At 50.7% G+C, this 143054-nt stretch overlaps 5 protein-coding genes across 5 annotated transcripts in view; 3 read left to right on the forward strand and 2 right to left on the reverse strand.

The window, feature by feature from the left end:
- Nucleotides 1–13049: 13049 nt before the first annotated feature.
- si:ch73-71c20.5 (DUF4748 domain-containing protein) lies at nucleotides 13050–25241 on the reverse strand. The gene is made up of 3 exons (XM_038790193.1): nucleotides 25128–25241; nucleotides 18679–18886; nucleotides 13050–13649 (listed from the first exon to the last, which is right to left on the reverse strand). Exons 1-3 carry the CDS (start codon nucleotides 25162–25164, stop codon nucleotides 13508–13510), a joined length of 387 nt encoding a protein of 128 aa, XP_038646121.1. The 5' UTR covers nucleotides 25165–25241; the 3' UTR covers nucleotides 13050–13507.
- Nucleotides 25242–25360: 119 nt separating this feature from the next.
- Nucleotides 25361–68506, forward strand: LOC119962217 (angio-associated, migratory cell protein). Its single transcript, XM_038790192.1, has 11 exons — nucleotides 25361–26132; nucleotides 27076–27192; nucleotides 31609–31728; nucleotides 34284–34423; nucleotides 38696–38840; nucleotides 39411–39494; nucleotides 47573–47688; nucleotides 58576–58688; nucleotides 62374–62464; nucleotides 64229–64383; nucleotides 67990–68506. The coding sequence occupies exons 1-11, from the start codon at nucleotides 26030–26032 to the stop codon at nucleotides 68063–68065; spliced, it is 1260 nt and encodes a 419-aa protein (XP_038646120.1). The 5' UTR covers nucleotides 25361–26029; the 3' UTR covers nucleotides 68066–68506.
- Nucleotides 68507–80463: 11957 nt separating this feature from the next.
- On the forward strand, nucleotides 80464–82513 carry LOC119962219 (G-protein coupled bile acid receptor 1-like). The gene has a single exon (XM_038790194.1). It carries the CDS (start codon nucleotides 80956–80958, stop codon nucleotides 81907–81909), a length of 954 nt encoding a protein of 317 aa, XP_038646122.1. The 5' UTR covers nucleotides 80464–80955; the 3' UTR covers nucleotides 81910–82513.
- A 34841-nt stretch (nucleotides 82514–117354) lies between these two features.
- Nucleotides 117355–141154, reverse strand: LOC119962339 (keratin, type II cytoskeletal 8-like). The gene is made up of 7 exons (XM_038790320.1): nucleotides 141146–141154; nucleotides 140159–140254; nucleotides 138783–138947; nucleotides 137378–137503; nucleotides 134739–134959; nucleotides 126231–126322; nucleotides 117355–117588 (listed from the first exon to the last, which is right to left on the reverse strand). The coding sequence occupies exons 1-7, from the start codon at nucleotides 141152–141154 to the stop codon at nucleotides 117581–117583; spliced, it is 717 nt and encodes a 238-aa protein (XP_038646248.1). The 3' UTR covers nucleotides 117355–117580.
- Nucleotides 141155–141225: 71 nt separating this feature from the next.
- Nucleotides 141226–143054, forward strand: part of LOC119962340 (keratin, type I cytoskeletal 18-like) — a 17865-nt gene continuing 16036 nt past the window's right edge. The window contains exons 1-2 of the mRNA XM_038790321.1: nucleotides 141226–141230; nucleotides 143035–143054. The exon at nucleotides 143035–143054 is cut by the window's right edge and continues 77 nt beyond it. Coding sequence (XP_038646249.1) covers nucleotides 141226–141230; nucleotides 143035–143054 — 25 coding nt within the window. The remainder of the gene's footprint in view (nucleotides 141231–143034) is intronic.

The following is a 143054-nucleotide window of genomic DNA, read 5'->3' on the forward strand; positions in this document are numbered from 1 at the left end:
CAGTACCTTCAGCCTTTTCTTGATATCAAGGGAGTGAACTGAATATCTGCAGACTGCAGACTGACATCTGTGATGTGGAGACCTCTGGTGGAGGCTGAAGGATTTGCAGCCACCTTCAGCCAGAGTGCCAAGTGGGCGATCTCCTCCTGATCTCACCAGCACCATCAATGCCAGTCTTCAGCCAATTTGACTCACTCCAAGAAACCATAAAACCGAGGGGAAGTAGGCTATTCGGCCCATCGAGCCTGCTGCACCATTCAATCAGATCATGACTGATATAGTCCTGTCTTATCTCCATAACCCTCGATTCCCTCACAGATTAAAAATCTGTCTATCTTGAAATGAAATGAAAATCGCTTTATTGTCACGAGTCGGCTTCAATAAAGTTACTGTGAAAAGCCCCTAGTCGCCACATTCCGGCGCCTGTCCGGGGAGGCCGGTACGGGAATCGAACCGTGCTGCTGGCCTGCTTTAAAAGCCAGCGATTTAGCCCAGTGAGCTAACCCAGCCCCTATCTTGGCGTTGAACATACGTAACGACCCAGCCTCTACAGCTGTCTGCGGTAAAGAACTCCACAGATTCACTGCCCTCTGAGAGAAGAGATTCCTCCTCATTTCTGTCTTCAATGGGTGACCCCCTCACTCTGAGGTTATGTCCTCTGGTCCTAGACTCTCCCACAGGGGGAAACAACCTCTCAGCATCAACCCTGTCAAACCCCCTGAGAATCCGATATGTCTCAATAAGGTCACCTCTCATTCTTATGAACTCTAATGAGGACAGGCCCAACCTACTCAACCTCTCCTCATAAGAAAATCCCTCCATACCCGGGATCAACCCAGTGAACCTTCTCTGGGCGGCCTCCAGTGCCGGTATCTCTTTCCTTAAATAAGGGGACGAAAACCATTCACAGAATTCCAGGTGGGGGTCTAGTGCATTGTATAGTTTTAGCAGTTTTTATACTCCGGCATCTTTGAAATAAAGGCTAACATTCCATTTGCCTTCCCTATTACCTGAACTTGCGGCTAGCTTTTTGTGATTTATGCACGAGGACCCCCGTCATGTGAGAGTACCTTTAAGAAATAGGTGTTGATTACTGGAGTGATGTCAGAGAGTGGGTGGAGCTGGGCTGTCTGTCAACTTTTTACTTTCATTTTAGGCTGTTTGCTGCAGGGTCTGTTTTAATTTCGTTTTCGGAGCTGGATAGCTGCAGTCACAGCCAGAAGGTGTATTAGAGTCTCTCTCTGTAATCGAAAGACTGTAAATCGATCCTTTGGTGATTTAAGACTAATAACTGCTCTTAGTAGTGACCTTAACCTGATGTGCTTCTGCTGAAAGGTGTTTTTTTTAAGTCTTCTGGATGTTAAAAGGAAAGTAAGGATTACTCAGTGTTGTATTCTCTGGGGGTTGTATTTGAATTAACGGTTGCTAAGATGTTCACTGTATATTTTAAAAAGGTTAACTCGAGTTCATAGAATAAACATTGTTTTGCTTTAAAAAATTTCTGCTGTACCCACCTGTAGAGTGGGCCATGTGCTCCCCATACCACAATCAATAAAAGGTTGTGGGTCAGGTGAACGCTACGAAACACTTTGGGGTTCTCTAAATCCTGGCCTATAACACCCATATCCTTGTGTGCTGCAGCTTTCTGCAGTTTGTTTCCATTTAAATAATATTCAGCTTCTTTATTCTTCCTACCAAAATGCTAACTTCACACTTTCCGACACTATATTCTATCTGCCAAGTTTTTACCCACTCATCTAACCTGTCTACATCCTTCTGTAGACTCCTTGCGCCTTCCCACCTATTTTTGTGTCATTGGAAAACTCTCCGCTGGTTGGAGTCACACCCGGCACAAAGGGAGATGGCTGTGGTGGTCGGAGGTCAATCATCTCAGCTCCAGGACATCACTGCAGGAGTTCCTCAGGGTAGTGTCCTAGTGGGGATGTTTATGGATGACTGCACAATGTTCAGCACCATTTGCGACTCCTCAGATAACGAAGTAGTCCATGTCCAAATGCAGCAAGACCTGGACAATAAATATCCAGGCTTGGGGCTGACAAGTGGCAAGTAACATTCGTGCTGCACAAGTGCCAGGCAATGACCATCTCCTACAAGAGAGGATCTAACCATCACCCCATGACATTCAATGGCATTACCATCGCTGAAAACAGCATAATCAGGGGGAGGGGGGTTTACCATTGACCAGAAACTGAACAGGACTAGCCATATTAATACAAATGCTAGAAATCCTGTGGTGAACAACTCACCCACTGACCCCCCCAAAGTCTGCCCACCATCTACAAGACACAAGTCAGGAGTGTAATGGAATACTCTCCACTTGCCTGGATGAGCGCAGCTCCAACAACACTCAAGAAGCTCAACACCATCCAGGACAAAGCATCCCGCTTGATTGGCATCCCTTCCACAAACATTCAAACGTATAAAATTATGAAGGGAATAGATAGGATAGATGCGGGCAGGTTGTTTCCACTGGCGGATGAAAGCAGAACTAGGGGGCATAGCCTCAAAATAAGGGGAAGTAGATTTAGGACTGAGTTTAGGAGGAACTTCTTCACCCAAAGGGTTGTGAATCTAAGGAATTCCTTGCCCAGTGTAGCAGTTGAGGCTCCTTCATTAAATGTTTCAAGATAAAGATAGATAGTTTCTTGAAGAATAAAGGGATTAAGGGTTATGGTTGTTGCACGTTTTACTATGGGCGTAAAACGCGTTTATTGGAGTGTATTAACACGCCTCCGAGTTCGACGTGTGCTTAACACTACTAGGCTCTGTTCTATGTAATTATTTAGCTCTGGAGTCGCCAGTTGCCGTATAGGCAACGTCACAAGTATTCCAAGGTCAAGTTCAAAGTAATAAAGACGATACACCGATTAGTAAAGTTCAAACGATCAATATTTATTATACAGTTATAATAAATACTCATGCACACTAAGAGACTAAGCTATAACTAAACTTTAAGTGAACAGAATACTTATCTAACAGGAACAGGCAAGGTCAGAGAACGAGGCCTTCGTCCTGGTCTTGTACTGCAGCCTTCAGCAAGCGTTCTGGTACTTGGGAGTCTAGTGGGCTTGGATCGCGTAGCGAGCGTTGAGCTTACGGTTTCGGCGGCTGGTGCTCAACGGCTGGAGTCAGGATGCAAGATGTCAGTCAGAGCCGGAGCACGAGTTTAACAGACCGGGCTCTGTGGGGAATTTGCTTTTATACCCCTCTCTAATGTCCTTGCCCCCTTCTAGGCGGGCTCTACCTTTCGGTACCGATTGGAACGTTTCCAAACGGCTACCTTCGAAATCCTCCAATGCGGGGGCTTCCCTCGATGTTGGGGGGTGGTTTCGATATTCGTTACTCTGGTGCCATCCTGTCTGCTCCACCAATTAAGTGCTACATTGAGATGGAAATGTTGCCATTGTGTGTGCCTGGATCTGGGCTGCCTCATCAGAATGTTAAGCGCTTTGCCATTAACACCTTTGGCTTGGAGATCTGCACCTGGCCAGAAAACTGGTTTGCTGCTTGCAAAATGCTAATTAGTTGAGAGCAGACTGTCTGTTCTCACTAAACAGGCTTTCCCTGCTGTCTTCCATTTTAGTTTGGCTCAGTGTCCATTTTGCGTGGCCAGCATGGCTACATTCCCTCCTTGTGATCCTCACAATCATACTATTGTGAAGGATCACCTATGTACTTTGCCTTCCTTGTGTTCTGACCTCTTGCCAGTTCCTGTTCTACTCTATTCTTAAACTATGGGAAGAAGAGAAAAATTTTTGAACTAACATTTCTACTTGGCCCTATGTCAAAGGGACATGCATTACTACAACTGGGAACCTCTACCTATCACTATTAACCTTAACCTTAACTTAACATTTCATCACTCTAAAATCTTAACCATTCACACCACAACATCACACTTCCCAACTCGGCAGTCGAGTATGGAACAATATAATACATGGCTGAATTTTTATTTACAGAGTGTTGTAATCAGTGAGGGGTTGAGGGGTTTGGTGGAATCCGAAGATGGGGGATTGAACTCTATAGATGGGTGAGGTGCTGGAACGAGAGGCTCTCCTCTTCCATTTCCTCAACCTGAGGGTCTGCACTAGTATGATGAGGATCGCGATCACCAACAGTGATTCGATTATATAGGACATGGAGTACCACGTCATGAATTTAGTACACCAGGTCTGAACCTCGCTGATCAGAGCTGAGCACTGGGGGTTTGCTGTAATTGAAGCATTTACGGTGGGGGTTGTGGGGGAAACGTGTCTTGTTTCCACACATATACATATAACATTAAACAGTAATAAGTGGGCTTCCATCATTTTGCTGTTCTTCTTCTTTCTCTTCCTTCTTCCTCCGGTATTGACAATCCTGGCTTCGACCTCTGTCTCGTCCTTTGAAACCTTTGGGATCAAGCACAGTATCTGTCAATACACAGTTTAAGACCTTTACTTGTTAGTGCATCTGTCTTTCAAAACCCAATTGACCCTTTAAAATGACTGGCTAAGTCACATCCTGTGACTCCCCTCATTTTTTTTTTTTCAAAAAGCGAATTTAAAGACCAGCATACACCTAACAATCCTTCCTTCTGCGAGCCGTCTCGCAGGCTTTGCTGATTTACCATCCGAATGTTCCCGGATGTAAATAGCATGTGGGATGGTGGCCGAAGGGCTACCTAACGTAAAATGAAAACAAACTTTGAAACAAACATCCGAATGAGTTGCGTATGGGCCGCGACGGGTACGAGTTGGATGGGATCCCCGGGTAGGGCGTGCTGTGCCATACCCGAGCTTGGCTGACCAAGGGTTGGTTCTCAGACAGGGCGGGTCCTCAGTGCCGTTTGTCCACTGCCTGAGTAACCTGGAAAGAAACGGGTACGAATGTGTTGACCATGACTTGCAGCCTCTATTTCGCCGAATAGAGGGGCACCTAAAAAAACCAAGGGAGCCAAGATGCTCCAACTGAGGACATCACTGAAGTTCTCAGAGATATCTGCGGACAAGCTATTTGGCGTGTGGCCTTACAACTTTGGAAAAGATCTCCAATCAAACCGAAGTTCTCAAAAGTTTCGGCAGACAAGCTAACGTGTATGTGAGGTGGTCACAATCTTTTCAGCTGAAAAGAAGATGTCCATCCTCCAGCTGAACAATGTACAATCCTGAGACAAACAAACATAAAACGAAGACAAACATACGTGCAGGTTCCATCAGAAAGGACATCGTTTCCCTCAAACGATTCCTATTTTACATCATCTGGACACCTCACTTTGATTCTGCCTCTGTGAACAGGGTCACAAAGGGGTTGCCGTGTCGGGAGTCAGACACCGTGTCGTCCTGCTCTCCCGGATCCCACACCCTTGTGTGGATCAGGCATGAAACTTTGGAATTGTGTGACCGGGGGTCACTTTCATCATTGCGGACAAGTCTGTAGGAATTGTCCCTGTGCCATTGTGTAGTGTCGAGTGTGTTGTCGGGGTAGTCGGGGTCGGGTGGTGGTTCTGGATATTTGAGGTAGGTGACTTCCATGGGGTCACTGGAGTCGGGGTCGTAGTTGGTGCAGTGTGGGCTGTATGGCTGTGTGCTGTCGCTGTCTTCAGAGTCAGTGTCAGTCCTGCTGTCTCTGCTGTGGCAGCCTGTGGGCGTGTCGGGGCGTGGTCTGTTGTGGTCAGTGGGCGGAGTCGTGGGCGAGTCCGTGGATGAACTGGTCTGTGAGGGGGATGGTGGAAAAGTGTCTCTGGTGGGCGGGGTGAAGTGTTCTGCTGCATCCAGCAGGACATGGTGAGCATGGTTGGCCTGTGTTCCATATGCCTTTAACTGGTTTATATGGAACCACGCGGTCTTCCCATTAGGATACTTTATTCTGTAAACGGAGGGGCTAATTTTGTCCGAAATTGAGTAGGGACCGGAATATTTTGGAGCCAAAAAACTGCTGGGGTTATAAACAGATAACATTACCTGTTGCCCAACCTGGAATTCTGTGGTGTGTACGGTCTTATTGAAACAGGCAGTACGTTGCTGTCGGCGTTTCCCTAGCTGGACTGCGGCTGCGATCTGTGCAGACCTCACAGTCTCAACTAGATCTTTAACTGCCTTTTCATGTGTGAGGGCCGTCACTTCGGGGCTTGTCATGTCCAGTCCTAAAAGGAATTCTGTACCTTTCATAGGGCGTCCGGTCATGAGTGTATGTGGTGTGTATCCTGTAGATGTGGAGACAGTGTTCCTTATGAACATAAGTGCAAAGGGGAGCACTGAATCCCATGTGGAATTATTCTCTTGAACCATTTTCCTGAGGGTCGTTTTTAGGGTCCGATTCATGCGCTCCACAATCCCGCTGGACTGTGGATGATACGCAATATGAAAATTTTGCTTTATACCGAATATTGTCAGGACGTTCCTCATGACCCGTCCTGTAAAGTGAGATCCCTGGTCCGAATCGATACTTCGGGGTAAACCCCATCTCGTGAAGATGTGGTGGGTCAGGATCTTTGCAGCTGTCTTTGCTGTATTTGTTCGTGAGGGAAATGCCTCTACCCATTTGGTAAAGGTGTCGATGACCACCAGAACGTATTTATAGCCATTCCTACAAGGGGGCAATGGGCCTATAAAATCGATCTGGAGGTTTGTCCAAGGGCCGTTAACTGGGCGAGTATGCCGAAGTTGTGCCTTCTTAGAATACCTCTCCGGGTTATTCTGAGCACAAATCAGGCAATTCTCTATATAATGTGTGACATCAGTCCTGAGATTAGGCCACCAACAGAGTTGCCTGAGGTGCCTCGTTGTTGCATCAATTCCCTGATGCCCGTGTCCGTCATGGAACAAGGCAATCATCTGATTCCTGTCCTGCTTCGGGACCACATAAAGTTGGTCCTTAATGATCACACCCTCATGTGTGGTCAGTGTGTGTTTAAAGTGCTCGTACGCAGGCACAAAGTTTCCCTTGAAAACCTCCCTGAGGTCTCCGTCCTGTTTCTGTGCTGCTACGAGATCTTTAACCTCTGTTTGTGAGACTTGTACTGCGCTCACAGGGGCGCTAGCTGGTGCGCTAGCTGGGGGGGTCCATAAGTGTCCTCTCCTGGAACCTGCCTTAGCCAATGCGTCGGCTTTTACATTCCCAGGGGGTGATGACCTATGGTGGCTGCGAACTTTTATAATGCCGAAGGTCCTGTCCTTCGCTTTCTCTAGGATATGCTGGAGTAAGGGGGCTGATGGAAGGGGTTTTCCGTCTGCGGAGACAAAACCTCGTGTCCTCCACAGGGGCAGAAAATCTGTTAGGCTATTGCAGACATATAAGCTGTCTGAATATATGTCTGCTGGGCTGGGGAAAGAATCGGGGTGGTCCACTATATACGCTATGGCTGCTAGCTCTGCTGCCTGCGCGCCTAAGTGACCTGGTAACTTCAGTGCTATTTCCTCGAGAGCGCGCCCCTGCGCGTCCTCGACGTAGATGCCGCATCCTGTGATACGCTCACCATTTAAAACTGTGGAGGAACCGTCTACATAAATCCTCAAGGGTCCACACGTGTCTGTGGGCTGGGGGCTTTGTTTTGGGTTCCCTATCTTCCTGGGGGGTGTTTTTGCTAAAAAGGGTCCTGTGTTATGCAGGGGAGCTACAATTTCACAGTCATGGGGCTGTCCGGGGTATTGGAGGTTGTCTGCTAAATATGTGTGTGTGCGTGTCCGTTTTACTGTAATGTCCCGTCCTTGTAAAAGTAGGGTCCACCTAGCTGCCCTAATCTGGCTAACTGAACCGTCCTTCAGTCGACCGTCTAGTAGTAGCTGTGTGGGTGTGTGTTCGGTTAGAATGGTGATGGGGTTTAGTCCGGTTATGTATGAAAAGTACTGTACTGCCCAGAAGACAGCAAGGAGGTGCCTCTCACAGGCTGAAAATCCTTGTTCTACCGGGTCTAACAGTCGGGAGGCATAAGCCACTGGTCTTAGCTGCTCGTGCCGTTCCTGAAGCAACACGGCCGAGAGGGTCAGATCTGTGCTAGCTACCTCGATTGCGTACGGGGAAAGTTGGTCGGGGACTAGCAGCGCGGGTGCTGCACTAAGGGCTCGTTTTAACTCTTCCACAGCGCCTGTATGCTGCGGAAGCCATTCCCAGGGGGCTCCTTTCTTAAGGAGGTCTGAAAGTGGGGCGGCTTTTGTCGTGAATCCGTCGATGTGGTTCCGACAATAGCCAACCAGTCCTAAAAACGACCGGAGGGCTGAAACATTCTGGGGAAGGGGCAATTTGACAATCGAATCAATTCTTTTGAATTCGATCTCGCGTTTGCCGTGCGTGATGACTGATCCCAAATACATCACTTTACTTTCCAATATTTGGGCCTTTTTCGGGTTAACTTTACAGCCAATTTCAGTCAAGAGTTCCAGGAGTTCGGTCAGAAGCGAAATGTGCTCTGCCTTTGTGTCTGTCTGCAGTAGTAGGTCGTCTACATACTGTACCAGACATTCGGGTCGGGAAAATTTTTCTAATCCACTTGCCAGCTGTCGGTGGAAAATGGAGGGTGAATTGTGGAATCCTTGTGGGAGGCATGTCCACGTGTACTGCTGAGTTTTAAAAGTGAATGCGAATTTGTATTGGCACGCTTTTGCCAATGGTATGGACCAGAATCCGTTACTGATATCCAATACCGTGAAGTACTTGGCGTTGAGACCCTGCTTGAGCATGGTCTCGGGACTAGTAGCTACCGTTGGGGCTACTGCGGGGGTTACTTTGTTGAGTTCCCGATAATCGATGGTCAGACGCCATGATCCATCGGGCTTCCTCACTGGCCAAATAGGGGCATTGTTGGTGGAGGCTACCGTTCTCAGTACACCTTGGTCCAACAAGCTACCTATAACCTTTTCTATTTCCACCTCTGCCTCGAGGGGAAATCTATATTGCTTTTGCGGTCGGGGGTCCTGTCCGGTAACGTGAACTGGTCTAGTCATTCTGCCACAGTCATGACGGTGACTTGCAAATGCTGTCCTGTTTCTGTTTAGTAGGGCCTTAATTTGTCGGTCGGTGTGGAGTGTAGTCAGGTCGAATGAGTACTCTCCCACTGCGCTAATCCGATTAGCGTAGTCTCCTACTGTGAGGGTGGCTGGGGCTCTGTCTGATCTAGCCATTCGCCAGACACACTGGTTCACTGGGTCGAACGACAAGCTGTGAGCGTTCATAAAATCTATCCCCAGGATGTGTTCTGCCGTCCGGGGAAGATTTTCTAGAACTACGGGGTGCCTTGTGCTAATGTTCCCTAGCTGGATCGCTACGGGTGCTGTGATATGTCCCTGCTGCGAGTGTCCGGTGAACCCGCTAAGTGTAATGGTAGAGGTGGTCGGCCACGTGTCTGAGTGTGCCGTGGTTGTGGAGTTAATGGTGGTGCGGGATCCTCCTGTGTCCCACAGTAACTCTATGGGCTTCCCTTTGACTTTCGCTGTGACTACGGGCCTCCCTGATGAGTCCCATAGTGTGTCACAGACCCAAGTGGGGGAGCCCGAACACCGTCAGTTCGTCTCGTCCACATTGGTGGGTCCTGACTGTACTGTAACATTATGGATCGGTTTTGCCTTACTGCGGTTCAGAGTGCCTGTCTGCTGGCCTCTCTGAGATCGCTGGGGTGCATTGCACTCTTTTGCCCAATGCCCTAACTGTCCACAGTTATAGCATTCCTGTCCTTTCTGTTGAGGGCTGCTTTTGCCTTCATTTACCCATGCGGGCTTCTGGTGCTCTCTGACTGCTTGGATATCTGCAGCAGCCTGAGCCTCTTCTGGGGATCTAACTTTTCCTTTTGCCTGAAGCGATTGCTCCCAAGCGCGGGACAATCTTTTCAGGACCCATTTTTCGTTATGGGCCTCTTCTGAGGGGTCATAGCTATTGCAAGCGCTCTGTCCTGCTTCTGTTGCGTGTGAGATAATTGTGCGCGTCCACTTAACCATGTTTTCGCGGGTTAAATGCGCTCTATCTAGCTGTCCGAAAACTGCGCTGAAATGAATCCACAGCCTTCCTGCGAATGCTGTGGGGTGTTCGGATCTTTTCTGCCTGCACTTATTCAATCCTTCTACGGGGTCACCTCTATTGTACCCGATGGCATCTAAAATGGCGGTGTGCATCTCCTCTAGGCTGCCTCCTGCCACGTTCTGTGGGTCGGGGAGGGCTGCTACTACACTCTGGTCTAAACTCAGCACGGTGAGCTTAACCTGCTCTCTCTCATCCAGGCCGTACATGGTAGCCTGCTGTTTTACTTTAGCGAAAAACTGGTGGGGGTCTGCGGTGGGGAGGAACGGAGTGATCTTTTCACAAGCGTCCCTTAGCTGGGTTACTGTTAAAGGGGTGGTGTAGGTTATGTCTGGGGCGCCTTCGGATTCGGCTTTTCTCTGCGTGGTTACGGGATTCATGGGTGCGGTTATGGTCTGAGCTGTGGGGGGTTGGGGTGCCTGTCGTTTCTGCTGAGCTGCGGGCGCACATGTTCCCTGAACATAACGCTGCGCTGTCTCACTTAATTCCTGCCAATCTGGGGCATTTTCCCCATCTAACTGTGCTCCAAAGGTGCTTTGGAAGCCATTCTGCACCGAAAGCAGAGATTGCAGTTCCGCAATCTGTTTCCTGCATTTCGCGTGGTCAACTGTGCTTTGTCTTTGTTCGGTCGTTGCAGCATGGAGTGCTCTCAAAGCTGCTTTGAGATCAGAACATTGCCTCTGCAATGCCTCCACCTGCTTTTCCGATTCCTGTCTTATCAGAACGGCACGTTGCACGTCCTGATAGGCTTTCTCATACTGGGTCTGGGAACTGTTCAGATGAGCTAGACAAGACTGGTGAGCCCTCTTGGCATCATCCACCTCTCTATCCTTCTCTGCCAACTTCCCTTTTAATTCCAGGTTTTCTTTCTCGATGTCCCTGACATCGACCTTATTCATCCTATTCCTCTCTTCTAAATCTGTCCGGAGCGTCCTGATGACCTCCTCTGCGCCTCGCAACTGTGCCAAACAGGACACAATCGCCATCGGCTTGCGTGCTTTACCTAGATTCTTTTTGTGTATTTGAGAGAGGTTCTCCCACCAAGTATGACCTATACTCCCGGGACCTGTCTTCTCATTTGCACAAAACTCTTTCCAAAGGGGCCATCCCTTTCCTTGTAAATATTTGCGGAGTTCCAGCTCCCACGTGGGACACTGGCCTACCCTGCTACTGTTGCTGGTCGCTGCGACCAGAAACTTTGCTGGATCCATCAGACGTTCCATTGCCTGCATGGCCATTTCCTCTGACTCTCTTTGTATAATTTGGAACAGGGGGTTGCTGGGGTGGTGTTTCGAGAAAAGGGTACGGCTTACGCTATTTTCCGATCACAAAACTACCGAAAGTTTGTCGCAACAAAAAGCTTTCAGTTTTACCTTACAGCCCTGTTAGTACGCATGCACTAAACACACTTCCGAATTTCGCTTATTATTTTGAACACCTTGAATACTTGTGATCTCTTTCTTTCTCTGCAATTTGGAGTTCTAATTCAAATTTCAGGGTCCTGGACGGTGTGGGGTTTCCACTTACAACCGTGTCCCGGCGGAGTCGCCACTAAATGTTGCACGTTTTACTATGGGCGTAAAACGCGTTTATTGGAGTGTATTAACACGCCTCCGAGTTCGACGTGTGCTTAACACTACTAGGCTCTGTTCTATGTAATTATTTAGCTCTGGAGTCGCCAGTTGCCGTATAGGCAACGTCACAAGTATTCCAAGGTCAAGTTCAAAGTAATAAAGACGATACACCGATTAGTAAAGTTCAAACGATCAATATTTATTATACAGTTATAATAAATACTCATGCACACTAAGAGACTAAGCTATAACTAAACTTTAAGTGAACAGAATACTTATCTAACAGGAACAGGCAAGGTCAGAGAACGAGGCCTTCGTCCTGGTCTTGTACTGCAGCCTTCAGCAAGTGTTCTGGTACTTGGGAGTCTAGTGGGCTTGGATCGCGTAGCGAGCGTTGAACTTACGGTTTCGGCGGCTGGTGCTCAACGGCTGGAGTCAGGATGCAAGATGTCAGTCAGAGCCGGAGCACGAGTTTAACAGACCGGGCTCTGTGGGGAATTTGCTTTTATACCCCTCTCTAATGTCCTTGCCCCCTTCTAGGCGGGCTCTACCTTTCGGTACCGATTGGAACGTTTCCAAACGGCTACCTTCGAAATCCTCCAATGCGGGGGCTTCCCTCGATGTTGGGGGGTGGTTTCGATATTCGTTACTCTGGTGCCATCCTGTCTGCTCCACCAATTAAGTGCTACATTGAGATGGAAATGTTGCCATTGTGTGTGCCTGGATCTGGGCTGCCTCATCAGAATGTTAAGCGCTTTGCCATTAACACCTTTGGCTTGGAGATCTGCACCTGGCCAGAAAACTGGTTTGCTGCTTGCAAAATGCTAATTAGTTGAGAGCAGGCTGTCTGTTCTCACTAAACAGGCTTTCCCTGCTGTCTTCCATTTTAGTTTGGCTCAGTGTCCATTTTGCGTGGCCAGCATGGCTACATGGTGTTTGGGCCGGAAAGTGGAGCTGAGTCCACAAAAGATCAGCCATGATCTAATTGAATGGCTGAGCAGGCTCGAGGGGCCAGATGGCCTACTCCTGCTCCTAGTTCTTATGTTTCTTATGTTAAACCCTTCACTGACGCACAGTGGCAGCTGTGTGTACCATCTACAGGATGCACTGCAGTAACTCACCAAGGTTTCTTTTGCAACACCTTCCAAACCCACGACCACGAACATCTAGAAGGACAAGAGCTGCAGATACCTGGGAACCCCACCACCTGGAGGTTCCCCTGCAAACCAATCCTGACTTGGAAATATATCTCCGTTCCTTCACCATCGCCAGGTTAAAATCCTGGAACTCCCTCCCTAACAGCACAGTGGGAGTACCTACACCACACGGACTGCAGCAGTTCAGGAAGCAGCTGATCACCACCTTCTCTACTAGGGATGGGCAATAAATGCTGGGCTCACAGTGACACCTACATCCCATTGAATAATAAATAAAAAGCTGTTACATGAGTAGAAAGAGAAATATGAATCAGATCGTATATATCTTTATTCCAGTTATCCTTTCATAAGACAAAGTAAAGTCTGAGACAGAACGTAAATCGTGATTACACTACAAGTGATTCATCTGCAGCAGCACCAAATAAACAGGCCTCGTGTCTCGTGCAACGCTGGAGAAATCAGTTGGACTGCAGAGAGGCACAATGTCTCAGCATCTCTCCTCCCTCCCAACCTCCCATTCCAGAACATTCCCAGGATGTGGAACAGAAACCGAGGAACTCAAAGGCACAGCTGATGGTTGGTGTATTGAGTTCCTCCAAAGAACACAATAGGTCAACTGTCCAGTGGGAGACGGCAGGCTGGAGGATGGGGGGGGGGGTTCAAGAACTCCCACAGAGCGACCAATGGGAAATGTGAGGTGCTGGGCTTTGGAGTGTGACATGGTACCAGGCAGGGCAAGGTTATGGTCTGCTCTCAGCACTCCAAATCTCACTGGTAGCGGTCACTCTGGTATTCGCCCTCATTGGCGTTCTTCATCCTCTGCCTGACCTTCAGCTGCTTCAGGCGGTTCTTGTCCACCTCTCGTTTGGCAAGAAGGAAAATGATGATACCAGACGGTAAACCGATTAACCTGCGGGAAACATGACCGGGAGAATGGTGAGGGTTTACAGGGCAATCTGTAACTTGTCTGAATGTAGCCCAACAGAAAATAAAACCCAAAAACAATCACATTACATCAAACAGCAAGGCCTTGTGATACCAATTGACCCCATGACAGTGCGGCCCGGTCACTGACTGACTGGCCCCTTGATAATTTGGCCGTGCCACTGTCAACCCCTCGACAGTGCAGCCCTGTCACTGTGTCACTGACTGACCCCTTGATAGTGAGGCCATGTCACTGTGTCACTGACTGACTGACCCCTCGATAGTGCGGCCCTGTCACTGTGCCACTGACTGACCCCTCGATAGTGCGGCCCTGTCACTGTGCCACTGACTGACCCCTCGATAGTGCGGCCCTGTCACTGTGTCACTGACCCCTCGATAGTGCAGCCCTGTCACTGTGTCACTGACTGACCCCTCGATAGTGCGGCCCTGTCACTGTGTCACTGTCTGACGGACCCCTCGATAGTGCGGCCCTGTCACTGTGTCACTGACTGACGGACCCCTCGATAGTGCGGCCCTGTCACTGTGTCACTGACTGACTGACCCCTCGATAGTGCGGCCCTGTCACTGTGTCACTGACTGACTAACTCCCCGATAGTGCGGCCCTGTCACTGTGTCACTGACCACTCGATAGTGCGGCCCTGTCACTGTGTCACTGACCCCTCGATAGTACAGCCCTGTCACTGTGTCTCTGACTGACCCCTCGATAGTGCGGCCCTGTCACTGTGTCACTGACTGACTGACCCCTCGATAGTGCCGGCCAGTCACTGTGTCACTGACTGACTGACCCCTCGATAGTGCGGCTCTGTCACTGTGTCACTGACTGACTGACCCCTCGATAGTGCGGCCCTGTCACTGTGTCACTGACCACTCGATAGTGCGGCCCTGTCATTGTGTCACTGACTGACCCCTCGATAGTACGGCCCTGTCACTGTGTCAATGACTGACTGGCCCCCTCGATAGTGCTGCCCTGTCACTGTGTCACTGACTGACTGACCCCTCGATAGTGCGGCCCTGTCACTGTGTCACTGACCACTCGATAGTGCGGCCCTGTCACTATCACTGACTAACTCCTCGATAGTGCGGCCCTGTCACTGTCACTGACTGACCCCTCGATAATGCTGCCCTGTCACTGTGTCACTGACTGACCCCTCGATAGTGCGGCCCTGTCACTGTGTCACTGACTGACCCCTCGATAGTGCGGCCCTGTCACTGTGTCACTGACTGACTGACCCCTCGATAGTGCAGCCCTGTCACAGTGTCACTGACTGACCCCTCGATAGTGCGGCCCTGTCACTGTGTCACTGACTGACCCCTCGATAGTGCGGCCCTGTCACTGTGTCACTGACTGACTGACCCCTCGATAGTGCGGCCCTGTCACTGTGTCACTGACTGACCCCTCGATAATGCGGCCCTGTCACTGTGTCACTGACTGACTGACCCCTCGATAGTGCGGCCCTGTTACTGTGTCACTGACTGACCCCTCGATAGTGCGGCCCAGTCACTGTGTCACTGACTGACCCATCGATAGTGCGGCCCTGTCACTGTGTCACTGACTGACCCATCGATAGTGAGGCCCAGTCACTGTGTCACTGACTGACTGGCCCCTCGATAGTGCGGCCCTGTCACTGTGTCACTGACTGACTGACCCCTCGATATTGCGGCCCTGTCACTGTGTCACTGACTGACTGACCCTTCGATAGTGCGGCCCTGTCACTGTGTCACTGACTGACCCCTCGATAGTGCGGCCCTGTCACTGTGTCTCTGACTGACCCCTCGATAGTGCGGCCCTGTCACTGTGTCTCTGACTGACCCATCGATAGTGCGGCCCTGTCACTGTGTCACTGACTGACCCATCGATAGTGCGGCCCTGTTACTGTGTCACTGACTGACCCCTCGATAGTGCGGCCCTGTCACTGTGTCACTGACTGACCCATCGATAGTGCGGCCCTGTCACTGTGTCACTGACTGACCCATCGATAGTGAGGCCCTGTCACTGTGTCACTGACTGACCCCTCGATAGTCCGGCCCTGTCACTGTGTCACTGACTGACCCATCGATAGTGCGGCCCTGTCATTGTGTCACTGACTGACTGACCCCTCGATAGTGCGGCCCTGTCACTGTGTCTCTGACTGACCCCTCGATAGTGCGGCCCTGTCATTGTCTCACTGACTGACTGACCCCCTCGATATTGCGGCCCTGTCACTGTCTCACTGACTGACTGACCCCCTCGATATTGCGGCCCTGTCACTGACTGACCCCTCGATAGTGCGGCCCTGTCACTGTGTCACTGACTGACCCCTCGATAGTGCGGCCCTGTCACTGTGTCACTGACTGACTGACCCCTCGATAGTGTGGCCCTGTCACTGTGTTACTGACTGACCCATCGATAGTGCGGCCCTGTCACTGTGTCACTGACTGACTGGCCCCTCGATAGTGCGGCCCTGTCAATGTGTCACTGACTGACTGACCCCTCGATAGTGTGGCCCTGTCACTGTGTTACTGACTGACCCCTCGATAGTGCGGCCCTGTCACTGTGTCACTGACTGACTGACCCCTCGATAGTGCGGCCCTGTCACTGTGTCACTGACTGACTGACCCCTCGATAGTGCTGGCCAGTCACTGTGTCACTGAGACCCCTCGATAGTGCCGGCCAGTCACTGTGTCACTGACTGACCCCTCGATAGTGAGGCCCTGTCACTGTGTCACTGACTGACCCCTCGATAGTGCGGCCGTCACTGTCTCACTGACTGACTGACTGACCCCCTCGATATTGCGGCCCTGTCACTGTGTCACTGACTGACTGACCCCCTCGATATTGCGGCCCTGTCACTGTGTCACTGACTGACTGACCCCTCGATAGTGCGGCCCTGTCACTGTGTTACTGACTGACTGACCTCTCGATAGTGCAGCCCTGTCACTGTGTCACTGACTGACTGGCCCCTCGATAGTGCGGCCCTGTCACTGTGTCACTGACTGACTGACCCCTCGATATTGCGGCCCTGTCATTGTGTCACTGACTGACTGACCCTTCGATAGTGCCGGCCAGTCACTGTGTCACTGACTGACCCCTCGATAGTGTGGCCCTGTCACTGTGTCACTGACTGACCCCTCGATAGTGCGGCCCTGTCACTGTCTCACTGACTGACCCCTCGATAGTGCGGCCCTGTCACTGTGTCACTGACTGACCCCTCGATAGTGCCGCCCTGTCACTGTGTCACTGACTGACCCCTCGATAGTGCGGCCCTGTCACTGTCTCACTGACTGACTGACCCCTCGATAGTGCGGCCCTGTCACTGACTGACCCCTCGATAGTGCGGCCCTGTCACTGTGTCACTGACTGACTGACCCCTCGATAGTGTGGCCCTGTCACTGTGTTACTGACTGACCCATCGATAGTGCGGCCCTGTCACTGTGTCACTGACTAACTGGCCCCTCGATAGTGCGGCCCTGTCAATGTGTCACTGACTGACTGACCCCTCGATATTGCGGCCCTGTCACTGTGTCACTGACTGACTGACCCTTCGATAGTGCCGGCCAGTCACTGTGTCACTGACTGACTGACCCCTCGATAGTGCGGCCCTGTCACTGTATCACTGACTGACCCTTCGATAGTGTGGCCCTGTCACTGTGTCACTGACTGACCCCTCGATAGTGCGGCCCTGTCACTGTGTCACTGACTGACTGACCCCTCGATAGTGAGGCCCTGTCACTGTATCACTGACTGACCCTTCGATAGTGCGGCCCTGTCACTGTATCACTGACTGACCCTTCGATAGTGTGGCCCTGTCACTGTGTCACTGACTGACCCTTCGATAGTGCGGCCAGTCACTGTGTCACTGACTGACCCCTCGATAGTGAGGCCCTGTCACTGTGTCACTGACTGACCCCTCGATAGTGAGGCCCTGTCACTGTGTCACTGACTGACCCCTCGATAGTATGGCCCTGTCACTGTGTCACTGACTGACCCCTCGATAGTGCGGCCCTGTCACTGTGTCACTGACTGACCCCTCGATAGTGAGGCCCTGTCACTGTGTCACTGACTGACCACTCGATAGTGCGGCCGTCACTGTCTCACTGACTGACCCCCTCGATATTGCGGCCCTGTCACTGTGTCACTGACTGACTGACCCCTCGATAGTGCGGCCCTGTGATTGTGCCACTGACTGACTGACCCATCGATAGTGCGGCCCTGTCACTGACTGACCACTCGATAGTGCGGCCGTCACTGTCTCACTGACTGACTGACTGACCCCCTCGATATTGCGGCCCTGTCACTGTGTCACTGACTGACCCTTCGATAGTGTGGCCCTGTCACTGTGTCACTGACTGACTGACCCTTCGATAGTGCGGCCCTGTCACTGTGTCACTGACTGACCCTTCGATAGTGCGGCCCTGTCACTGTGTCACTGACTGACCCTTCGATAGTGCCGGCCATGTCACTGTGTCACTGACTGACCCCTCGATAGTGCGGCCCTGTCACTGTGTCACTGACTGACCCCTCAATAGTGTGGCCCTGTCACTGTGTCACTGACTGACCCCTCGATAGTGCGGCCCTGTCACTGTGTCACTGACTGACCCCTCAATAGTGCGGCCCTGTCACTGTGTCACTGACTGACCCCTCGATAGTGCGGCCCTGTCACTGTGTCACTGACTGACCCCTCAATAGTGTGGCCCTGTCACTGTGTCACTGACTGACCCCTCGATAGTGTGGCCCTGTCACTGTGTCACTGACTGACCCCTCGATAGTGCCACCCTGTCACTGTGTCACTGACTGACCCCTCGATAGTGTGGCCCTGTCACTGTGTGACTGTGTGATAGCAGGATCCTGTCACTCTAAGTGGAACACTGAACATTGCCTCGGGTTGAATGATCTCTTTCAGCCTGCGAGAAGATAACACACCCCAGTCACTGCAACACCCAGTGTCTAACAAACCAGATAGGTTTGTTTTCAGATCACAGACACTGATGAGCAGAATTGTTTTTCCCAATCTTACCAAGCCAGCCCAATCATTCGCATCGGATTCTTGGCCTTCCGTTGTGGAATGTATTCTGGTCCTCCCGGATTCTCGCCAGATCGCAAGACTGGTCTGTTGCTGTGGTTACAGTGGATGGATTTGGGGCTGTGTGCCGTGTGAGGGTGGAGTGGCAGCGCTGAATCCGCGGCATGTACTCTGGGCTTGGACACGTGGCAGCCCCAAAACCCTGTGAAAGAAAGCAACAAGGAGACGGTCAGCACAGAAAGGTGATCAGTGAGAAGATTTGTCCAAGGCAACAACCCCTCTCAACACGAGGCACTAAGTTAATCAATCACCACCGTGTCAGAGGCTGGGATTCCTGCGGCGAGGAACCCCCCCCCCCCAAAGCCTGTCCACCATCTACAAGGCACAAGTCAGGAGTGTAATGGAATATTCTCCACTTGCCTGGATGAGCGCAGCTCCAACAACATGAGAAGCTCGACACCATCCAGGAAAAAGCAGTCCCGCTTGATTGCTCCCCCTTCCAAACATTCAAACCCTCCACCACCGGCACACAGTGGCAGCCGTGTGTACCATCTACAAGATGCACTGCAGTAACTCACCAAGGCTCCTTAGGCAGCACCTTCCAAACCCGCGATCACTCGAAGGACAAGAGCAGCAGATACCTGGGAAACCTACCACCTGGAGGTTCCCCTCCAAGTCACTCACCACCCTGACTTGGAAATATATCGGCCGTTCCTTCACTGTGGCTGGAGCAAAATCCTGGAACTCCCTCCCTAACAGCACTGTGGGTGTACCTACACCTCAGGGATTGCAGCGGTTCAAGAAGGCAGCTCACCACCACCTTCTCAAGGGGCAATTAGGGATGGGCAATAAACGCTGGCCTAGTCAACAATGCCCACATTCCACAATTGAATTTGAAAAAACTCTCCCTCTCCTCCCATGCTGACTGTGCGCTAGATCCCCACCCCACGGAACCAGATTTCCAGCACCTCACTTGGCCAGTCAGAATTCAGCTGGGCACCTCCAGTGATATTCAGCTGGCTATTCAACTGTGGGGGCCACTATCATTTCCTCACTCTCCCACACACTTTCACCATCATTCGTACTTACTAGGGAGTCACTCCAACCGTTCAGAGAGTTTCTGTGCGGTGGGAACATAAAGGTTGAGCAGCGCTTAACCGAAAACTGAAAAATTCCAAAATCCGCACTTATTCTTTCGAGGACCAACGTGACGCCACCAGTCCTCGGGCGATGCACAGTTCAATTCCTACCGCTGGCCCCAAAATCTTACCATCTGAAAGAGATTTCTCGAATCATTTACGGCTCTGGAGAAGGCCATTCAACCGTCGAGTCTATGCTGGCTCGCTGAATTGCAATCCAGTCGGTCCCACTTCTCTGCTCTGCTCCCCTTAACCTGCAAGTTTACTTCAAATGCCCATCCTGTTTTCTTTGGAAACCACACACTGTCCGTTTCCACCACCCTCAGGGCCACCAGGTTCAGGTCATTGCAACTCGCTGGGTTAAAAATATTTAACCTCACATCACCCCCCCCCATCCCACGCCAAAACTCCTATCTGTTATCGTTCGCCCCTGAGGCAGCAGGGAATAGGAATTCCTTTGTTTACTTGACCGAATCCTGTCATAAACATGGAGAAATTAGAACATAAGAACTAGGAGCAGGAGTCGGCCATCTGGCCCCTCGAGCCTGCTCCGCCATTCAATGAGATCATGGCTGATCTTTTGTGGACTCAGCTCCACTTTCCGGCCCGAACACCATAACCCTTAATCCCTTTATTCTTCAAAAAACTATCTATCTTTACCTTAAAAACATGTAATGAAGGAGCCTCAACTTCTTCACTGGGCAAGGAATTCCATAGATTCACAACCCTTTGGGTGAAGAAGTTCCTCCTAAACTCAGTCCTAAATCTACTTCCCCTTACTTTGAGGCTATGCCCCCTGGTTCTGCTTTCACCCGCCAGTGGAAACAACCTGCCCGCATCTATCCTATCGATTTCCTTCATAATTTTATATGTTTCTATAAGATCCCCCCTCATCCTTCTAAATTCCAATGAGTACAGTTCCAGTCTACTCAACCTCTCCTCATAATCCAACCCCTTCAGCTCTGGGAGTAACCTAGTGAATCTCCTCTGCACACCCTCCAGTGCCAGTACGTCCTTTCTCAGGTAAGGAGACCAAAACTGAACACAATACTCCAGGTGTGGCCTCACTAACACCTTATACAATTGCAGCATAACCTCCCTCGTCTTAAACTCCATCCCTCTATCAATGAAGGACAAAATTCCATCCGCCTTCTTAATCACCTGTTGCACCTGTAAACCTGTTTTTGCGACTCATGCACTAGCACACCCAGGTCTCTCTGCACAGCAGCATGTTTTAATATTTTATCATTTAAATGATAATCCCTTTTTCTGTTATTTCCTACCAAAATGGATAACCTCACATTTGTCATTATTGTATTCCATCTGCTAGACCCTAGCCCATTCACTTAATCTATCCAAATCCCTCTACAGACTTCCAGTATCTTCTGTACTTCTTGCTTTACTACTCATCTTAGTGTCGTATGCAAACTTGGACACAGTGCCCTCGGTCCCCAACTCCAAATCATCTATGTAAATTGTGAACAACTGTGGGCCCAACACTGATCCCTGAGGGACACCACTAGCTACTGATTGCCAACCAGAGAAACACCCATTAATCCCTACTCTTTGCTTTCTATTAATTAACCAATCCTCTATCCATGCTACTATTTTACCCTTAATGCCATACATCTTTATCTTATGCAGCAACCTTTTGTGTGGCACCTTGTCAAAGGCTTTCTGGAAATCCAGATATACCACATCCATTGGCTCCCCGTTATCCACCGCTCTGGTAATGTCCTCAAAAAATTCCACTAAATCAGTTAGACACGACCTGCCCTTTATGAACCCATGCTGCGTCTGCCCAATGGGACAATTTCCATCCAGATGCCTCGCTATTTCTTCCTTGATGATAGATTCCAGCATTTTCCCTACTACCGAAGTTAAGCTCACTGGCCTATAATTACCCGCTTTCTGCCTACCTCCTTTTTTAAACAGTGGTGTCACGTTTGCTAATTTCCAATCTGCCGGGACCACCCCAGAGTCTAGTGAATTTTGGTAAATCATCATTAGTGCATCTGCAATTTCCCTAGCCATCTCTTTTAGCACTCTGGGATGCATTCCATCAGGGCCAGGAGACGTGTCTACCTTTAGCCCCATTAGCTTGCCCATCACTACCTCCTTAGTGATAACAATCCTCTCAAGGTGCTCACCTGTCATAACCTCATTTCTATCAGTCACTGGTATGTTATTTGTGTCTTCCACTGTGAAGACCGACCCAAAAAACCTGTTCAGTTCCTCAGCCATTTCCTCACCTCCCATTATTAAATCTCCCTTCTCATCCTCTAAAGGACCAATATTTACCTTAGCCACTGTTTTATATATTTGTAGAAACTTTTACTATCTGTTTATACTGTATATTCTGAGCAAGTTTCCTCTCATAATCTCTTACTCTTCTTTATAGCTTTTTTAGTAGCTTTCTGTTGCCCCCTAAAGATTTCCCAATCTTCTAGTTTCCCACTAATCTTTGCCACTTTGTATGCTTTTTCCTTCAATTTGATACTCTCCCTTATTTCCTTAGATATCCAAGGTCCATTTTCCCTCTTTCTACCGTCCTTCCTTTTTGTTGGTATAAACCTTTGCTGTGCACTGTGAAAAATCGCTTGGAAGGTTCTCCACTGATCCTCAACTGTTTCACCATAAAAGTCTTTGCTCCCAGTCTACCTTAACTAGCTCTTCTCTCATCCCATTGTAATCTCCTTTGTTTAAGCACAAAACTCTCGTGTTTGATTTTACCTTCTCATCCTCCATCTGTATTCTAAATTCCAGCATATTGTGATCGCTCCTTCCGAGAGGATCCCTAACTGTGAGATGATTAATCAATCCTGTCTCATTACACAGGACCAGATCTAGGACCAGTTGTTCCTTTGTAGGTTCCATTACATACTGTTCTAGGAAACTATCACGGATACATTCTGTAAACTCCTCCTCAAGGCTGCCTTGACCGACCTGGTTAAACCAACCGGCATGTAGAATAAAATCCCCCATGATAACTGCGGTACCATTTCTCTGTACATCAGTTATATCTTTGTTTATTGCATGCAAACAGAAACAAAGTGCTGGAAATACTCAGCAGGTCTGGCAGCGGTTGTGGGGAGAGAGGCAGAGTTGACGTTGATGACCTTTATTCACAATTCCACAACATTGTCCATCTGTATGAAGGAGTATTGTGTGGCCATGGGGAGGCCGTGGTGGTGTGGCATTGTCACTGGGCCAGTAAACCAGAGACCCACGGCAATGCGCTGGGGAAATGGCTTCGAATCCCAGCACTGTCATAGGGTCAGTACTGAGGGAGTGCAGCACTGTCAGAGGGTCAGTACTGAGGGAGTGCTGCACTGTCAGAGGGTCAGTACTGAGGGAGTGCCGCACTGTCAGAGGGTCAGCACTGAGGGAGAGCCGCACTGTCAGAGGGTCAGTATTGAGGGAGTGCCGCACTGTCAGAGGGTCAGTACTGAGGGAGTGCCGCACTGTCAGAGGGTCAGTACTGAGGGAGTGCTGCACTGTCAGAGGGTCAGTACTGAGGGAGTGCCGCACTGTCAGAGGGTCAGTACTGAGGGAGTGCTGCACTGTCAGAGGGTCAGTACTGAGGGAGAGCTGCACTGTCAGAGGGTCAGTACTGAGGGAGTGCCGCACTGTCAGAGGGTCAGTACTGAGGGAGAGCTGCACTGTCAGAGGGTCAGTACTGAGGGAGTGCCGCACTGTCAGAGGTTCAGTACTGAGGGAGTGCTGCACTGTCAGAGAGTCAGGACTGAGGGAGCGCTGCACTCTCAGGGGGTCAGTACTGAGGGAGTGCCGCACTGTCAGAGGGTCAGTACTGAGGGAGTGCTGCACTGTTAGAGGGTCAGTACTGAGGGAGTGCTGCACTCTCAGGGGGTCAGTACTGAGGGAGTGCCGCACTGTCAGAGGGTCAGTACTGAGGGAGTGCCGCACTGTCAGAGGGTCAGTACTGAGGGAGTGCTGCACTGTCAGAGGGTCAGTACTGAGGGAGTGCTGCAGTGTCAGAGGGTCAGTACTGAGGGAGTGCTGCACTGTCAGAGGGTCAGTACTGAGGGAGTGCGGCACTGTCAGAGGGTCAGTACTGAGGGAGTGCCGCACTGTCAGAGGGTCAGTACTGAGGGAGTGCTGCACTGTCAGAGGGTCAGTACTGAGGGAGTGCTGCACTGTCAGAGGGTCAGTACTGAGGGAGTGCTGCAGAGGGTCAGTACTGAGGGAGTGCCGCACTGTCAGAGGGTCAGTACTGAGGGAGTGCTGCACTGTCAGAGGGTCAGTACTGAGGGAGTGCCGCACTGTCAGAGGGTCAGTGCTGAGGGAGTGCTGCACTGTCAGAGGGTCAGTACTGAGGGAGTGCAGCACTGTCAGAGGGTCAGTGCTGAGGGAGTGCAGCACTGTCAGACGGTCAGTACTGAGGGAGTGCTGCACTGTCAGAGGGTCAGTACTGAGGGAGTGCTGCACTGTCTGATGGTCAGTACTGAGGGAGTGCCTCACTGTCAGAGGGTCAGTACTGAGGGAGTGCCGCACTGTCAGAGGGTCAGTACTGAGGGTGTGCTGCACTGTCTGATGGTCAGTACTGAGGGAGTGCCTCACTGTCAGAGGGTCAGTACTGAGGGAGTGCTGCACTGTCAGAGGGTCAGTACTGAGGGAGTGCCGCACTGTCAGAGGGTCAGTACTGAGGGAGTGCTGCACTGTCAGAGGGTCAGTACTGAGGGAGTGCCACATTGTCAGAGGGTCAGTACTGAGGGAGTGCCGCACTGTCAGAGGGTCAGTACTGAGGGAGCGCTGCACTGTCAGAGGGTCAGTACTGAGGGAGTGCTGCACTGTCAGAGGGTCAGTACTGAGGGAGTGCCACATTGTCAGAGGGTCAGTACTGAGGGAGTGCCGCACTGTCAGAGGGTCAGTACTGAGGGAGCGCTGCACTGTCAGAGGGTCAGTACTGAGGGAGTGCCACATTGTCAGAGGGTCAGTACTGAGGGAGTGCTGCACTGTCAGAGAGTCAGTACTGAGGGAGTGCTGCACTGTCAGAGGGTCTGTACTGAGGGAGTGCCGCACTGTCAGAGGGTCAGTACTGAGGGAGTGCCGCACTGTCAGAGGGTCAGTACTGAGGGAGTGCTGCACTGTCAGAGGGTCAGTACTGAGGGAGTGCTGCACTGTCAGAGGGTCAGTACTGAGGGAGCGCCGCACTGTCAGAGGGTCAGTACTGAGGGAGTGCTGCACTGTCAGAGGGTCAGTACTGAGGGAGTGCTGCAGAGGGTCAGTACTGAGGGAGTGCCGCACTGTCAGAGGGTTCCCGCTGTGCTGGTCAGTGTTTACCTCTCCCCCAGGCCCAACTCCTCCATCTGGCTGCCATCTTGCTCCTCCAGAATCCCAGATTGCAGCTGGGGTCACTCTCATCTGCGCATGCGGGTAGCGTAGCTGGGGCTGACGGGATCGGCCGCGGGCGGACCCGGAACTACATGCCCCAGAGGGCCGCGCGGTTTTACCTCACTGCCGGTCCCATGACATGTGTGAAGTCAGGTCCGCATTCCCGATTGGTGGACTGGGCGGCCAATCAGCGATCCCTTCCGGCGTGTGCTGGAGCTTCTACCTGGGTGAAACAGGCCTGGTTAAAGTAATCCGGTTAACCAGTGGGTCAGAGCAACCCGGTTAACCACTGGGTCAGTGTAACCCGGTTAACCACTGGGTCAGTGTAACCCGGTTAACCAGTGGGTCAGTGTATCCCGGTTAACCAGTGGGTCAGAGCAACCCGGTTAACCAGTGGGTCAGTGTAACCCGGTTAACCAGTGGGTCAGTGTATCCCGGTTAACCAGTGGGTCAGAGCAACCCGGTTAACCAGTGGGTCAGAGTAACCCGGTTAACCAGTGGGTCAGAGCAACCCGGTTAACCAGTGGGTCAGTGTAACCCGGTTAACCAGTGGGTCAGTGTAACCCGGTTAACCAGTGGGTCAGAGCAACCCGGTTAACCAGTGGGTCAGAGTAACCCGGTTAACCAGTGGGTCAGAGCAACCCGGTTAACCAGTGGGTCAGTGTAACCCGGTTAACCAGTGGGTCAGAGTAACCCGGTTAACCAGTGGGTCAGTGTAACCCGGTTAACCAGTGGGTCAGTGTAACCCGGTTAACCAGTGGGTCAGTGTAACCCGGTTAACCAGTGGGTCAGTGTAACCCGGTTAACCAGTGGGTCAGTGTAGCCCAGTTTACCAGTTGGTCAGTAACTAGATGGAGGAGCAGGACCTGCCTCCCCAGCTGGAACTGCACGAAGGCGAGGAGATTGTGGAAGTGATCGAACTGAACCCGAACCAGCAGCAGAGAGAGGAGGAGGGTGAGGACTGGGGGGTGTGGGACCGGGAGGGGCGAGGGACCGGGAGGGGCGAGGGACCGGGAGGGGCGAGGGACTGAGGGGTGTTGAGGTGACCGGGAGGTGAGGTGACTGGGAGGGGCGAGGGACCGGGAGGGACGAGGGACCTGGAGGGACGAGGGACCGAGGGGTGTTGAGGTGACCGGGAGGTGAGGTGACTGGGAGGTGAGGGTGAGGGACTGGAGTGAGGATGAGGGTCTAGTGAGTGAGGGTCAGGGACCGAGGTGTGAGGGATCGGGGGTGAGGGACTGGGCGGTGGGGGACTGGGGGGTGAGGTGAGGGGCGGGGAGGGGGTGAGGTGAGGGGCGGGGAGGGGGTGAGGTGAGGGGCGGTGAGGGCCGGGGAAGGGGTGAGGGCCGAGGAAGGGGTGAGGGGTGGGTGAGGGCCGGGGAAGGGGTGAGGGAAGGGGGGGTGAGGGAGATATCCCACTCACCCCTTGATCACCCCTTGATCACCCCCTGATCACCCCACTCACCCCCTGATCACCCCACTCACCCCCTCATCACCCCACTCACCCCCTGATCACCCCACTCACCCCCTGATCACCCCCTCATCACCCCACTCACCCCCTGATCACCCCACTCTCCCCCTGATCACCCCACTCACCCCGTCATCACCCCACTCACCCCCTCATCACCCCATCCCCCCTCCAATTGCCTTCCCCAATCACTCACATCCTGACCCTCTCACTCCCCTCTCCTTCCCCTTCCGCTCCCATCTCCTTCCCCCTTCCGCTCCCCTCTCCTTCCCCCTTCCGCTCCCCACTCCTTTCCCCTTCCACTCCTTATCCATTACTAATTTCCTGGCAGGATTGGCATGGACTGATAGAGGGTGTACTGGCTTGGTTATGATGATTTGAATAGATGCACTGATCTGCTTTTCCCTTTCTTGATCCCTCTCTGGCCAGATGGCCTTGAGCATGAAGTGGATGACGATGATGACGGCGGGGGATGGGAGACTGAGGATGATGAGAGCATGGAGGTGGTCCGAGATGACAGTGACCTGACCTTCTCCAGACACACAAGTAACTGAAAAGTTTTGCATGGGTTACGGAATCATCGCATTCTGGGTGGGTGTGGGGGGTGGGTGGGTGTGGGGGGGGGGGGGGGGGGGGGGGGGGGGCTGGGGTAACTTTGGCAGATACTCCATTGGGAGTGAAAGCATTTCTTTAGCGAAGGTATTGAGGATTTCTGGCACAGTAAGGCACTCTGGCAGGGAGCCATGTAGATCGGGAAATTGACTTCTGGGCTGCGTTCAGCATCATTGCCCTCAGTACCCCCCCCCCGGTTAATCCTGCAGAATTGTTGCTCCAATTTCTTATCTGCTGGCTTCTCCCGAGATTGAGGAGATGGGGTAAACCGTTCAGCTTACTCGTGGTAACTAATGGGTTAGGGTTAAAGGCCGATCAGCCCCTGGACCTGATGGATTACATCCCAGGATATTAAAGGAAGTCGCTACAGAGATAGTGGATGCACTGGTGGTGATCTTCCAAGAATCCTTCAATTCTGGTGAAGTCCTAGAGGATTGGAAAAATGTCAATGTTGCACCTTTATTCAAAAATGGAAGAAAGCAAAAAGCAAGTAACTACAGGCCAGTTAACGTAATTTCTGTCAATAGGAAAATGTTAGAGTCCATTATAAAGGATGTAATAGCAGAGCATTTAGAAATCCATAATATAATCAAGCAGAGTCAGCATGGCTTCATGAGGGAAATCATGCCTGACAAATTCATTAGAATTCTTTTGAGGTGGTAACGAGCCGGGTAGGTGAAGGGGAACCAGTGTTTACATTCTGTGTACAGTCCAGACAGATCGTTCCATACCTGAAAAAACATAGGACATACATAAATACACAATGTAAATACATAATAATCTTTATTAGTGTCACAAGTAGGCTTACATTAACATTGCAATGAAATTACTGTGAAAACCCCCAAGTCGCCACATTCTGGCACCTGTTCGGGTACACTGAGGGAGAATTCAGAATGTCCAATTCACCTAACAGCACATCTTTTGGGAAATGTGGGAGGAAACCGGAGCACCCGGAGGAAGCCCACGCAGTCATGGGGAGAATATGCAGACTCCGCACAGGTAGTGACCCAAGCCGGGAATTGAACTCGGGTCCCTGGTGTTGTGAAGCAACAGTGCTAACCACTGTGCTGCAGTGCTGCTCATCCATTGACTCCATCTACACCTCCCGCTGCCTGGGGAAAGCGGGCAGCATAATCACAGATCCCTCCCACCCGGCTTACTCACTCTTCCAACTCCTTCCATCGGGCAGGAGATACAGAAGTCTGAGAACACCCACAAACAGATTCAAAAACAGCTTCTTCCCCGCTGTTACCAGACTCCTGAATGACCCTCTTATGGACTGAACTGATCTCTTCACACATCTTCTCTACTGAGTAGTGCTACACTCCGTATGCTTCACCCGATGTCTGTGTCTATGTATTTACATTGTGCATTTATCATGTGCCCTATGAAACCCACGCATACGCGGGGAAAATGTGCATTTTCAAAAAGTAGGTACCACACAAAAGGCTACTGAATAAGATAAGAGCCCATGGTGTTGGCAGTGGTATATTGGCACGGAGAGAGGATTGGCTAACTGACGGAAGATAGAGATTTGGGATACAAGGATCATTTTCAGGATGGCAACCTGTAACTAGTGGAGTGCCACAGGGTTCAGTGTTGGGGCCACAATTATTTACAATATAAATGACTTGGACGAGAGAGATGAATACACTATTGGCAAGTTTACAGATGACAGAAAATAAGTGGGGAGGCAAGTGGTGAGGATGAGACAAGGAGTCTACCGAGGGATATCGACAGGTTATGTGATTGGGTAAAAACTTGGCAGATGGAATATAATGTAGGAAAGTGTGAAGTTAGCACTTTGGAAGGAAGAATAAAGGAGCTGAATATTATCTAAATGGAGAGAGACTGCAGAAAGCTGCAGCACACAGGGATGTGAGGGCCTCGTGCATCAATCACAAAGCTAGCATGCAAGTTCAGCAGGCAACTGGGGAGGCAAATGGAATGTTGGCTTTCATTTCAAATGGAATGGAGGATAAAAATAAGGATGCCCTGCTAAAACTACACAAGGTACTAGTTAGACCAGTGCTCTTCAAACTTTTTTTCTGGGGACTAATTTTTACCAGCCGGCCGACCTTCGCGACCCACGCCGGCCGACCTTCGCGACCCACGCCGGCCGACCTTCGCGACCCACGCCGGCCGACCTTCGCGACCCACGACGGCCGACCTTCGCGACCCACGCCGGCCGACCTTCGCGACCCACGCCGGCCGACCTTCGCGACCCACCATTTTCTCTTACCTAGTTTGCTGCTGCCAAAAAATGGAGGAATTAGTTTTGGGTCCCTTTGGCCCTCGTATACGCTCCTCTAATGGAACCTGTTGGATGAAGGTGAAGCCTTCCGGTGTCGGAAAGTATGGAGTCTCCATCTGTCCAAAGTTCTGCATTTTTTTCCTGTAAAATGTTATCAAAATAAACCCCCCCCCCCCCCCGAACTTGTTAAAAAAAAATGAATAAAATAAATGAAAAGAATAAAAATTAAATGAATAAATTGAATAACCCCCCCCCCCCCCCCGAACTTGTAAAACAAAAAGCTGCGACCGTTTAAAAAAAATAGCGGCCGCAAGGCGCGTGCGTGCCCGATCATTGGCGTGCATGTGCATAGTTTTGCTGATGATCTGCCACGCATGCGCAGTGCGGCCGCATTTTTTTTACATGTTCGCAGCCATTTTGAAGGCCGCTTGCAGCTGGCGTTATTAACAGCCGGCTGCTGCGTACAAATTTGCACGATCGGGAGCGCCGACGGCTCCGTGACCCTCCCAACACCTGCCCGCGATCCAGTCGGGTCGCGCCCCCGATGTTGACAATGCCCGAGTTAGACCATACCTGGAATACTGTGAACAGTTTTGATCCCCTTATTTAAGGGAAGATGTACTGACATTGGAGGCCGTCTAGAGAAGGTTCACTGGGTTAATCCCGGGGGTGAGGGATTTTCTAATGAGGGGAGGGTGAGTAGGTTAGACCTGTGCTCATTGCAGTTTAGAAGAACGAGAGGCGACCCTATTGAGACATATTGGATTCTCGGGGCTTTTGACAGGGTAGATGCTGGGAGTCTAGGACCAGAGGGCACAATCTTGGAGTAAGGGATCACCCATTTAAGACAGAGATGAGGAGGAATCTCTCAGATGGTTGTGAATCTGGAATTCTTTACCGCAGAGAGGCTGTAGTGGGTCTTTGTCATTAGGTATGTTCAAGGCTGAGATGGACAGATTTTTAATCAGTAAGGGAATCTAGGGTTATGGGGATAAGGCAGAAAGTGGAGTTGAGGATTGTATCAGATCAGCCATGATTTCATTGACTAAAAAATAGAGGAACAATAGATAACATGAAAGATTTTTATGTCTGGAGAACTCTGGTTGAACGAGGGGTTTGAGGACATTGGAAGCTGAGATGGAAGGGGAAAGGATTTTAAGGAGTGGTGTGCCAGTGGGGGAAGCTCTAAAGAGCAGCTCCAGAAACTATTTGTTTCTGAACCTCCGTTTGTAAATCCACATCAGAGTGGAAGTGTTTGAGAAGTCGGGAGGTGTACCTTTGTTAAAGTGACAACAATTCCTTGACTTGGGTATTTTTTGCAAGGGCCATGGAGAATGCAGCACGAGTCAAACAGAATGTAACTTTATTTACAACAATGTTTGGGCGGCACGGTGGCACAGTGGTTAGCACTGCTGCCTACAGCGCTGAGGACCTGGGTTCGATCCCGGCCCTGGGTCACTGTCCGTGTGGAGTTTGCACATTCTCCCCGTGTCTGTTTGGGTTTCACCCCCACAACCCAAAGATGTCCAGGTTAGGCGGATTGGCCACGTTAAATTGCCCCTTAATTGTAAAAAAAAAAATAATTGAGTACCCGAAATTAATTTTTAAAAAACAATATTTACACAGCACCAGTAGTTCACTGCTGGTTCTCTCTCTAGCCGGGGCGGCATGGTGGTGCAGTGGTTAGCAGTACCGCCTACCGCACTAAGGCTGTCCGTGTGGAGTTTGCACATTCTCCCCATGTTTGTGTGGGTTTAACCCCCACAATGTGCAGGGTAGGTGGAATTGGTTTATGATCGTTGAGTCAGGCGCCACTCTGGGGTCTGGTTTGTTCAGTAATAACAAAGGAATGCCGCAGTCTATTCCACCACTTCCACAGACAGGGTGAGGGCGGAATCTGATTGAACTGTGATGCTGTGCAGAATTCAAGAGCCCATTGTCTGATCTCATACTCGAATCGTGCCCAGTTGAGTGAGAAAGACATCGGTCAGTGTGTGTGGAGCTCGAGCCCCAATGAGCAACTTAGCGGGAGTGAGGAATTGGTGGGAGGATTGTGGGGGCTCAGCCACTGTTGAATTAAATGCTCTTCTTTCTAGAGGCTGTGTTCTGCTTGAGTCTGGATCCCAAGAGTAACTCTTTGGCGGTGACTGGCGGAGAGGATGATATGGCCTTTGTGTGGAGGGTGACTGATGGTGAAGTGCTGCTGGAATGTACAGGTAATTTACTCACAGATTACACACCATTTCAGAACGGGTGACTCCTGCTCATTAGCATGTTCATATGTAATTCTATTTCTGATGGGGGGGCGGAGAAGCTTTAGCAGCAACTCAGGAATTGGAAAGGAAAGATTAACTCGGCTATGTGGAAGGAATACGTTTGATCGCTCTTTCAAAGAAAGCCCAGACGCAGTGGGATGAAGGGGCTCGTGTTGTGCTCTTAGATTTGGATGATTCTGTGCTGAGAAACTGCATTGCGGTCTGGAGCATATTTTCCACCCATTCTGTTTGATGGTTGCTGCAAACAGGCCACTGTTATCATCCACAGAACAACAGCACAAATGAAGCATGGGATTCAATGGTGGCCCTGTGTGCAGCACTCCCTCAGTGGGTAGCACTTGCTCACTCTTGCCCACGCTCGTCCTTGCCTGCTCTGGTGCTCGTGCGCTCTTGATCGCTTGCTCTCGCACACCCCTGATTCATGAGGTCTTGGGTTCATACACCAGTCCCAAAGCGCCATATCCTGGCTCGTACTTGAGTGAAAGTAGTGGGGGAGTATCAAAGGGCCATTACTGAGGGTGCGCGGGACTGTCGGAGGGTTGGTGCTGAGGGAACACGCACTGTCAGTGCTGAGGGAGTGTGGCACTGCTGGAGGGTCAGTGCTGAGGGGGCGCCGCCCTGTCGGAGGGTCAGTGCTGAGGGGGCGCTGCACTGTCAGAGGATCAGTACTGAGGGGGCGCTGCACTGTCGGAGGGTCAGTACTGAGGGAGTGCTGCACTGTCAGAGGGTCAGTACTGAGGGGGCGCTGCACTGTCGGAGGGTCAGTGCTGAGGGAGCGCCGCACCGTCAGAGGGTCAGTACTGAGGGAGTGCTGCACTGTCAGAGGGTCAGTACTGAGGGAGTGCCGCACTGTCAGAGGGTCAGTACTGAGGGAGTGCTGCACTGTCAGAGGGTAAGTACTGAGGGAGTGCTGCACTGTCAGAGGGTCAGTACTGAGGGAGTGCTGCACTGTCGGAGGGTCAGTACTGAGGGAGTGCTGCACTGTCAGAGAGTCAGTACTGTGGGAGTGCTGCACTGTCGGAGGGTCAGTGCTGAGGGGTTGCCGCCCTGTCGGACGGGCTGCTGCCCTGTCAGCGATGCTGTCTTGGAGTTGAAGCATTAAACTGAGGCCTGTCTGACGTCTTGTATGTATACAAATGCTCCCAAAGCCGCAATTTCAGGGAAGAGTCACAGAATTTTCCCTTTGACCAATCTTTATCCCTTAGCTAGCAGCAGTAAATAAGATTACCTGCTATATTTCTGTGTGTGTCATCTTGGGCTCAGATTGTGTTTCCTCTCTTTGAACAATAGCTAAATTTCAAAATTCTTTAATGAGCTGTGGAAGGCTTTACAGAAATGGAGATGGTTTAGTTTTTTCCATCATTGTGACGTGCTGGTTATTCCAGTAATTAAATCAGCTCGAGTCCAATTGAGATGCAGGAAGTACAACCTGAAGATTAGTAGGCTTTAATGTAATGGAGGTTTCACTGATTTCCTGCACGTTTAACTCACAGGCCGTCCTGTTTAGCAGGTTCTTTAACTTCCATTGTGAAGGAGAAGCTTGTCTGATGCGATGAAATACATTCAGTATTACCGACCACGCTGCGGTATAATGTATGAAGTTCATACATTAAACGCAGTTGACTCAAAGACGTCAGAAGATTTATCCTTGCTCATCTTGTGGGTGATAACAAGTTTGAAAGAAAACTTATTCCATAAAACTATGCTGTTTGCTGATTGAAATGTCGCTGTAATGTGACGAGCTTCAACTAATGTTTCATTGATTAATGTAAAAGTTCTCCTTTATGGCTCCGTAATCAGTTTAATATCCGACGTGTGAACATCGCAACTAGGAGCTGGAGTCGGCCCCTCGAGCCTGCTCCGCGCTTCAATAAGATCATGGCTGATCTTTTGGGGACTCGGCTCCACTTGCCCACCTGCTCACCGTAACCTTTTATTACTTTACTGTTCAAAAATCTAACTGTCTTTGCCATAAAAACATTCAACGAGGTAGCATCAACTTCTTCACTAGGCAAGGAATTCCATAGATTCACAACCCTTTGGGTGAAGATGTTCCTCCTAAACTCAGTCCTAAATCTACTTCCCCTTATTTTGAGGCTTTGCCCCCGAGTTCTGCTTTCACCCGCCAGTGGAAACAACCTGCCCGCATCTATCCTATCTATTCCCTTCATAATTTTATATGTTTCTATCAGATCCCCCCATATTCTTCTAAATTCCAATGAGTGCAGTCCCAGTCTACTCAACCTCTCCTCATAATCCTCTCAACTCCGGAATCAACCTAGTGTTGACAAAGTAGGACAAAATTCCCTTTGCTTTCTTATTATTATAAATACCCAAAATGTAACTCGACTGAGCAGCCCCTCAATGTTAAATAGCTGCCTGTTCTCGCTCACAAGGCTCCTGCAGGCAGTAAAGCTCCTTTCAGCAAGAACCAGAGACCTGCTGGTCTTTGGGATAGCGTTTCTTGACCCGGACTTCATCTCTCTTTCCTTCAGGCCACAAAGATTCCATCATCTCGGCCTCCTTCAGTCACGATTCCACCCTGGTTGTCACCGGAGACATGAGTGGTCTGATCAAAGTCTGGAAAGTTGAAACCAAAGAAGAAGTCTGGTCGTTTGAAGTTGGCGATCTGCAGGTGAGTGCAGTGACCGTGGTGATGGCAGCTAGCCGGCAGACGTGTAGCAATTTCTCCGGCTCCACTATCTAGAATATCTTTCCTGTGGAGGAAGGACCTAGTTAACTAATCTAATGTTGTTTGTATTTAGCATTTAATTTAACTTGACTGTCTAAATTCTAACCCTGTCTTAAGTAGGGTTTCATGGCTCTACTGGAAGAGCAGCTGAAGTTAGCCAATTAAGGAAACCAACTTCAAATAGTCTTTCTGTAACTGGGGTCAGCTAACTCCTTAGTTTCAGAAGTATATGTAATATATATCCAGAGATATTTCAGTGCAATGTAGCACAGTGCGACTTTGAACAGACTGCTGGGAGTTGGGTGATGAGGGGAGTTAGGTGAGGAGGAGAAGCCGAAAATCCCTTGCTTTTCCCTCTTCTAAGTTTTTCACCCTATCGGAATTGGTTCTTGCTCCACTGCAGGAGCAGCAGCATCTCCAATTGTTTCCAATTAAGGGGCAATTTAGCGTGGCCAATCCACCGAACCTGCATATCTTTTGTGTTGTGGGGAAAACCACACCGAATGTGCTAACTCCACGCGGACAGTGACCCAGGGCCGGGATCGAACCCGGGGCCTCGGTGCCATAGGCAGTACTGCTAACCACTGCGCTACCGTGCCGCCCATGAAGGGATGGTTGCTAAATTTCCTGGTGACACAAAAGATGAGCAGGAAAATAAGTTGTGAAGTCATCATGAGGAGGGTACAAAAGGACAGAGATGGGGCAGCACGGTAGCACAGTGGTGAGCACTGTGACTTCACAGCCCCAGGTTCCCAGGTTCGATTCCCATCAGGGTCACTGTCTGCGGGGAGTCTGCACGTCCTCCCCGTGTCTGCGTGGGTTTCCTCCGGGTGCTCCGGTTTCCTCCCACAAATCCCGAAAGACGTGCTTGTTAGGTAATTTGGCCATTCTGAATTCTCCCTCTGTGTACCCGAACAGGCACTGGAATGTAGCGACTAGGGGATTTTCACAGTAACGTCATTGCAATGTAAGCTTACTTGTAGCAATAAAGATTATTATTAAAAGATTATTATTATTAACTGAGTGGGCAAAGATCTGAAAAATGGGGTAATAATGCGGGTAAATGTGAAATTGTCCATTTTGGCAGGAAAAGTAAAGAAGAAGCTGAATATCTAAATGGTGAGAGATTACAGAGCTCGGAGGTACAGAGGGATCTGGGTGTCATAGATTATCATAGAATTTACAGTGCAGAAGGAGGCCATTCGGCCCATCGAATTTGCACCGGCTCTTAGAAAGAGCACCTTACCCAAGGTCAACACCTCCACCCTATCCCCATAACCCAGTAACCCCACCCAACACGAAGGGCAATTTATCACGGCCAATCCACCTCACCAACTGTCCGGGTGCATGAATCACGGAAGGTTAGTATACAGGATACAGCAAGTAATGAGGCAAGCTAATAGGATGTTATTGTTTATTGTGAGGGGAATTGATTACAAAAGTGGGGAAGTTATGCTTCAGTTGTATGGGGCATTGGTGAGACCACATTTGGAGTTCAATAGAACATTACAGCGCAGTACAGGCCCTTCGGCCCTCGATGTTGCGCCGACCTGTGAAACCCCTCTAAAGTCCATCTACACTATTCCATTATCATCCATATGTCTATCCAATGACCATTTAAATGCCCTTAATGTTGGCGAGTCCACTACTGTTGCAGGCAGGGCATTCCACACCCTTACTACTCTCTGAGTAAAGAACCTACCTCTGACATCTGTCCTATATCTATCTGCCCTCAATTTAAAGCTATGTCCCCTCGTGCTGGACATCACCATCCGAGGAGAAAGGCTCTCGCTGTCCACCCTATCTAATCCTCTGATCATCTTGTATGCCTCTATTAAGTCACCTCTAACCTTCTTCCCTCAGCCTTTCCTCGTATGATCTTCCCTCCATACCAGGCAACATCCTGGTAAATCTCCTCTGTACCCTTTCCAAAGCTTCCACATCCTTCCTATAATGTGGCAATCAGAACTGCACGCAATACTCCAAAAGCGGCCGCACCAGCGTTTTGTGCAGCTGCAACACGACCTCGTGGCTCCGAAACTCAATCCCTCTACCAATAAAAGCTAACTTTATTGCACACCTAATTTAAGGAAGATGTTGGTGGCTTCGAAGCAGTTCAAAGCAGGTTTATTGGACGAGTACCTGGACTGGGTGGATTGCCTTATGAGCAAAGGTTGGACGAGTTCAGTTTTTATTCACTGGCGTTTAGAAGAGTAAGACGCGCCTAAATTGCAACCTTGGGGGTGTTGACAGGGTGCATGAGGAGAGGATGTTTCCTCCTGTCGGACAATCTAGAATTAGGGGGTCACTGTTTAAGACAGAGATGAGGAGAAATGTTTTCAGAGGGTCATAAATCTTTGGAACTCTCTTCCTCAAAAGGCAATGGAAAAATTTGAACATTTTTACAGCAGAGGTCGATAGATTATTGATAAGTAGGTGGGTGGGAGATTGTCGGGTAATTGGGAGGCACAATTTAAAAAATATATTTAGAGTACCCAATCATTTTTTTTCTATTTAAGGGGCAAGTTAGCGTGGCCAATCCACCTACCCTGCACATCTTTGGGTTGTGGGGGTGAGACCCACGCAAACACGGGGAGAATGTGCAAACTCCACACGGACAGTGTCCCGGGGCCGGGATAGAACCCGGGTCCTCAGTGCTGTAAGCAGCAATGCTAACCCACTGCACGACTGTGCAGCTCCCAGTTGGTATAATTAGATGAGCCATGATCTTATTAAATGGTGAAGCCAGCCCGAGGGACTGAGTGGCCGACTGTTCTGAATTCATATGTACGTAAATTGCAGTTCTGCCTCTACCACGGGCACAAACACAGCTCAGTACAAAAACACAGCATAGAGGAGCTTTATTCTGTAGCTAACCCTGTGCTGTACCTGTCCTGGGAGTGTTTGATGGGACAGTGTAGAGGGAGCTTTACTCTGTATCTAACCCCGTGCTGTACCTGTCCTGGGAGTGTTTGATGGGACAGTGTAGAGGGAGCTTTACTCTGTATCTAACCCCGAGCTGTACCTGTCCTGGGAGTGTTTGATGGGACAGTGTAGAGGGAGCTTTACTCTGTATCTAACCCCGTGCTGTACCTGTCCTGGGAGTGTTTGATGGGGACAGTGTAGAGGGAACTTTACTCTGTATCTAACCCCGTGCTGTACCTGTCCTGGGAGTGTTTGATGGGGACAGTGTAGAGGGAGCTTCACTCTGTATCTAACCCCGTGCTGTACCTGTCCTGGGAGTGTTTGATGGGGACAGTGTAGAGGGAGCTTTACTCTATCTAACCCCGTGCTGTACCTGTCCTGGGAGTGTTTGATGGGGACAGTGTAGAGGGAGCTTTACTCTGTAGCTAACCCCGTGCTGTACCTGTCCTGGGAGCGTTTGATGGGGACAGTGCCGAGGGAGCTTTACTCTGTATCTAACCCCGTGCTGTACCTGTCCTGGGAGTGTTTGATGGGGACAGTGTAGAGGGAGCTTTACTCTGTATCTAACCCCGTGCTGTACATGTCCTGGGGGTGTTTGATGGGGACATTGTAGAGGGAGCTTTACTCTGTATCTAACCCCATGCTGTACCTGTCCTGGGAGTGTTTGATGGGAACAGTGTAGAGGGAGCTTTACTCTGTATCTAACCCCGTGCTGTACCTGTCCTGGGAGTGTTTGATGGGGCCAGTGTAGAGGGAGCTTTACTCTGTATCTAACCCCGTGCTGTACCTGTCCTGGGAGTGTTTGATGGGGACAGTGTGGAGGGAGCTTTACTCTGTAACCCCGTGCTGTACCTGTCCTGGGAGTGTTTGATGGGGACAGTGTGGAGGGAGCTTTACTCTGTATCTAACCCCGTGCTGTACCTGTCCTGGGAGTGTTTGATGGGGGCAGTGTAGAGGGAGCTTTACTCTGTATCTAACCCCGTGCTGTACCTGTCCTGGGAGTGTTTGATGGGGACAGTGTAGAGGGAGCTTTACTCTGTATCTAACCCCGTGCTGTACCTGTCCTGGGAGTGTTTGATGGGGACAGTGTAGAGGGAGTTTTGCTGTGTATCTAACCCCGTGCTGTGTGTGTTCTGGGTGTATGGTTCCAGTGGGAGCAGTTTGAGGCAACAAATGTAGTGAATGGCACAGCATTTATGTGCCGTGGAACTTTTTGTTTCCATATGGAGTAAATGAAGGTAGAGAGAGAGAGTGTGACATTTCCTGATCTGCTGCTTTCTGTGTGTTCAGTGGGTCAAGTGGCACCCCTCTGCCCACGTGCTGCTGGCTGGCACGGATGAGGGCAGTTGTTGGATGTGGAAAATCCCCAGCGGGGAATGCAAAACCTTCACCGGCACCGGCTGCCAAGCGACCTGCGGCAAGATGCTTCCTGATGGTAAGGCTTTGGGAGGGTAGGGGGGTCGTTGGGTTTGGGGAGGGGGGGGGGGGTGGCACGGTGGGTTGTGGTGGAGGTTGGGGTGAAGGGTGATTTGCATTGGGATGGTAATTTCACCCTTCCTCTGATCCTAGCTGTGGCTTTCTCCCAATTAACCAGGAGTTCATAAGAACATCGGAAATCTGAGCAGGAGTGGACCATTCGGCCCTTTGAGCCAGCTTCACCGTTCATGGCTGATGATCTGCCTCAACGTCACTTCCCCACCCATTCTACATGTTCCTCGCTTTCCCGTGAGAGTTGCAAATCTCTCTGCCCCAGCCTAAAATATATTTGCTGATGGAGGATTCACAAACCTGTGGGGTGGAGAATTCCAAAGATCTCCAATCACTGAGTGAAGAAATTCCTCCCCCTCGCAGTCCTCGGCCCCATTATCCTGGGACTGTCACCCCTCCGTGTTGCCTGCCTGGGGCTCTGTCCCGGGTGTGGGTGTATCCACTGGTACGAGGATGTAGTGGCTGAAGGTTTCTCTATCCTGAATTCTCTGTTAAACCTCCTGATTTGTGTCCCCAGGTTACCGAGCAGTCATTGGCTATGAGGATGGGACATTGAGGATCTGGGACCTGAAGCAAGGCTCTCAGCTCCACACTGTGAAAGGTAATGTGGCAGGAGAGTGCCGTGACATCAGGCACTGGTACTAAACAAAGACAGAGACCTAAGCTTAAAATGTTGCCTGCACTGTCCCCATACCCTCAAGGTGGATACGACCCCCGGACTTTTGGGATATTATGTTGGTGAAAACGGGAGCGAAGCCGTCACCAGTGAACCCAACCCAGACCCCTACATGACCTCGCCTCAACCTGCACCCATACAGCCCTTGGGTCACTAAACCAACCTGGCACCTCTTCCACATTACAAAGAACAAAGAAAATTACAGCATAGGAACAGGCCCTTCGGCCCTCCCAGCCTGCACCGATCCAGATCCTTTATCTAAACCTGTCTCCTATTTTCCAAGGTCTACTTCCCTCTGTTCCCACCCATTCATATATCTGTCCAGATGCATCTTAAATGATGCTATCGTACCCGCCTCTACCACCTCCGCTAGCAAAGCGTTCCAGGCACCCACCACCCTCTGCGTAAAAACTTTCCACGCACATCTCCCTTAAACTTTCCCCCTCTCACCTTGAAATTGCCCCCGTCAGGGGCTGGTTTAGCTCACTCAGCTAAATCGCTGGCTTTTAAAGCAGACCAAGCAGGCCAGCAGCACGGTTCGATTCCCGTACCAGCCTCCCCGGACAGGCGCCGGAATGTGGCGACTAGGGGCTTTTCACAGTAACTTCATTGAAGCCTACTCGTGACAATAAGCGATTTTCATTTCATTTCATTTCAATTGTGACCCCTTGTAACTGACACCCCCACTCTTGGGAAAAGATTGTTGCTGTCCACCCTGTCCATACCTCTCATAATTTTGTAGACCTCAATCAGGTCCCCCCTCAACCTCCGTCTTTCCAACAAAAACAATCCTAATCTACTCAACCTTTCTTCATAGCTAGCACCCTCCATACCAGGCAACATCCTGGTGAACCTCCTCTGCACCCTCTCCAAAGCATCCACATCCGTCTGGTAATGTGGCGACCAGAACTGCACGCAGTATTCCAAATGTGGCCGAACCAAAGTCCTATACAACTGTAACATGACCTGCCGACTATTGTACTCAATATCCCGTCCGATGAAGGCAAGCATGCTGTATGCCTTCTTGACCACTCTATCGACCTGCGTTGCGACCTTCAGGGTACAATGGACCTGAACTCCCAGATCTCTCTGCACATCAATTTTCCCCAAGACCCTTCCATTGACCATATAGTCTGCTCTTGAATTTGATTTTCCAAAATGCATCACCTCGCATTTGCCTGGATTGAACTCTATCTGCCATTTATCTGCCCATTAGTCGGCCAATAATGAAAAAGCAAATCAGGCAATGCCAGCCTGTCTGTCTCTCCGTCAAACTGTCCTGCGAATTCTCGGAATCTTACCTGCCCATATCAAAGCTGCTATCAGCTCATTAACCCTCCCAATTCCCAGCAGGGACCATGTATTTCCATCACGATGACCTTAACCACTACCCCCTACCCATGTTCGTCCCACACCCCATATAACGTGTGCAAACCCCGATTAATAACATAACTATACAGTATACACAAAACCACCCCATCAACACCCGGAACCATCCCCACTGAACCCCTTTAACTGAGTCCAAAACCCTGTTCTTTAACAAAGGCCTCTGATGTATTGAAATAGTGATCTTTCGGCCCACAGTCTGTCCGGTACACCACCCCGAACCTCACACCACTCTGGTATAACGCCGCTGGATCCGTATTAAAGGCTGCCTGCCTCTCACCGGCTCTGCTGTGACGTCTTAATATCTGCTGCTAGTGTTCCCTTCCCTCCTCGAGTTTCAATTCTCTTTGGTCCCCTTCAAGGCCCTCCCCTTCTCTCGAAAGCTGTGGAATCTTACAACCACTGCCCGTACCCCCGTCAGTATATCCGCCCGTACCCCCATCAGTATATCCGCCCGTACCCCCATCAGTATATCCGCCCGTACCCCCATCAGTATATCCGCCCGTACCCCCGTCAGTATATCCGCCCGTACCCCCGTCAGTATATCCGCCCTTACCCCCGTCAGTATATCCGCCCGTACCCCCGTCAGTATATCCCCCAGTACCCCCGTCAGTATATCCGCCCGTACCCCCGTCAGTATATCCGCCTGTACCCCCGTCAGTATATCCCCCAGTACCCCCGTCAGTATATCCGGCCGTACCCCCGTCAGTATATCCCCCAGTACCCCCGTCAGTATATCCGCCCGTACCCCCGTCAGTATATCCGCCTGTACCCCCGTCAGTATATCCCCCAGTGCCCCCGTCAGTATATCCCCCAGTACGCCCGTCAGTATATCTGCCCGTACCCCCCGTCAGTATATCTGCCCTTACCCCCGTCAGTATATCCGCCCTTACCCCCGTCAGTATATCCCCCAGTACCCCCGTCAGTATATCCGCCCGTACCCCCGTCAGTATATCCGCCCGTACCCCCGTCAGTATATCTCCCAGTACCCCCGTCAGTATATCCCCCAGTACCCCCGTCAGTATATCCCCCAGTACCCCCGTCAGTATATCCGCCTGTACCCCCTTCAGTATATACCCCAGTACCCCCGTCAGTATATCCGCCCGTACCCCCGTCGGTATATCTCCCAGTACCCCCGTCCGTATATCCCCCAGTACCCCCGTCAGTATATCCCCCAGTACCCCCGTCAGTATATCCGGCCGTACCCCCGTCAGTATATCCCCCAGTACCCCCGTCAGTATATCCGCCCGTACCCCCGTCAGTATATCCGCCTGTACCCCCGTCAGTATATCCCCCAGTACCCCCGTCAGTATATCCCCCAGTACCCCCGTCAGTATATCCCCCAGTATCCCCGTCAGTATATCCCCCAGTACCCCCGTCAGTATATCCCCCAGTGCCCCCGTCAGTATATCCCCCAGTAACCCCGTCAGTATATCTGCCCGTACCCCCGTCAGTATATCTGCCCTTACCCCGTCAGTATATCCGGCCGTACCCCCGTCAGTATATCCGCCCGTACCCCCGTCAGTATATCCGCCCGTACCCCCGTCAGTATATCCGCCCGTACCCCCGTCAGTATATCTCCCAGTACCCCCGTCAGTATATCCCCCAGTACCCCCGTCAGTATATCCCCCAGTACCCCCGTCAGTATATCCCCCAGTACCCCCGTCATTATATCCGCCTGTACCCCCTTCAGTATATACCCCAGTACCCCCGTCAGTATATCCCCCAGTACCCCCGTCAGTATATCCGCCCGTACCCCCATCAGTATATCCGCCCGTACCCCCGTCAGTCTATCCGCCCTTACCCCCGTCAGTATATCCGCCCTTACCCCCGTCAGTATATCCGCCCTTACCCCCGTCAGTATATCCCCCAGTACCCCCGTCAGTATATCCGCCCGTACCCCCGTCAGTATATCCGCCCGTACCCCCGTCAGTCCGCCCGTACCCCCGTCAGTATATCCGCCCGTACCCCCGTCAGTATATCCGCCCGTACCCCCGTCAGTATATACTCCCGTACCCCCGTCAGTATATCCCCCAGTACCCTCCGACAGTATATCCGCCCGTACCCCCGTCAGTATATCCGCCCGTACCCCCGTCAGTATATCCCCCAGTACCCCCGTCAGTATATCCCCCCGTACCCCAGTCAGTATATCCGGCCGTACCCCCGTCAGTATATCCGCCCGTACCCCCGTCAGTATATCCACCCGTACCCCCGTCAGTATATCCGCCCGTACCCCCGTCAGTATATCCGCCCGTACCCCCGTCAGTATATCCGCCCGTACCCCCGTCAGTATATCCGCCCGTACCCCCGTCAGTATATTCCCCAGTACCCCCCGACAGTATATCCGCCCGTACCCCCGTCAGTATATCCGCCCTTACCCCCGTCAGTATATCCGCCCTTACCCCCGTCAGTATATCCGCCCGTACCCCCGTCGGTATATCTCCCAGTACCCCCGTCCGTATATCCCCCAGTACCCCCGTCAGTATATCCGCCCGTACCCCCGTCAGTATATCCGCCCGTACCCCCGTCAGTATATCCGCCCGTACCCCCGTCAGTATATCCCCCAGTACCCCCGTCAGTATATCCCCCAGTACCCCCGTCAGTATATCCCCCAGTACCCCCGTCAGTATATCCGCCCGTACCCCCGTCAGTATATCCGCCTGTACCCCCGTCAGTATATCCCCCAGTACCCCCGTCAGTATATCCCCCAGTACCCCCGTCAGTATATCCCCCAGTACCCCCGTCAGTATATCCCCCAGTACCCCCGTCAGTATATCCCCCAGTGCCCCCGTCAGTATATCCCCCAGTACCCCCGTCAGTATATCTGCCCGTACCCCCGTCAGTATATCTGCCCTTACCCCCGTCAGTATATCCGCCCTTACCCCCGTCAGTATATCCCCCAGTACCCCCGTCAGTATATCCGCCCGTACCCCCGTCAGTATATCCGCCCGTACCCCCGTCAGTATATCCGCCCGTACCCCCGTCAGTATATCCCCCAGTACCCCCGTCAGTATATCTCCCAGTACCCCCGTCAGTATATACCCCAGTACCCCCGTCAGTATATCTCCCAGTACCCCGTCAGTATATCCCCCAGTACCCCCGTCAGTATATCCCCCAGTACCCCCGTCAGTATATCCCCAGTACCCCCGTCATTATATCCGCCTGTACCCCCTTCAGTATATACCCCAGTACCCCCGTCAGTATATCCCCCAGTACCCCCGTCAGTATATCCGCCCGTACCCCCATCAGTATATCCGCCCGTACCCCCGTCAGTCTATCCGCCCTTACCCCCGTCAGTATATCCGCCCTTACCCCCGTCAGTATATCCGCCCTTACCCCCCGTCAGTATATCCCCCAGTACCCCCGTCAGTATATCCGCCCGTACCCCCGTCAGTATATCCGCCCGTACCCCCGTCAGTCCGCCCGTACCCCCGTCAGTATATCCGCCCGTACCCCCGTCAGTATATCCGCCCGTACCCCCGTCAGTATATACTCCCGTACCCCCGTCAGTATATCCCCCAGTACCCCCCGTCAGTATATCCGCCCGTACCCCCATCAGTATATCCCCCAGTACCCCCGTCAGTATATCCCCCAGTACCCCCGTCAGTATATCCGCCCGTACCCCCGTCAGTATATCCGCCCGTACCCCCGTCAGTATATCCGCCCGTACCCCCGACAGTATATCCGCCCGTACCCCCGTCAGTATATCTGCCCGTACCCCCGTCAGTATATCCCCCAGTACCCCCGTCAGTATATCCCCCCGTACCCCCGTCAGTATATCCGGCCGTACCCCCGTCAGTATATCCACCCGTACCCCCGTCAGTATATCCGCCCGTACCCCCGTCAGTATATCCGCCCGTACCCCCGTCAGTATATCCCCAGTACCCCCGTCAGTATATCCGCCCTTACCCCCCGTCAGTATATCCGCCCTTACCCCCGTCAGTATATCCGCCCGTACCCCCATCAGTATATTCCCCAGTACCCCCCCGACAGTATATCCGCCCGTACCCCCGTCAGTATATCCGCCCTTACCCCCGTCAGTATATCCGCCCTTACCCCCGTCAGTATATCCGCCCGTACCCCGTCGGTATATCTCCCAGTACCCCCGTCCGTATATCCCCCAGTACCCCCGTCAGTATATCCGCCCTTACCCCGTCAGTATATCCGCCCTTACCCCCGTCAGTATATCCGCCCGTACCCCCGTCAGTATATCCGCCCGTACCCCGTCAGTCCGCCCGTACCCCCGTCAGTATATCCGCCCGTACCCCCGTCAGTATATCCGCCCGTACCCCCGTCAGTATATACTCCCGTACCCCCGTCAGTATATCCCCCAGTACCCCCGTCAGTATATCCGCCCGTACCCCCATCAGTATATCCCCCAGTACCCCCGTCAGTATATCCCCCAGTACCCCCGTCAGTATATCCGCCCGTACCCCCGTCAGTATATCCGCCCGTACCCCCGTCAGTATATCCGCCCGTACCCCCGACAGTATATCCGCCCGTACCCCCGTCAGTATATCTGCCCGTACCCCCGTCAGTATATCCCCCAGTACCCCCGTCAGTATATCCCCCCGTACCCCCGTCAGTATATCCGGCCGTACCCCCGTCAGTATATCCGCCCGTACCCCCGTCAGTATATCCGCCCGTACCCCCGTCAGTATATCCGCCCGTACCCCCGTCAGTATATCCCCCAGTACCCCCGTCAGTATATCCGCCCGTACCCCCGTCAGTATATCCGCCCTTACCCCCGTCAGTATATCCGCCCGTACCCCATCAGTATATTCCCCAGTACCCCCCGACAGTATATCCGCCCGTACCCCCGTCAGTATATCCGCCCTTACCCCCGTCAGTATATCCGCCCTTACCCCCGTCAGTATATCCGCCCGTACTCCCGTCGGTATATCTCCCAGTACCCCCGTCCGTATATCCCCCAGTACCCCCGTCAGTATATCCGCCCTTACCCCGTCAGTATATCCGCCCTTACCCCCGTCAGTATATCCGCCCGTACCCCCGTCAGTATATACGCCCGTACCCCCGTCAGTATATCCGCCCGTACCCCCGTCAGTATATCCGCCCGTACCCCCGTCAGTATATCCCCCAGTACCCCCGTCAGTATATCCCCAGTACCCCGTCAGTATATCCCCCAGTACCCCCGTCAGTATATCCCCCAGTGCCCCCGTCAGTATATCCCCCAGTACCCCCGTCAGTATATCTGCCCGTACCCCCGTCAGTATATCTGCCCTTACCCCCGTCAGTATATCCGCCCTTACCCCCGTCAGTATATCCGCCCGTACCCCCGTCAGTATATCTGCCGTGATAGGAGAGGCCACACCCGCTGGATTTGTGTCTCCATCTTCTCCACTGGTGAGCCAGCCAGACTCCCCAAGAAAATAATTTCCCCTTAATAATAATAATCTTTATTGTCACAAGTAGGCTTACATTAACACCGCAATGAAGTTACTGTGAAAAGCCCCTAGTCACCATATTCCGGCACCTGTTTGGGTCACAGAGGGAGAATTCAGAATGTCCAATTCACCTAATAGCACATCTTACGGGACTGTGGGAGGAAACCGGAGCACCCGGAGGAAACCCACGCAGACACGGGGAGAACGTGCAGACTCCACACAGACAGTGACCCAAGCCGGGAATCGAATCTGGGTCCCTGGAGCTGTGAAGCCACAGTGCTAACCACTGTGCTACCATGCCACCTATGGTCTTCTCCGACTTGCCACCACCGGAAGTCAATATCCAATAACTCTAATGAAACAGTTTATATAAATGAGCAGTGAGAGCTGTTCCACAGAAGCTGACCACTGCAGACTATGAGATAAAGGAAGATCTCTGGAGCAGTGTAATTCGGGACAGTACAGGATCAGGGGCGGTTTCTCCTGTTGTAACACGTGTTCCTCTGCACAGTAATTCCACTCCCTTTAAATCTGGGCTTTAAATTGAGAAATGTGGATGTAAAACTGAACCTCAAGCCTGTTCCCTGGACGAAGGTACAAGGTAAATGGAGAAGCACTGGTTACGTTGAACCTAAGCTTGATCGAGGGCCATTGGGGGAAGGCGGAGAGAGGAGGAGGTGCTGGCTATAAGATAGGTTGAGAAAAGGGGGTGGTGCATTTGGTCTCAGTTTCTGCGGAGCAGGAAAGCAGCCAGACTGCGGAGGAGGAATGTGCAGGCCACAGGCGTATCTTGGGGAGAATTAGACTGTTCAGAGGTGACCCGTCCACAATGTGGGGCTGGTTTAGCACAGCGGGCTAAACAGCTGACTTGTAATGTAGAACCAGGCAGCAGCACGGTTCAATTCCCGTACCAGCCTCCTTGAACAGGCGGCGGAATGTGGCGACTAGGGGCTTTCCACAGTAACTTTATTGAAGCCTATTTGTGACAATAAGTGATTATTATTATTAATGTTGATAGGATTAGAGGTTAGAGATGAGGGAGATAGCTCCTGTGCAATCTTCTGTTTTTATAGTTACATTTTTCCACGCTGCGGTTCTTGCTAATTCTCTCCTGGCCCCACTGCCTCACTCCTGGGAGAGAGGTGATTCGATGGGAGGCAGTTACCCCGTTAAATCCTAACTCTTGTGCTTTGTTTGTGCCTCTGTCTCTAGGTCAGGATAGTCACCGGGGTCCCCTGACCTGCCTCGCCGCCAATGACACCGGGAGCCTGGTCCTGACTGGCTCTGTCGATTGCACGGCCAAGCTCCTCAACCCGCTCACAGGCAAGGTAATCGGTAATCTCGAGTTTTCCCAAAGTGTCGAACTGTTCGTTCAAAGAGCCGGCATGGGCGCGATCGGCCGAATGGCCTTTTCCTGCCCGGTAATATTCTATGATTCTAAGATGCTTGACCTCTTTCCCCGAGGAAAGGGAAAGCGGAGATTGAACTGAATGAGATCTTCAAAGTTGCTAAACGGTTTGATAGCGTGGACGTAGAAACTAGAGAAAGTGTTTCAACTTGTTGAGGGAAGTTAAAAATGAGAGGCTGCAAATATAAAATAGTCAAGTCGTAAGTTTAATAGAGAACTCAGGAGAAGCATTTGCCATAAATTAGGAGAGGGGTATTTGCAACGAGACCTGGGTGTCCTCATACACCAATCAATGAAGGTAAGCATGCAGATGCAGCAGGCAGTAAAGAAGGCAGATGGTGTGCGAGCCTTCGTTGCGAGAGGATTTGACTCCAGGAGCAGGGATGTGTTGCTGCAATTATACAGGGCCTTGGTGAGGTCACACCTGGAGTATTGTGCACAGTTTTGATCGTCTTATCTGAGGAAGGATGTTGCTCGAGAGGGAGTGCAGCGAAGATTTACGAGACTGATTTCTGGGGTGGCAGGGCAGACGTACGAGGAGAGATTTATGTCGGATAGGATTATGTTTACTGGAGTTCAGAAGAATGGTGCATCTGGTAAAAAACCTTTAAAATTCTAACAGGACTGGACAGGGTAGATGCAGGAAGGATGTTCCCGATGATGGGTGTGTCCAGAACCAGGGGTCACAGACTGAGGGTACAGGGTAGACCGATTAGGACAGAGATGAGGAGACATTTCTTCACTCAGAGAATGGTCAGCCTGTGGAATTCGTTACCCCAGTTGAGGCCAAAACATTGCATGTTTTCAAGAAGCAGTTAGATACAGCTATTGGGGAAAAGGGGATCAAAGGATATGGGGGAAAGCGGGATTAGGCTTTTGAGTTCGATAATCAGCCAAGATCATGATGAATGGCGGAGCAGGCTCGAAGGGCTGAATGGCCTCCTCCTGCCCCTATTTTCTATGTTTCCACCCAGAGTGGTTCAGATGTAGAACTGCCAAAGACGGGCAGCAATGAAGTCACGGATACATCTCGGGGGAAGGATTAGAAGGATCTGATACGGGTAGGAGGATGGAGAAGAGTCGGAAGATGTCGGGTGGGACGTGAATTTGACGTTGGCCCGTTGTTGAATGGCTGTTCCATTGCTGTTGATCTGCAATAATTCACTGATTTCTGTGGACCTAGAGTGAAACTTTTCCTCCTTTGAGATTGAGTGATGATGTCAGAACTACGAGGGTTCCTCCCCTACGCTTGTACCTCACTGTATATGTGGCACCTCAGAATTGAACTTGGATCCTTCTGGGCGCTCTGCCTCGCTGCTACGTTTGATTTGCATCTTTTCCAAATAGGCCGTCAGCGGAGCTGAGTGTATAAAGAATGATTTTGCTTTAAATTTTAATTCCCTTTGGTGGGAGGGTTGCACATTACAATAACACCTTGTCCACTGTGTTTGGTTTTGAATTTGCAGTGATTTCTGAAGCCAGCAGGGGACACTAGCTTGTGACAGGGATTTGATAATCCAGCCATGTTAGATTATATGAACAGTATGTTGGGGCAGAAATAATAATAAGATTAACAATCGCTTATTGTCACAAGTAGGCTTCAATGAAATTACTGTGAAAAGCCCCTAGTCGTGACATTCTGGTGCCTGTTCAAGAGAGGTACAGTTACATTTTTTGGAAAAGGGATAGAGGACTGGCATATCATTGTTATGTGAATCCGATACTTAAAATAATAATATATTTTTATTAAACTTTTTTTATACATAGAAAACACCCCAAAAGAGAGAACTCCCCCAACCCTCTTCTCCCACCCCCCTGACATCTGACGGTGACCATTTCCTTGAAATACATGACAAATGGTTACCATTTTATTTAAAACTTCCCAATTGAACCTCTCAGCCTATATTTAATTTTCGCAACGTACAAAAACTCCATGAGATCCCCCAGCCAAGCCGAGGCCACAGGAGGAGAGTCTGACGTCCACTCCCAACAGAACCCACGGCAGCACGGTAGCATTGTGGATAGCACAATTGCTTCACAGCTCCAGGGTCCCAGGTTCGATTCCCGGCTGGGTCACTGTCTGTGCGGAGTCTGCACATCCTCCCCGTGTGTGCATGGGTTTCCTCCGGGTGCTCCGGTTTCCTCCCACAGTCCAAAGATGTGCAGGTTAGGTGGATTGGCCATGCTAAATTGCCCTTAGTGTTGGGTGGGGTTACTGGGTTATGGGGATAGGGTGGAGGTGTTGACCTTGGGTAGGGTGCTCTTTCCAAGAGCCGGTGCAGACTCGATGGGCCGAATGGCCTCCTGCACTGTAAATTCTATGATAAATTCTATGATAATCTATGAACCCATCTGCGAGCAGTCAGCGAGGCGAGGGCTGACACATCTGCCCCCACCCCCATCTGCAGCTCCGGTCGGTCCGACACCCAGAGAATGGCCTCCAGGGGACCCGTCTCCAATCCCATTTGGAAGATCGCCGACATGGCGCCGAAGAAGGAGCCCCAGACGTTTGCCAGCTTAAGACATGCTCCGAACATGTGTCCGTGATTCACTGGCCCCCTCCCACACCGATCGTACTTATCCTCTCTCCCCTCAAACACCCCACTCATCCTAGCCCTTGTGAAGTGTGACTGAAAAACCACATTTTCTGACTGTACCCAGCCAGGGACAGGGGGAGACTGTCCCACCTCGGCAGGCCCACGTAACCTCACCAAACTCATAAAGTTAGGGCAGCACGGTGGCGCAGTGGTTAGCACTGCTGCCTCACGGCGCCGTTGTCCCAGGTTCGATCCCGGCTCTGGGTCACTGTCCGTGTGGAGTTTGCACATTCTCCCCGTGTCTGCGTGGGTTTCGCCCCCACAACCCAAAGATGTGCAGGGTAGGTGGATTGGACACGCTAAATTGTCCCTTAATTGGAAAAAATTAATTGGGTACTCTAAATTCTTTTTTTTTTAAACTTATAAAGTTCAGTTTCCGTAGCTGCCCCCGTTCCTGGGCCACCTGAGCCCCAAAATGTCTAAAATGAGAACTTGTCAGGTGGGAGGGACAACAACCCCAAAGTCAGCTCCCTTCCCTGGTGGAGCGACCAGAAAACATTCACTTTTTTCCAAAGTCAATTTGTACCCAGAGAAAGCCCCAAATCGCTCTGCATTCAGGTAATGTAGTGAATGGATAGAGAATTGATTTACTGACGGAAAGCAAAGAGTGGGGATGAATGGGTGTTTCTCTGTTTGGCGATCAGTGGCTAGCGGGGTCAGTGTTGGGACCATAAGACATAGAAGCAGAATTAGGCCACTCGCCCCATCGAGTCTGCTCCGCCATTCAACCCGGGGCCGGGATTGAACCCGGGTCCCCGGCGCAATGAGGCAGCAGTGCTAGCCACTGCTCCACCGTGCCGCCCCGAAACTCCACCAGATCTGACACATCCCCTGGCGTCTCCGAACTGCTTCTGCCGCCTCAACTGGCACCCCGCTTGGCTTCTCCCCGTACTCATAAACTACCCCCTTTGCCCGTCTCAATTGCCACACCGCTTTATCCGTGGACACCAGATCAATCTGTCCTGCAGCAGCTTCCTGCTGGCTAAAAGCTCCAGGGTCGGGTCCTCTGAATATTTCCCATCCATCTCCAATATCTGGTTCACCAGCCGCTGCCGCTCTTCCCTTCCTTCCCTATCCACCTACACCATGTAAGCAATCAGCCCCCCCTCCAAACGATCTTCAGAGCCTCCCATAGCACCGATGGTGAGACCGCCCCATTGTTAAACTCTGTGTACTTGTCCAACACCGTGGCCCATCTTCACACACAACCCAAAACAGCCCAACATCTAAACTCCACACCAGCCGCTGGGCCGACCCCCTTTCCAAAACTACAGTGAATCCTATACTTAAGAAGGGAGATTGAATCAGTCAGGGTCAGGCTGGGTTTTTCAAACCTTTGGCAGCGGGCCGGCCTCAGCGACCCACGCCATGTTCACTTACCCTAATGCTTTGTCCTCACAATCTCACTTGAATCAGGTTCAAAGGAGGAGTGGTAATGCACATAGAATAATAAGAATATAATAATCTTTATTATCGCAAGTAGGCTTATGTTAACACTGCAATGAAGTTACTGTGAAAATACCCTAGTCGCCACATTCCGGCGCCTGTTCGGGTACACGGAGGGAGAATTCAGAATGTCCAATTCACCTAACAGCACGTCTTTCGGGACTTGTGGGAGGAAACCGGAGCACCCGGAGTAAACCCACGCAGACATGGGGAGGATGTGCAGACTCCGCACAGACAGTGACCCAAGCCGGGAATCGAACCTGGGACCGTGGAGCTGTGAAGCAACGGTGATAACCACTGTGCTACCGTGCCGCCCAGGATGATCAGGTGTAGACTTTTGCCAGTTCCTGTGTGCCATCTTCATCTTTATTCATCCAATATTCAAAAAGGGAGGTAGAGAGAAAGCAGGGAATTATAGACCATTAAGCCTAACATTGGTAGTGGGGAAAATGCTTGAATCCATTATCATAGAATTTACAGTGCAGAAGGAGGCCATTGGGCCCATCGAGTCTGCACCGGCTCTTGGAAAGAGCATCCTACCCAAGGTCAACACCTCCAGCCTATCCCCATAACCCAGTAACCCCACCCAACACTATGGGCAATTTTGGACACTAAGGACAATTTATCATGGCCAATCCACCTAACCTGCACATCTTTGGACAGTGGGAGGAAACCGGAGCACCCGGAGGAAACCCACGCACACACGGCGAGGATGTGCAGACTCCGCGCAGACAGTGACCCAAGCCGGGAATCGAACCTGGGACCCTGGAGCTGTGAAGCATTTGTGCTATCCACAATGCTACCGTGCTGCCGGACTTTATAGCGGAACATTTAGAAAGCAGTGGCACGATCAGTCAGAGTCAGCATGGATTTATGAAGGGAAAATCATGCTTGACAAATCTGTTGGAATTCTTTGAAGATGTAACCAGTACAGTTGACCAGGGGGAGACAGTCAATGTGGTATATTTGGTTTTCAGAAGGCCTTTGAAAATGTCCCGCAAAATAAATTATTGTGCCAGATGTATTGAGGTGGATAGAAAGCTGGTTGGCAGAGAGGAAACAAAGAATCGGGATTAATGGGTCCTTTTCAAATTGGCAGGCAGTAACCAGTGGGGTACCACAGGGATCGGTGCTGGGACCCCAGCTATTCACAATATATATTAATGATCTGGATGAGGGAACAAAATATAACATCTCAAAGTTTGCAGATGATACCAAGTTAGGTTGGAGGGTGAATTATGACGAGGATGCAGGGATCCTACAGCAAGATCTGGGCGAGTGGGAAAATCAATGGCAGATGTAGTATAATGAAAATGAGAAAATGAAATTAAATGAAAATCGCTTATTGTCACAAGTAGGCTTCAATGAAGTTACTGAGAAAAGCCCCTAGTCGCCACATTCCGGCGCCTGTTCGGGGAGGCTGGTACGGGAATTGAGCCGTGCTGCTGGCCTCCCTTGGTCTGCTTTCAAAGCCAGCGATTTAGCCCTGTGCTAAACCAGCCACTATAATAATAATTGCTTATTGTCACACGTAGGCTTCAATTAAGTTACTGTGAAAAGCCCCTAGTTTCCACATTCTGGCGCCCGTTCGGAGAGGCTGGTACGGGAATGGAACCCGCACTGCTGGCCTTGTTCTGCATTACAAGCCAGCAGTTTAGCCCACTGTGCTAATTTGGATAAGTGTGAGGTTATTCACTTTGGAAGCAAAAACAGAAAAGCAGATTACTACCTGAATGCGGCTGGTTTAGCACAGGGCTAAATCGCTGGCTTGAAAGCAGACCAAGGCAGGCCAGCAGCGCGGGTTCAATTCCCGTACCAGCCTCCCCGAACAGGTGCCGGAATGTGGCGACTAGGGGCTTGTCACAGTAACTTCATTTGAAGCCTACTTGTGAAGATAAGCGATTTTCATTTTTCATTTCATTTTCGAATGGTTGTAAATTGGGAGAGGGGGAGTGTGCAACGGGACCTGGGTGACCTTGTGCCCCAGTCACTGAAGGTAAGCATGCAGGTACAGCAGGGGGTAAAGAAGGCTAATGGTATGTTGGCCTTCATTGCGAGAGGTTTCGAGTACAGAAGCAGGGATGTGTTGCTGCAATTGTACAGGGCCTTGGTGAGGCTACACCTGGAGTATTGTGCGCAGTTTTGGTCTCCTTCTCTGAGGAAGGATGTCCTTGCTCTCGAGGGAGTGGAGCGAAGGTTTACCAGACTGATTCCAGGGATGGCGGGACTGTCATATGAGGAGAGATTGACGAGGTTGGGATTGTTCTCGCTGGAGTTCATAAGAATGAGGGGGAATCTCATAGAGACTTATAAAATTCTAACAGGACTAGACAGGGTAGATGCAGGGAAGATGTTACCAATGATGGGTGTGTCCAGAACCAGGGGTCACAGCCTGAGGATTCAGGGTAAACCATTTTGGACAGAGATAAGGAGACATTTCTTCACACAAAGAGTGGTCAGCCTGTGGAATTCATTACCACAGGAAGTAGTTGATGCTAAAACTTTGAATGTATTCAAGAGACGGCTGGATATAGCACTTGGGGAGAATGGGATCAAAGGCTATGGGGAGAAAGCAGGATTAGGCTATTGAGTTGCATGATCAGCCATGATCGTGATGAATGGTGGAGCAGGCTCGAAGGGCCAAAAGGCCTCCTGCTCCGATCTTCTATGTATGAAAAAGGAAAATCCAAAGTCGCACATGTAGGTGTCGTGAATGCCAATAGCACAAAATGCGTGTTTTGCTCAACATTAGACACTCCTGGGAGATGCTACACCAAAATGCTGACAGCCTCGTGGGCTTTTGGCATGTTTATAATGTGGTATAACAGGAAAGCTGCAGTAGCATAGTCTTTTAATTTGGAGTCGGCTCTCAGTTTTTTTTTGTTTATAAATTTATTTATTTTTTCCTAATTAAGGGGCAATTTAGTGTGGCCAATCCACCTAACCTGCACATCTTTGGGTTGTGGGGGTGAAACCCACGCAGACACGGGGAGAATGTGCAAACTCCACACGGACAGTGACCCAGGGCCGGGATTCGAACCCGGGTCCTCGGCGCTGCAGTCCCAGTGCTAACCACTGTGCCGCATGCCGCCCGAGTCGACTCTAAGTTAATAACTGACTTCATACTCTCAACCTGACAAGGAATTTTTCACCCACTTGTCTTTCAAAATCTGAAACATCTCTCATTTGCCATTACTTCCCTGCGTAACAAACACACTTGGGCTCTGCTTCCCAAACGCATTGTCCCAAATGACAAAATCATACCTCAAGAAATCATGTTTATGCTGCTTTGGCCCCGAGTTAAGTTTCTTCTTGTAGGCTGTTAACCAGAGACCCTGGAGCTCTGTACAGATCTAACACTAGCATTGCCTTGTCTTGCCCTGGACTCTCCTGAGCATCTCTCTCCAGCAGATTCTGTTGTGACATTCTGTCCAATAGGTAAACTGCCTATTTGAGTCTCTGGCCATCGCTTACTTCTAAGAAAAACATTGATCTTCACAGTTTACTTGCTTTGCTTACCAGCAGCTGCAAAATCGAAGGACCTCTGCTCCCTGCTTTGGCACCAAAAGCACGTCCCTGGACGGTGCTTTGCGTCAGTTCTATGTGCAGGGCGCGTGACCTGCTCTCTGCTGCCGCTTCTGGCCGGTAGACTCCACTCAGCCTAAACTGTATCTCCTTTTAAAAGGCGGCAGCGGCCGCAATTCTCCGTGTAAAAGCCGGTTGCGGCTGTTGGGTGCTTTTCCCGCAATCGCGACCACTGCGGGAACGGCAAGACCGATCGCTCCGCGGCCCTCACAACACCTGCCCGCGACCCACCTGCAGGTCACGACCCTGACTTTGAAATACCCTTGTCCAGGGAACTACAGACCTGTGAGCTCAATGTCAGTGGTGGGAAAGATAATGGATTTTTACTCAAAGATATAATGGGGAAACATCCAAAGCTCTAGTGCGCAGTCAGCACAGAATCAAAAAGGCAAGGCCACTCAGCAACCTTATTAAACTAGCAATGTCGTGAAGGTCTTTGATAAGGTACTGAGTCAGACTTGTGGATAAGGTTGGAGCTTGTGAAACTGGGACAAGTAGCAGAATGGACAGCAAGCTGACTGGAAGAAGGTTACAGGTAGTTAGTTACGGTGGTGGGAGACGGGAAGTGTTGCCGAGACCACTTCTGTTCACCACTGTCAGGAACAATATTTCTATTGTGTGGGGGACTAAACCACGTCCTCAAATCTGCTGGTCACAGGTAGAATTCAAGGGAAACCCCTTTCCCCAGAGAGCGGTGCGGATGTGGAACTCTCTCACAGTTGAGGTGAACAGAATCGGTACGTTTAAGGGGAAGCTGGATAAACATATGAGGGAGAGGGGAATAGAAGGATATGGTAGTGAGATTAGGCAGACTGGGGGGCGGGGGGGGGTAGCGAGCCAACGCTATTCCTGCCTGTTATGTGAAAATGGTTTGAAACTTAGGGGCAGCAGGGTAGCATGGTGGTTAGCATAAATGCTTCACAGCTCCAGGGTCCCAGGTTCAATTCCCGGCTGGGTCACTGTCTGTGTGGAGTCTGCACGTCCTCCCCCTGTGTGCGTGGGTTTCCTCCGGGTGCTCCGGTTTCCTCCCACAGTCCAAAGATGTGCGGGTTAGGTGGATTGGCCACGCTAAATTGCCCTTAGTGTCCTAATAAAAGTAAGGTTAGGGGGGGGGGGGGGGTTGTTGGGTTACAGGTATAGGGTGGATACGTGGGTTTGAGTAGGGTGATCATGGCTCGGCACAACATTGAGGGCCGAAGGGCCTGTTCTGTGCTGTACTGTTCTATGTTCTATGTATCATAGAAACATAGAATTTACAGTGCAGAAGGAGGACATTCGGCCCATCAAGTGCGCCGGAATGTGGCGACCAGGGGCTTTTCACTGACTTCATTGAAGCCTCCTTATGATAATGACACTTGGCCTCTGCCTCCTTATTTGCATTGTCCCAAATGTCAAAATCACACCTCAAGAAATCATGTTTATGCTGCTTTGTCCCCGAGTTAAGTTTCTTCTTGTAGGCTTCAAGAAACTTGCGATTATAATATTATTATTATTATTAAGTCTGCACCGGCCCTTGGAAAGAGCACTCTACTTAAGCCCACACCTCCACCCTATCCCAGGAAACCCACCTAATGTTTTTGGACACTAAGGGCAATTTATCATGGCCAGTCCACCTAACCCACACGTCTTTGGACTGTGGGAGGAAACCGGAGCACCCGGAGGGAACCCACGCAGACACGGGGAGAACGTGCAGACTCTGCACAGACAGTGACCCAAACCTGGAATCGATCCTGGGACCCTGGAGCTGTGAGAAAACTGTGCTGACCACTGTGCTACCGTGCTGTCCTTGTCTCACAACACTGATCCTACGGCGTTTCAGAGAGATGCAAGGAGAAAGTGATGCTACGAGGATAATTGCGCGCATCTGGGCGCAGGACTTTCTGCAGGTGGCAGGGGCCCTGACCGGCGAGACCACCACGTCCCCTCTTTCTGTGCCGGTCTGCCCCAACCTGTGCCAATCAGGGGTCTTTCACTGGCATCTTTCACCGGGATCAAGGACCCTGGGTGCTGAAACCCTACCCACCAAAGGCTGGCAGCCAATCAGAGGCTGGCAAGGTCTCTGTACTCCGCAGCATCACCAGGTAAGTGGTGGCTGCTGCTGGTACTACACACACCCGAGGAGAGGCCCAGGCACACGGGAGTGATGAGAAAAGGGTCGGGTGGTGGTGGGGGGGTCACAAGACAAGGGGGGGGGGGGGGGGGGGGGGGGGGTCAGCAGCAAGGAATGAATGAAAATCGCTTATTTGTCACGAGTAGGCTTCAATTAAGTTACTGTGAAAAGCCCCTAGTCGCCACATTCCGGCGCCTGTTCGGGGAGGCTGTTACGGGAATTGAACCGTGCTGCCTGGCCTGCTTGGTCTGCTTTCAAAGCCAGCGATTTAGCCCTGTGAGGGGGGGGGGGGGGCTTTTCGTGAGGCCCCCTTTCCAGTGGCTGGAGATCTCAATCAGGCACCGAGTGCCTTTGAATTAGGGTTCCCTTATTTGCTGGGTGGGCCTGCAAACAAACATGCCAGGGATTTCTTTTCAGACTCCCGCATGCTGACCCCGCTGTTGGGCGGTGACGGGATTAGACGTTTAGGTCGGCATTAACTGCCCACAAGAGCTCGATTGGGTTGGGGTGGGGAGGCCGCCCATTACCCTTCCATGGGCCTGACTGGGGTGGAGGAGGGGCGGTATCGGGGGCCCCTACCCACCCGCCCTCCCGCCCGATTTAAGTGCCGCATCCCCGCTGCCAAACTAACTGTGAGGGAGGGCACAATACCGTGGGCAGCACGGTAACGCAAGTGGCTAGCACTGTGGCTTCACAGCGCCAGGGTCCCCAGGTTCGATTCCCCGCAGGGTCACTGTCTGTGCGGAGTCTGCACGTTCTCCCCGTGTCTGCGTGGGTTTCCTCCGGGTGCTCCGGTTTCCTCCCACAGTCCAAAGATGTGCAGGTTAGGTGGATCGGCCATGATAAATTGCCCTTGGTGTCCAAAAAAGGTTAGGAGGGGTTATTGGGTTACGGGGATAGGGTGAAAGTGAGGGCTTAAGTGGGTCGGTGTAGCCTCGATGGGCCGAATGGCCTCCTTCTGCACTGTATGTTCTATGTTCTAATACCCCTAGTGTGTGTGAGAACCTTTTCTTCTTGTTGCCGTTTCATAATGAGCTTAAAGCTAACTGATTTGATTCTTCCTCCACAGGTAGTTTCTGTCTTTTCGGTTCCAAACGTGACAAAAGAATGTGTGGATAAAGAGCAAGTGGAGGATACGGACTCCAACTCCAATTCTGTCGAGTCAGTGGGATTCTGTAGGGTGTAAGTCTAATCTTCCTGCGTCTCCGATGTTGATGATTCATCAGCTGTTAGTTTTGATGGGTGAGCGTAGGGGATGGTAGCACAGTGATAGCGTGACTGGACCAGTAATCTAGGTGCCCGGGGTAATGATCCCCAGGCATCAGCACAAATCCCAACACCACAGTTGGGGAAATCTAGTTGGGGAAAAGCTAGTCTCAGCATTAATGGGGCTTTTCACAGTAACTTCATTGCAGCCTACTTGTGACTCTAAGCGATTACTATTATTAGTAATGATCACAAAACTATCATAAACACCCCTCTGGTTCATGAATGCCCTTCAGGCTGGGAAATCCATGGATACATAGTGGTGTGGCCCCAATGCCACTGGATCCAGGCTGATCATAGAATTTACAGTGCAGAAGGAGGCCATTCGGCCCGTCCAGTCTGCACCGGCTCTTGGAAAGAGCACCCTACCCAAGCCCAGACCTCCACCCTGTCCCCATAACCCAGTAATCCCACCCAACACTAAGGGCAATTTTGGACGCTAAGGGCAATTTTGGACACAAAGGGCAATTTATCGTGGCCAATCCACCTAACCTGCACATCTTTGGACTGTGGGAGGAAACTGGAGCACCCGGAGGAAACCCACGCACACACGGGGAGAACGTGCAGACTCCGCACAGACAGTGACCCAGGCCGGGAATCGAACCTGGGACCCTGGAGCTGCGAAGCAATTGTGCTAACACTGTGCTACCGTGCTGCCCAATGCTCTGGGGACTCCTGAGGCACACCACTAGTCACCGGCTGCCATCCTGAAAAAGAGCCCTTTGGGACAATCGTAAGGCTTGTGGGCGAGGGGCAGGACATCAGTCTTTAAATGACGTCATTCTCCCACAAGTTGTTGGAGAGAATGCAGAGAGTGAACTATTAATCAGTTAATAGGGGTTCGATGGTCGATCATTTGAAGAACATTCAGTTATTCATGTAGGCTGGTATTAGAATCATATTGTTAGAGGTGAAAATATTCACATTTAGGCCTGTTTGAGTAAGTAAAGAAGCAATTTATTATTTCAGATCTGGGAGACTACAATACTCTTTCTCACTTGAGCTAAGGTTCGCAATGGGTTAATATACAGATTCAAGGGTCGGAATTAGTTGTATTCTCATTTACATACAATCAATCAACTATATTCGCGTCACACTTTGTTACATGCAGTCAATCAATTTTCTTAGCATCCCAGTTATCACATAAATGGTTAAAGTGGGTGTTGTCTTACCCGCCCCTAACTTCATGCAAATGTTACTCAAGACTAACATAAGGATATGTCCTGTCTGCAGCTGGGGACCTTGAGCTTATTCAGGATACATTACATTCCTTGTTCTGTGAAGCTGTTATCAGCGGCTGTTAAAATACTCCCAATACATACCCACGCCTGGTTCTCGTGAGGTAGTTTACACAGTTTGTAACTTATTGTTCAGGAATGTGGCTAGTTCAGCCATTTTGTATCTTTAGTATTGCTATAATAGCTAACAGCCATTTTGTGTCCTTTCTGATATTAACAAGCATTGTGTATACACTATCTATTTCTACAAATTGCCTCTTCTAAACAGGCATCAAAGTCAATGAATACCTTTTGTCTCAGAACTATTCAAAAGTAATATAGGAGCAAAAATGTAGTCACACAGCCGCCTATAATTTATACCATAGTCCAGTATCAGAATATGTCCCCCAACAATGTGTAGACAAAAGTGGGTGGGGTGGCTAGCTCCCTTCCCCTGAACGAGTTCTGCAATAACCTGGTGGCTTTCAGTCTAATTTCTGTTGCTCTCAGTCTATAGATGATGCAAGTTACACAATTCAACTTCCCAATTTGCCACAGTGTGATTTCAGTTTGCAGAACTGGTTATTAATCCAGAAACCCCGCATATTTATTAATCTAGTAATCCTCACTCCGCGTATTTGTTAATCTAGTAATCCTCACTCTGCATATTTATTAATCTAGTAATCCTCACTCCGCGTATTTGTTAATCTAGTAACCCTCACACTGCGTATTTGTTAATCTAGTAATCCTCACATTGTGTACTTGTTAATCTAGTAATCCTCACTCCGCGTATTTGTTAATCTAGTAATCCTCACCCTGCATATTTATTAATCTAGTAATCCTCACTCCATGTATTTGTTAATCTAGTAATCCTCACCCTGCGTATTTGTTAATCTAGTAATCCTCACATTGTGTACTTGTTAATCTAGTAATCCTCACCCTGCGTATTTGTTAATCTAGTAATCCTCACCCTGCGTATTTGTTAATCTAGTAATCCTCACTCTGTGTACTTGTTAATCTAGTAATCCTCACCCTGCGTATTTGTTAATCTAGTAATCCTCACCCTGCATATTTATTAATCTAGTAATCCTCACTCCATGTATTTGTTAATCTAGTAATCCTCACCCTGCGTATTTGTTAATCTAGTAATCCTCACATTGTGTACTTGTTAATCTAGTAATCCTCACCCTGCGTATTTGTTAATCTAGTAATCCTCACCCTGCGTATTTGTTAATCTAGTAATCCTCACTCTGTGTACTTGTTAATCTAGTAACCCTCACTCTGTGTACTTGTTAATCTGGTAATCCTTACTTTACATACTTGGTTTAGCCAACAGATAGGGGCAGTTGATTCTATCAATCAGTCTTTGGGGGATCCATTCTGTCGGGACCGCAAATGAAATGTTATTGTTACTTTTATATTAACATACCATTTAAATGTCTATTTTCATTATTGGGAGCTAATTCTGTGCTGACGTTATATGCTTATTGTTTGTTTGTGTTATGTGAGCTCCAGTTTGTAAGGAATCGGGGGGCCTGGGGAACTTAGTTTTTCTGAAGCTCCAGAAAGCTGTGTGAACAGAATTTGGCTGCTGGATTGTATTGTCAGTGTCAGGAGCGGCTGGCTGTGTACCCTCATGTCTAATCTGTCAGTGAAGGGGTTAATTATATTATCCTGCTCTTGGTACAGCTCCCATCATAAATACTGGTCTGAGTAATGGACTATTGTATATACAGTGTTTGTCTTATCTGTTGTGTGGGACTCTGGTCTATCTCTCATCAAATAAACTCCGGGTAACAGGGACCGTCATAGCGTGAGGATGAGAAATGACTGGTTTCCAAACCCACGCTCTCTCATACCGTGAAAATGCTAACTCTGCCGGGGGGAGGGGGGTTTGAAATAATGGACATCAGCAGCCTGCAGTAACTCGACCACCATGGTCACCGGTCCCGTACCAATCCAAACGGGGATTGTTGGCAGGCTATTTGGGTGCGTGATGGCCAAGTCTGGTCTTGTTCACGTGTTTACTTTGCAGGAGGAGCCACTGACTGGTTGTCGATCTGGGTGTGAGTGCTATCTGGTTTGACGTGCTCACCCAGGTTGCCGAGCAGCACCATGGGGGGTACCCTCGCCACGTGGGACTGCGGCTGTTCTGGAAGGGGGCTCAATGTCACTCTCTCAGGGGGATGGGGGGGTGGGCAATAGATGTCAACCGTGCCAACAAATTCACCTGAGGAAGGAGCTGTGCTCCGAAAGCTAGTGTTTGAAACAAACATGTTGGACTTTAACCTGATGTTGGAAGACTTCTTACAAAGGGACACGCCTTTTAAAAAAAAACAACACTGGAATGTTTTCTTTCACTTTACATTGTTTGGTTCCCACAGACTTCCATTGATTGCTGTGGGCTTTTTGGACGGAACCATGGGGATCTGGGATATCCCATCACAGACGCTACGACACAAATGGCAGCTTCAGGTAGGTAAGACCTGCAAACGCTTGGATCTACCCATCCCCTTCGGGCCTCGTCGTGGTTGGTGAACTCCCACTCGGGAAGACTGTTCTGCTCCTGACCTGTGCCAGTGCCTGGGTGGCCTTTGGGGAGATTTGGGGGAAAACCCTGAGCCTGGTAGCCCACCGGGAAAGATCAGGCCTCTGCCCAAAGTGGCTACAGCTGAAGCTGGGAGAATGAGAGGTGTGGTTATGACCCTGGATCACATGCTGCCCTGTGTCAGTTTTCCAGCAAGCTCAAAGATGTGGCGGGATTTTTTTCTTCTTATAAATTTAGAGTCCCCAATTATTTTTTCCAATTAAGGGGCAATTTAGCACGGCCAATCCACCTACCCTGCACATCTTTGGATTGTGGGGGCGAAACCCACGCAGACACGGGGAGAATGTGCAAACTCCACACAGACAGTGACCCAGGGCCGGGATTCGAACCCGGGTCCTCAGAGCCATAGGCAGCAATGCTAACCACTGTGCCACCGTGCTGGCCTATGTGGCGGGATTCTTAATTTCTATCCTCAATACCTCTCCGCCTCTTTGCCCGCCTTCGAAAGCCTCAAATGTTTATTGGGATCATCGATCACTTTCCAGAGCATCTCTCCCCTCCTGCTGCAAAGCGTGACAGATTTCATTAACTGGAAGGCATTTTGCAACGGTTTGCCATGATGCATAGGAACAAGTGGGCAGCACAGTTGCACAGTGGCTAGCACTGTGGCTTCACAGCTCCAGGGTCCCAGGTTCGATTCCCGGCTTGGGCCACTGTCTGTGCGGAGTCTCCACGTTCTCCCCGTGTCTGCGTGGGTTCCCTTCGGGTGCTCCGGTTTCCTCCCACAAGTCCCGAAAGACGTGCTGTTAGGTGAATTGGACATTCTGAATTCTCCCTCCGTGTACCCGAACAGGCGCCGGAATGTGGCGACTAGGGGCTTTTCACAGTAACTTCATTGCAGTGTTAATGTCAGTCTACTTGTGACAGTAAAGATTATTGATATTATAAGTGGAGGCCTATTTGCCCATCAATCCGGATCTGTCATTAAGGTGAACTGTGCCTTACCTACGCCACAGCTCTTAACTCCAGCGTTTAGGCATTGCTGGTCACAGCTGCATTTTGTCCTCGAGACGGTGCTGGTAAACGACGACCCTCAACCACTGAGGGATTTTTGTTGTTGTTGATACAACTGAGCGCCTCGCTCAGCCATTTCAGAGGGCGGGGCTTGAGGCAGCCACATTGCTGCGGGCCTGGAGTCACGTGCGGGCCAGACCGAGTCAGGACGGCAGACTCCTTTCCGTGAAGGGCGTGAGTGAACCAGACGAGATCGTGATGACTGTCACCGATGCCGGCTTTCTAATCCCAGATTTGGTTCATTAGCTCAGTTTAGATTCTTGCGACGCTATGCTGGAATTTAAACTCCTGTCTGCAGACTGTTAGTCCAGGTTCCTGGTTCAGTAACGTAACCACGATGTAACTTTACTCCATCAATGCCCCCTTGTTTTCGAGCCACCAGCCCAACGGGAAAAAATAATTCCTCTTTGTCATGTTTGCCCGAATCATCTTAAACAGCTCAATTAGATGATCGCTCTCTATTCTCGCGGGGGGGGTACGCCCTCTTCTATTAACTATTTGTGACCTGGCAGCTCCCGAGTGAAGCAGCCCAAAAGCAACCCCTTGGTCACAGCCCTGGGATCAGGCAGGCTCGGTGATCTGTGGTGGGTTAACTGACCAGCGTCTCTGTCTTTCAGGCTGGCATTGTGCAGCTGCTATGGGAGGAGCACTCACCAACTATATACACTGGGAGCCTTGACGGAGCTGTGCGTATCTGGGATGCCCGATCAGGAAAGATGGAGAGTGAATGCTGTGGCCATGCAGCAGAAATCCTGGACTTCATGGTGAGCAGGTAAGTGTCTCGATCTCGGTTACAGCCTTTCTAACACTGGTAGCCCAAACTCATCAGGACTTGGAAAGATTGTGTACAACCCATCTCTGGTCTCAGGCTTGAAGACATTTTGTCCCACAGAAACACACTCCTTCTTTCATAAAAAATAGGAGGAGGCCGTTCAGCCCTTCGAGCCTGCTCCACCATTCATTATGTCCAAGACTTTCTTTGATACACTACCATTGGATATTTTACAATTCAAACAGGCAGATGGCACATCGGTGCGAGGTCTCATCCGAAAGACAGCACCATCAACAGTGCGGCACTCCCTCAGTACTGACCCTCTGACAGAGCAGCACTCCCTCAGTACTGACCCTCTGACAGTGCGGCACTCCCTCAGTACTGACCCTCTGACAGTGCGGCACTCCCTCAGTACTGACCCTCTGACAGTGCGGCACTCCCTCAGTACTGACCTCTGACAGTGCGGCACTCCCTCAGTACTGACCCTCTGACAGTGCGGCACTCCCTCAGTACTGACCCTGTGACAGTGCGGCACTCCCTCAGTACTGACCCTCTGACAGTATAGCACTCCCTCGGTACTGACCCTCTGACAGTGCAGCACTCCCTCAGTACTGACTCTCTGACAGTGCAGCACTCCCTCAGTACTGACCCTCTGACAATGCGGTGCTCCCTCAGTACTGACCCTCTGACAGTGCAGCACTCCCTCAGTACTGACCCTCTGACAGTGCAGCACTCCCTCAGTACTGACCCTCTGACAGCGCCCCACTCCCTCGGTACTGACCCTCTGACAGTGCAGCACTCCTTCAGTACTGACTCTCTGACAGTGCGGCACTCCCTCAGCACTGACCCTCTGACAGTGCAGCACTCCCTCAGTACTGACCCTCTGACAGTGCAGCACTCCCTCAGTATTGACCCTCTGACAATGCGGCACTCCCTCAGTACTAAGCCTCTGACAGTGCAGCACTCCCTCAGTACTGACCCTCTGACAGTGCGGCACTCCCTCAGTACTAAGCCTCTGACAGTGCAGCACTCCCTCAGTACTGACCCTCTGACAGTGCAGCACTCCCTCAGTACTGACCCTCTGACAGTGCGGCACTCCCTCAGTACTGACCCTCTGACAGTGCGGCACTCCCTCAGTACTGACCCTCTGACAGTGCAGCACTCCCTCAGTACTGACCCTCTGACAGTGCAGCACTCCCTCAGTACTGACCCTCTGACAGTGCAGCACTCCCTCAGTACTGACCCTCTGACAGTGCAGCACTCCCTCAGTACTGACCCTCTGACAGTGCAGCACTCCCTCAGTACTCACCCTCTGACAGTGCAGCACTCCCTCAGTACTGACCCTCTGACAGTGCAGCACTCCCTCAGTACTGACCCTCTGACAGTGCAGCGCTCCCTCAGTACTGACCCTCTGACAGTGCAGCACTCCCTCAGTACTGACCCTCTGACAGTGCAGCACTCCCTCAGTACTCACCCTCTGACAGTGCGGCACTCCCTCAGTACTGACCCTCTGACAGTGCAGCACTCCCTCAGTACTGACCCTCTGACAGTGCAGCACTCCCTCAGTACTCACCCTCTGACAGTGCGGCACTCCCTCAGTACTGACCCTCTGACAGTGCGGCACTCCCTCAGCACTGACCCTCTGACAGTGCGGCACTCCCTCAGCACTGACCCTCTGACTGTGCAGCACTCCCTCAGTACTGACCCTCTGACAGTGCAGCACTCCCTCAGTACTGACCCTCTGACAGTGCGGCACTCCATCAGTACTGACCCTCTGACAGTGCAGCACTCCCTCAGTACTGCCCCTCTGACAGTGCGGCACTCCCTCAGTACTGACCCTCTGACAGTGCAGCACTCCCTCAGTACTGACCCTCTGACAGTGCAGCACTCCCTCAGTACTGACCCTCTGACAGTGCAGCACTCCCTCAGTACTGACCCTCTGACAGTGCAGCACTCCCTCAGTACTGACCCTCTGACAGTGCAGCACTCCCTCAGTACTCACCCTCTGACAGTGCAGCACTCCCTCAGTACTGACCCTCTGACAGTGCAGCACTCCCTCAGTACTGACCCTCTGACAGTGCAGCACTCCCTCAGTACTCACCCTCTGACAGTGCAGCACTCCCTCAGTACTGACCCTCTGACAGTGCAGCACTCCCTCAGTACTGACCCTCTGACAGTGCAGCGCTCCCTCAGTACTGACCCTCTGACAGTGCAGCACTCCCTCAGTACTGACCCTCTGACAGTGCAGCACTCCCTCAGTACTCACCCTCTGACAGTGCGGCACTCCCTCAGTACTGACCCTCTGACAGTGCAGCACTCCCTCAGTACTGACCCTCTGACAGTGCAGCACTCCCTCAGTACTCACCCTCTGACAGTGCGGCACTCCCTCAGTACTGACCCTCTGACAGTGCGGCACTCCCTCAGCACTGACCCTCTGACAGTGCGGCACTCCCTCAGCACTGACCCTCTGACTGTGCAGCACTCCCTCAGTACTGACCCTCTGACAGTGCAGCACTCCCTCAGTACTGACCCTCTGACAGTGCGGCACTCCATCAGTACTGACCCTCTGACAGTGCAGCACTCCCTCAGTACTGCCCCTCTGACAGTGCGGCACTCCCTCAGCACTGACCCTCTGACAGTGCGGCACTCCCTCAGTACTGACCCTCTGACAGTGCAGCACTCCCTCAGTACTGACCCACTATAATAGTGCAGCACTCCCTCAGTACTGCCCCACTATAATAGTGCAGCACTCAAACATGGACAAAAGAGCTGAATGTCAGAGGTGAGGTGAGAGTGACTGCCCTGACATAAAGACAGCATTTGACCAAGTGTGGCATCGAGGAGCCCGAGCTAAACTGGAGTCAATGGGAATCGGGGAATCTCTCCGCTGGTTGATGTCATACCCGGCACAAAGGGAGATGGTTGAGGTGGTTCGAGGTCAATCATCTCAGCTCCAGGACATCACTGCAGGAATTCCTCAGGGTCGTGTCCTCGGCCCAACCATCTTCAGCTGCTTCATCAATGATCTCCCTTCCATCATAAGGTCAGAAGTGGGGATGTTTGTGGATGACTGCACAATGTTCAGCACCATTCCCAACTCCTCCGATAATGAAGCAGTCCCTGTCCAAATGCAGCAAGACCTGGACAATATCCAGGCTTGGGGCTGACAAGTTACATTCGCGCCACACAAGTGCCAGGCAATGACCATCTCCTACAAGAGAGGATCTAATCACCTCCCGTTGACATTCAGTGTCATTACCATCGCTGACCCCACCATCAACATCCTGGGGGTTGCAATTGACCAGAAACTGAACTCAACTAGCCATACTAATATTGACCAGAAACTGAACTCACTAGCCATACTAATATTGACCAGAAACTGAACTCACTAGCCATACTAATACTGTGGCTACCAGGGCAGGTTAGAGGCGAGGAATCCGACGGCAAGTAACTCACCTCCTGATTTTCCGGCACTTTGTTTCTCGTTCAGACCTCCAGCATCTGCAATCTTTTGCTTTTCGTGTTTTGTTTTTGGTTAATTTTCCCGTGTTCCCAGTTTCTTGGGTGTAAATCAGTGGTTTTGTGTTTGTTCTTTTCCCTCAACAGGGAGGCGTCTGTGATCGTCACTGCATCCGGAGACCGGACGTCAAAAGTCTTCTACCTACAGCGGCCCGAGCGGTAGAGCCGACAATCGGCATTTTAATCACCCTCTCCCCCGCAGCCCCCACCTCACTGACTCTGCAGCTGCAGCGCCTTGTGTAATCCGAGTCGTGCTGTGCAGCGGGGGGGGGGCTTCCCTTTCTCATTATTGACTTTTAACAAAAAAATAAAATGCTTCAATTTCTTGTTCTTAGTTTATATAAAAGTAATTTTTGGGACCGTAGCAGGAAAGAGTTTCCACCCTCTGAAAACCTGACTCGTACAACTGCTGGTCCGACTTTAATTTCTGTATGACATGTGGTCTGTACCACCAACTCTGGAATTAACAGTACGACCCAACACAGAGGGAGCTTTACTCTGTATCTAACCCCGTGCTGTACCTGTCCTGGGAGTGTTTGATGGGGACAGTGTTGAGGGAGCTTTACTCTGTATCTAACTCTGTGCTGTACCTGTCCTGGGTTTGTTTGATGGGGACAGTGTAGAGGGAGCTTTACTCTGTATCTAACCCCGTGCTGTACCTGTCCTGGGAGTGTTTGATGGGGACAGTGTAGAGGGAGCTTTACTCTGTATCTAACCCCGTGCTGTACCTGCCCTGGGAGTGTTTGATGGCGACAGTGTAGAGGGAGCTTTACTCTGTATCTAACCCCGTGCTGTACCTGTCCTGGGAGTGTTTGATGGGGACAGTGTAGAGGGAGCTTTACTCTGTATCTAACCCCGTGCTGTACCTGTCCTGGGAGTGTTTGATGGGGACAGTGTAGAGGGAGCTTTACTCTGTATCTAACCCCGTGCTGTACCTGTCCTGGGAGTGTTTGATGGGGACAGTGTAAAGGGAGCTTTACTCTGTATCTAACCCCGTGCTGTACCTGTCCTGGGAGTGTTTGATGGGGACAGTGTAGAGGGAGCTTTCTCTGTATCTAACCCCGTGTTGTACCTGTCCTGGGAGTGTTTGATGGGGACAGTGTAGAGGGAGCTTTACTCTGTATCTAACCCCGTGCTGTACCTGTCCTGGGAGTGTTTGATGGGGACAGTGTAGAGGGAGCTTTCTCTGTATCTAACCCCGTGTTGTACCTGTCCTGGGAGTGTTTGATGGGGACAGTGTAGAGGGAGCTTTACTCTGTATCTAACCCCGTGCTGTGCCTGTCCTGGGAGTGTTTGATGGGGACAGTGTAGAGGGAGCTTTACTCTGTATCTAACCCCGTGCTGTACCTGTCCTGGGAGTGTTTGATGGGGACAGTGTAGAGGGAGCTTTACTCTGTATCTAACCCCGTGCTGTACCTGTCCTGGGAGTGTTTGATGGGGACAGTGTAGAGGGAACTTTACTCTGTATCTAACCCTGTGCTGTACCTGTCCCGGGAGTGTTTGATGGGGACAGTGTTGAGGGAGCTTTACTCTGTATCTAACCCGTGCTGTACCTGTCCTGGGAGTGTTTGATGGGGACAGTGCAGAGGGAGCTTTACTCTGTATCTAACCCCGTGCTGTACCTGTCCTGGGAGTGTTTGATGGGGTCAGTGTAGAGGGAGCTTTACTCTGTATCTAACACCGTGCTGTACCTGTCCTGGGAGTGTTTGATGAGACAGTGTACAAATATACAAACAAGGAACAGGAATAGGTCATTTGGTCCTCGAGTCTGCTCCGTCATTTAATAAGATCATGGCTGATCTGATGGTAACCTTTACTGTGCATCCCACCTGTACCCGATAAATCCCATCATCCCCTTGTCCACCAAGAATCTATCCAACTCTGCCTTCATAGATCGTACAATTTATAAGGAGGCCTTTCAACCCATCGAGTTTGCACAGGCCCATGGAAAGATCACCCCATCTAAGCCCACACCTCCACCCTATCCCCGTAACCCAGTAACCCTATTTTGTTTGGACACTAAGGGCAATTTATCATGGCCAATCCACCCAACCCGCACATCTTTGGATTGTGGGAGGAAACCGGAGCACCCGGAGGAAACCCATGCAGACATGGGGTGGAAGTACTAACTCCATACAGTGACCCGAGGCCGGAATTGAACCCGGGTCCCTTGCGCTGTGAGGCAGCAGTGCTAACCACTGTGCTACCGTGTCAAAACTGAACTTCCTGTTTCTCTTCTAGAAGGTCAGTACAGGTCCCCTGCAATCTGAGGGACATTCTTCACAGAATCGGAACACGGGAAACGTCCCAACTTTTCATAATTTTCCAAAGTCGCGTTGGAATGTTTCTGCTTTTTACAGGTGCAAATTGATTTGAGATTTAAAGCTTCTCAAAGACTCTCGACATTTAGAGCGATGTACACTCTGAGCACATGTATGTGTGCTGTATTATATAATGTATACTTGTCCCTGTAAATAGCAGCTGCTGGGCTAAACATTTCTGTCAATATATAACTTTCCCAAAACTACATTAATACACTTGATAAAGTCCCATAAGAAGGGCATTAGCTTGCGGAATGGAAGGTAAATTATTGACCTGGTTGGGAAAATGGCTGATTGGTTGGAGACAGGGACACTGGGGCAGGTTCTCTAATTGGCAGATTGTAACCTTCATAGACCGCTGCTGCGATCTTAACCTATTCATATTGATTAGTGACTCGGGTCGTGGGACAGAAAGACCTGCTCAAAGATGGGGGAGATTTTTTTTCTTTATTCGTTCATGGGGTGTGGGTGTCGCTGTCTGGGGCAGCATGAGCTTCACAGCGGCAGGGTCCCACGTTTGATTCCCGCTTGGGTCACTGTCTGTGCGGAGTCTGCACGTCCTCCCCGTGTGTGTGCGTGGGTTTCCTCCGGGTGCTCCGGTTTCCTCCCACAGTCCAAAGATGTGCGGGTTAGGTGGATTGGCCATGATAAATTGCCCTTAGTGTTGGGTGGGGTTACTGGGTTATGGGGATAGGGTGGAGGTGTTGACCTTGGGTAGGGTGCTCTTTCCAGGAGCCGGTGCAGACTCGATGGGCCGAATGGCCTCCTTCTGCACTGTAAATTCTATGATGATCATACCTCAATGGTAAAAAAGCCTTGGTCACATCACACCTGGAGTGCCTGAGTAGTTCTGCGTATGACACTCGAGGACGCTGGATACATTTTTTCTGCTGTTTCGGACAAGGAGCACAGCCTAAAATTTAGATCCAGACCATTCCGGTGTGATGTTAGTGCGTAGTTCTGTGCACACATAGAGTGGTACAAGTTTGGAACACAGTTCTGCAAATAGCAGCGGATGCTCCATCGATTGCTAAATGTACACCTGAGATCAATGAGATTTTACGGAACCAAATATATTAAGGGATACGGGAGTAAAGGTGGGTAAATGGAGTTCAGCTCCAGGTCAGCCATGATTGCATTGAATGGTGGAGCAGACTGGAGGGAATAAATAGTTGTCTCCTGTTCCTGGGGGTTCCTCGATGCAGACATCAAGTGACAACAGGGCGGGACCAGCCTCTGCTGTTGAATTGCCAAGATACATTGGCTAGCCTTGCCAGTTGAGGGTTGGTGCTTTCTTCCAGTTGCATGTGGCAGGGAACAGCGGTTCCCCCGGTTTTGCTATTTCTGAACCTTTCACTTTCACCATCTGGGCAACAGCACAAGGTCTCAGTCCAATTTGTACCGAGTTTTGGTGAGACCACGTCTGGAATAATAATAATCTTTATTGTCACAAGTAGGCTCACATTAACACTGCCACAAAGTTACTGTGAAAAGCCCCTAGTCGCCACATTCCGCCGCCTGTTTATTATTATTACATTTGGCATCAATGTAAGTTGGGTAAGGATCACCGGGGAGGGGGGGGGGGGGGGGGGGGGGGGGGAGCGGGGGTAGAGCCAGGCTAATGCTCTGGGGACCCGGGTCCGGATCTCGCCACTGCAGATGGTGAAATTTGAATCCACTAAAAAAATGACGAGGGTTGTCGATTCACTACTACCCTCCAGGGAAGGAAATCTGCCGTCCTTACCCAGCCTGGCCTGCATGTGACTCCAGTCCCACAGCATCATGGCTGATTCTTAGCTGCCCCTCAAGGGCAATTAGCGATGGGCGACTATCGCCGGAGACTTGCTCGCGACACCCGCATCTTTAGACAGAATTTTTTTTTTTAAAACCTTGCAGCCGTCCAAACTGATTGGATCTTGTTTAGTTTGAACAAACTCCGCCTTGGCAGATAACATCTGAAGAATCAGTTTCCTGGAATAACGTTTCAACAATTTTCTGCTTCAGTAAATATCTCGAATTGTATATATTTATACATTCTTGTAATAAAAAGATTTTAAAGCATGTTTTCTTAGGCAAGCACATTGTTGATGGGATGATGCTGAGTGTTTTTATCATGTTTCAGTGTAATATTAAACCGAGACTCCCATCTGAGTATTTTGTCTGTTCAGGTTGAAGTTCGTGATGCCTTTGGGTTCACTGGCTAACATTCCTAAGTCTGCAGAATCCAGCAATGGTCGTGCTGCTTTGATAGCTAAACCTCATTAGAGCGACGCTACAGCTTTGAAAATCCTCTCTCGGTTGATTTATTAGACCCAGTAACCACACTTTCAGTTCCAGTTTGAGTTTCATCCAAGAATTGCCCAAATGCCCCTTAATTTTAACCATCATTGGCAAATAGAATTTACAGTGCAAAAGGAGGCCATTCGGCCCATCGAGTCTGCACCGGCCCTTGGAAAGAGCACCCTACCCAAGCCCACACCTCCACCTTATCCCCGTAACCCAGTAATCCCACCTAACCTTTTGGACACGTTGGGGCAATTGCGCATAGCCAATCCGCCTAACCTGTACATCCTTGGACTGTGGGAGGAAACCAGAGGAGTCCAACGCAGACACGGGGAGAACATGCAGACTCCGCACAGACAGTAACCCAAGCCGGAAATCGAACCTGGGACCCTGGAGCTGTGAAGCAACTTTGCTAACTACTGTGCTACCGTGCCGCTACAACCTGACACGAGTGCATTCATGCTATGCTAAACTACTAATAATAATCTTTATTTAATAATCTTTATTATTGTCACAATTAGGCTTGCGTTAACACTGCAATGAAGTTACTGTGAAAAGCCCCTAGTCGCCACACTCCAGCCCTGTTCGGGTACACTGAGGGACAATTCAGAATGTCCAATTCACCTAACAGCACGTCGTTCGGGGTTTGTGGGAGGAAACCCACGCAGACATGGGGAGAACGTGCAGACTCCGCACAGCCGGGAATCAAACCCGTGTCCCTGGCGCTGTGAAGCAACAGTGCTAACCACTGTGCGACCCTAAACCATTGAGTGACAGTACAGAAGGTGGCTATTCGGCCCATAATGCCTGTGCCAGCTCTGTGGTAGAGCAATCCAAATTAGACCCATGTTCTTTGTCCATCAACCTCTAAATTTCTCATCAAGTTTTTTCCCAATTCTCTTTTGGAAAGTTCCTGCTGAATCTGCTTCCGCCTCCCTTCGGGCAGCACCTTCCAGATCACAACAACTCGTGAGGTTAAAACCTTTCCTCGTCTCATCTCTGATTCTTTTGCCATTTAGCTCAAATCTTATGTTCTAAGCAAGTCTTCTGGGATTTGTGGGAGGAAACCGGAGCACCCGGAGGAAACCCACGCAGACACGGGGAGAACGTGCAGACTCCGCACAGACAGTGACCCAAGCCAGGAATTGAACCCGGGATCCTGGCGCTGTGAAGCAACAGTGCTAACCACTGTGCTACCGTTCCGCCCATTGTTTCCATTGGCTAAGTGTCTAATTAGATCGAGCGATTGATTGTCTCTTGAATCAAGGGCATGAATTGTTGACAATGTGCCTGGCTCATGTGTAGGTTCTCTGGTCATTAAGTTGAAATTCCACTAACTATTGAACCTTGGAAAGTTTAAAACACGTCTTGTTTGTTTTCTTTTAATACGTTCTCAGGATGTGGTATACAAAGCCCACCCCAAGGTGCCCGTGAGAAGGTGTGGTCCATGTGGTGAAGGTGTTTGCTCAGAGCTACAGCATTCACACCCCAGCAATGATGCAGGACTCCTGTATCCATGTTACCTGACTGAGAATTTACTGTGATGTGGCTTCTTCCACCTTCTTTAGGTCCTTTCATTTCCCTCGTAGTAACTCTGATTATGTTTGTCGCTGCTACTGAAGTATTTTCTGTCCTTGTTGGGGATTCGTAGCTTGGACTTACAGAATTACCTCTGTGGTTTGTCATTTCTGTTCTTTCTGAATCAAGATCCCCTTCTCTGACCCGCTTGTTTCCCCAAATTTTCACTTCAGTAATTTGACTTCTCGTGCAACCCTGGTTTGTGGTCACAGGGGGGGGGGGGGTGTAACCTGGTTTGTCACCAGTTCATGAGGCTAGATTTAGATTTATTGTCGCATGTACCGGGGTTCAGTGAAAAGTATTGTTCTGTGTACAGTCCAGGCAGATCGCTCCATACATGAAAAGCCTAGGACATGCATCAATACACAATGTAAATACGTAGACACAGACATCGAGTTAAGCATATGAAGCTACAACAGTAGAGAAATGCGTAGAAAGGTCAATTCAGTCCATACGAGGGTAATTCAGGAGTCTGGTAACAGCGGGGAAGAAGCTGTTTTTGAATTTGTTAGTGGGTGTTCTCAGACTTGTATCTTCTGCCCTACTCATTGATTCCGATCTTTCATTCTAATGAAAAGGCCTTGGTATTCCAGCGTTTCGGCCGGAGCAGCTAAAGTCGAGTCTGCCAATAGTGTGACGATGAAAATAGGCGATGGACAAAAGACCAGAGTTCTTGGAGGATGATTGGGCTGGAGAGATCAGGGGAGATAATCATGGCGCCATTTGAACATGAAGATGAGAATTTTATGTAGTGTTGCTAGGGGTCCAAGAATAAACAAGACCGCTTTAACGATGGAGCAGGGAGTTGATTTTGTCAGTTAATAAATAATAATTGTTAAAAGAAATCTTTCAGATTTGTTACGTTGACGATTCAGATTTCCTCCTTCAGTTCTCTGACCGACGGCAGGTCCAACCCACAGGGCCATGACCTCCACCCCAGGTGGGGCAAAGAAGTAGGCCCCAAATCCTGGGACGGCGATCTATTCCCATGTGGTTGGCGCCAATTTGGCCACCATCAATGGTTTGAATAGTGGTGGCCCCTCAGCTTGATCCATGGTATATTTTATTTGCAATTACACGCCCACTATTTGTGTTTCCAACTTTCCGTCCTTTGTAAAGCTCACAATCTACTGGCCGGCACTGGAATATTCTACACGAGGAGGCCTTGCTGACTTTGGCGAGCTGATTGCTTTAACCATTGCCGTTGCGGCCTGCTCCACTCTGCCTCTCACTGGATCCTCATATATTCATAAAATGATGACGCTGGAGTTGGCAGGTCAATCCACAATGTGGAAAGTTATCTACAGGCACGAAAATTATAGTAAATTCAAACCAGTCTAACCCCTAATCTCTGCCATCAAAAAGAAACTGATGGGAAATATTGACGGTGAGGAGGAGGGGTAAGGGTGAGGGGTAGCTGAGGGGGTGGTGCTGGGAGACCATCCAGCGGTTGTGGGGGTGAGGGGGAGCCAAGGGGGTGGTGCTGGGAGACCCTCCAGCAACTGGAGTTATATTTGACGAGAAGGAAGATAGTTCTGTTCACTGCCTCAGCACTGCACTGGAGTGAGAGGCACTGCCTCAGTATAGATTGGATTTGTTTATTGTCACGTGTACCGAGGTACAGTGAAATGTATTTTTCTGAGAGCAGCTCAACAGATCATTAAGTACATGGAAAGAAAAGGGAATAAAAGAAAATACATAATAGGGCAACACAAGGTACACAATGTAACTACATAAACACCGGCATCGGAAGAAGCAAATAATGTTAATCGGGTCATGTCCTTAAGAAGGTCATTTAGGAGTCTGGTGACAGTGGGGAAGAAGCTGTTTTTGAGTCTGTTCGTGCGTGTTCTCAGACTTCTGTATCTCCTGCCCGATGGAAGAAGTTGGAAGAGTGAGTAAGCCGGGTGGGAGGGATCTTTGATTATGCTGCCCACTTTCCCCCAGCAGCGGGAGGTGTAGATGGAGTATGGCACTGGAGTGAACAGCGCTCCCTCAGTACCTCTCTGGACAGATAACTAAGAGAAGATGATTCAAATCCCCCCAATGGCAGGTATGAATTAACTGAGGTATTTGTGTTAACCAGCTGATAAATAAACAGTTACTGAGAAGGTGCACCAGGGAATTCAGCTGAACTGTGCTGAAATTCATGTCCACACGAACCTCTTGTTGCCCAATCCACATATCCTTTATTACTCTCTCCCTGATGTGTTTGTCCAGCTTTGTTTTAAATGCATCAATATCATTTGCCACAAAACTCACCAAGTTCCACATTCTCACCACTCTCTGGGTAAAGAGGATTCTGCCAAATTCCCGGTTGGATTAATTGCTGATTTTGGTCTCCTGCTCTGGTTTGTCCCACAAGTGGAAACAGCTTGGCCGGGATTCTCCGAGCCTGTGACGGGTCAGAGAATCGCTGGGGGCGCAGGAAATACCCGCCACACCCCGCCGACGCCGGGCTGCCGATTCTCCGGTGACCCTGGTGGTCGCTGTGGCGCCGGTCGGGGGCGGTGAAATAGGCGCCCGTGGCGGTTCTCCACGGCAACGGGTCGAAGTTCCACCGAGTCCCGCCGGCGTGGTTCAAACCTGGTACCACCCGGCGGGAGGTCGGACCTGCGGCCGCTGTGGATGTCCTGGTGGGGGGTGGATCTGACTCCGGGGGGGGGGGGGGGGGCGGGCACCACGGGGACCAAGCCTGCGATCTGGGGCTTCCGATCGGCAGGCGGCAGCGATCTGCAGAAGGCCGACCTCCTTCCGTGCGGGCCCGCTGTAACGTCCCCGACATGTTGCTCCACGCCGGCACAGAGACGGCAACCATGGGCATGTGCCAGCACGTGGATGCCCGTGGCGCGCATGCGGGACCCGCGCTGGCCGTGCGCTATGCTAGCCCCCTAAAAACCGGAGAGTTGCTGGGCCAGGAGGCCCATTGACGCCAGCGGACACCACTCCGGGGTTTATGCCGGCATCAACACTTGGCCAGAATTTCGGAAAATCCCGGCCCTTACCTCCCGCCAAACCCAGCCATAATCTTAAAGTCAGCGACGATGAACATCCACAATAGGAGCAGGAGTGGACCATTCAGCCCCTCGAACCTGCTCCACCATTCAATAAGATCATGGGTGATCTGTTTGTGTTGAGTTCCATATTCCTCATCCACCCCCGATAGCTTTCATCCCCTTTACCATCTCCCTACCTCCACCTTGACATTATTCAGTGACTCTGCTTTCACTGCCTTCTGAGGCAGCGAATTCGAAAGTCATACAGCCATCTGGGAGAAAAGATTTCTTCTCATCTCTGTCCTTAAAGGCTGCCCCCTGATTCTGGACGCCCCACAAGAGGAAACATCCTTTCCATGTCCAGCTTGTAGAGACCGTTCAGGATCTTATAAACTTCAATCAAGTCACCCCTCACTCTTCTAAACTCCGAAACAAGCCCAGTCTGTCCGCCCTTTCCTCACAAGATCCCGCTCGTCCCAGGTATCAATCTAGTAAACACCCTCTGAACCATCTCCAACACATTTACATCCTTCTCGAAGTAAGGAGACCAACACTGCGCACAGTATTAAAAATGTCACTCAGTTCACCTCTCGCCCTCTCTTTTCCAGAGAAATAGCCTCAATCTGTTTGATATTTCCTGATGATTCGAACCTATTAGTTGAAAACTATTTAAACATATGAGTGAGCTACAGGCTGGGAACCTGCAGAGTGTGGTGAACTCAGCCCAACACATCACACAAGCTTGCCATCCTCCCATTGATTCTGTTACACCTCCCGCTGCCTCAGGAAGGCAGACAGCATTATCAGAGACCCCTCCCACCCAGGCATTGCCTTCTTCCAGACCCTTCCATCAGGCAGAAGGTACAGAAGTCTGAAGACCCGCACATCCAGATATAGGAACAGCTTCTTCCCCACAGCTACAAGACTCCTCAACGACTCCCCCTCAGGCTGATCTGTTCCCTGTAAGAACACTATTCAAGATGCCCCATGCTGCAATCATCGGTTCATCCCAGGGAACAGGGATGGGGGATTTAGGGGGTGGCAAAGGGCGGGCATCAGTAAATTGAGGGACCTGTTTATTGGCGGGAGGTTTGCGGGCCTGGGGAAACTGGAGGATAAATTTGGGCTTCCCCAAGAGAACGTGTTCAGATACTTGCAGGTAAAGGCGTTTGCTAGGTGACAGGTAGAGGGATTCCCTTTGCTGCCCTCGAGGGGGACGATGGACAGAGTGTTTTCGGGGGTGTGGGTTGGAGAGGGGAAGGTGTCTGACATCTATAAGGTAATGCAGGAGGTGGAGGAGTCGTCAGTGGAGGAGCTGAAGGCTAAATGGGAGGAGGAACTCGGGGAGCAGATAGAGGACGGGGCTTGGGCGGATGCCTTGGAGAGAGTCAACTCCTCCTCCTCATGTGCGAGGCTTAGTCTCATCCAATTTAAGGTGCTGCACCGGGCCCACATGTCCGGGACTAGGATGCGTAGGTTCTTTGGGGCCGAGGACAGGTGCACCAGATGTTCGGGGAGTCCAGCGAACCACGCCCATATGTTCTGGGCATGCCCAGCACTGGAAGAATTCTGGAAGGGGGTGGCGGGGACGGTGTCGAGGGTGGTTGGATCCAGGGTCAAACCAGGGTGGGGACTCGCGATATTTGGAGTTGCGGTAGAGCCGGGAGTGCAGAAGGTGAAAGAGGCCGGTGTCCTGGCCTTTGCGCCCCTAGTAGCCCGGCAGAGGATCTTGCTGCAGTGGAAGGATGCGAGGCCCCCAAGTGTGGAGACCTGGATCAGTGACATGGCGGGATTTATAAAATTGGAAAGGGTTAAATTTGCCCTGAGAGGATCAATACAAGGGTTCTATAAACGATGGCAGCCTTTTCTGGACTTCCTGGCTCAAAGATAGGTATCTTGGTCAATAGCAGCAGCAACCCGGGGGCGGGGTGGGGGGGGGGGGGGGGGGTTCCTTATTGTAGTTTCTATTCTGCAACTTTATATTGTGTTAATTTGCGTTGTTATTAATATGCTGTGTTGTTCATGGAGGTGGGGCGAATGTTTATGATTGCTAATATTATTGTTATTTTTGGTATTTTATTATGGTGCATTGTTGTTGTATAAATTCAAAATTTTTCAATAAAAATTATTTTTGCTCTTGCTCATGTATTTGCCTTGTTTGGTCCTTATTCCGCACTGTAACCAATCACTGTTTGTCAATGTTCTCTGTCGATTATTCTTTTTGTCTAATGTGTACGTACTGTGTACGTTCCCTCGGCCACAGAAAAATACTTTTCACTGTACTTCGGTACATGTGACAATAAATCAATCAAAAAAATCAATCAAAGGATTTGGGTGGTTTATATATAGAACAGCGAGGAGTGGAATTCTTGTCTGGAAGCAGTCCGTGTCCAAATGCAGCAAGACCTGGACAATATCCAGTTTTGGGCTGATAAGCGGCAAGTTACATTCGCGCCACACAAGCACCAGGCAATGATCATCTTCAACAAGAGAGAATCTAACCATCAGCCCTTGATATTCAATGATGTTCCCATCACTGAATCCTCCCTCTAACGAATGTTTGGGAGGCTTGAATGTAGAATGACAGATTTTAACAGTCCTGTCACAGAAGGGACACAGTGGAATTGTGGTTTTGGCTCTTCAACTATTAATGCAGAGACCCAGGATAATGCTCTGGGAACCCGGGTTCGATACCACAACGAAATTTGATCTCAATAAAAACCTGGAATTAAAAGTCTGATGATGACCATGAAATTAATTGTTTGAAAAAAACCCATCTGTGAAGCATTTATGCTAACCACCATGCTACCCTGCTGCCCCAAACCCTGGACCCTGCTGCGTCCTTTTAAAAAAAATAAATTTAGGATATCCAATTGTTTTTCCAGTTTAACGTGGCCGATCCTCCTATCCCGCACACCTTTGGGTTGTGGGGGTGAAACCCACGCAAACACGGGGAGAATGTGCAAACTCCACATGGACAGTGACCCAGAGCCGGGATCGAACCTGGGACCTCGGCGTTGTGAGGCAGCAGCGCCAACCACTGTGCCCACTGTGCTGCCCAAGTTTGACAGAAGGTAAAAAGAAAGAAGCCGGTGTCTAACTGAGACGATTGGTCCACAATGTCCCGAGGAGGGGGTGGATACAGAGAGACTGAGTGATTGGTGATTGGTCTCTCAATAGCAGCAGCGTGCATTTTACTATCTGATCAAACAGCTCCACTCTGTCTGTTTTCTGAAATGTGGTTTGTTCTGTGTAGCAGCTCATTTGCAGTTATCTCAATTGGTTTTTAGCTGCAGTGTTGGAGACTGCCTATTTGCAGCGAGTTGTGAGAATGTGGGCGGGCCAGGATATTTTAAACCTGGACCCAGGCTGCGACTGGTCTCGCTTCCTCCTTGAAGGTTGATGCTGGATTTTTACTGTAACTTCCTGCAGGTCATCGTCAAATCTCGACGACTTCTCCATAAAAGAAGCTTCCTTTTCACAGGAAAGGCCGGGGCAGTTACAGCCGGGCAGAGCAGCAATCTCTCCATTCACTGCTCAGAGTTAAAGAGAAACTTTCTCCCCCGGCCCAGAGTTACGGGGGAGGTGCTGGAGGGAGGAGTGAGGATCAGGATTGATGTGAATCAACCCACACAGGGACTGAGCTCCCAGGATTTGCAGCTTTAAAACAACAACCCTGATCATTCCTGGAGCGCTTTTGACTGGAAGGAGATGATTGCTGGCGAGTGGGGTTTGTCCTAATTCTTAGAAGAAATAGATTTTCCGTTTATAAGCTATTAGACTGCCCTTGTAGGAAGCCCTTGGAAACTGAAGTGTCCCCAGTCTGCTCCTGGTCTTGGGGTGCCATTCCGCATCTGGAGTACAGGGTGTGGAATATGAATGAGAGCTGGGATGATTGCTTCAACCATTCAAGCCCCCATACTTGTTTTGCCTCCCAGAAGGCCCTGATCGATATGCTCTCAGCTCCTCTCTCCAGCATCATCATCGTCGGCAACCTGGTCATCATCGTGGGCATCGTCGGCAACAGGAGGCTGCACAGTCCCGCCAACTACTACTTGCTGAGCCTGCTGCTCTCTGGCTTGTGCACAGGCCTCATCCTCCCCTCCTTCCCCAGGATGAACTTGAAGAGTGGGTTTGTCTTCCAGGTCTGCTTCTTCTTCCACATCTTCCCGAACTTCATCTTCCTCGCGTTCCTCTCCAACCTGCTGGTGGTTCACTACGACAGGTACGTCTGCATCATCCATCCTTTTCATTATGGCCCCTCCTGGATTCACAACTGCGTCCCTGTCGTTATTTTGACTGCCTGGGCCCTGCCCCTGATTTTCGCCTCACTGCCTCTGGTCGGTTGGAACAGTTGGAGCCCGGGTACCACGCTCTGCTATTTCAAATTTGTTTTCCCTCCTGCTTACATCTACCTGGAGATTTACGGCCTGCTCATCCCTTCCATCCTGGCCATCACAGCGATGACTGCCCGGGTCCTCCATGTGGCAAGGGGTCAGATGGAAGCAATTAAGAAGATGCACAGGGTGGTCCAGAGCGATGCAACCTCACTGGAACGGCAATTGGATTTCAAATATGCCAAGTGCATCATTGGGTTCTTCTTCATCTTCCTCGTTTGCTGGGTTCCCTACATTGTTTTCATCCATGTCTCTTTCTTTGTGAGGAATATTGGAACCAGGACCCACATCATCCTCTCCTGTCTTGGGACCAGCAGTGCTGCCATCATCCCCTTTGTCCTGGTCATCAGTAACAGGGAGTACTTTGACCTATGGAGAAAGGTTTTCCAAAGAGTTGGCCAATGTTGTGCGAAAGACGAGGACTTGAACTGAAATGTTTGATTTGCTGTGTTATTTTCATTTTATCGGTCTATTTTTTCCCAGTTTAGCTCCGCGCCTGCCGCATGTGGCTTCATGTCTCCCACTCCGAACGCAGGCTGAGGCCCCAGTGCGACGGAGTGCGGCATTGTCGGAGGTTCTGTCTTTCGGAGGAGGCTCTGTCTGCCCTCCTGGGTTACCGTGGCCTATCCTGTCTCGGAGCCCTCACGACTGGAAAAATAACGCCCAGCGGTGGAGTAATGCAGCAGGTCGGGTAGCATGCGTGGAGAGAGAAACAGAGTTAACGTTTCTGCTTGAGACTAATTATGGTGAATGGTCATTGGACCTGAAATGTTAACTCTGGTTCCCGACACAGTTAATCCAGCATTTTCTGTTTTATATTTCCGATCTCTGGCATCGCAGTATTTTGTTTCTCTGTTAGAGTTCTTTACAGTGTCCTCAGCCCACAAGACCACAGCAGACAATCTAGCAATAATCACATTGTTGCTGGTGGAACAAACTCTGCACAAATTGGCCGCCCTGCTTTCTACAATATTCTTCAAAAAAAGGACTTTACAGATTGCAAGCACTCTGGCTGCATCAGGAAGCAGTGACATTAAATGAAAATTGCTTATTATCACAAGTAGGCATCAAATGAAGTTACTGTGAAAAGCCCCTAGTCGCCACATTCCGGCACCTGTTTGAGGAGGCTGGTACAGGAATTGAACCGTGCTGCTGGCCTGCCTTAGTCTGCTTTCAAAGCCAATGATTTAGCCCAGTGCTAAACAGCCTCTGCTAGCGAGATAGCGAACATGAGCCACTGCTGATACAGGGATTCAGTAACTATGGGGTCAGTATCTCAACGTCATAAAAATAAATTTAGAGTACCCAATTCTTTTTTTTCCAATGAAAGGGCAATTTAGTGTGGCCAACCCACCTACCCTGCACATCTTTGGGTTGTGGAGGGTGGAGGGGGGGGGGGGGGGGGGGGGGGGGTGAGACCCACACAGACACGGGGAGAATGTGCAAACTCCACACGGACAGACAGACTGTGCATCTACTTCAATCTATAACATAGGAGTAAAAACAATATCTGGAAATAAATTATTTATTCACTTCAACCCAACTGAGATTCAAATTTATATTTTATTTCCTCTGGGGATAAGTTCTATTTGGTACGTTTTTAATTTGCTTCGAATTGAACACGCTCAGACCCTTGCACGGTTAGTTTCTGTTCCTTAAGATTTTGGGTTTGGCTGTGAATATGATTTCTAACCTTTCGTTGAACTGGAGCTGGAGCTGTGAATGTTTCCGATCCTGTATACAATCCCACAGCGGAGGCAATGGCATCGCGGTGTTCTCACTGGGAGAGCAATACAGAGACCTGGGATAATGTCCTGGGGCCCTGGGTTTCAATCCCACCAGGGCAGAGGGTCACATTTGAATTCAATGAAAAGCTGGAATTAAAAGGTCTAATGATGACCATGAAACCATTGTTGGTTGTCGGACTCCAGACCCGCAGCAATGTGGTTAACCCTTCACTGCCTATGAAATGGGCGAACGAGTCACTCAGTTCAGAGGCAATTTTTAAAAAGTTGATGGCGGTTTCGAAGATTCTTCATGGTGTGGGCAGCACGGTAGCACAGTGGTTAGCACTGTTGCTTCACCGCGCCAGGGTCCCAGGTTCGATTCCCGGCTTGGGTCACTGTCTGTGTGGAGTCTGCACGTTCTCCCCGTGTCTGCGTGGGTTTCCTCCGGTTTCCTCCCACAAGTCCCGAAAGACGTGCTGTGAGGTAATTTGATAATTCTGAATTCTCCCTCCGTGTACCCGAACAGGCGCCGGAATGTGGCGATGAGGGGATTTTCACAGTAACTTCATTGCAGTGTTAATGTAAGCCTACTTGTGACAATAAAGATTATTAATATTATTATCTTTGACATGCACAGCTGATCGAGTGAATAAGCTAAAGCGATGGAGAGGCAGGGAGCAGCAAACAGAAAACAACGAGTCAGTCACTGGAATTAATTTATCGCACTTAAACCAATAAAGAGTCTTTGGATTTCTAACTTCTTGTCAATTCATTAAAATGGCTCCGAATGCATGAAGCTTTGAAATGTGGCATCACATTTTAGTCTTATATCAGTGGTGGTATCACCTGAGAAATGCATGTCAGAAATGGTGCCACATGTAAATTACATGTAAACGAGATTGTATCCCATGTGACATAGTAATCATATGAGGAAGTGGCGTTAATATGGAAGAGTGGCCATGATGTTATTTACTGGTGGGTCAGGATGGAGGGGCAGGGAGGGCGACTCCAGCTCCCCATGTTCCCATTTAATTTGATTTGATTTGATTTATTATTGTCCCATGTATTAGTATACAGTGAAAAGTATTGTTTCTTGCACTCTGTACAAACAATGCATACCATACATAGGGAAGGAAGGAGAGACTGCAGAATATAATGTTACAGTTATACCAAGTTGTAGAGAAAAGATCAACTTAATACGAGGTAGGTCCATTCAAAAGTCTGATGGCAGCAGGGAAGAAGCTGTTCTTGAGTCGGTTGGTACGTGACCTCAAACTTTGGTATCTTTTTCCTGACGGAAGGAGGTGGAAGAGAGTATGTCCGGGGTGCGTGGGGTCCCTAATTATGCTGGCTGCCTTTCTGAGGCAGCGGGAATTATAGATAGAGTCAATGGATGGGAGGCTGGTTTGCGTGATGGACTGGGCTACATTCACAACCTTTTGTAATTTCCTGCGGTCTTGGGCAGAGCAGGAACCAAACCATACATGTCAAAATTAGAATTCCGTGTGAACGACACGTTGAAACTGGTCTCAGTAAGAGTGACAATCTTGGATTGTCATAGCAATTAATGACCTTTAGGAAAGGACATCATCTGTCCTTACCCGGTCTGGGGTAATACGTGACTCGTGTCCCACACAAACACGGCTGACTCTCGGAATGTTACTCACATGTCTGTAATCTATGACGGTTCAAGCGAGTGACTCATGGCCACAGCCTTCCCAGGGGAACTAGGGATGGGCATGATTGCTGACCTTTCCAGCAACATCCACATAACATGGGGCAGCACGGTAGCATGGTGGTTAGCATAAATGCTTCACAGCTCCAGGGTCCCAGGTTCGGTTCCCGGCTGGGTCTCTGTCTGTGTGGAGTCTGCACGTCCTCCCCCTGTGTGCGTGGGTTTCCTCCGGGTGCTCTGGTTTCCTCCCACTGTCCAAAGATGTGCGGGTTAGGTGGATTAGCCATGCTAAATTGTCCATAGTGTCCTAAAAAGTAAGGTTAAGGGGGGGGTTGTTGGGTTACGGGTATAGGGTGGATACGTGGGCTTGAGTGGGGTGACCATTGCTCGGCACAACATCGAGGGCTGAAGGGCCTGTTCTGTGCTGCACTGTTCTATGTTCTATGTATGTTTAGTGGGTTCACAGAACCATAGAAGCCGTAAGCAGAAGGGGGCCATTCGGCCTTTGAGCCTGTACTAACCCTCTGAAAGAGCACCCTACCTAGGATTACTCCCCACCCTATCCTTGCGACCCCACCTATCCTGCACATCTTTAGACGCCAAGGGGCAATTTATCGTGGCCAATCCACCGAACCTGCACATCATTGGACTGTGGGAGGAAACCTATCCAACCCCGGATCAATTACACACTTAAAATCCTCCCCCCCCCCCCCCCCCCCCCCCACGCACTTATTAGCTGGTGAGATTTCAAATCCGGAACCATCCCTAATAACATCCTGGAGGCGACCATTGATCAGAAACTGAACTGACTAGCCATATTAATAATGTGGCTACCAGGGCAGGTCAGAGGCTGGGAATCCTACAGTGAGTAACTCACCTCCTGACCCCCCAAAGCCTGTCCACCATCTCCAAGGCACATGTCAGGAGTGTGATGGAATACTCTCCACTTGCCTGGATGAGCGCAGCTCCAACAACACTCATGAAGTTCAACACCATCCAGGACAAAGCAGCCCCGCTTGATTGCTCCACCTTCCACAAACATTCAAACCCTCCATTACCGACACACAGTGGCAGCCGTGTGTACCATCTACAAGATGCACTGCAGTAACTCACCAAGGCTCCTTAGACAGCACCTTCCAAACCCACGACCACGACCATCTAGAAGGACAAGAGCAGCAGATACATGGGAACCCCACCACCTGGAGGTTCCCCTCCAAGTCACTCACCACCCTGACTGGGAAATATATCGGCCGTTCCTTCACTGTCGCTGGGGCAACATCCTGGAACTCCCTCCCTAACAGCACAGTGGGTGTACCTACACCTCAAGGAGCAGCAGTTCAAGAAGGCAGCTCACCACCAGCTTCTGAAGGGCAACTAGGGATGGGCAATAAATGCTGACCTAACCAGCGACGCCCACATCCCGGAAATGAATTTGAAAGAAAACTGTTGCAAATCCAATTGGGCACATACACGCTCACCCAAACCCCTGGCGTCTCTCTAACACCCACATTGGGAAACCCCGGTGACTGGTCGGTGGAACGGAGCATCCTGCCGGAGGGGTGAAACGGAAACGTGGTGCGGTGGGGCAGAGACAGTGAATTCAGCTGGAGGTGCGTGTCCTGCAGGAAAATCACCTCCCCCCCCCCCTCAAACTCTTCAGGTGCGCCAACACGTGGGACCTCTTCACTGGGCCATTCAGCCTCAGACATTCCGTGCCACAATTCTCACCGGAAGCCTCTGCCTCCCCTCCCCTCACCCCAGGCATGGAATGCACTGCCTGTGGAAGTAGTTGAGTCAGAAACGTTAGGGACCTTCAAGCGGCTATTGGATAGGTACATGGATTAGGGTAGAATAATGGAGTGTAGATTAATTTGTTCTTAAGGGCAGCACGGTAGCATTGTGGATAGCGCAATTGCTTCACAGCTCCAGGGTCCCAGGTTCGATTCCCGGCTTGGGTCACTGTCTGTGTGGAGTCTGCACATCGTGTGTGCGTGGGTTTCCTCCGGGTGCTCCGGTTTCCAAACCACAGTCCAAAGATGTGCAGGTTAGGTGGATTGGCCATGATAAATTGCCCTTAGTGCCATTGATAGAAGTATTGGAGGGGAACATAGAACATAGAACATTACAGCGCAGTACAGGCCCTTCGGCCCTCGATGTTGCGCCGATCTGTGAAACCCCTCTAAAGCCCATCTACACTATTCCCTTATCGTCCATATGCCTATCCAATGACCATTTGAATGCATTTAGTGTTGGCAAGTCCACTACTGTTGCAGGCAGGGCATTCCACACCCTTACTACTCTCTGAGTAAAGAACCTACCTCTGACATCTGTCCTATATCTATCTCCCCTCAATTTAAAGCTATGTCCCCTCGTGCTGGACATCACCGTCCGAGGAAAAAGGCTCTCACTGTTCACCCTATCTAATCCTCTGATCATCTTGTATGTCTCAATTAAGTCACCTCTTAACCTTCTGTCTAACGAAAACAGCCTCAAGTCCCTCAGCCTTTCCTCGTAAGATCTTCCCTCCATACCAGACAACATCCTGGTAAATCTCCTCTGCACCCTTTCCAAAGCTTCCACATCCTTCCTATAATGTGGCGACCAGAACTGTACGCAGTACTCCAAATGCGGCCGCACCAGAGTTTTGTACAACTGCAACGTGACCTCATGGCTCCGAAACTCAATCCCTCTACCAATAAAAGCTAACACACCGTACGCCTTCTTAACAACCCTCTCAACCTAGGTGGCAACTTTCAGGGATCTATGGGAGTTGAGGAGATATTATTTACACCGAGCGGGTGTTTGGGGTCTGGGCCTTACTGCCTGGTAACAGTTGTGACGGGCAGAAAGCCCTTCATTGCAGTGAAGAAAATTGTCTGGAAATGCACGTCAATAGCTGAAACCCACAGGGTTCTGGACTAATAGTTCCAGGGTAGGATTAGACGAGAAGCTCTTTTTTGACTTGCAAACAGCACTTGCCTCCTCTGTGACACACACTATGCTTTTATGTTTCAAATCTGATTGGTTAAGGAGATAGACTGTTGGCCCAATAGTTCACTGGGGGGGCGGCATGGTGGCACAGTGGTTAGCACTGTTTCTTCCCGGCTTGGGTCACTGTCTGTGCAGAGTTTTCGCTTGCTCCCCGCGTCTGCGTGGGTTTCCTCCGGGTGCTCCGTTTTCCTCCCACGGTCCAAAGATGCCCAGTTTAGGTGGATTGGCCGTGCCAATTTAGGCCCTTTGTGTCTAAAAGGTTGGATGGGGTTGCTAGGATACAGGGAGGATGGGGTGGGGGCGTGGGCCTAGGTGAAAAAATGAAATGAAAATCGCTTATTGTCACGCTGATTTAGCTCACTGGGCTAAATAGCTTTTAAAGCCGACCAAGCAGGCCAGCAGCACGGTTCGATTCCCGTACCAGCCTCCCCGGACAGGCGCCGGAATGTGGTGACTAGGGGCTTTTCACAGTAACTTCAGTGAAGTCTACTCGTGACAATAAGCCATTTTCATTTAATTTCAATGAAGTTACTGTGAAAAGCCCCCAGTCGCCACATTCCGGCGCCTGTCCGGGGAGGCTGGTACAGGAATCGAACCGTGCTACTGGCCTGCTCGGTCTGCTTTAAAAGCCAGCGATTTAGCCCAGTGAGCTAAACCAAGCTGTTTCCAAGGGCCGGTGCAGACTCTATGGGCCCAATGGACTCCTTCTGCACTGTAAATTCTATGATAAGTCCCCAGTGTTCCTTGGCAAACTCACTCTCCCAGCAGGTTACAGGGCAAAACATTATTGGTGCTGATATAAGTCTAACTGAAGGGGGAGGCTGTACCATGTTCTGTAAAGACAAGATCCGTTGGACGTTATATATTAGGGGCTGAGCTCCCCCCACCCCCACCCACACCGCCCGCCTGCCCGAGAGGCAGGAATTGTGAAATATAAAATTCTGTAACTGACATTGTGACGTCGCAGAGAGCAGAGTAAGAGTGACTCATATTTTCTGTTGCTTCACAGATTGGTCAAGGGCTCAGTCAGCACTGGGTGAGGAGTGAGATTGACCAGATGGCCCGGACAAGACTGAGAAACAGAACTGAAAGCCTGGAATGCAGCAAGGCAGTGTCGCATGACGAGCCGTGAATCAGTCTGTCCACAACTTTGATGGAAGTTCCCACAGTCTCTCCGTCTGAGGGAATCCGCGGAGATCCTGGTCCAGTCTGAGATTCCTGCCTTTCCAAGCCTCACAAACCTGTTCCCTCCCCCCTCCCAATGAATCACAGTGCCAAGGGGCCTGGGTGCCAGAGGGAGAGTCGGGGGGGGGGGGGGGGCTGACCCTAACTCTAACCCTAACCCAGGGGTCTGCAATGGCCTGGGAAACCCCCCCCCCCCAAAGTGCCGTTAGGCCTGGTCCACCTTTGTGTGGGCCTGTGCTGGTCCATGCCTCACTGGAGAGGCCTTCCGTTGCCAGGCCCCGGGACAACCCAGCGCAGACATATTGGAATAAGGGGGTGTGGCTCACCCAGCGCGGGTGAGATCCAGATTGGATGGATCCTGCTAAGGCGTCTCAGGGGTCTCAAGAGGCCTCTCGCGAGATTCGTTGGCATCGTTGTGTCACCAAGTCGGTCGTGACGAGGCCAGTTAATTGTGGCCATAGTACAGGAAATGTAAGCGCAGAGCAAGATCCCCAAAACAACAATGTGATATCATCCAGATTATCTGTTTTTTGCAGATGTTGATTGAGAAATAAATATCAGCCGGGAAAACCCATCTTTCAATGGCACCACGGGATCTTTTCTGAGGGCGGATGGGGCCTTAATCGTCTGAAAGACAGCATCTCAGACAGCGCAGCACCCCCTCAGTGCTACACTGGAGTGTCGGCACATGCTCAAATCCCTGGAGGTGGGCTCAAACCCCCGACCAGCTGGTTCAGAGGTGAGAGAGAGGGCTATCCAGAGACATGGCGGCCAATGCTCCGGGTTCGTCCACGTGGTTCCGTACAGGGAAGAGTCCGGGTGCTACACCAATGGAGGGCCAGCTGTGCTCACAAGCTTCATCAGGGGATGGCCAATCATGAAAAGACGTCATAGAACATAGAACAGTACAGCACAGAACAGGCCCTTCGGCCCTCGATGTTGTGCCGAACAATGATCACTCCACTTAAACCCACGTAACCCGTATACCCGTAACCCAACAATCCCCCCATTAACCTTACACTACGGGCAATTTAGCATGGCCAATCCACCTAACCCGCACATCTTTGGACTGTGGGAGGAAACCGGAGCACCCGGAGGAAACCCACGCGCACACGGGGAGGACGTGCAGACTCCACACAGACAGTGACCCAGCCGGGAATCGAACCTGGGACCCTGGAGCTGTGAAGCATTGATGCTAACCACCATGCTAAAATTAGTTGCTCCTTCACTCTCTTCCATTCTAACTTCCCTGCAGATGATTGAACTTAGAACATCCACCAACTCCTGGGATTGTGTGTGCGCCGCTCAGACTCGCTGCTTCCTGCTCCAGTGGAGATCATCACAATCCAGAAGGCAGAGAGTAGCAATGGAAGGGTGCTTTTCTGATTGGAGGGCTGTGACGTGTTGCTCTTTTTAACTGGATACTGATATGACCGTTAATAATGACGATATTGCTTTTCAGAGTCGCCAGTTATCAAATGGTACCACCACAAGGTTTTACTGGATATCGATCAAAGACCCAACAACCAGTTAGTCAGTTCAAGTTCAAAGATAGTTTATTTACACACAAGGATTACTTCGACATGCAACACAAAACACGACAAGCTAAATTACACCTAACAACTACAACAACCTGTACTTAACTTCAGGCACCCAGCTTTATGCAGAGGAACAAGGCCTTTGTTCGGATCTTGCGTGGCTGGGTCTGGAGAAGTGACTTAGTTTCTGCTGGGCTCATCCGTCTGGTAGCGATAGTTGGTCTTGAACTTGTCTTCTGCTCGTAATGCTGCAATCGGTTGGGCACAAGCCGGGAGAGACCCGAGCGCCGGGGCCAAGAGTGACCTGAACACATGGCACTATCTCTCTTTATCCTTCTGGGGTTTTGTGCCCTTTTGGGTGGTCCTTAGCTTTGGACCCAATAATTCGGCAGGATTCGATCACTGCCTTCGATTTGGGCCAATAAAGAGGCGGATGCCTTGATGGCGGGGCGTGTCCTGAGCGGTCATTGACCGTGGCTTTTTGGGCTCCCTGAGCAAAGGGAGTGGCGGCGATGAGTCTGTTTCTGTATCTGTTACCTGAATACAGGTCTTTTGTTCTGGGGAAATGGGCCATTAGAATGCAAAGTAGCTGGGGGTTTCGATAGCGTCTAGTTATCTGAGTTGCCAATATACGTATGCTCTGAGCGTCTGAGTCCTGGGTTGACCATATTTCCCATGGTCCTTTGCAGGCAGACATATTTCCCAGGATCTAGAGACTCGTGGTGTTCCGCAGGGATCAGTGCTGGGACCTTTACTGTTCGTAGTATATATAAATGATTTGGAGGAAAATGTAACTGGTCTGATTAGTAAGTTCACGGACGACACAAAGGTTGGTGGAATTGCGGATAGCGATGAGGACTGTCAGAGGATACAGCAGGATTTAAATCATTTGGAGACTTGGGCGGAGAGATGGCAGATGGAGTTTAATCCGGAAAAATGTGAGGTAATGCATTTTGGAAGGTCTAATACAGGTAGGGAATATACATAAAACATAGCACAGTACAGGCCCTTCAGCCCATGATGTTGTGCCGACCATTTATCCTGATCTAAGATCAACCTAACCTACACCCCTTCAATTTACTGCTGTCCATGTGCCCGTCTAAGAATCCGGACAAATGTGAGGCAATGCATTTTGGAAGGTCTGAAACAGGTAAGGAATATACAGTGAATGGTAGAACCCTCAAGAGTATTACAGTCAGAGAGATCTAGGTTTACACATTTGAACTAATGTGGCAGGGGGATGGGAACCGATGCAGGAAGTCGGAAGGTAGTAAAACAGGGACAGAAACAAAAGGCAGTAAGGGGGAAAGTGTAAGGCAGAAAAGCCATAGTCAAAAATCAAAAAGTGCGACAGTACCAGGTACAGTGACTGAGGGGAGCTCAGTGAATAGGCCCAGTAATACTAAAAGAAATAAAACGGGAAGTAAAAACATAAATGGTAAGCGATGCGGCAGGTTGTTACATGAAGATATGGGCTCAACGACAAGGAAAATTAGGAAAAAAGTTAAGAGGAAATATAATTTAGGAGAGGTTACTGATCGAGGTGTTAAGATTAAAAACAGAGGTATAAAAGCCAACATAAGTGTACTTTACCTGAATGCTCGTAGTATTCGGAATAAGGTAAATGAGTTGATGGTGTAAATCATCGTGAATGACTATGATTTAGTGGCCATTACTGAAACATGGTTAAAGGATGGTCATGACTGGGAGTTAAATATCCGAGGGTATCAAACTATTCGGAAGGACAGAGTGGATGGTAAGGGAGGTGGTGTTGCTCTGTTATTTAAGGATGACATCCGGGCAATAGTAAGGGATGACATCGGTGCTATGGAGGACAAGATTGAATCCATTTGGGTGGAAATCAGGAATAGTAAGGCGAAAAAGTTACTAATAGGAGTAGTCTATAGGCCACCAACTAGTAACATTATGGTGGGCAGCACGGTAGCATGGTGGTTAGCATAAATGCTTCACAGCTCCAGGGTCCCAGGTTCGATTCCCGGCTGGGTCACTGTCTGTGCGGAGTCTGCACGTCCTCCCCGTGTATGCGTGGGTTTCCTCCGGTTTCCTCCCACAGTCCAAAGATGTGCGGGTTAGGTGGATTGGCCATGCTAAATTGCCCGTAGTGTCCTAAAAAGTAAGGTTAAGGGGGCGGTTGTTGGGTTACGGGTATAGGGTGGATACGTGGGTTTGAGTAGGGTGATCATTGCTCGGCACAACATTGAGGGCCGAAGGGCCTGTTCTGTGCTGTACTGTTCTATGTTCTATTATGGTGGGGCAGGCAATAAAGAAATAACTGATGCATGTAGAAATGGTACAGCAGTTACCATAGGGGGTTTTAATCTACATGTCGATTGGTTTAACCAGGTCGGTCAAGGCAACCTTGAGGAGGAGTTTATAGAATGTATCCGCGATAGTTTCCTAGAACAGGATGTAATGGAACCTGCGAGGGAACAAGCGGTCCTAGATCTTGTCCTGTGTAATGAGACAGGATTGATTAATGATCTCAGAGTTAGGAATCCTCTCGGAAGGAGCGATCACAATGTGGTGGAATTTAAAATACAGATGGAGGGTGAGAAGGTAAAATGAAACACTAGTGTTTTGTGCTTAAACAAAGGAGGTTACAATGGGATGAGAGAAGAACTAGCTAAGGTAGACTGGGAGCAAAGACTTTATGGTAAAACAGTTGAGGAACAGTGGAGAACCTTCCAAATAATTTTTCACAGCGCTCAGCAAAGGTTTATACCAACAAAAAGGAAGGACGGTAGAAAGAGGGAAAATCGACCGTGGATATCTAAGGAAATAAGGCAGTTTATCAAATTGAAGGAAAAAGCATACAAAGTGGCAAAGTTTAGTGGGAGACTAGAGGACTGGGAAATCTTTAGGGGGCAACAGAAAGCTACTAAAAAAACTATAAAGAAGAGGAAGATAGATTATTAGAGTAAACTTGGTCAGAATATAAAAACAGATAGTAAAAGTTTCTACAAATATATAAAACAAAAAAGAGTGGCTAAGTTAAATATTGGTCCTTTAGAGGATGAGAAGGGAAATTTAATAATGGGAGATGAGGAAATGGCTGAGGAACTGAACAGGTTTTTTGGATCGGTCTTCACAGTGGAAGACACAAATAACATGCCAGTGACTGATAGAAATGAGGCTATGACAGGTGAGGACCTTGAGAGGATTGTTATCACTAAGGAGGTAGTGATGGGCAAGCTAATGGGGCTAAAGGTAGACAAGTCTCCTGGCCCTGATGGAATGCATCCCAGAGTGCTAAAAGAGATGGTTAGGGAAATTGCAAATGCACTAGTGATAATTTACCAAAAATTCACGAGACTCTGGGGTCGTTCCGGCAGATTGGAAATTAGCAAACGTGACACCACTGTTTAAAAAAGGAGGTAGGCAGAAAGTGGGTAATTATAGGCCAGTGAGCTGAACTTCGGTAGTAGGGAAGATACTGGAATCTATCATCAAGGAAGAAATAGTGAGGCATCTGGATGGAAATTGACTCATTGGGCAGATGCAGCATGGGTTCATAAAGGGCAGGTCATGGAATTTAGTGGAATTTTTTGAGGACATTACCAGTGCAGTAGATAACAGGGAGCCAATGGATGTGGTATATCTGGATTTCCAGAAAGCCTTTGACAAAGTACCACACAAAAGGTTGCTGCATAAGATAAAGATGCATGGCCTTCAGGGTAAAGTAGTAGCATGGATAGAGGATTGGTTAATTAATAGAAAGCAAAGAGTGGGGATTAATGGGTGTTTCTCTGGTTGGCAATCAGTAGCTAGTGGTGTCCCTCAGGGATCAGTGTTGGGCACACAATTGTTCACAATTTACGTAGATGATTTGGAGTTGGGGACCAAGGGCAATGTGTCCAAGTTTGCAGATGACACTAAGATGAGTGGTAAACAAAAAGTGCAGAGGATACTGGAAGTCTGCAGAGGGATTTGGATAGGTTAAGTCAGGGGTGGGCAAACTTTTCGGTGCAAGGGCCACATTTAGAAATTCACAATTTTAAAGGGCCGCATGGTATATTAAGTAAAATAATTAATATTTTAAATAGCCAAAATAAAAGGTCTTTAAAGAAAAAAAGGCACATTTATTTGAAAAACAAAGTAACTCAGTAAGTAACAGAACAATGTCAATGAGAATGATGCATCTGACTGCAGTCATTTATCAGTTTGTTGAAATCAGGTGTCAAGTTGCTTGTGCTGATCCTTAACACTGACAGAAGCACAGCCCGGCCGAGTCAACGATAAAAACGCGCGTAGTGGGGTGGATGAGTGGGGCTGTCTCATTGGTCGGTTTAGTTGGGTGTGCGACCAATAGGAGTCCAGGTTACAAACAATAAGCCTTATTATTGTTTGTAACCTGGACTCCTATTCGTCGCACACCCAACTCAACCGACCAATGAGACAGCCCCACTCATCCACCCCACGACGCGCGTTTTTATGCGGCCCGCCAATGAGGTGCCCGGAATCATAACCGACATTTTTGAAAAGGCGCCGGGGAAAAGCCGCTGAAGTAAATGCGCTTATTGAATAAGCGCATTTACTTCAGCGGCTTTTCCCCGGTGGCTTTTCAAAAATGCCGGTTATGATTCCGGGCAACTCATTGGCGGGCCGCATAAAAACCTTTGTCGGGCCGTAGTTTTCCCACCCCTGGGTTAAGTGAATGGGCTAGGGTCTGGCAGATGGAATACAATGTTGACAAATGTGCGGTTATCCATTTTGGTAGGAATAACAGCAAACGGGATTATTATTTAAACAATAAAATATTAAAACATGCTGCTGTGCAGAGAGACCTGGGTGTGCTAGTGCATGAGTCGCAAAAAAGTTGGTTTACAGGTGCAACAGGTGATTAAGAAGGCAAATGAGTTTTATCCTTCATTGCTAGAGGGATGGAGTTTAAGACTAGGGAGGTTATGCTGCAATTGTATACGGTATTAGTGAGGCCACACCTGGAGTATTGTGTTCAGTTTTGGTCTCCTTACCTGAGAAAGGACGTAGTGGCGCTGGAGGGTGTGCAGAGGAGATTCACTAGGTTAATCCCAGAGCTGAAGGGGTTGGATTACGAGGAGAGGTTGAGCAGACTGGGACTGTATTCATTGGAATTTAGAAGGATGAGGGGGGATCTTATAGAAACATAAAATTATGAAGGGAATAGATAGGATAGATGCGGGCAGGTTGTTTCCAATGGTGGGTGAAAGCAGAACTAGGGGACATAGCCTCAAAATTAGGGGAAGTAGATTTAGGACTGAGTTTCAGAGGAACTTCTTCACCCAAAGGGTTGTGAATCTATGGAATTCCTTGCCCTGTGAAGCAGTTGAGGCTCCTTCATTAAATGTTTTCAAGATAAATATAAATAATTCTTTGAAGAATAAAGGGATCAAGGGTTATGGTGTTCGGGCCAGAAAGTGGAGCTGAGTCCACAAAAGATCAGCCATGATCTCATTGAATGGTGGAGCAGGCTCGAGGGGCCAGATGGCCTACTCCTGCTCCTCGTTCTTATGTTCTTATGTTCTTATGTACAGGTCCACAGGTCACTGAAAGGGGCAACGCAGGCGGAGAAGGTAGTCAAGAAGGCATCCGGCATACTTGCCCTCATTGGCTGGGGCATTGAGCATAACAATTGGCAAGTCATGTTGCAGCTGTATAGAATATTAGTTAGGCCACACTAATTATACTGTTCAATTCTGGTCGCCACACTACCAGAAGGATGTGGAGGCTTTAGAGAGGGTGCAGAAGAGATTTACCAGGATGTTGCCTGGTATGGAGGACATTAGCTATGAGAAGCGGTTGAATAAACTCGGTTTATTCTCACTGGAACGACGGAGGTTGAGGGGTGACCTGATAGAGGTCTACAAAATCATGAGAGGCATAGACAGAGTGGATAGTCAGAGGCTTTTCCCCATGGTAGAGGGGTCAATTACTAGGGGCATAGGTTTAAGGTGCGAGGGGCAAGGTTTAGAGGAAATGCACGAGGCAAGTGTTTTACACAGAGGGTAGTGGGTGCCTGGAACTCGCTGCTGGAGGAGGTGGTGGAAGCAGGGACGATTAGGGCAACACGGTAGCATGGTGGTTAGCATAAATGCTTCACAGATCCAGGGTCCCAGGTTCGATTCCCGGCTGGGTCACTGTCTGTGCGGAGTCTGCATGTCCTCCCCGTGTGTGCGTGGGTTTCCTCCGGGTGCTCCGGTTTCCTCCCACAGTCCAAAGATGTGCGGGTTAGGTGGATTGGCCATGCTAAATTGCCCGTAGTGTCCTAAAAAGTAAAGGTTAAGGGGGGGAGTTGTTGGGTTACGGGTATAGGGTGGATACGTGGGTTTGAGTAGGGTGATCATTGTTCGGCACAACATTGAGGGCCGAAGGGCCTGTTCTGTGCTGTACTGTTCTATGTTCCATGATAGTGACATTTACGGGGCATCTTGACAAATACATGAATAGGATGGGAATAGAGGGACACAGACCCAGGAAGTGTAGAAGATTTTAGTTTAGACGGGCAGCATGGTCGGCACGGGCTTGGAGGGCCGAAGGGCCTGTTCCTGTGCTGTACTTTTTTTTGTTCCTTTGTTGTCAAGCCAGTCAGCAAGAATTCAAAAAATGGGTTCAGATAAAAACAGCTGCTGAACCGATTAATCTTCTCCTCCCAGATTCTATATTTGGTCCGACTCAAAATGGCAACCAACCTCCCTGGGAATTTGCCAATTTCTGTGTGTGCACTGTCTCCCCTCGGCATAATTAACCCCAGTTTAGAAATCTGTTCCTAATCTTTCCGTTTGTATTTTCCCTTCTATCTGCTTTAACACTGCTATAAGCCACATTACACGTTGGGGAGTAATTGGGTCGTGTGGTGTCTGTGTTACTGGACTAATAAACCAAAGATTATTGGCACTTTGTAAACTAGAATTTATTCATAACAGACAAAACGAATGTGAGCATTGCGGGAGTTGGGGGGGGGGGGGGGGGGTGTTGGGGGGGGTCGCTAATCACGTTCATATGTTTTGGTCCTTTCCAAAGCTAGAGGATTACTGGAAGGAGGTGTTTAGGGTAATTTCCAAAGTGGTGCCGGGGAAACTGGACCCGGGCCCCCGGGAGGCCATATTCGGGGTGTCGGACCGGCCAGGGTTGGAAACGGATGCGGAGGCAGATGTCGTAGCCTTCGCTCGTTGATCGCCCGAAGGCGGATCCTGTTGGGATGGAGAGCAGCCTCTCTACCCTGTGCCCTGGCGTGGCGGGGGGACCTGTTGGAATTCTTGTCTCTTGAGAAGGTTACGTTTGAACTGAGGAGAAGCTCGGAGGGGTTCTACAATTCATGGGCATTATTCATTATGCACTTTCAAGAACTGGATAACATCGAACATTAGTTGGGGGGTGATGGGTGGGAGATTTGGGGGGAGGAGGGGCTGTGTGTGTGATGTACCATCAATTCGGCTCAAGACACATTTAGGATCCGAACTGTGGCTTTAATCAGCTAGTTGTTAGCCCGGTGGTCGACTACAGAGAATGGCCGACCGCCGGGAACTCTGGGTACTGATACCCCGCCTCGGAGGCGGGGCCTACTTGCCTCTGGACCAAATGGAGAGCAGCCACATGACTAGTCCCAACCAATCGGACGAGAGGCACATGACCAGCCAGAGCCAATGGGAAGCCAGTGCTCTGCACCAATGGCAGTGCTCATATCCATACCACTACATTCACCCCTTGTGGAGAAAGAAGGGTGGGGTTGTAAGTGGGAGAAAGAGAGGGGGGGTCCGAGGATTGGTGGTATGAGCAGCGAAAATCGATAAAGATGGGCTGCCCACTGGCTCGTGGCAAAACAATACTACTACTAACAACAGAATAACACAAAATGCCCAAAAAAAATCCCATGGCCGCATCAGATGGTCACGATCAGCCTGTCGGGTGCCCGTGATGTTCTGGAGGACCGGCGCTGTGGAGCCGGTGACGTCGGGCCGATGGTCGTCCTTGCCTCCGGGAGCGTCAGTTGTAGATGTGTCTCCGTACCCCGGACCGGTGGTGGTGACGCTGTAATCGGGGGAGAGGGAGCATGTGCGCTGGGTCGTGGGGGCTTGGGGGGCGCTGGGGGGAATTGGGGTTGGGGGGAGGTGTTGGTGTAGGGGGAGAAAGCCGCACGCCGGCGGGTGCCAGGTCCCGGAGCGAGACCCTATCCTGCCGACCGTCGGGATGCTCCACGTACGCATATTGCGGGTTGGCGTGGAGTAACTGGACTCGCTCAACCAACGGGTCAGACTTGTACACCCGCACATGCTTCCGGAGCAAGATGGGCCCGGGAGTGGCCAGCCAGGTCGGGAGAGGGGATCCTGAGGACGACTTCCTGGGGAAAATGAGAAGAAGTTCATTAGGTGTCTGATTGGTGGTAGTACAGAGGAGAGACCAGATTGAATGGAGGGCGTCGGGGATGACCTCTTGCCAACGGGGAATAGGGAGATCTCTGGACCGGAGGGCCAGTAGGATAGTCTTCCAAATGGTGCCATTCTCCCGCTCGACCTGCCCATTACCCCGGGGGTTATAACTGGTCGTCCTGCTAGAGGCAATGCCCCTGCTGAGCAGGAATTGACGCAGTTCATCACTCATAAAGGAGGACCCCCGGTCGCTGTGGATGTACGAGGGGTAACCGAACAGGGAGAAGATGGATAGGAGGGCCTTTATGACGGTCGTCGTGGTCATGTCGGGACAGGGAATGGCGAAAGGGAAGAGGGAGTATTCGTCGATAACACTCAAGAAAAATGCGTTGCGGTTGTTGGAGGGGAGGGAACCCTTGAAGTCTATACTGAGACGTTCAAAGGGGCGGGATGCCTTGATCAGATGCACTCGGTCGGGGCGGTAGAAGTGCGGTTTGCATTCGGCGCAGACGTGGTAGTCCCTAGTGACGGTCCTGACTTCCTCGACGGAGTAGGGAAGGTTGCGGGTCTTAATAAAATGGTAAAAACGGGTGACCCCTGGATGGCAGAGGTCCGTGTGGAGGGAGCAGAGGCGGTCAATCTGCGGGCTGGCGCAGGTACCGCGGGATAGGGCATCAGGAGGCTCGTTCAGCTTCCCAGGACGATACAAGATATCGTAGTTGTACGTGGACAACTCAATCCGCCACCGCAAGATCTTGTCGTTCTTAATCTTGCCCCTCTGTGCATTGTCGAACATGAAAGCTACTGACCGTTGATCTGTGAGGAGGGTAAACCTCCTGCCAGCCAGATAGTGCATCCAATATCGCACAGCTTCAACTATGGCCTGTGCCTCCTTTTCCACCGAGGAATGGCGGATTTCGGAAGCGTGGAGGGTTCTGGAGAAGATGGCCACGGGTCTGCCCGCTTGGTTCAGGGTGGCCACCAGAGCTACGTCAGACGCGTCGCTCTCGACCTGGAAAGGGAGGGATTCGTCGATAGCTCGCATCGTGGCCTTTGCGATGTCCGCTTTGATGCGGCTAAAGGCCTGGCGGGCCTCCATCGACAGGGGAAAGGAGGTGGACTGGATGAGGGGGCGGACTTTGTCGGCGTAGTTGGAGACCCACTGGGCATAATCGGAGAAGAAACCCAGGCAGCGTTTGAGGGATTTGAGGGAGTTGGGGAGGGGGAGTTCCATCAGGGGGCGCATGCGTTCGGGATCGGGGCCTATTACTCCGTTACGCACTACGTAGCCGAGGATGGCTAGACGGTCGGTGCTAAACACGCACTTATCCTTATTGTATGTTAAATTAAGGAGTTTTGCGGTTCGGAGGAATTTTTGGAGGTTGGTGTCATGGTCCTGCTGGTTGTGGCCGCAGATGGAGACGTTATCGAGATACGGGAAGGTGGCCCGTAAACCGTGCTTGTCGACCATTCGGTCCGTCTCCCGTTGGAAGACCGAGACTCCTTTTGTGACACCGAATGGAACCCTGAGGAAGTGGTAGAGGCGCCCATCTGCCTCAAACGCGGTGTACTTGCGGTCACTCGCACGGATGGGGAGCTGGATCGGACCTTCATCGGGTCCGAGGTCCAGAGGCTCCTTAAGGAAGGGGTTATCGAAGCCAGCAACAGTCCCTGGCGAGCCCAAGTGCTGGTAGTTCGGACTGGGGAGAAAAACCGGATGGTCATTGATTACAGTCAGACCATCAACAGGTTTACGCACCTGGACCCGTATCCTCTCCCCCGTCCTCGATCATTGCGTAGACCGATGTGCCCACGCATGAGTGGAGGATGTGGAGTTTCTGCTCTTTGGTGGGCTTGCCGGCTGCAGTCGTCAGGTAACTATTGAAACCCGCCTGCCAGTGTTTCAAGATTGCAGGCGCATTTGCAGCATGCGGGCTGGTACGGAGGCAGTCAGGCTTGATGCGAAGCTCCATTCCAAAATTCTAGCTGATTAAATTGATGTACCATCAATTCGACTCAAGGCACATTTAGGATCTGAACTGTGGCTTTAATCAGCTAGTTGTTAGCCCGGTGGTCGACTACAGAGAATGGCCGACCGCCAGGAACTCTGGGTACTTATACCCCGCCTCGGAGGCGGGGCCTACTTGCCTCGCGACCAATTGGAGAGCAGTCACATGACTAGTCCCAACCAATCGGACGAGAGGCACATGACCAGCCAGAGCCAATGGGAAGCCAGTGCTCTGCACCAATGGCAGTGCTCATATCCATACCACCACAGTGTGTTAATGGCGACTGATGTGTTGGGTAAACTGGGTCTGCGAGGACTGCGTTTACTGCAGCAGTGAGAGAGACAGGCTTCCAACACTTGAAGAAATGCAACTCGATTTTATTGAACTCTTAACTATCATAGATACTTTAACTATGGGTTGACACTATGCTGAGTTGACTGGAGACCTGAGGCTAACCTGACCAGACTATCTGACTAGTTGTTGCTCACAGGCTCTGACTGTCTCAGAGGCTGCATCCCGAGAGAGCGGGAAAACTAGTGCCCTCTGGCTTTATAGTGGCCGTGTCCTGTCTGGTGATTGGCTGCTGTGTTCTGTGTGTTCATTGGTCATCCTGTGTGTCAATCAATGCCTGTCTGTGAACCATCATATACCTGTGTGTATATTGTGACAGTGACTATGGGTGATTCCTGATTCCTTGTCATTTGTTTATGTAAACGTGCGGGCTGATGTTTGGGGGGTTGGTATGAGGATGGGATCGTTGTTATTGTTATGGGGATTGACATTTGTTGCTGATTATTGTTTATTGTTGGTGATTGTAAATTTGGGAGAAAATGTGAAAAAGGAGGAGAATAAAAATATTTTTAAAAAACAGGAAAAACAAATGTCTGGAATAACAAGCCATGATCTCAGTAAAAGTGACGGCCAAACTGTGAGACTGTGTAAAACCCAGCTGATTGGCTAAATCATTCAGGGTAGGAAATCTGTTAAAAGAACATGCGATGGACAATACGGCCCATCGAGCCTGTGCGGAGTCTGCACGTTATCCCCGTGTCTGCGTGGGTTTCCTCTGGGTGCTCCGGTTTCCTCCTACAAGTTCCAAAAGACCTGCTTGTTAGATATTCCCAATCTTCTCCATCCCCTGGGAGCGGCACGTGGCAGAGTGGTTAGCACTGAGACTACGGCGCTGAGGACCCGGGTTCGAATCCCGGCTCCGGGTCACTGTCCGTGTGGAGTCTGCACATTCTCCCCGTGTCTGCGTGGGTTTTGCCCCACAACCCAAAGATGTGCTGGTTAGATGGATTGGCCACACTAAACTGCCCCTTAATTGGACAAAAAATTGGCTACTCTAAATTTTTAAAAAAAATCCTCTGCTTTGCCACATACCTGGAATGAGCAGCTTTTCCGGGAGCGTATACTCGGGTAACGAAGGGAACCCGGGTAGTTATTTCCATACAAAATCCCACACAGGTAATAATCGGAATTCACTTCCACGAGGCAACTTGAATTTCTCGCGAGTCTCCGCCCACTCCGCAATCCGCTCTTCTAGAAACAGGCCCCTCACTCGTCTTACTCCATCCCTTCACCACCTCTCGTACATTCCGTCCGTTCCAACTGGCGCAAACCTGTGATTCATACACAACGGGGCCAGCAGCAACCCCCCTTCCAACTTAAAGAGATTCCTCAGCTGCTTCCAAATCTTTATCGACGAGCAGCACGGTAGCATTGTGGATAGCACAAATGCTTCACAGCTCCAGGGTCCCAGGTTCGATTCCCGGCTGGGTCACTGTCTGTGCGGAGTCTGAACGTCCTCCCCGTGTCTGCGTGGGTTTCCTCCGGGTGCTCCGGTTTCCTCCCACAGTCCAAAGATGCGCAGGTTAGGTGGATTGTCCATGTTAAATTGCCCTTAGTGTCCAAAATTGCCCTTAGTGTTGGGTGGGGTTACTGGGTTATGGGGATCGGTTGGAGGTGTTGACCTTGGGTAGGGTGCTCTTTCCAGGAGCTGGTGCAGACTCGATGGGCCGAATGGCCTCCTTCTGTACTGTAAATTCTATGATAACTCTATGAAGATCACCACCGGGCTATTTGAGTATTTCCCTGGGGCAAACAGGGCCGTTAACGTGGTCACTGCCTCGACCCCTTGCAGGAGTCCTCCTCCACCCATTCCCTTTTTTAAAAACAATTTAGAGTGCACAATTCTTTTTTTTCCAATCAAGGGGCAATTATAATAATCTTTATTAATGTCACAAGTCGGCTTACATTAACACTGCAATGAAGTTACTGTGAAAATCCCCTAGTCGCCACACTCCGGCACCTGTTCGGGTCACAGAGGGAGAATTCGGAATGTCCAATTCACCTGACAACACGTCTTTCGAGACTTGTGGGAGGAAACCAGAGCACCCGGAGGAAACCCACGCAGACACGGGGAGAACGTGCAGACTCCGCACAGATAGTGACCCGAGCTGGGATTCAACCCAGGACACCGGCGCTGTGAAGCAGCAGTGCTAACCACTGTGCTACCGTGCCGCCCTTAATGGATCACTCAGAACTGCCTCTCTGTTCCCTAACACAAGCCACTCACTTTTATCAAATTATGATAAAGAAGTGTCATAAAATGGAAACTTGACTGTTTACCCAGTATCAGACTCACCAACGGCAAACTGGGGACTCTGCAAAGTCCAACTGCCTAACAGCTGGGGGCTTGTGCAAAAATCTGGGGGAGTTGTTTCAGACGGTAGTCAAGCAACAGCTTGACATACACTCACGGAATCACATCTCACAGATAATGTCCCAGACACCACCGCACCTCGGCCGATGAACCTGCGCTCCTCCACGTTGAACACCACTTGGAGGAAGCACTGAGGGTGGCAAGGGTGAAGAATGTGCTCTGGGTGGGTGGGGGGGGGGGGGGGGGGGGGGTTTCAATGTCCATCACCGAGAGTGGCTCGGGAACATGACGTCTGATCAGTGTCCTGAAGGACTTACCTGTCAGATTGGCTCTATGGCAGGGGGTGAGGGAGCCAACAATAGGGGGAAAAAATAACCTGCCCTCACCCTCACCAATCTAGCTGGTTGCAGACACATCTGTCCCTGAGCGTATTGGTGGCAGTGACCACTGCACAGTCCATGTGGCGACAAAGTCCCCCCTTCATATTGAGGCTACCCTCCATTGACAAAGAGCCATCCGGACTCAAAACGTTAGCTCCCTTCTCTCTCCACAGATGCTGTCAGATCGGCTAAAGATTGCCCAGTATTTTCTGTTTTGTCCCCTCCATTGTGCTGTGTGGGACGAACATTGTGTTAAATGGAATCGATTCACAACAGATCTAGCAACTCAAACCTAGGCTACAATTGGCAATTGTGGGCCATCAGCAGCAACAGAATTGTGCACTACCACAATCTGTAAGCTCACAGCCCGACATATCCTTCACTTTCCAAGATTCCCAAAATTCTAGAACAGCCTCAATGGATCGGAAGTTTTTTAAAAATATATAAATTTAGAGTACCCAATTCATTTCTTCAAATTAAGGGGCAATTTAGCACGGCCAATCCACCTACCCTGCACATCTTTGGGTTGTGGGGGGGGGGGGGGCAAAACCCACACAAACACGGGGAGAATGTGCAAACTCCACACGGACAGTGACCCAGAGCCGGGATCGAACCTGGGACCTCGGCGCCGTGAGGCAACAAGGCTAGCCCACTGCGCCACCGTGCTGCCCTGGAAGTTGGCAAATGTGACATCCCTATTCGAGAAAGGAGAGAGAGAGAGAAAACAGTGAACGATCGAGCAGTTAGCCTGAAATCAACAATCAGGAAAATACTGGAATCCATTCGTAAGGAAGTTTCAACAACCCGCTTAGAAAAAGTATAACCAGAGAAAACAGTTTTCCAGGAGGGAAATCACGTTGGACAAATTTCTTCATTTTTGAGGATGGAATTAGCAAGGTGGATAAAGGGGAACCGGTAGATGTAATGTATCCGGATTTCCACAAGGCATTCGACACCTGGCTGCTGATTCCTCTCCCTCGGGACAGTCTGACATTGAACCAATCGGTTCACAATCTTGGTGTCACATTTGTTCCTGACAGGACCTTCTATTCATGCTATCAGTCAAGCCACCATCCATTTCCACACCTATTTTTGAATGTTCCCCATCTCTGCTACTGAAAACCTCTTCTCTAGACTCAGCTATTTCAAAGCGCTCCTGGCTAGACCCGCACACTCGACCCTGGTGTCTGTGTGAATTCCGTCCATAAATCTTACCTCATTTTCCTCCTTCAAGACACCTACCTCTTAGACCAAACTTTGGGTGAACTTTTGGTCATTCTAATCTGAATCCCTGTCATATATTTGGATTATAATGCTGCTATGAGGCATTATGTATATTTTATTACGTTAAAGACACTATACAAATATAACTTGTTGTTGTTGAAAGACTCCTTCACTCAAGGGGTGAGCAGCATGGTGGCACTGTGGTTAGCACTGGTGCCTCCCAACTCCAGAGACCCGGTTCGAATCCGGCCTAGGGTCACTGTGTGGAGTTTGCACATTTTCCTCATGTCTACAATCAGCAAGCATAAACAACACCTCCTCCACAATAGTCCTCAATACCTCGGCCCCCGCAAGGCTGCGTACTTAGCCCCCTACTCTACTCCCTGTACACACACGACTGCGTGGCAAAACTTGGTTCCAACCACTATATCACTGATATTGAAGCGGGGTAAAGACCCGGAGGCGTGCGGGTCCTACAGGCCAATCTCCCTGATTAATATTGACGCCAAGCTCCTGGCAAAGGTACTGGCGGTTAGAATGGCGTCAGGACTAACAGAGAAGTGTCGGAGTACTTTACGCTGTACCGAGGGACCAGACAGGGCTGCCCGCTCTCCCCGCTGCTGTTTGCGCTGGCCATAGAGCCGCTGGCGATTGCGCTGAGAGCCGCAGAGGGATGGAAGGGGATGGTGAGGGGTGGGGTAGAACATAGGGTTTCTCTTTACGCAGACGACCTGCTCCTGTACGTGTCGGACCCAGTGGCCGGGATGGGAAGCATACTGGGAATGTTGAGGAAGTTCGGCCAGTTCTCAGGATACAAATTAAATATGGCCAAGAGTGAAATGTTTAGGCAGCAGGGTAGCATGGTGGTTAGCATACATGCTTCACAGCTCCAGGGTCCCAGGTTCGATTCCCGGCTGGGTCACTGTCTGTGTGGAGTCTGCACGTCCTCCCCGTGTGTGCGTGGGTTTCCTCCGGGTGCTCCGGTTTCCTCCCACAGTCCAAAGATGTGCGGGTTAGGTGGATTGGCCATGATAAATTGCCCGTAGTGTCCTAAAAAAAGTAAGGTTAAGGGGGGTGTTGTTGGGTTACGGGTATAGGGTGGATCCGTGGGTTTGAGTAGGGTGATCATGGCTCGGCACAACATTGAGGGCTGAAGGACCTGTTCTGTGCTGTACTGTTCTATGTCTATGTTTGTGGTCCAGGCAAGGGGCCAGGAGAACAGATTGAGAGGGCTACCGTTTAGGCTGGTTGAGGAAAATTTCCGGTATTTGGGAATCCAGATGGCACGAGACTGGGGCAGGCTGCACAAGTTAAATTTGGCCAGGGTGGTGGAGCAAATGAAGGGAGAGTTTCGGAGATGGGATACACTCCCGCTGTCGCTGGCAGGGAGGGTGCAGACTGTAAAGATGACAATCCTCCCTCGATTTTTGTTTATTTTTCAGTGCCTCCCGATCTTTATCCCACAGTCCTTCTTCAAAAGAATTAACAGGATGATCATGAGCTTTGTCTGGGCGGGAAAACCCCCGCGGGTGAAGAAGGCGATGTTGGAGAGGAACCGCAGCAAGGGAGGGCTGGCTTTGCCGAGTCTGATCAATTATTACTGGGCGGCTAACATCGATATGATAAGGAAGTGGATGGTGGGTACGGGGTCTATCTGGGAGCGGGCGGAGGCGGCTTCGTGCAGGGGCTCCAGCTTGGCAGCCCTGGTCACGGCTCCTCTACCGCTGCCGCCGGCCAAGTACTCCACCAGCCCGGTAGTGGTGGCGACCCTGCGGATATGGGGCCAGTGGAGGAGGCATATGGGGGAGATGTGGGCGTCTGTCTGGGCGCCAATCTGCGACAACCATCGGTTTGCCCCGGGGAGTATGGATGGGGGGTTTTGAGTATGGCGGCGGGCGGGGGCGGGAAGAGTGGGTGATATGTTCCTGGAAGGGAGCTTCGCGAGTTTGAGGAGCTTGGAGGAGAAATTTGGGTTGGTAAGGGGAAATGATTCTAGGTACCTACAAGGGGCACGAGACTGGGGCAGGACCTAAGGGGCTGTTTAGCGCTGGGCTAAATCGCTGGCTTTGAAAGCAGACCAAGCAGGCCAGCAGCACGGTTCGATTCCCGTACCAGCCTCCCCGGACAGGCGCCGGAATGTGGCGACTAGGGGCTTTTCACAGTAACTTCATTGAAGCCTACTCGTGACAATAAGCGATTTTCATTTCATTTTCATTTCATTTGCGGGACTTTGTTCGTAGACAGGTCCCATCTTTCCCACGCCTCCCGCCAATGGGGATCCTCGACAGAATAGTCTCTAGGGGGGACGAAGGGGGGGGTAGAGTCTCTGATATTTATAAGGTGCTCATGAGGGAGGAAGGGTCCCAGACGGAGGAACTGAAACTTAAATGGGAGTAGGAGCTAGGCGGGGAAATGGAGGACGGGCTGTGGGCAGAGGCCCTGAGTAGGGCAAATTCGACCGCGACATGTGCCAGGCTCGGGCTGATTCAATTTAAGGTCATTCACCGGGCCCACATGACGGTGGCTCGGATGAGCAAATTCTTTGGGATAGAGTACAAATGCGCTAGGTGCGCGGGAGGACCAGTGAACCACGTTCACATGTTTTGGGCATGCCCTAAGCTTAGGGGGTACTGGGAGGGATTTGCGGGCGTCATGTCCTGGGTGCTAAAAACAAGGGTGGCGATGGGTCCAGGGGTGGCAATTTTTGGGGTTTCGGAAGACCCGGGAGTCCAGGGGGAGAAAGAGGCCGATGTTTTGGCCTTTGCTTCCCTGATAGCCCGGCGACGAATACTATTGGCGTGGAGGGAATCAAAGCCTCCGAAGACTGAGTTGTGGCTTGCGGACATGTCGAGTTTCCTGGTTATGGAATAAATTAAGTTCGCCTTGAGGGGATCTGTACAGGGGTTCGCCTGGAGGTGGCAACCATTTATTGACTTCTTTGCGGGAGAGTGAGCGTCAGCAGGGGGAGGGGATTGGGGGGGGGGGGGGGTTAGAGTAGAGAAGAGTAGGAGGGATAAAATGGCAGGTAGTACCGGTGGGAGAGGAGCGGGCTTGTGCAGTATGTTACGATTGAAGTATTGAATGTACGTGGATGTTTGCACATTTTTGCCTTTTTTGCTTTCTTTCTGTTGATGTCTGTAACTGTTTACAAAGCCAAAAACTGCCTCAATAAAATTGTTTATTAAAAAAACAAAAATTTGATTCCAACTCCATCTGCATGTTTGCTGACGATACGGCCATAGTGGGCCGGATCTCGAATAACAATGAGTCAGAATACAGGAGGGAGATAGGGAACCCAGTGGAGTGGTGCAGCGACAATTTATCCCTCACTGTCAGCAAAACTAAAGAGCTGGTCATTGACTTCAGGAAGCAAAGTACTGTACACACCCCTGTCAGCATCAACGGGGCCGAGGTGGAAATGATTGACAGCTACAAATTCCAAGGGGTGCACATCACCAACAATCTGCCCTGGTCCACCCACATCGATGCTATGGCAGCACGGTGGCACAGGTCCTCACAGCGCCAGGGACCTGGGTTCAATTCCAGCCTTGGGTGACTGTGTGGAGTTTACACGTTCTCCCTGTGTCTGCGTGGGTTTCCTCCGGGTGCTCCGGTTTCCTCCCACAGTCCAAAGATGTGCAGGTTGTGGGGATAGGGCACGAGGACTGGGCCTAGGTGTGGTGCTCATTCAGAGGGTCCGTGCAGACCCAATGGACCAAATGGCCTCCTTCTGCACTGTTGCGATTTATGGCCCCCAAAGGGCTGTGAATCTTTGGAATTCTCCACCCCAGAGGTTTGTGGATTGCTGATTATATTTAAGGCTGGGGTAGACACAGATTTGGCCTCTCAGGAAATTGGGGAGTGGGCGGGAGAGTGGGGTTGGCTTGCACTGATCAGCCATGATGGTGTTGAATGGTGCAGCAGGCTCCATGGGGGTGGTGGTCTACTCGTACCCCTGTCTGCGCCCTCCACCATTTATCAACAAGCCAAGGGACAAACGCTGCTTCAATCAGGACTGCAGAAGAGCAGACCAGGAATTACTGGGAATGTGTTACTGCTGCTCCCACTGAGGGTTCTTTCTTTCTCCAACACCCACAGACATGATCCATTCTCCAAACACCAGGACCTGGCTGAAATATCGCCGCCGGGAGACTGTTTTACTGAGGACAAGTGTCTCGGAATCCCAGCGGGAGGTCCCGATTCGATCAAGTTCACAGATGCTGATTGTCATTAGTGATGAACTGAATGTTCCACCCATAGCAGAAAATGTTATTTAATCCTCCCGTGAACAAATATTTCCTTAAATTGGGTGAACAGGGCGGGAGGCTCACGGATTTTAACGCTGGAAATGTGAAGAGGGTGGAGATTTTAGGAAATTCTGTCTTCTACAAAAGTGATCAACATGCAGAGTGGAGAAATTGGGGGAGGCAGTGGTGTAGCGATATTGTCATTTGACTAGTAAAGGCCCAGAGCCGTTCCCTGGGGACCCGGGTTTGATGGTCACATTTGAATTCAATTAAAAAAAAACCTGGATTTGAAAGTCTAAAGATGATCACAGTGGATCGATCGTCGTTTAAAAACCCATCCTGTTTACTTAATGTCCTTTAGGGAAGGAAATCTGTCGCCCTTGCCTGGTCTGGCCTACATGGGACTCCAGATCCACAGACTCTTAAATATCCCCGCGAGTTGGCAATAAATGCTGGCCCAGACAACGACGCCAACATCTCGTCAACCAATATTTTTTTTTAAATTGGAAAACCTGGGCGGGCATTGAGAGTCCGTTTGAGAACTGTATCTTCCTGGCTGAGTGCACTTTATGGCTTTCCTCATTCATAGTCTTATTTTGATTTATTTTGCGTTGGGGAATTAAAAGCCCGACGGGGAGGACTGCTCTGGAGTCAGTCATTGCATTAACTTCACGAAAATAAACTGTTGTAACATTGGGCAGAGTCATCCCCATTGAATAGTCAGCTTTCAACAGAAACCCCTCCCCCTGGAAGCTCTCTTCCGACTTGAACCTTTCACTGACGGAAACTGGTTTTAATGCTTGTTGGTTGATCATCGATTACAGTGGAGGAACAGAGAGATCTTGGGGTTCATGTCCACAGATCTCTGATGGTTGCCACTCAAGTGGATAGAGCCGTGAAGAAAGCTTGTTGTGTGTTAGTGTTTATTAACAGGGGCTTGAGTTTAAGAGCCGCGGGGTTATGCTGCAACTGTACATGACCCTGGTGAGACCATATTTGGAGTATTGTGTGCCGTTCTGGTCACCTCATTATAGGAAGGATGTGGAAGCATTGGAGAGGGTGCAAAGGAGATTTACCAGGATGCTGCCTGGTTTGCAGGATAGGTCTTATGAGGAAAGGCTGAGGGAGCTAGGGCGTATCTCTTTGGAGCGAAGGAGGATGAGAGGCAGCTTAATAAAGGTTTATAAGATGATGAGGGGGATAGATAGAGTCGACGTTCAGAGACTATTTCCTCGGGTGGATGTAGCTGTTACAAGGGGACATAACTATAAGGTTCAGGGTGGGAGATATAGGAGGGATATCCGAGGTAGGTTCTCTACTCAGACAGTGGTTAGGGTGTGGAATGGACTGCCTGCTGTGATAGTGGGAGTCGGACACTTCAGGAACATTCAAGCGGTTATTAGATAGGCACATGGAGCACACCAGAATGACAGGGAGTGGGATAGCTTGATCTTGGTTTTGGACGATGCTTGGCACAACATCGAGGGCCGAAGGGCCTGTTCTGTGCTGTACTGTTCTATGTTCTATGTTCTATTCCCATGCGATCTGGATCAAGACCAAAACCGTTTCACATGGGTGCCCTCTGCTGGCAATGTAGGAAGTGGAAGCTCCCGACCAGATTCTCTGCCCTCACGTTGGCAAGCAACAAGCAGCTTAATTTTTCATTGACGTCACCCAGGGGCAGGGACCTCATTTCTTGCGCGATGGCCTCTCTGGACAGCCCCCAGTTTTTTCCAAGCGGGGGGGGGGGGGGGCCAAAGGGCACACACGATTCCCCTGTAAAGGTACAGGGAACCAGCAGAGTCCTGGGATCAGGCAGCATTCTGACATCAGGGCCATCACAGGAGGATGCCACCGTCCAGGGTCACTGGAGTCTGAATGGGCGGTGGGTATAGTTGTCGGGATATGTTTTGTTGTCACTGGGATTCAGCAGGGGACGGGGTGGAAGTTACAGTTCAGACGCTCACCTAAAGGGCTCACAACTGGGGTGGGTTGTTGAGCATTTGCCAAGTTTGCCTTGTTAAAGGGTGAATGGACTGGGCACTCACCCTTGGCACCGGTGAGCCCTTTAGGAAAATCGCCCAGACTTTCCCGAGGTGGAAGGTTTTGTGACGCAGTGGGTAGTGTTCCTACTGTGTGTGTGGTAGGGAGCAGGAACCGCCGTCAGCTTCCCAGTGAGGCCGGCAAAGCTAATCAACGTTGATTGGTTTTGAGCGCTGAGAGTGTGACCAGGAGGATTGGACTCCAGTGGGGTGCCGGACTTAACAATCCTCACCTCCTTCGAGGAGGGGGCCCTGGAGGTGATCGGTGTGGCCGAGGACAGATCGATCGGTCACCCACGCGGACGCCACAGAGATGAGGAACTACCCGCTCCACCTGGGTAGTTCAAACATGAGTTGTTATTGCCTTACTGACTGACCCATCCCTCCCACTGACCACATGTCCATCCTCCCGCAGGACCTCCAGCCGATGGCGCCGGCCCATCCCGGGCTGCACCCACTCCTGACTCCCAGGAGACCACCTCGGAGGAGAGTCCAAGGATGTAAAATAGTCGTGGCACAGCCGTCATCCCCACCCTCTACCAGCGCAGATACACACACCACGATTCGTGGACAGGCTTAAGGCGCACAATCTGGTGAGCACCACACTTAGCACAGTGGGCTAAATAGCTGGCTTGTAATGCAGAACAATGCCAGCAGCACGGGTTCAATTCCCACTCCAGCAGGTCCATAGCCGATTGGAGGAGTCCCAGAGGCTACACCGCTGCAGTTGGCGTCGGTAATGAGTGGCACTGAGGCCAATACTGCCAGGGTGGCGGCCGCAGTGGAGAGCCTGGTGCACGATGCCGGCACCATTAGTGAAGGTGTCCAAGGTGTTGCACAGTCGGTGACGGCCATGGCTGAGGGTCTGGGCAGAATGCCCACCTCGCTGGGGGATGAGACCTGTACCAGGCTGGCCCTGATGAGGTTCTGTGGGACATGTCCGGCTCTCAGGTGGGAATGGCTGAGACGCTGCGGAGCTTGTCCCAGTCCCAGTCCCAGTCGGGCATGGCCGAGACGCTGCGGAGCTTGTCCCAGTCCCAGTCCCAGTCGGGCATGGCCGAGACGCTGCGGAGCTTGTCCCAGTCGGAGGTGGGAATGGCCAAGACGCTGCGGAGCTTGTCCCAGTCGGAGGTGGGAATGGCCAAGACGCTGCGGAGCTTGTCCCAGTCCCAGTCGGGCATGGCCAAGATGCTGCGGAGCTTGTCCCAGTCCCAGGTGGGAATGGCCAAGACGCTGTGGAGCTTGTCCCAGTCCCAGTTGGGCATGGTTGAGACGCTGTGGAGCTTGTCCCAGTCCCAGGTGGGAATGGCCGAGACGCTGCGGAGCTTGTCCCAGTCCCAGTCCCAGTCGGGCATGGCCGAGACGCTGTGGAGCTTGTCCCAGTCCCAGTCCCAGGTGGGTATGGCCAAGACGCTGCGGAGCTTGTCCCAGTCCCAGTCCCAGGTGGGAATGGCCGAGACGCTGCGGAGCTTGTCCCAGTCCCAGTCGGGCATGGCCGAGACGCTGTGGAGCTTGTCCCAGTCCCAGTCGGGCATGGCCGAGACGCTGTGGAGCTTGTCCCAGTCCCAGTCCCAGTCGGGCATGGCCGAGACGCTGCGGAGCTTGTCCCAGTCCCAGTCCCAGTCGGGCATGGCCGAGACGCTGTGGAGCTTGTCCCAGTCCCAGTCCCAGTCGGGCATGGCCGAGACGCTGTGGAGCTTGTCCCAGTCCCAGTCGGGCATGGCCGAGACGCTGTGGAGCTTGTCCCAGCCCCAGTCGGGCATGGCCGAGACGCTGTGGAGCTTGTCCCAGCCCCAGTCGGGCATGGTTGAGACGCTGTGGAGCTTGTCCCAGTCCCAGTCGGGCATGGTTGAGACGCTGTGGAGCTTGTCCCAGTCCCAGTCGGGCATGGTTGAGACGCTGTGGAGCTTGTCCCAGTCCCAGTCGGGCATGGCCGAGATGCTGCGGAGCTTGTCCCAGTCCCAGTCCCAGTCGGGCATGGCCGAGACGCTGCAGAGCTTGTCCCAGTCACTGTCGGAGGTGGGAATGGCCGAGACGCTGTGGAGCTTGTCCCAGTCCCAGGTGGGAATGGCCGAGACGCTGTGGAGCTTGTCCCAGTCCCAGTCAGGCATGGCTGAGACGCTGCGGAGCTTGTCCCAGTCCCAGTCCCAGGTGGGAATGGCCGAGACGCTGTGGAGCTTGTCCCAGTCCCAGTCGGGCATGGCCGAGACGCTGCGGAGTTGTCCCAGTCCCAGTCGGGCATGGCCGAGACGCTGTGGAGCTTGTCCCAGTCACTGAGGAGCATCACCGAGGGGGCCGACACGATGGTGCAGAGCGTGGGGAGCCGCCAGGGATGGCAGATGCAGGGGCAGCCGGGGCAAGAACCAGCTGCCTCTCCATCCCGAGGTGAACCCAGGGACCCTATGGGTACCGAGCGGGAGGAGGGGGGCTCTGAGTGCCAACCCGGACCTGTCCAATGGAGTGGCAACAATGGCCACCAGCTTCCCCGAGTTCCACCCCTCTGATTAAGCCGCGTCTCGGGGTCGGCACACGGGACAGGGCGGCACGGCTGTGCGTGTGTCGTCAGCAAGTGAGCCGGGGCCCTCCAGACCCAGAGCCCAGAGGACGCCAGCCAGGGGATCAATGGCCACAGGGTGTGGTGCATCCTGGGGCGACACCTGGGTGTAGTGGTAGAGCTAGGAGGGCCAAGCACATTGAGAATCACTGAGGGCACCGGGAGTGGGTTGGGGGGGGGGGTTGGTGAGAGGGGTGGGGGCTGGGAGGGTGGAGGTGGTAGCATCAGGGCAGCACAGTAGCACAGTGGGTAGCGCTGTTGCTTCACAGCTCCAGGGTCCCAGGTTCGCTTCCCGGCTTGGGTCACTGTCTGTACGGAGTCTGCACGTTCTCCCCGTGTCTGCGTGGGTTTCCTCCGGGTGCTCCGGTTTCCTCCCACAAGTCCCGAAAGACGTGCTGTTCGGTGAATTGGACATTCTGAATTCTCCCTCTGTGTACCGGAACAGGCTCCGGAATGTGGCAACTAGGGGCTTTTCACAGTAACTTCATTGCAGTGTTAATGTCAGCCTACTTGTGACAATAAAGATTATTATTATCAGGAGACTGGGGAATTGTATTATACATTAAACACCCTTGTTCACAATTGGTATGATGCCTCTGTCACTTTCTTCCACAATGCAGGCCGACCTCTGAACCCTTGGCCCATCTCTCCAGGCATCTCCCCCTCCCTGTGACACTCACCCCCACCCACCCAGCCATGGACATGACCCCGGAGCTGTGTCCCATCCCCTGGGTGTTCGGATGTCAGCTGCTGTGTGTGTGGTGTTTCCTTCCGCAATCGCTCAGGTACCAAGGTCGGATTGGGATGCTGGGCAATGACTCCCACACGCTACATGGCCCACCCACCCACAGGAATCCACTTGGGTTGTGTGAAGTGCTCACTTGACCACGATTGACAATTCCCAGTTAGCGACAGCCTCCAGCCGCACGGCCAGAGGCCAAAGCAATCGGTGGGGTTATGGGTTGTCTTTGGGACAGATGGGCAGGGGCAAGGGTTGGTCCCAGGAATGGGTACATACGATCTAGAGTTGGCACGGTGGTGCCTGGGAGCAGTTGGGCCCCCCCCCCCCCCACGGCGACTCACCCCTGCGTAGGGTCCCTCACCCCCCCGCCAAGCAATGGGGCGGCAATGCCAGCGCCCCCCGAGCTCTTTGCCCGTGAGCAAAGATGGCTACTCTCCTCCTCCACTCCCCACAGAAGCCCCTCCGCCAGGTTCATGTTTTACAAAAGGATAACTAATCGGCTCCGGCGTGACCACTTGCTGGGGAGGCGGCTGAATGACAGGAGGCCATTGGATGTGGGGTGGCTCCCGGTAATTGTATGGAAACGGGTCTCGAGTGGTGATAATTGGTTTCGCGCCAGGCTATGGCGAGATCCTGATTTCGCCTACGGGGTGCGGGCTGGGTGCATCGCAAACTGTTCTCCCGCTATTCACCAGTCTCGTTTGGCTCGAGCGAGTGTGTAACGAGGCCGGACGGTCGTGCCCCTATTGTCCGAGTCCCACCCAAGGATCTTGTGACCGAGGGAGGCATGTTCCCAAAGGTCAACTTGTAAATCTGTCCAACAAATGGAAAGGGCAGGCAGAGAAATCCCTGGATAGCTGTGCGATGGAATGAAACCTGTTTCTACTATTACTATTCATACCTCCAGAGTGTTTGTTTCTGTAGCAGCCTGGACCCCTGGGGGTGGAGGGGGGGGGGGGGGGGGGGGGTTGGTTAGTGGGACAGTCTGTGGGCGGCCGGTGGTGGCCAGATTGGGACTGACAGCCGCTGACTTTACAATGCAAACATTAACTTTGATCATTCATTAAGAACCAGACAGAACTTTTTCGAATTCTTTATTACACAATACCCACCAACATTTATAAATATTCTCCCTCCCCTCATAAACATTTCACCATAAAATACTTGTAAAAATTGTAAATGAGGCCCAGAGTGCAGAACAGCCAAAAATTCTGGATTAAATACCGATAAAAACGGAGGGAAATAACGTAACACCCAAACGATGACGCCGAGCTTGTAATGATACAGAGCAGCGGAGGCAGGATAGGTTGAGGGGAGGAGTCCCTCAGTTGGAGGGGAGTGAGGGAGGGGAGGAGTCCCTCAGTTGGAGGGGAGTGAGGGAGGGGAGGAGTCCCTCAGTTGGAGGGGAGTGAAGGAGGAGAGGAGTCCCTCAGTTGGAGGGGAGTGAGGGAGGGGAGGAGTCCCTCAGTTTGAGGGGAGTGAGGGAGGAGAGGAGTCCCACAGTTGGAGGGGAGTGAGGGAGGGGAGGAGTCCCTCAGTTTGAGGGGAGAGTTAACAATGATTTTAAAGTCGCTGTGAATGACGGAGAGTGCGAGAGAGAGAGAGAGAGAGAGAGTGTGTGAGCTGAGGGATGGAGAGAGAGAGAGAGAGAGTGAATGTGTGAGACGAGGGAGAGGGTGTGTGAGGTTGTGAGATTGGATTGGATTTGTTTATGTCACGTGTACCGAGGTACAGTGAAAAGTATTTTTCTGCGAGCAGCTCAACAGAACATCAAGTACAAGAAAAGAAAAGTACATAATAGGGCAACACAAGGTATACAATGTAACTACATAAACACCGGCATCGGATGAAGCAGACAGGGTGTAGTGTTAATGAGGTCAGTCCATAAGAAGGTCATTTAGGAGTCTGGTGACAGTGGGGAAGAAGCTGTTTTTGAGTCTGTTCGTGCGCGTTCTCAGACTTCTGAATCTCCTGCCCGATGGAAGAAGTTGGAAAAGTGAGCAAGCCGGGTGGGAGGGATCCTTGATTATGCTGCCCGCTTTCCCCCGGCAGCGGGAGGTGTAGATGGAGTCCATGGATGGGAGACAGGTTCGTGTGATGGATTGGGCTGTGTTCACAACTCTCTGACGTTGTGGGAGAGAGAGCGCGGGACGAGGGAGAGAGAGCGGGGGACGAGGGGGAGGAGAGCGCGGGACGAGGGGGAGAGAGAGCGCGGGACGAGGGGGAGAGAGAGCGCGGGACGAGGGGGAGAGAGCGCGGGACGAGGGGGAGAGAGAGCGCGGACGAGGGGGAGAGAGAGCGCGGACGAGGGGGAGAGAGAGCGCGGGACGAGGGGGAGAGAGAGCGCGGGACGAGGGGGAGAGAGAGCGCGGGACGAGGGAGAGAGAGCGCGGGACGCTTTGAGATCAGGGAGAGTGTGGGATGAGTTGATTGTGGATTGGGAGTGATGGAGGGCAGAGTTCAGAGAACCAGCAGAGTACGGTTAAATAAAAGAGGCAAGAAAAGTTATAATAGTGAGTGATCGGCCACATGTTACATTAAGCACATAAGCACAATTTATTCGACATTAAATCTTTTAGTGAAAGGCAATAGAATCTTAGTGCCTGGTAGCCTCCGGTGTAGGTTTGCTGTTTATTTGCAGTGATGATCTGAAGGGAGTGTGTTCACGTGTGAAGAGGTCAGTGATGGTCTACTTGATTACAGAGTATTAGATTCCTTTTTCCATCCTTTTCCCAGCAATGGCAGGAACAGAATGAACTTATAAGGCTGAAAAGAAACAACAGAATTTTGCTTATTATAAGAGTTGGTTTCTTTAGGCATGATGTGGAGATGCCGGCGTTGGACTGGGGTGAGCACAGTAAGAAGTCTTACAACACCAGGTTAAAGTCCAACAGGTTTGTTTCAAACACGAGCTTTCGGAGCACAGCTCCTTCATTCACCTGAAGAAGGAGCCGTGCTCCGAAAGCTCGTGTTTGAAACAAACCTGTTGGACTTTAACCTGGTGTTGTAAGACTTCTTACCGGTTTCTTTAGGAACACAGTTAAATTATCAGTTTCTTTATCGCCGTTACAAGTTTCTTTATCTCCCATCATTACATTCTTCAGGCGGGATTACCCCTCGCCCCCCTCCCCCTGCGAGATTTCCCCACCTCCCCTCCGGGATTCCCCCCCCCCGCAGGATTCCCCTTCCCCTCCCCCTCCAGGATTTCCCCACCTCCCCTCCGGCCTGTTTTGTGGCACCAGAGGTGTCACGCTGTTGACCCGTGGGTGCGATCTTCCGATTCTGCTGCTGTCAATGGAGTTTTCACTTTGGGGGAACCGGACTGGTGGGGGGGGGGGAGGGGGGGGGCTCATCCTTGGGCTGGGGGGGATCAGATTAACTGATGGGGATTATTTCTGATGATTGAACAACAAATACTACATCAGGCACGATTCTTCGGAAAGATTTGTAAGTGTGGCGGCGAGCGGTGTCATGGAATTGCCACTTTAAGAAATGTTTGTCTGCTCGAGTGGCTGCAGTGTTGCCAGAGCTCAGGTATGGCTCTGCTTTTTAGTTTCGCTCTAAGGAAAAGCTCGGGTGTGTCTGTGTTTTTTTGGATTTTTGTTTTAGTGTTGGAGCTGCAGCCAGCCACAGAAGGTGTAATGTTCTCTCTGCCATCTAAAGACTATCTCTAGATCATTTGGTGAATTCAGAGTGATAACTGCTCTCAGTAGAGAATTTAAACCTGATGTGCTTCTGTTAAAAGGGTTTTTGTCTTATGGATGTTAAAAGCAAAGTTTTTTTAAATAAATTTAGATTACCCAATTATTTTTTCCAATTAAGGGGCAATTTAGCGTGGCCAATCCACCTACTCTGCACATTTTTGGGTTGTGGGGGCGAAACCCACGCAGACACGGGGAGAATGTGCAAACTCCACGCGGACAGTGATCCAGAGCCGGGATCGTATCTGGGACCTCAACGCCGTGAGGTAGCTGTGCTAACCACTAGGCCACCGTGCTGCCCTTAAAAGCAAAGTTTAAGCATTACTTAGAGTGTTGTATTCTTTGGGAGGGGGGGGGTTGTTGTATTTGAATTGAGGTTGCGAAGATATTCACTGTATGTTTTAAAAAGGTTAACTAAGTTCATAAAATAAACATTGTTTTGCTTGAAGAAATACTTTTCCATTGCTGCTGTACCATAGCTGTAGAGTGGGCCGTGTGCTCCCCATACCCCAATCTAGCAGCGGTAACATCCGTGAGCTTCCGGGCACTCGGGACAGCGAGGCTGGCTAAGCTATTCAACATTAATTGTAAGAAGTCTTCCAACAGCAGGTTAAAATCCAACAGGATTGTTTCCAATCACGAGCTTTGTACGGAGTATATTAACCAGTTCACTTAATGAGGGCGGACTGACTTCCTGCCACAAATGAAGGCTGACCAGCTGATTCGCCGGGACTGCGCTCGCCAATCCCCCCCCCCCCCCCCCCCGCCCCTGCTAACAAGGTTGGGCAGCACTTAAAACAGCACTGGCACAGCCAGCCCCAGCCATGGCGTCGAGACTCCCAGCCCCCAGGTTTGGGCAGGTGGACCTGGCGAGGCTCCTAGATGTGGTGGAGGCCAGGAGGGATCTCCTCTTCCACCCCCTACCCCCCCCTCGCCCCATGAGGCCCCCAGAGGGTGAGCCACAGGGCAGACAGTGCCACCTGGGATGAAGTGGCAGCTGCCATCAGTTTGGGAAGCGTGGCCAGGAGGACCGGCACCCTGTGCAGCGAGAAGGTCAACGACCCAAACTGTGAGTTGGCCACCCTTCCCCAAAACCATTCCACCGCCACACAAACAGCCCCCCCCCCCCCGCGCGGTGAACCACCCGTGCGGCTAACGATGCCCTCGCTATGTCCCCGCAGGAGAAGCTGTCGCCCAACCGTCGGGAGAAGGCTCAGACCGGCGGGGAGGTGCCGGACATCAGAACCCTCACCAACTTCGAGGAGGATGCCCTGACAGTGACGGGGTTGGCCGAGGACGAGAAGTCACCAACGGGGAGGCTGGCGGAAGCCACAGGTGAGGAACCACCGGGCTCCACCCGGGGGAACCTGTCAAACGCGAGTAGTAATTGCCTCACCGACTGACCCATCCCTCCTACTGACTGCATTTCCGTTCTCCCACAAGTCCTCCAGCCGACCCATCCCGGGCTGTTCCCCCCACCCAGCCGACCCATCCCGGGCTGTTCCCCCCACCCAGCCGACCCATCCCGGGCTGTTCCCCCACCCAGCCGACCCATCCCGGGCTGTTCCCCCACCCAGCCGACCCATCCCGGGCTGTTCCCCCACCCAGCCGACCCATCCCGGGCTGTTCCCCCACCCAGCCGACCCATCCCGGGCTGTTCCCCCCACCCAGCCGACCCATCCCGGGCTGTTCCCCCACCCAGCCGACCCATCCCGGGCTGTTCCCCCACCCCGCCGACCCATCCCGGGCTGTTCCCCCACCCAGCCGACCCATCCCGGGCTGTCCCCCCCACCCAGCCGACCCATCCCGGGCTGTTCCCCCCCCACCCAGCCGACCCATCCCGGGCTGTTCCCCCCCACCCAGCCGACCCATCCCGGGCTGTTCCCCCCACCCAGCCGACCCATCCCGGCTGTTCCCCCCCACCCAGCCGACCCATCCCGGGCTGTTCCCCCACCCAGCCGACCCATCCCGGGCTGTTCCCCCACCACCCAGCCGACCCATCCCGGGCTGTTCCCCCACCCAGCCGACCCATCCCGGGCTGGTTCCCCCACCCAGCCGACCCATCCCGGGCTGTTCCCCCACCCAGCCGACCCATCCCGGGCTGTTCCCCCCACCCAGCCGACCCATCCCGGGCTGTTCCCCCACCCAGCCGACCCATCCCGGGCTGTTCCCCCCCACCCAGCCGACCCATCCCGGGCTGTTCCCCCCCACCCAGCCGACCCATCCCGGGCTGTTCCCCCACCCAGCCGACCCATCCCGGGCTGTTCCCCCCACCCAGCCGACCCATCCCGGGCTGTTCCCCCACCCAGCCGACCCATCCCGGGCTGTTCCCCCCACCCAGCCTCCCATGAGAACACCTCGGAGGAGAGCTCCGAGGAAGCCACGATCGAGGCGGCTCTGCTGTCACCACCACCCTCCACCAGCGCAGACACAGGCACCTCAGAGGGACATGTTAGTGGTCAGGCGTCTGGGGCACAATCTGGTGAGCGCCGCACTGCTGCTGATGTACATCAGATGGAGGCAGGAACCCCCAGGCGAGGCAGCAGTCGGAGGGCTGCTGGATCCCAGGACCCAGCTGGGTCTCAGCTTTTTGATTTGATTTATTATTGTCACATGTATTAGTATACAGTGAAAAGGATTGTTTCTTGCACGCTGTACAAACAATGCATACCGTACATAGGGAAGGAAGGAGACACTGCAGAATATAATGTTACAGTTATAGCAAGGTGTAGAGAAAAGGTCAACTTAATACGAGGTAGGTCCATTCAAAAGTCTGATGGCAGCAGGGAAGAAGCTGTTCTTGAGTCGATTGGTACGTGACCTCAAACTTTGGTATCTTTTTCCTGACGGAAGAAGGTGGAGGAGTGTATTTCCGGAGTGCGTGGGGTCCCTAATTATGCTGGCTGCCTTTCTGAGGCAGCGGGAATTATAGACAGAGTCAATGGATGGGAGGCTGGTTTGTGTGATGGACTGGGCAACATTCACAACCTTTTGTAGTTTCCTGCGGTCTTGGGCAGAGCAGGCTCCATACCAAGCTCTGATACAACCAGAAAGAATGCTTTCTATGGTGCATCTGTAGAAGTTGGTCAGGGTTGTGCTGACATGCCAAATTTCCTTAGTCTTCTGAGAAAGTAGAGTCGTTGGTGGGCTTTCTTAACTATAGTGTCGGCATGGGGGGACCAGGACAGGCTGTTGGTGATCTGTACACCTAAAAACTTGAAGCTCTCGACCCTTTCTACTTGGTTCCCATTGATGTAGACAGGGGCATATTCTCCACTACGCTTCCTGAAGTCGATAACAATCTCCTTGGTTTTGTTGATATTGAGGGAGAGATTATTGTCGTCGCACCAGTTCACTAGATTCTCTATCTCATTCCTGTACTCTGTCTCGTCATTGTTTGAAATCCGACCCACTATGGTGGTGTCATCAGCAAATTTGAAAATAGAGTTGGAGGGGAATTTGGCCACACAGTCATAGGTGTATAAAGATTATAGTAGGGGGCTGAGGACACAGCCTTGTGGGGCACCGGTGTTGAGGATGATCGTGGAGGAGGTGTTGTTGCCTATCTTTACTGATTGTGGCCTGTGGGTTAGAAAGTTCAGGATCCAGTCGCAGAGAGAGGAGCCGAGGCCCAAGCCACGGAGTTTGAAGATGGGTTTCGTAGCAATGATGGTGTTGAAGGCTGAGCTGTAGTCGATAAATAGTAGCCTGACATAGGTGTCTTTGTTATCTAGGTGTTCCAGGGTAGAGCGCAGGGCCATGGAGATGGCGTCTGCTGTGAACCTGTTGCAGCGGTAGGCGAACTGTGCTCGATGCAGAGCCTTTCAAACAGGGTTACCCGGAGCTGATGGAGACGATATGGAGCGGCCGGGACATTCAGAGGGTGATGTCAGCATCAGTTCAGCAGGTCCATAGCTGACTGGAGGAGCCCCAGAGGGTACGGGCACAGGAGATGTCTCCGACAATGCATGGCAGCGAGGCCAACACTGCCAAGGTGGAGAGCCTGGTGCACGGCGTTGGCACCATGAGTGAAGGTGTCCAAGGCATGGTGCAGTCGGTGACGGCCATGGCTGAGGGTCTCGGCAGTATGGTCTAACGCACTGGGGGATGTGACCCAGTACCAGGCTGACCTTGATGAGGTTCTGTGGGAGATGTCCCCCTCTCAGATGGGAATGGCCGAGGTGCTGTGGAGCTTGTCCCAGTCACTGAGGACAAGAGGCCGAGGGCGATGACACGATGGTGCAGACATTGGGGAACCACCAGGGCTGACAGAGTCAGATGACACAGGGGCAGCCGAGGCTCAGTCCAGCGGCCCCTCCATCCCGGGGTGAACCCGGGGCCCTATGGGCACCAATTGGAAGGAGGGGGGCGCTGGGTAACACCTGGACTGGCGACGGTGGCCACCAACACCCGAGTTCCACCCCTCTGACAACGACGCATTTCACAGTCAGCGCCTGGAACACGGCGGCACGGCTGTGCATGGCTGCCGGCAAGTACGCCAGGGCCCTCCTGCTGCAGAGGACACCCGCCAGGGCCATTGAAGGCCACGGGATGTGGGAAGCAGTTGTCCGCCTCCATCTCAGATGTACATCCTGGGGATACATCTAGAAGCAACGGTACAGCAAGGAAGGCCAAGCAAGTTGAGGATCACCGAGGGGGCACTGGGGGGAGATAGTGAGTGGAGTGTGCGTGGAGGGGGAGATTGAAGCTGCATCATTGGGAGCGTGGGGCAGTGGTGTACGGTTCCAAGAGACAAATTTAAAAGCCCTCATCACAACCAGTATGACGCCTCTGGCTCTGTTCCTCGATGCGGCCCGACCACCAATCCCATGCCCCTTTTCCCCAGACATGGGGGTCCTGCCCCCTGCACCCTCCTCCCCTGCCCACGCGCACCCGGCCATGGCAGAGGGGAGGCCTGCTCACCGGACCTCACTCCCTCCACCCCAGACACCCAAAGAGAACATCGCTAAACCCGGGCCATGTACTGGAGCCCAGCCCCTGGGTGGTCGGATGTTGGCTGGTGTGTGTGTGTGTGTGTGTGTGTGTGTGTGTGCGCTATTGCCTCCCACAGTGTCCAGGCATCAGGGTCGGATTAGGATGCTGGGCAATGACTCCCACACGCTACATGGCACTTCCACCCATGGGAACCCACTTGGGTTGCGTGAAGAACTCACTTAACCGCGATTGCTAATTTCCGATAGTCTTCAGCCGCGCAGCCAGAGGGCTCAGCAGTCAGTGGGGGTAATGGGTGGTCAGTGGGGCAGATGGGCCGGGACTACGTTTGCCCCCAGAATGAGGACACAGGATCCAGGGGTTGGAAATGAGGACCCCCTTCGCACATGGTTGCCCCTTCCACACCCCAGCCCTGATGCGCACGCACCCCCCCCCCCCCCAGGCCCCGATAAATCCAGCCCCCCCCATGGCGACCCACTTCCAACCACCGCAACATTTCACCCCCCCCCCCCCCCCCCCCCCCCCCCCCGTGCCCCCCACCGCCTACAAGCACATGGGCAGGGCCCCGATAAATCCAGCCCCCCCCATGGCGACCCACTTCCAACCACCGCAACATTTCACCCCCCCCCCCCACCGCCTACAAGCACATGGGCAGTCAACTCATCACCCTCAGGCTCATTGCCGGTGAGCTACTCACCTCCTCGGGTCCCCCCAGAAGCCCCTCCGCCAGGTTCACATTTAAAGGGGCACTAATCAGCGGCAGCGTGACCACTTGCTGGGGAGGCTGCTGAATGACGGGAGGCCCCCGTTAATTGGGAAATAGGGCTTACGTGGCGATAATTGGTTTCTGGCCACACTCCGGCGGGATCCAGAATTTGCCGACGGGAGTGGGCCGGGTTGCATGGCCAACGGTTTGCTGCCCGGCGCAGATCACGTTTTTGGCCTCTCCCGCTATTCACCAGCCTCATCGCGCTATCGCTCGAGCGCAACCAGGTCACTGAATCGCGCCCATTGCATTGCGGGTTTCCAGGTGATGGGATGTTTATATGAATTATAGGAACATGTCAAACTCCAAGTTTGTTTGACGGGACACCGAGTTTCTTTACGGTCGGTCCTGGTATCAGCAAAATTAGCTGAAATGGTGATTATTCTAAATATTGAAGGCCATAAGATCCCAAGAGATAGGAGCAGAAGTAGGCCATTCAGCCCATCGAGTCTGCTGCTCCATTCAATAAGAACACGGCTGATCTGGCTGTGACCCTCGCTCCACTTTCCTGTCTGACCCCCATAACCCTTGACCCCCCCCCCCCCCCCCTTCTCAGTCAAAACTCATCCTTGAATATATCGAGTGACCCAAAGCCTCCACTGCCCCAGGAGGAGAGGAAATTCCTCCTCCTCGCCATCTTCAAAGGGGGAAGCTTTATTCTGAAACTGTGCCCCCCACTTATAGGTTCCCGAATGAAGAGAAAGCTTCCCCTCAGCATCCAGCCGGTCAGCACCCTCAGGATATTATAGTCACCTCATTCTCCTAAATGCCAATGATTACATTAAATGGGAATCTCTCCCCTACTGCCCAGCCCAATCCCTCTCTTCCCCTCTACTCTCCCCTGGAGGGGGTCCGGGTGTGATGAAAATCATTTCGCGGATCTCAAGCTCAGGATTTACACGGGGCACTGGGATTGGATAGATTATCGTAGATTTTACAGTGCAGGAGGCCATTCGGCCCATCGAGTCGGCACTGGCCCTTGGAAAGAGAACCCCACCCAAGGTCAACACCTCCACCCTATCCCCATAATCCAGTAACCCCACCCGACACTAAGGGCAATTTTGGACACTAAGGGCAATTTATCATGGCCAATCCACCTAACCTGCACATCTTTGGACTGTGGGAGGAAACCGGAGCACCCGGAGGAAACCCACGCAGACACGGGGAGGATGTGCAGACTCCGCACAGACAGTGACCCAAGCCGGGAATCGAACCTGGGACCCTGGAGCTGTGAAGCAATTGTGCTATCTACAGTGCTACCGTGCTGCCCTAGATTGAGATGTTGCCCTGTTTCCCCCCTATAATCGATACTATTCTCCTGAACCACGCCCTGTGGGAACGAGTTGCACATTCTCACCACTCTGTGGGTAAAGACATTTGTCATGAATTCCCCATTGGGTTTATTAGCGACTCTCTCACATTATATGGCGGCCTTTAGTTCTACTCCCCTCCCACAAGTGGAAACATCTGCGGAAATCTCCCGTCAGCCATATCCTCCGCTTTCGCCGGCAGCGCACCCACGCCAGGGTTTACCGACGGCCTGGGGTGGCCTCAATGGGGAACCCCATTGGCCAGCTGGGGAACTGGACAATCCGTCCGCTGGCGGGGCCGCACTGTGCCGGAAAACCGGGCTGGCGGAAGATAGAATCCCGCCCCTTTTCTACATGTCCCCTATCCATATCCTCCAGAAGAACTCTTTCCCAATGGGAACAACATCAATTCTAGCACCATTCTGGTAGATTATCGCTCCTTGTCCTTTTTAGAATCTGGAATATTGTCAATAGTTTTTCTAAATGACTTTCGGGGCCCCCACACAAGAGTGGAAAGGTTTCCCCGACACCAACTTTTTTTCAATCGCTTCATTATGAAGATTTCTGTCAGTCCAGGGTCAAGGAGGGATGGGCAATACATGCTGGCCCAGAGCGACACCCCCATCCCATCCATAAATTTGCACATTTGAAAACTCGGGTAAAACATTCTCTTTTTACCGATTTTTGAAACCGTCCTCATGAAGGGCGACTTTGAACTGGCCGGCGTGCTAACGATTCGCGTGATGGTTCCAGTGGCTGGAGTGGTGTCTCTGCAATGGAATCAATGAAAAGCATTTAGGTTGTAAGAATACATATCGGGATAGTTAGCGGCCAGGATCTAGTGCCTGACTAATTTCTGGCAGCTAATTTTTGGACAATATAAAATTGCTCAATCCCCTTATTCCCGTCAAATGCCCATTCCATTCCCTTTTGAAATCATCAATGCTCCAACCCAACCTGGTGACTAAAATCCCTCATCCCTGGACCCGTTCTGGGAAATCTCCACTCCCCTCACAAGGGCCCTCGCATCGTCCCCCAAGGAGTGGTGGCCAGGCGGAGCCGTGACACTCTCCGGCTCGGACTTTCCGCCTTGCTAGTGGTGGACAGGATGGATGGGACTGGGGAGCAGCCAACCAGCGAAGCTGGAATATCCCACCCCAGGGTGTGGACAATCCAGATGTTTATAAAAAAGGTTCAGCATCACCTCCCCGATTTTATTCTCTACTGATAAAATTGGATTTCAGACCCCAGGGAAATTCAAGGGGAAAGTTCTGATCAGTTTTAGGGGGTTGGCGTCAGAAAGGAGAAGGAAAATATTGCCAAAACACAGATGTTCTTTCAGGGAATTGAACCTGCCAACCCTACCCAGTCTGCTCTATACGTAACTCCTGACCCACACAATGTGAATCACCAAGCTCGGGCTCAGCATTCTCACATACACCCTGCATGTCACTGTAGGAACCAGGGTCACAAGATCAGAGCCCTGTAGGACATCTTCACCTTATATCAGGAAAGGCATGTTGGAAACATTCCCCGTTATGCCTCAGACCACATGATATAGGAGCAGAATTAGACCATTCGGCCCATTGAGCTTGCTCCGCCATTCGATTATGGCTGATATGTTCCTCATCTCCATTCTCCTGCTTCTCCCTATAACCCCTGATCACCTTGTTAATCAAGAACATCAGATTTGTGCTCGAGATGCTGTTACCTACAGGATAATTCCTAGCCCTCACCAAGCATCGACTTGGAAAACAATGACCCAGTTATTACCCATTGTTGCTTGTGGAACCCTTTTGTGGGCTACCAATTGTTACCCGTCCCTAATTGCCCTTGAACGGAGTGTGTCGCTCGGCCATTTCAGAGGCAGTTAAGAGTCAACCACATCGCCGTGGGTCTGGAGTCACATGTAGGCCAGACCGGGTAAAGACAGCAGATTACCCCTTCCCTAAAAGGACATTCGTGAACCAGATGGGTTTTTACAACAATCGACAATGGTCATCATTAGACTTTTAATTTCGGATTTTGATCAAAGTCAAATTTCTCCATCTGCAGCGGTGGGATTCGAACCTGGGCCCCCAGAGCTTTACCCTGGCTCTCTGGATTAATAGTCCAGTAACAAACCACAACACCCTTGTGATGTCACTGTGCATAAATTAGCTGCCAAGTTTCCTGCATTACCACCAGTAATTGTGATCAATTATCACTGTCTGTAAAGTTCTGAGACATCCTAGAGGTAAGACATCCTTTGAGACATCTTTAAGACATCTTTGAGACATCCTAGAGGCAAGACAACAAGACCATAAGAAATACGAACAGGAGGAGGCCATTCAGCCCTTCAAGCCTGCTACACCAGTTGATAAGATCATGTCTGATCCAACACTCGCTAAATCCACTTTCCCACCGTCTCTCCGTAACCCTTCATTCCCCAACTGATTAAAAACACCTCGATCGAGGACTCGATCTACGCAGCCTCCTGGGGTAAAGAATTCCTGAGATTCCCCACTCTCAGAGAAGAAATTCTTCCTCAAATTCGTCTGGATTGAGCTCCCCTTAATTCAGCGACTGTGTCCTCTGGTCCGACACTCTCCCACGAGTGGAAACATCCTCCCAACATTTACCCCATCGAACCCCCTAAAAATCTGATATGTTTCAATCAGATCAGCTCTCATTCCTCTGGACTTGAAGGACTACAGACCCATCCTGTTTAATCTGCCCTCCTACGGCAGTCCCTCTATACTCAGGGTCTTCCAACCTCCATACTCAGGGTCATCCTCTCAAACCTTCTCAGTGCTGCCTCCAATGATAATATATCTGTCCTTAAATAAGGGAACTAAAACTGTAGCCAGTATTCTAAATCTGGCCTCACTAGTACCGTGTACAGTTGCAGCAAAACCTCTTTACTTTTATCCGCCGTTCCCTTGGAATAAAAGCCAACATTCCATTTGCCCTTCTCACGACCTTCTGAGTCCGGATGTTAGCTTTCTGGGTCCCAGGAACTGCATGGGGAGCGAGTGCTGCCGTGGTTGTGCGCGAGTGCATTTCGGAGTTGGGTGAAAACTGGGAGTTAGGTGGAAGTGTCAGCTGAGGTTAGAAGGGAGAGAGGTGCCTGGTAAGTCTCCAAGGAGCAGAGTCGGAAAGTGCAATTCCAGCCACTACAGTGGAGAGGAGAACAGCTGGCCGGTAATTAAACAGATTGCAACTCGGGAATGTAAGGAAGTATCGTCTCTCTCACTGAAACTGACAGAGTTCCAACTGTGGGGAAAAAAACATAGGACATCACAGGAGGACGATTGTGATTGATTGGCTGGTGTGAAATTTGAAAACCGACTTTATTACCGACAGAAGAAACAAGGAGAGATTCAAAACTAATAAAAATTATAAAATAAATAATTAGGGTTTAAAAAACAAATTAAAAGCTAATTAAATTAGATAGACATGGAGAGTGGGGAGATGTGTTCTTCCTGCATGACGTGGGAGCTGGTCGACCCCATTGAACAGAGAGATCTCGGCATCCAGGTACATAAATCCCTGAAAGTTGCCACCCAGGTTAATAGGGCTGTTAAGAAGGCATATGGTGTGCTAGCCTTTATCAGTAGGGGGATTGAGTTTCGGAGCCACAAGGTCATGCTGCAGCTGTACATAACTCTGGTGCGGCCGCACCTGGAGTACTGCGTGCAGTTCTGGTCACCACATTATAGGAAGGACGTGGAAGCTTTGGAAAGGGTTCAGAGGAGATTTACTAGGATGTTGCCTGGTATGGAGGGAAGGTCTTACGAGGAAAGGCTCAGGGACTTGAGGTTGTTTTCGTTAGAGAGAAGGCTGAGAGGTGACTTAATAGAGACATATAAGATAGTCAGAGGGTTAGATAGGGTGGACAGTGAGAGTCTTTTTCCTCGGATGGTGATGACCAACACGAGGGGACATAGCTTTAAATTGAGGGGTGGTAGATATAGGACAGATGTCAGAAGCAGTTTCTTTGCTCAGAGAGTAGTAGGGATGTGGAACGCCCTGCCTGCAACAGTAGTAGACTCGCCAACTTTAAGGGCATTTAAGTGGTCACTGGATAGACATATGGATGAAAATGGAATAGTGTAGGTCAGATAGGCTTCAGATGGTTTCACAGGTCGGCGCAACATCGAGGGCCGAAGGGCCCGTACTGCGCTGTAATGTTCTATGTTCTATTGTGGTTCCCAGTGAGCACGTCTGTAGTAAGTGTTGGTTACTTGGGGAAGTCTGGCTCAGAGTTGATGAGCTGGAGTCTGAGCTTCGGACACGGTGGCACATCCGGAAGGGGGGGAGGTACCTGGACACTGTGTTCCAGGAGGCAGTCACACCCCTTAGAATAACTAACTCAAATTCAGCCAGTGGTCAGGGACAGGAGGGTGTGACTGTGAGTGAGGCAGGTAAAGGGATCCAGACGGTAGGGTTGCAGGAGCCTCAGCCTTTATACCTGTCCAACATGTTTGAGATACTTGCTCCCTGTGTGAACGAGAGTGGGGACTGTAGGGAGGATGAGCAAACTGACCACAGCTCCGTGTACAGGGAGCCATTCAAGTGGGGGGGGGGGGGGGGGGGGGGGGGGGAAAGAAATGTAGTCGTAATTGGGGATAGCATAGTTAGGGACATTGACACGGTTCTCTGTGACCAGGATAGAGCGTTCTGAAGGTTGTATTGCCTGCCTGGTGCTCGGGATATCTCAACTGGGCTACAGGGGAACTTGGGAGTGGAAGGGTAAAGATCAGCTGTGGTCCATGCAAAAACCCATAGATAGAACAAAGGACAGAAGTTCTGCTGCAGGAGTGGCAGCACGGTAGCATTGTGGATAGCACAATCGCTTCACAGCTCCAGGGTCCAAGGTTTGATTCCGGCTTGGGTCGCTGTCTGTGTGGAGTCTGCACATCCTCCCCGTGTCTGCGTGGGTTTCCTCCGGGCGCTCCGGTTTCCTCCCACAGTCCAAAGATGTGCAGGTTAGGTGGATTGGCCATGCTAAATTGCCCTTAGTGTCCAAAATTGCCCTTAGTGTTGGGTGGGGTTACTGGGTTATGGGGATAGGGTGGAGGTGTTGACCTTGGATAGGGTGCTCTTTCCAAGAGCCGGTGCAGACTCGTTGGGCCGAATGGCCTCCTTCTGCACTGTAAATTCTATGTAATATGAATAGCCAGGAGCTAAATTAAAAAGCAGAACCAAAAAGGTAATCACGGTGGATTACTACCTGAGCCACGAGTTAATTGGCACATGGTCAATAAGATTAAGGAAGGTAAATGCTTGGCTCAGAGATTGGTGTGGGAGGAATGGGTTTAAATTCACAGGACATTGGCACCAGCACTGGGGAAGAGGGGACCTGTTCTGAAGGGTTGGTCTTCATCTGAATCATGCTGGGACCAGTCCTAGCGAATCACGTAACTAGAGCTTTAAACTAAACGGGGGGGGGGGGGGGGGGGGGGGGGGAAGGGTTCAGTTCACAGGGGAATTACAAAACCCAATTTAAAAGGAGGACGAGGTAAGAGTGCAGGTTAGCAATGTGGTGGATGCCTTTATTCACTAAGGAATTAGAAAAGAGTAGGGACATCTAACATTAAAACTAATTTAAAAGCTTTGTATTTAAATGCAAGAAGCATTTATAACAAACTGAATGAGCTAACGGCGCAAATAGAAACAAAAGGTTATGACTTGGTGGGGATTACTGCAACGTGGTTACAGGGAGACCAGGTCTGGGAATTGAATATCTAAGGGTACGCAGTATTTCAGAAAGATAGACTGAAAGCCCTGCTGGTGAGGACAGGGATCAGCGCTGGAATGAGAAATGACATAAGCTCTGGAGATCAAGATGTGGAATCAGTCTGGGCAGAAATAAGAAATAGCAAAGGGAATAAGTACTTGGTAGGAGTAACCTATAGGTCCCCAAACAGTAGTTCCACAGCGGGGCACAGTATAAACCAGGAAATACTGGGGGCTTGCAAGAAAGGTACAGCAATAATCGTGGGTGATTTTAATATGCACACAGACTGGAGGAATCAAATTGGCAATGGGTAGCCTGGAGCATCGAATGTGTTAGAGATTGTTTCTTGGAACAATATGTTGGGGAATCAAACAGGGAGGAGGCGGCTCTGGATTTGTTATTGTGTCACGAGGAGGGATTAATTAATGATCTCATAGTAGGATTTGGATATGTTTATTGTCACGTGTACCGAGGTACAGTGAAAAGTATTTTTCTGCCAGCAGCTAAACTCAAGGATCCACTCGGGAGTAGTGACCATAGTGTGGTCAAATTCAAATTTGAGGGCGAGAAAATGGAATCCCACACTAGTGTTCTGGAATTAAACAAAGGGAATTAAGTTGGTTTGAAGGCAGATTTGACCCAGATAGACCAGGCAGGAAGGCTAAAAGGTCGGACAGCTGATGAGCAGTGGCAGTTGTTTAAGGCGATACTCAATTCCTCATAACTAAAATATATCCCAGTGAGGAAGAGAGGGGGGTAAAAAACATCCATGGCTAAACAAGGAAGTTGAGGGCAATAGAAAGATAAAAACTCAGGTGTATCATATTGCAAAGGCCAGTGGCAGGCTGGAAGATTGGGAAACTTTCAAACATAGACAAAGGGATACTAAAAAAGTACTTAAAAGAGTCCAGGTAAATTACCGAAGAAAACTAACACAGAATATCAAAAAGGATCGCAAAACCTTCTATAGGTACATAAAGGGAAGAGAATCGCTGAGGTGAATGTTGGCCTATTGGAAGTTGAAACTGGTGAGTTAATTGTGGGGCACACGGAAATGGCAGAGATGCTATATCAGTATGTTGCCTAAGTTTTCACAGTGGAGGAGACTGGTACCAGTCCTATAGGAACGGGCAATTCAGAGGGTACATCAGTAGGGAAATGGTACTCAACAAACTCTTGGGATTGAGGGCAGCCAAGTCCCCAGGGCCTGATGACCGACATCCGAGGGTGTGAAAGGAAGTGGCAGCAGAGATAGTGCATCCATTGGTTATGATATTCCAAAATTCCATGGAGACGGGAAAGGTTCCGGTGGATTGGGAAAAATGCTAACGTAACGTCCTTATTCAAAAAGGGAGGGACACAGAAGGTGGGAAACATCTGTTGTTGGAAAATTGTTTGACTCCATTATCAAGGAAGTAATATCAGGACATTTAGAAAGCCAAAGCGTTATCCATCAGAGTCAGCATGGTTTATGAAGGGCAAATCATGTTTGACTAATTTGCTGGAGTTCTTCGAAGATGTAACAAGCAAAGTGGATAATGGGGATCCTGTAAATATAGTATATCTGGACTTCCGGAAGGTGTTTGATAAGGTGCTGCGTAGAAGGTTAATTCACAAAGTGAGATCACATGGGATTTGGGATAATTTATTAGCTTGGATAGAAGACTGGCTGACGAATAGGAGACAGAGAGTCGGGATAAATGGGTCTTTTTCTGGATGGCAAGATGCCACAGGGTTCGGTCCTTGGGCCCCAGCTATTTACAATCTATATTAACGACTTGGATACAGGGATCATAGAATTTACAGTGCAGAAGGAGGCCATTCGGCCCATTGAGTCTGCACCGGCCCTTACAAAGAGCACCCTACGGAAGCCCACATATCGACCCTATCCCAGTAACCCCCACTTAACATTTTTTGGACCAAGGGCAATTTATCATGGCCAATCCACCCTAACCCGCACATCTTTGGACTGTGGGAGGAAACCGGAGCACCTGGAGGAAACCCACGCAGACACGGGGAGAACGTGCAGACGCCGCATAGACAGTGACCCAGCGGGGAATCGAACCTGGGACCTGTGAAGCAACTGTGCTAACCACTGCGCTACCGTGCTGCCCACAATATAGAATAGTTTATATAGGGAATAATAATCCCAATATAGGGATAGAAGGTTCTATAGCCAAATTTGCAGATGGCACAAAGATAGGTGGGACAGTAAGTTGCAATGAGGGAATAAGAACCCTACAAATGGATATGGATAGGTTAGGAGAGTGGGCCAAAATGTGGCAGATGGAGTTTAACGTGGATAAGTGTGAGGTCATGCGTTTTGGTCGGAAAAATGGGAAGGCAACTTATTATCTAAATGGGGGAGACTTCGGGGGCTCAGATGCAGAGGGATCTGGGTGTCCTTCTGCATGGGTCACAGAAAACTGAGCAGGTGCAGCGGGTAATAAGGAAAGCAAATGGAATGTTGGCATTTATAGCAAAAGGAATAGAGTATAAAGGTAAGGAAGCGTTGCTGCAACTATACAAGGCATGGGTAAGACCGCACCTGGAGTATTGGGCACAGTTTTGGTCTCTTTAATTGAGGAAAGATGCAGTGGCATTGGAGGCAGTTCAGAGGGGGGTCACTGGATTGATTCCAGAGATGAGGAGTTTGTCGTATAAGGGGAGATTGAACCGTTTAGGCCTATACTCTCCAGAGTTTAGAAGAATGAGGGGAGGTCAAATTGAAGTATACAAGATGCTAGAAGGATAAAGTAGACGTGGAGCTGATGCTTCCTCTTGTGGGACATTCTAAAACGAAAGGTCTTAGAGCAAGATGTAGCAAATTGAAAACAGATTGGAGGAGAAACTACTTCTCCCAAAGGGTTGTGAATCTGTGGGATTCTCTACCCCAGAGTGCGGTGGATGCTGGGGCAGTGAGTAAATTTAAGGTGGAGTTAGCCAGATTTTTAATTGGTAATGGGTTGAAGGGTTATGGAGAATGGGCAGCACGGTGGAGTTGAGGCCAGGATGAGATGAGCCATGACCACATTGAGGGTGTTTAGGCTCGGGGGGCTAAATTGCCGACTCCCGCTCCTAGGTCAGGTGTTCTAGGGAGGAGATGCTCTGGTGGATTTCGCAATCCAGCTCTTGGCCTGTAACATTGTAGGTAGCAGATGAGGAACATACCAGCCATGATAGAATGGCAGAGCAGACTCGATGGGCTGAATGGCCTAATTCTGCTCCTAAATCTTATGAACTTATGAGGAACAAGGATCCCCCAAGTCTCTTTGTGCTACAGCTTTCTGCAATCTCTCTCCATTTAAGTAATAATCTGCCTTCTCATTCTTTCTTCCAAAATTAACGATCTCCCATTTTCCCCACATTGAATTTCCTGCCCACCCACTCAACACATGGAGAAGGCGAAGAACGTTCTAGAAATGAAACTTTTGTTTTGGCGGTATGTTTTGTATTGCACTGACCTCTCCTCCTCGCCGTCCAGTAGCTTCTTGTAGGTGGCAATCTCCATGTTCAGCGCCATGGTGGCGTTCAGTAGTTCTTGATATTCACGCATCTGGTCGGCCATCTCTGCCTTAGCCTTACGGAGGGCCTCCTGTAATTGGCTGATGCGGTTCTTGGCCTCATTGATGGTCATCTGTCCACGTTCCTCCGAGTCCGCAACATTAGACTCCGCTGTGGCACGCTGCGGGAGAATCAGGAGTTTACTGTTGGATTTCTAATACTCCCGAATTTGCCTGGACTCTCCAGGAATCAGAGATTAATCTCTCGGACATTGCAGCGGGCAAATTCAATGTCAAAGAATCCTACAACATAGAAAGAGGCTATTCTGACCATCGTGATACACTGGTTCTTTAAAACGCGAGAACATTTTTTTTCCATCTTCAATTAACTTTTTTGTTCATTCTTGAAAATGTTGATGATTGGCTCCAAGTGCGACTGTTGGACTGAGGGTCAAGAATGATCCAATTAGGAGGCGGGGGCTGTAGGCTGTCCTAGTGGCTGTAGCGAGGTGGGACACGGAGGTTTGACAACCAACAGTGGGAGAGTGGGCAAGTCACATCACGTAGTGACATTGCCAGGATTCAGCCTGGTCAAGATTGGGGATCTCGTGTCCACCACAGAGTGTTTCTAGTTTGAAGCTGTTCTACACAGGATCGGTTAGCAACATCTGTCTCATCCTCAATTATTAGAGTTAAAAAATTCCAGAATCGGGAATTAAGTTTTTAAAATGATTTGAAGAAAGAAAAAATTTTGGGCCAATTTTCGTGTGCTAAATCTGCACCGTCAAAATGTTGGCATGGAGAAATCTTCGAGTTCTCAATATAGTGACCCTCATTAACTACACACCCTTCATAAACCAAACCCCCATCGCCAAACATTCCACTCTCCCAGCATCAAACAAACACTCCCCTACTCCCAGCGTCAAACACCCCTGGCGTCCCCCCCCCCCAAATCAAATGCCTGAACGGCCCACCCCCAATCAATCACCCCTCAAGCCCCCCCCACTGTCCCCATCAAACACTCCCAGGACAGGTACAGCACGGGGTTAGATACAGAGTAAAGCTCCCTCTACACTGTCCCCATCAAACACTCCCACGACAGGTACAGCACGGGATTAGATACAGAGTAAAGCTCCCGCTACACTGTCCCCATCAAACACTCCCAGGACAGGTACAGCACGTGGTTAGATACAGAGTAAAGCTCCCTCTACACTGTCCCCATCAAACACTCCCAGGACAGGTACAGCACGGGGTTAGATACAGAGTAAAGTTCCCTCTACACTGTCCCCATCAAACTCTCCCAGGACAGGTACAGCACGGGGTTAGATACAGAGTAAAGGTCCCTCTACACTGTCCCCATCAAACACTCCCAGGACAGGTACAGCACGGGGTTAGATACAGAGTAAAGTTCCCTCTACACTGTCCCCATCAAACTCTCCCAGGACAGGTACAGCACGGGGTTAGATACAGAGTAAAGGTCCCTCTACACTGTCCCCATCAAACACTCCCAGGACAGGTACAGCACGGGGTTAGATACAGAGTAAAGTTCCCTCTACGCTGTCCCCATCAAACTCTCCCAGGACAGGTACAGCACGGAGTAGATACAGAGTAAAGGTCCCTCTACACTGTCCCCATCAAACACTCCCAGGACAGGTACAGCACGGGATTAGATACAAAATAAAGCTCCCTCTACACTGTCCCCATCAAACACTCCCAGGACAGGTACAGCACGGAGTTAGATACAGAGTAAAGCTCCCTCTACACTGTCCCCATCAAACACTCCCAGGACAGGTACAGCACGGGATTAGATACAAAATAAAGCTCCCTCTACACTGTCCCATCAAACACTCCCAGGACAGATACAGCACGGAGTTAGATACAGAGTAAAACTCCCTCTACACTGTCCCCATCAAACACTCCCAGAACAGGTACAGCACGGAGTTAGATACAGAGTAAAGCTCCCTCTACACTGTCCCCATCAAACACTCCCAGGACAGGTACAGCACAGGATTAGATACAGAATAAAGCTCCCTCCACACTGTCCCCATCAAACACTCCCAGGACAGGTACAGCACGGGGTTAGATACAAAGTAAAGCTCCCTCTACACTGGCCCCAGGGAAGAGCTAGATATCGTTCAATAATTTAATGGTTTCTGTTCACGTGGATGTTTGGTCATCTGGTATTTTCATGTATAGATTTAAAGTATATAATGGGGCTGGTTTAGCCCAGTGGCTGTAATGCAGGACAATGCAGCAGCGTGGGTTCAATTCCCGTACCAGCCTCCCCGAACAGGCGCCGGAATGTGGCGACAAGGGGCTTTTCACAGTAACTGCATTGAAGCCTACTCGTGACAATAAGCGATTATTATATTACTATATTATTATTAAAATGCCTTGAATAAAAATATTTTTAAAAATTTAACATTTTCAGAATTTGTACATTCAATGAATATCTCCCCATCTAACCCATTGATTGGATTTTACTATTTGTAGCCACCTTTAGTGGTGGGGGCTCTGGTTGAGATGTTGTAGTTTGGTTGAGTTGCGGGTTCTGACCCTCCTTCACCTTCTAATCCAGTTCAGAGAGTTACAATTCCTACCTGGTTCTGCAGCCCGTCCATTTCAGACCTCATCCTCTGCAGGTGGCGGTTGAGATCAGCCAACTCGTTCTTTGCATTTCTCAGCTCATCGCTCTGCCTGATTTTGTCATTATCCAGCTCCACTAACTGTCAATAAGCAGAGCAGATATCAGCAACACTGTACTGGGCTGCAAGAAGGTACTGAAGGCACTGTTGCTAAGTTTGCAGATGATACAAAGATCTGTAGAGGGACAGGTAGTATTGAGGAAGCAAGGGGGCTGCAGAAGGACTTGGACAGGCTAGGTGAATGTATTCCATCTGCCACTTCTTTGCCCAATGTGGAAAAGTGTGAGGTTATGCACTTTGGAAGGAGAAATGGAGACATAGACTATTTTCTAAATGGGGAAATGCTTATGAAATCAGAAGCACAAAGGGACTTGTTCACGATTCTCTTAAGGTTAATGTGCAGGTGCAGTCGGCAGTTAGGGAGGCAAATGTAATGTTAGCATTCATGTCGAGAGGGCTAGAAGACCAGGGATGTATTTCTGAGGCTGTATAAGGCTCTGGTCAGACCCCATTTGGAGTATTGTGAGCAGTTTTGGCCCCCGTATCTAAGGAACGATGTGCTGGCCTTGGAAAGGGTCCAGAGGAGGTTCACAAGAATGATCTCTGGAATGAAGAACTTGTCTGAGCAACGGTTGAGGATTCTAGGTCTGTACTTGTTGGAGTTTAGAAGGATGAGGGGGGGGATCTTATTGAGACTTACAGGATACTGCGAGGCCTGGATAGAGTGGACGTGGAAAGGATGTTTCCACTTGTAGGAAAAACTAGAAGCAGAGGGCACAGTCTCAGACTAAAGGGGCAATCCTTTAAAACAGAGATGAGGAGGAATTTCTTCAGCCAGAGGCTGGTGAATCTGTGGAATTCTTTGCTGCAGAAGGCAGTGGAGGCCAATTCACTGAGTGTCTTTAAGACAGAGATAGATAGGTTCTTGATCAATAAGGGGATCTGGGGTTATGGGGAGAAGGCAGGAGAATGGGGATGAGTAAAATATCAGCCATGATTGAATGGCGGAGCAGACTCGATGGGCCGAATGGCCTAATTCTGCTCCTACGTCTTATGGACCGATCTGACAACAGTAAAGGCAGATAGGCCTTCTCCTGCTCCTATTTTCTCTGCAGCAGGGATCAGTACGAGGCACTGAGAGACAGCAGCGAGATGATGGATTAAGTGCGAAAGATCCCAACAAGAGTGAAGCATTCTCAGAAGGTCTGAGTGAGCAAAGTCTTTGATTGACTGTTAGTCCCGAGATTGGGAAAGGCACGACTGAAATGTTGGCCTTGTTGTTCGCAGGAAGAGCAGAAACATGGGATTCCTGTAGCAGTTCTGGCCAGGCTGATCAATGTCAGTGAACGAGGCACTCTACCTTATTCTCATACCAGCAATCAGCTTCAGCCTTGTTCCTGGTGGCAACATCAGCATGCTGCCGTTTAATGTCTTCAATCATTTGTTTCATGTCCAGCTGACGGTTATTATTGACCTTCAAGGTCACGGCTGTACTCTGAATCTGTGACTGGAGCTCCTGGATTTCCTGTAATCAGATATTTCACAACCCGTGAGATTCACACTAGATAGCAGTTCACACACTATCACCAGACCGGGACTGTAAAGCTCCCTCAACACTGTTCCCATCAAACATTCCCAGGACAGGTACAGCACGGGGTTAGATACAGAGTAAAGCTCCCTCTACACTGTCCCCATCAAACACTCCCAGGACAGGTACAGCACAGGGTTAGATACAGAGTAAAGCTCCCTCTACGCTGTCCCCATCAAACACTCCCAGGACAGGTACAGCACGGGGTTAGATACAGAGTAAAGCTCCCTCTACACTGTCCCCATCAAACACTCCCAGGACAGGTACAGCACGGGGTTAGATACAGAGTAAAGCTCCCTCTACATTATCCCCATCAAACACTCCCAGGACAGGTACAGCACAGGGTTAGATACAGAGTAAAGCTCCCTCTACACTGTCCCCATCAAACACTCCCAGGACAGGTACAGCACGGGGTTAGATACAGAGTAAAGCTCCCTCTACGCTGTCCCCATCAAACACTCCCAGGACAGGTACAGCACGGGGTTAGATACAGAGTAAAGCTCCCTCTACACTGACCCCCATCAAACACTCCCAGGACAGGTACAGCACGGGGTTAGATATGTTTCCCTTTTGCTTTCACCTCCCCCCTGCCCCCAATCCCCAGCAGATTAGAGCCCAGATTACAACTCGGGTGACCCCAGGGGGTGACCTGCTCGGGGTGGACAACATTCGGAAGGGCTTGGACAGGGTGGATAGGGAACACTTGTTCCCCTTAGTTAAGGGTCGGTTACGAGGGGACACACATTCAAGGTGAGGGGCAGGAGGTTTAGGGGGTATTGGAGGAGAAACCATTTTACCCAGAGGGTGTCGACGGTCTGGAATGCACTGCCTGGGAGGGTGGTAGAGACGGGTTGCCTCACATCCTTTAATAAGTACCTGGATAAGTACTTGGCCTGTCATAACATTCGAGGCTATGGGCCAAGTGCTGACCAATGGGATTAGCCGTTCAGGTCAGGGCCTTTCACGCATCAGTGTGGACTCAATGGACCGATGCACCTCTTCTGTACTGTAGTATTCTGTGATTCTGTGACAACTCACTCCCGAAAATATATTCTCTGTATCTCTCCACCTGGTTATTGAGTTGAAATGTCTACGACAGTGTAGGAGGACCTTCTCAAATTGATTTAAGCTGATGATAATGAACGTACCTCTGCATAAAGGAGCTTCAGGAACTCAATGAGATTGGTCAGATATTCCAGCTTCGATTCCAGCTCCACCTTTTGATAATAGGCATCATCCACTTCCTGGCAAAATTATTTTGGAACCACAGAAAATATGAGAGATGTTAGATGAAGGATTGAATTGTTTTGAAATTTAGCGCTGACAGATCAGAGCTAAGAGATCCTGCAGAGCCAGCTTCACCCGAGACTCCAAACCACTTCATCTACAAAAGTCAGGAGTGTGATGGAATGCTCCCCACTTGCCTGGATGAGCGCAGCTCCAACAACACTCAAGAAGCTCGACACCATCCAGGACAAAGCAGCCCCGCTTGATTGCTCCCCTTCCACAAACATTCAAACCCTCCACCACCGATGAACAGATGCAGCCGTGTGCACCATCTACAAGATGCACTGCAGTAACTCACCAAGGCTCCTTAGACAGCACCTTCCAAACCCACAACTACTACCATCTAGAAGGACAGGGACAGCAGATACCTGGGAACCCCACCACCTGGAGGTTCCCCTCCAAGTCACTCACCACCCTGACTTGGAAATATATCGGCCGTTCCTTCGTTGTCGCTGGGGCAAAATCCTGGAACTCCCTCCCTAACAGCACTGTGGTTTACCTACACCACATGGACTACACGGCAGCACAGTGGTTAGCACTGTGGCTTCACAACGCCAGGGTCCCAAGTTCGATTCCCCGCTGGGTCACTGTCTGTGCGGAGTTTGCAAGTTCTCCCCGTGTCTGCGTGGGTTTCCTCCGGGTGCTCCGGTTTCCTCCCACCCTTAAGTGTCCAAAAAAATTGGGAGGGGTTGTTGGGTCACGGGGATTGGTTGGAGGCGAGGACTTAAGTGGGTTGGTCCGTACTCGATGGCCCGAGTGGCCTCCTTCTGCACTGTATTTACTATGTCCTGCAGGTTCAAGAAGGCAACTCCGTTTACGGCTGGCGAGCGTCACACCACCTCTCTCACTTCAGCCATTAGCGGGCAAGGTAATAACAGGTCAGATAAGACTAAATGAGTGGCTCCTGTTATGCTCCAAATTTTGCACCATGCTGTAGGTCCTGTATGCAAGGCCCCACCTTTCCCCACCCGGAATCAACTCTTCCTGATCCTTATAGGGACTTGGGAATCAAGAGGAGGCTCTCTTTAGCCCATCAAACCTGTTCCACTGTTCAACCACAACTACCTCCACATACCCCAACTTTACCCCATTTCTCCCTAATACCTTCGTTTATAAAAAGAAACAATCTCAAATTTAAACTGATAAACCATTTGAGAGAGTTTCAAACTTCAAACACACTGCGTGCAGAACTGTTTCTGAATTTCAATCCTGAAATCACCATCCACTCTAGTCCCAGACTCCCCAAATTAAGACCATAAGCCAAAGGAGCAGAATTAGGCCACTCGGCCCATCGAGTCTGCTCTGCCATTCCATCATGGCTGATATTTGTCTCATCCTCATTCTCCTGCCTTCTCCCCAAAACCCCTGATCTCCTCATTAAATCAAGAACGTATCTATCTCTGTCTTGAAGACACTCAGTGATTTGGCCTCCACAGCCTTCTGGGGCAAAGAGTTCCACAGATTCACCACCCTCTGGCTGTAGAAATTCCTCCTCATCTCTGTTTTAAAGGATCGTCCCTTTAGTCTGAGGCTGTATCCTCTGGTTCTAGTTTCTCACACCCACTCTACCCAGGCATCTCAGTATCCTGTAAGTTTCAATGAGATCCTCCCTCATCCTTCTAAACTCCAATGAGTATAGACCCAAAGTCCTCAAACGTTCCTCAAGACAACAAGCTCTTCATAGAAATAAAAGTGCAGAAGGAGGCCATTCGGCCCATTGAGTCTGCACCGGCCCTTGAAAAGAGCACCCTACCCAAGCCCACACCTCTACCCTATCCCCCGTAACCCAGTAACCCCACCTATCCTTTTTTGGACACGAAGGGCAATTTTGCATGGTCAATCCACCTAACCTGCACGTCTTTGGGCTGTGGGAGGAAACCAGAGCACCCGGAGGAAACCCACGCAGACACGGGGAGAACGTGCAAACTCCGCACAGACAGTGACCCGAGGGCAGGAATCGAACCTGGGACCCTGGAGCTGTGAAGCAACTGTGCTGATCGCTGCTGCCCCCTTCATTCCAGGGATCATTCTTGTGAACCTCCTCTGGACTCCCTCCAAGGCTAAAACATTCTTCCTTAAAGAGAAAATATTTGTATTACCTATTTATAACCATCTACCCTATCCATCCCCCTTCGGAAGCTGCTATCAAATTTGAATGAGTCAGAGGAGGCTGGTGGTAAACAAACATGGATTTATTTACTCTTTACAAAGGTCTGCACGTGCTCCCTGAAATGAAAATCGCTTATTGTCACGAGTAAGCTTCAAATGAAGTTACTGAGTAAAGCCCCTAGTCGCCACATTCCGGTGCCTGTCCGGGGAGGCTGGTACGGGAATCGAACCCACTGCTGGCCTGCCTTGGTCTGCTTTAAAAGCCAGCGATTTAGTCCAGTGTGCGAACCCAGTTTCGCTGTACGATCCTAGCTGGGAGGATTGATCACAGCAGGCCCAGTTTTGGGCCGGCTTTTATGTCGGCTAATTACACGCCCAGGAGGTTTTCCTCCACCTGCTACCTGGGAGGCCCGATCTCCACAAGTCCCATGGGGAGATTCAGGATGGTTTCTTGTGAGTCATGTAGAAGTGCACCCAGATTCCTCTGCACTGCAGCATTCTGCAAACTCTCTATAATTAAATCTTATTGTCTATCCTTCCTGCCGGAGTGGACCGCACAAATTCCCAGATTATATTACAACTGCCTAATGTTTGCCCACTGATTTAACTGATCGATATTCCTTCTCAGGCTCCTCGTGTCCGCTTCAC

The sequence above is a fragment of the Scyliorhinus canicula genome, chromosome 2, assembly GCF_902713615.1.
Source record: "Scyliorhinus canicula chromosome 2, sScyCan1.1, whole genome shotgun sequence".
In the NCBI taxonomy this organism is placed as follows: Eukaryota; Metazoa; Chordata; class Chondrichthyes; order Carcharhiniformes; family Scyliorhinidae; genus Scyliorhinus; species Scyliorhinus canicula.

What these genes read in the sequence shown, in the direction of transcription:
- si:ch73-71c20.5 (XM_038790193.1), bottom strand. Translation starts at nt 25,164, where the DNA reads ATGGCAGCCAGATGGAGGAGTTGGGCCTGGGGGAGAG. An exon ending in GAGTTGGGCCTGGGGGAGAG is followed by an intron (nt 18,887 to 25,127) that starts GTAAACACTGAC and finishes TTTCTTTCACAG; the next exon opens with GGTTTTGGGGCTGCCACGTG. An exon ending in CGAATGATTGGGCTGGCTTG is followed by an intron (nt 13,650 to 18,678) that starts GTAAGATTGGGA and finishes TGTTTCCCGCAG; the next exon opens with GTTAATCGGTTTACCGTCTG.
- LOC119962217 (XM_038790192.1), top strand. Translation starts at nt 26,030, where the DNA reads ATGGAGGAGCAGGACCTGCCTCCCCAGCTGGAACTGCACGAAGGCGAG. An exon ending in TCAGCTCCACACTGTGAAAG is followed by an intron (nt 39,495 to 47,572) that starts GTAATGTGGCAG and finishes CTCTGTCTCTAG; the next exon opens with GTCAGGATAGTCACCGGGGT. An exon ending in GACACAAATGGCAGCTTCAG is followed by an intron (nt 62,465 to 64,228) that starts GTAGGTAAGACC and finishes TCTGTCTTTCAG; the next exon opens with GCTGGCATTGTGCAGCTGCT.
- LOC119962219 (XM_038790194.1), top strand. Translation starts at nt 80,956, where the DNA reads ATGAATGAGAGCTGGGATGATTGCTTCAACCATTCAAGCCCCCATACT.
- LOC119962339 (XM_038790320.1), bottom strand. An exon ending in TGAAGCTCCTTTATGCAGAG is followed by an intron (nt 138,948 to 140,158) that starts GTACGTTCATTA and finishes ATCTGATTACAG; the next exon opens with GAAATCCAGGAGCTCCAGTC. An exon ending in ATTGCTGGTATGAGAATAAG is followed by an intron (nt 137,504 to 138,782) that starts GTAGAGTGCCTC and finishes GCTTATTGACAG; the next exon opens with TTAGTGGAGCTGGATAATGA.